The sequence below is a fragment of the Centroberyx gerrardi genome, chromosome 8 (genome assembly GCF_048128805.1).
Source record: "Centroberyx gerrardi isolate f3 chromosome 8, fCenGer3.hap1.cur.20231027, whole genome shotgun sequence".
Classification (NCBI taxonomy): domain Eukaryota; kingdom Metazoa; phylum Chordata; class Actinopteri; order Beryciformes; family Berycidae; genus Centroberyx; species Centroberyx gerrardi.
In genome coordinates, this window is record NC_136004.1 from 14,661,444 (window position 1) to 14,805,622 (window position 144,179).

Sequence of the window (144,179 nt, forward strand, 5' to 3'; positions counted from 1 at the left end):
CCCAGCTCAGGCTGTGTTTGCCCGAGGGATAGCAGCAGTGCGAGAGAAATATATATGTGTGGGTGAGTATCGAGTGAAATATGTGTGTTTTGGCAACTTGGATCAATACATTTACAAAGACCTAGCAAACACATACTCAGTCTATTTGTCTCTCTCTCTCTCTTTAGGCGTGTCATCTGGTGCGATACTAGTGTTTGACATTCCCAGTAAAGGCAGTAATATCACCCTGTCTGAGGTCCTGGAGGAGCACAAAGAGTCCATCACTGACATGGCCTCAGAATGCTCTGGAAGCCAGGTATGGTGTGTGTGTGTGTGTGTGTGTGTGTGTGTGTGTGTGTGTGTGTGTGTGTGTGTGTGTGTGTGTGTGTGTGTGTGTGTGTGTGTGTGTGTATGTGTGTGTCCTGTTTTATCCATCAGAAACTACATGTCGCTCTCCCTCTCTGTCTCTCCCTCCCCTCAGGAGTGCATAGCTGACCTGGTCAGTGCAGATGATGCCGGCAACCTGTGTGTGTGGAAGTCTGGGGAGGAATTTCAGCTGCTCAACAAGATCCCTGGCTTTGAGTAAGAAGTCTGTTTCAGTGCATCATTGTGGAGTCATTTTTGGTCTAGAATTCCATATTGAGCTACAAAGTTTGAAAGTGCTTAATCATATCAAACCATAGTATAATAAAAATATTTACTCTACACATCCTTGTCTCCTATCTACTCTCCTCCATGCTCCTCTCCTCTGTCCTCCTCTTCCCTTCTCGTTACCATTGTTTCTTCTACATTTAATCCACTGTCCATTCTCGTCCTTCTGCTCTCCTTTATTCCCTCGTGACAATGATCCGCCATCTTCCTCGCCCCCCTCAGTATGAGCTGTTCTTCTGTGAAGTTGTGGAAAGGCACGGTAGTGGCAGGTTACGGCACGGGCCAGATCCGTCTCTATGAGGCTGTGACGGGGATTCTGCACGCTGAGGTCAGCGCCCACGCTCGCTGGATCTACTCTCTGGACATTGCTCCTTTTTCTGGACTGGTGAGCTGCACAGATTGAAGGGAGGAGAAAGGGCGGACATGTTCTTCTTTATTGACCATGTATTTAAAAAAAAAAAAAAAAAAAAGATATTTGACGTGCAGTGTAAAGCTCAGCTAATAATGAAAATGAAATTATAGTTTTCCAAGACAAAGATGATGAGATGCTGTAGTTGAATTATTCTATTCTACGTATTTAGCATGACAGCAAGTTCAGGTAACTCTCTATACAACGCTCTCATATGAGTCTATTTATTTTTTCTGACCCTGTCCTTGTGTTCTTTAGCTTTTGTCTGCTGCTGAGGACTCTCTAGTGAGAGTATGGCACCTGACCATGACCCCAGAGACCAACAGTGTGGAGGTAACCAATTAGCTTTTAACACAATGCAATGTCTGAGAAAAAAAAAAAAAAGAATGTATTCAAGACTGGTTTCCCTAGCAAGGAAGTCCATAACCAAAGCATAAACTTTGTTGTTCTCCAGTAGGTTTGATATGTCATATTAGGGTTAAACCTGCCTTAAGTGCTTCAAAATCATTGTTCTCTAGGTCCTAAAGAGACCCTGACTGTGTGTTGTTTCACTTCCTCCTAGATTGCCCATATGTACAATGAGTGTGTGACAGACACTCAGATCTGCGGGGCCAAGTTCTGCGACGGCGATGGCTATGCCTTTGCAGTGACAGGGTACGACCTGAGTGAGATCATCCGCTACACACAGACGTAGGACATTGCCTTCACCGAGGCTGATGAGTGAATGAGTGTGAAGTAGGTATGTAGGAGTGTTTCTGTGAAAATAATGTGACCCTGAGAGACCATTAGAGTCCAGATTGGGCAGGTTAGGGTCCCGCTCAGATTCTACAAAGACAGCATAATGTCTTTGGAAGAAGTGCTATTTCATGGCATTTCTAAGACTGCATCTACAAAGGTTAGAAGCAGATGAGGATTCTGTCTTTTGTTGATCATTAGCATAGGCTAGTGAAAAACAGTTTAGAAACAGTATTGTTTATCATTGAATGTTAATTTGTTCTGTATCTTGATTATGTTGTCAAAATGTTGCTGCAATATAAAGATAGCAAATGTGTGGCATGAATACTCATCTCTCTATTTTGAGCTCTCTGCTTTGGACAAAATGATTTTGTTGTTGACACATTGCTCCCGTGTTAACTAGAGATGGGTGTGCTAATAGTGGGCCAGTAGCAGACAATTACACTATGTGTAGTGTTGAAGAGAGTATAATATGACACTTATTGTTTATAACAGAACAATGTATAAAGTGTCTCTTTAAATCATTCTAAGTATAAATGTTTACACATATGTGAATGTAAATCAAACAGTAATAAAACATTCCATTATTCATTCATCAGATATTGTGTTGCAACTATCAAACAACTGTACAAATAAACATTTATTTATTGAAGAAGTCTGTTCTGTCTGCTTTTGAATTTTGCACTTCACAGATTCACCACTAGATGGGGCCCTGGGTTAATTATTTGGAGGAGGGCTCCAATATGATCTGCCTGCTGGAGGGCGATGAGAGTGAGATGCAAACAGAGTTCACTAGAGGGCAGGGTGGTTATGGACTGAGGACAGACTATTCCAGATGCTCCACATTGTGATTGGACGATGGGCACAAATCTGGGACACAGGCCACTCATGTCAGCCAGTAAACATGGGCATAAGGAATTCACAGAGGGTGGTGATAAACCATCTCTTTTCATTGTATTATTATGTCAGTTTCTTACATGACCTCGCATGCACCTCTCCCCTTCCTGCCCACAGTCTAACATGTGATAGTCCTCAATGCATGATCACAGTCTTTTTTTTGTTATATATTCCAAGACATAAACATTTGGTGGTGATGAACCAAGTGTGTCTATGATGCCTAAGCTTGTTTTTATAATAGTTAACAGGCATTTAAATTTGGAACGCTGCCAACAAGTCACAGTATAACCAGAATGTCATGCTCTTTCCTTGGAACTGACATGAAGAACTAGAAAGGCCTTTACTGAAAACAAACAAACACAACCAACTCAGCTCTACCAAGAACCTATCCTTTAGGGTTAAATCGACTTTTTGGTGATTTTTATTGTGCTGAGGCATTTGAATGAGGCACAAAACAACCAATTAAAAAAGTTGCAACAGTGACAGCTTTCTAGGAGCTGTCAAGAAGAACTGAAAACGCCTTTTGCTGAAAACAGATTTTGCCAACTCAGCTCTCCTCAGCTCTTTGGCAACTCGGGCCTTGTTCTGCACCGGTCACATGAGTTTTTCAGTTCACCCCAGGCAACCAGGTGTCATTACAAACCCAAGCACCTTATCACGACGAGATAAGAAGAATCAGGTCAGTGAGGAATAACATGCTGTTTGTCTGTCCAGGGCTCAGAGTGTATTAAATCTGATCAGAGTTCTAGTCTTTTCTGGTTTGTAGTCAACACTGGTCACATAACATCAGCTGACAAAGTTGTTATGAACCCACACATTACAATTAGGTTATGTAACGTAACTTTGGTAACAACTGACAATGACACCACATGTTAATGCTGATGACCGGGTCAAATGACAAGCATAAACATACATTCACAAAGACACACACACACACACACACGCACACAGTGTCTTAATGGAATCAATAATTGTCGCTATCTGCCACCCTGCCCAGCTGCCTGGGGGGGCTAACACTGGATGGAGAGGGACAGTGGAAGACTAAGCTGTCAATATCAGGTCCCAAAATCACACGAACACAGATTATATAACTAACTGGAACAGTAGGGAGACGGGAAATGTTGGGAAAAGGTGATAAATGAAGTGAACAAAAGACAGAGAGAGAGCAAAGGAGGTATAGAGCGGAGTAAAGAGCTTGTTAAAGAGCGGGCTGAGAGTAGAAATGGGGAATGTGACATCACTTTTCTTAGAAAAAAAGTGGGGGAGACAAACAACAGCAGTCATTTATTCCTTGTTGTATCAGTCTGCTCAATAGTGCTGTGCGATGTTCCAGTCCTGGACACAGCCCCAGGGCCACTCACGCTGTGTACTGCTGCAATACTTGTCAATAGTCGGCTCTTAGGTGTTACACACAGCTGAGCACACAATGTTGGGGAGATCAGACCTCAACATGAACTGTTTTCAGTTATGGATATGAATCTAGGTGGACTATGTGTGTGTGTGTGTGTGTGCGTGCGTGCATCTGTGTGAAGTAATAATGGGTATTAGTGCAGCATTGCCCTATTCACACTTCCCAGTAGACATTCTGACATCTTTTATTAATAAGAGTGACAAGACAAAAATAGATTCTGCAAGACCTTGAATGAAAGTCCCTCAATGCTCCGATGTGTCACTTTAATAAAATCACTGAGAGAAAAACATTGACCACAATACAAAGGAGATTTATTCCCTCATATTAGAGCTGTCGTCATGGAATGATTGAGGCAACAACCTTTCATACCTTAATCTTTCATAAGACTTAAGCAACACTGTTCAACTGCCCAATGATTAAAGCACGTCTCAAAGTTTTACCCTCCTATTAATCAAAGTAGATAACCAACACAACAAGTTTGTTCAGTGTACAGCCCATATTGTTCATAAGTATCGACCAAGCCCGGTGTGACAAAAACTCACTATCAACAATGCCACAATACAGGATCAACAATCAGGGTGTCAACAATCTATGTGTTCGTTTTTGTGCGTACCGTGCATACCTTTGATATGTGTGTGTCTGTGTGTTTCTCCATTGTTCAGGTGGAGAAAGAGCAATTTATCCCGTGCCCATGCAGCCCTGTGGCAGCTGCCTGGGCCTGTGTCGCTAAGCCTGCTGGGATAGAGCCTCGCCAGGGGGGATGAAGAGCCTAAAGCCCCTCCAGCCTGACAGACAGACCAGCGCTCTGACGGAGCAACCAGGAAGCCGGCTCCCGCAGACGTGCTGTATAAATAGATATTGCATTTGAAACACACTGAAATGAGGCAGGGGTGGGGGCGAGGGCGGGGGCGGGGGCTGGGTGGGGGGGGCATAAAACTGACAGACCTAAAAGATTGCCACTGCTGACTGACAGACGCGCAGATAGACAGATATGGTGCGAGGGCAGACATGCATGAACATGAACATGAAAACCAGAACTGGGTCAAATAAAATTTGCAAATTATTCTAGCATTTGTTTTACCTCATTTCAGATTATTTTTGTAAATGTATATTAGTTTGGGATGGTGATGGTGGGGTAGTAGGGTGAACTGCTATAGTAGTGAGACGAGAGTAAAGGTTGTTTGTAAATGTTATCGTTCATAAGATTGGATTGATGAGATGTGCATTAATAATTATTACAGTTAATTGGCTAAATGCGCGTGTTAATGTATTTGAACTTCATCTATTGAGGTGATCATTAATGCAAAGCAACTAATAAAGACAGCAGGCGGACACATCTTGAATTGTCCTTAGAGTGTTTTTTTTTTTAAAGAAGTTGTCTTGGAATCAAACAATTTTGCAAGACTTGCAAAAAGGAATTGTTGGAGAAGTGAGCACATTGCCACTGAATACATTAACATTTGTTGCAACCTGCTTGGAATACTTGGAATAGTTTATTATGGGTGGCATTGGCCAGAAAGGATTATACAAGGAGTGCTAGAAAGTTAACAGTCAACAGAAAGTTAACAGTCATAAGTAAGTATTTGAAAGTTGCTTCAGTTAATTTTCTGTGGTTGACAACTACTTAAATGCACAGTATGCACAAATACTATTTCATCCAGGTTTAAATCTCTGTGATTTCATTGTAATTGGTATGTGGTGTAACTCAAGTGGCCTGATGACTTGGATGGCTTCCCAAGGTCTAGACTCATTCACCAAGGATAAATATGGGTGGATAGTGGTGCAGTGGTGTAATTCAGTGTCATTGCTGCAAACTGCACTAAACTCAAGCCAAGCCAACCCACCCACCTCCGCAGCCACATTTTCTATGCATCATGAGGCCGTACCATGAAAAGCCACACCCACAGTGGTGCTGCCAGGAAGACCCACCCTGCCTGCCTACGTGGGCCTCTGATTTGAGGGAATGCCTGAACCCACAGTACTGACTGACTCACTGTATCCCAGAACTTCTCTGGAAACCACAGAGCATGAAGACACAAGCATAGGCCCCACAGACGGAGAACAGACAAGGATACATCTGCCACATTGTAAGACTCCGTTGAAATAAATCTGAATGGAAAGGATAGTGGAAAGATTTTAGGTTTCAATCAATTTTACGTTTCTTAACATCATGTTTTGATCACCCAATTACTTTGGTCTTGACATACAATAACATTTGACAGCTGTAGGAGTTGAAGTCTTATTTAGTTTCACCAACCTCCTGACTTCTTATGATAAGGATCAGGACTCAGAATTGATCACAGACTTATTGCTTGTGGGCCTACAAAAGAACTCGCTGTTCGTATCCCTCCACTGGCTCCCAGTTGCTGCCCGCATGAAGTTTAAGTCCTTGATGCTCGCCTACAAAGCAGCAACCAAAACGACTCATACCTACCTGAACTCCCTCATCCAGGTCTACGCTCCCTCCCGCCCACTACGCTCTGCCAAGGAACGGCACCTGGTGCTGCCACCACATCAAGGCCCTAAGCCTCTAGCCAGACTCTTCTCTTCTGTGGTTCCTCGGTGGTGGAACGAGTTACCAAACTCCATTCGATCCGCAGAGTCCCTCTCAATCTTTAAGAAAAGGCTAAAGACCCAGCTCTTTAGTGAACACCTTCTCACCTGATGGACTGTGTAATCCAAAAAAAAAAAAAAAAAACTCTTTATCTGCCTCTATGCACTCTCTATACACTCTATGCACTGCCTCGTAGCACCTATGTCCTGTTGGACCAGAACTTAGCTTTATGGCACTTACTCTCGTTGTTCTCTCAAGACTACATCCTTGCTTGTGTAAAATCTCATATGTACGTCACTTTGGATAAAAGAGAAATTGTAATTGTAGTAAAATAATTTCATGAGCCTTGGTACCAGGGCAACAGATCCTGGGTTAAAGTCGATAAAGAGGCCTTGTCTTACATCACTGTCACTTTCCCAGTGGCCATGTTATGCCTGTGTACGAATGCTGCACATTTGGATGGTGCAACACAATTTTCTTCCTGAACTATTCTCGGTCTTGATGTCACAGCATTTATCCAGTAATCGACCCGCTCCCCACCTCTCTATACACACACACACACACACACACACATGCACAGACACACACTTGCACTCACACGTCCCCTGTAACGTCATTTAGAAGGCATGGGTAGGCAATGGGACTTAAGTGCATTAGATTAGAGTAAAATAAACATGATCAGACTCTACCATCTGCACTGGGATGGCATGGTTGCCTAGCACTGGGCACTGTTTGGATGGGCTGACGTCGATGCACTGAGGATAATGTGTGTGTGTGTGTGTGTGTGTGTGTGTGTGTGTGTGTGCCTATGTGTGTGTATACCCATGTGTGCAGATGGCACCATTCACATGATGATGGATTCATTTTCCAGACAAAGTCTCCAGAGTGGAGTCAATTCTCATCCCAGACTTGAATCAGCATGAGTGTGTGTGTGTGTGTGTGTGTGTGTGTGCATGTGTGTGTTTGTGCATGTGTACTATATATTGCATGTTTTTCTAACCACAAGGCTCAGTCTTGGTGGACAATTGTTAAAATGGTCACTCCCATCTCTCTGTAAGGGAGATTGTATTATGAAATTAGAAAAAAAATCTTGATTGAGCAGTTTTAGATTAGATTTGTTTTTTTCCACTCAGTGGAATAGAATGGAATATAATATAATATAATAGAATAGAATAGAATAGAATAGAATAGAATAGAATAAATCACTCTCTGATCATGTTCAGATCCCTGCTTTATTAAAGGGTCTAAAATTGTAGCTCACTATTAATTCACAACCACTCCTTTTCTTACACATACACACCCCTCTCATTACCTCTAGTGTGCGGCGTGTGGGTGAGAGTTATTGAGTCTCAAAATAGAGTCTCAGCAATAATAACAACAATATCCCGGCAACCCTTATGGTTGTGCTCCGTCAGTGAGACTGCTAATAGGGTTAATATGAAAGAGATGAATTGGCGTCTTCAGGGCACAACCTGAAATCAAAGTACGTAAGCACCTCCATCAAACATGGGGGAATGTGTGTTTCTCTGCATGTGCGTGCGTCTGTGTGTGTGTGTGTGTGTGTGTGAGAGAGAGACAGAGAGAGAGAGAGAGAGAGAGAGAGAGAGAGAGAGAGAACTGCAGGCTTTATGAGTGGACCAACTTGGCATTCACCTCAGCACACACTCCATTCCAAATTGTCAGCCTTGGAAACAGCCCAGGCAAACTAACATAGTGAAGACGTCATAACGGGGTTAGCTGTCGCACAAATGGAAAGCAGACATGACAGAAATGGTCAGTTTAATCATTGCTGTGTCAAGAGGCACCGTGTTTGGAAGGAGGGAGAACCAAAGGTTGTGTGCTATTCAGATTATGTACGCATTTGTCTTTTTTTTTTTTTATTAGGGCCAAGGAAAACAATCTACAGCGTCTGCATGGTGACTTTAGCACAGTGTTACTGTTCCATAGCATCGTTTGACTTTTAATTACGGTTAAGAAATGTTTCTAAATAGATTTTTTTAATGTTACCCAAACAGTATCACCACAGTGGGCAGTTTCATACAGCACCTGCCGTGTTTCAACAGAGGGTCTTCAGTTCAGCTCAGATGTGTGTGTGTGTGTGTGTGTGTGTGTGTGTGTGTGTGTGCATTGGGGGGCATGGGGGGGGGGTGTCACCAGGAGTTCATTAATCAAGGCAGGGTTTGTTCTAACAAGGTGGGCAAAGCTCACAATCTATAAACCTACAGTACAGACAGAGCCATATTACTGAAGCAGAAAATGGACTTGTTGATTGCAGCTTGGCCACCATGAATCTGGCCGAAAATTCACTCTACGGAGAAAACAGTGGGACTTTTTTTCATCACGGAGCAGGGAAGCGAGGGATCAGGAACATACAGTACTTTGGTTCATTGATTTTTATTTAACCTTTATTCATCCAGGGTCGGTCGGCTGCACGCTTGCTCATTTCCACCAATGTCCTGCCACACATTCACACCTGGGAGCTTCCCAGTATGACCACAGTCTTCCACTGTTGGCCAGTGCAGCAGGTGGGGGTTAAAATAACAATCTGTGACATTTTCATATAAATAAATGTCGGTTTTGCTGCTCTCCATCACTGACCGATATAACACAATAAGTGCCTATATCCAGTTCATGAAAGCTTTTACATTCGCTGTTCTAAACAGGTAGGTTGGATAAGGTAGGATAAGATTCATTCAATTGGTTAAAACTGCAGTTTAAAGTTTGCCAGATGAAGCATACAGGCCTCAGGTTTTACATCAGAAAAGCTGGGTTGGAGTGCTGCCCCACTGACCCCCTTTACACAACACATGCCCCAGCTGGTCTGTCACTCAACATTAATGGGCATGCACCACAAATACACACACATACATGCGTGCACACACACACATACACACATGCACACACTTATAAGCATGTGCAGGCACTGACTCAAACAGGTACGTACACTCACATAGTTCCAAATTTTGTGGAATCTATATAACTGACCAACTTCTTATCAATTCAGTTCACCAGTCTTTTGCTTAAATCACTGAACAAAAACTCAAGCCCTCTATGGCTGAGACACAACTGACTCCTCCTCAAGGCTGTGTCATAGAGTCATATATCAGCACTCACACATGGTGTAACACGTGTGTGAGGCATGAAAAAGAGACAGGGGAGACAGAGAGAGTGAGACCCTCCTTTGGTTCAGACTGCTGTGTTGAACCTTGGTCCTCTGCTTCATCGGCCTGTAAGAGTTAAGCAACCCTGTGCCCTGTGGCCTTGTTGGGACCACAGAGTGCAAACAGTTGCAAACCTGACCCACTGATAGGCCTACTAATACCAATGCACTCAGAGAGAATTATGACAGTGTATGTGTGTGTGAGAGGGAGATATTTTGCAAGATATCCGCTCTGCTCAAACCATAAAATATAGTTATTTGATTATGATGACAATGCTGAGGCAGAACAGGAAGGGGAAGGAGAAAGAGGGGGGGATCATCACTCTTTTGATACAATCTTGCCTAACATTAAACTCCAAAAATAGAATCTGTTTCACACACACTCTTTCAGAGAGCAGAAACCTTGAAGGCCACACACTTGGACAGAGGATGCAGCTGCTGTATAACTCTTGTCTCTTAGCTTTGTTCTGCTAAACTTACCACATGTCCTCTCCACCCATCTGCCTGCCTGCCTGCCTGGCGGCCAGGACACAGTAAATGATATGTGATTAAACACAAAGTGGTAAATGGAGCAGAAATACAAACACTGCAATCTGCCCATTTATCCTGGGAACGCTGTCCCACCTCCGTGAAAAAGCCAGTGACCCGCACACCCTTCCATTAGGAGGCCAGTTACTCCCACACCGCACGCCTCTGTGGATGGAGGGAGTGGAGAAGAGAGAGAGAAGTTGGTGATGAAAGTGAGAGGAGAAGCGAGACGTGACAGTCCCCATGTACTTGGAAGACATTAAGAAACTCCTGCTTTGGCTGTTTACACGCCAGTAAAGAAACCAAAGAAGCAGGCATGCAAAAATGTTTGAATGCACACACACACACACACACACACACACATTCACACTAAACACACACTGTGCCCAGAGTAAAGAGGAGGCTTGTAGACCCAGACCCTGCATAAATCCATCTCATGCCTTATTTTCTATGAAAACACACACCAGACCCTATATGTTTTATAAGAGAAACACAGAATGACAGCAGCACAGTTTTACAACTCATGAATTTAAACAGATAAAGCCCCCTGGACAGAATCTCAAATCTCCAGTTCCCTTCTGAGCGTCATAAGACCTAATCTTGCTCGTGTGAAGAAGAGGGTGTGTGTGTGTGTGTGTGTGAGTGAGAGAGAGACAGACTGAGAAATAGAGGGAAACAGAAAGAGAGAGAGAAAGAGACAGGGAGAGAGAGGGGGAAGACAGAGAGTAAGAAAGAGAGACAGAGAGACGGAGAAAGAGATAATCTCTCAGTTTGTCTGGAAAACACAACCCGTGGATGTCAGGGCAGAGGTAGCTGTGCTCGTCCCTGTTTCCATGGCGACCCCAATGTGCCGTCGGTGCAGTGACGCCGGTCGGGAGCGCTGCGCCGACATGAGCCGCACGTGCCAGCCAGCGCCTGGCTGACGGCACACGGCGTCGCCCAGTGCCTATTCATAGCATGTCAGTGACGCCCAGCAGAGACACAGAGGGCACTGGGCACTGGGACACCAGGAGCCCAAAACTGGGTGGGGAGCCGGGCGAGGAGCGGACCGCGCCCCTCGCCGAGGAAGAGAGCAGGTGGATGCGTGGATGGATGGAGGGATGGAGGAATGGATGCAGGGTAGGGGTCATGTCCTCCTCTCTCTGATCTTGGTCCAGACTGACAGAGTGACACCTGGCCCCTCAGCGGACACAGAGAAACACACCAACGCTCACAGAAAAGTGTGCATGTACAAACACACACACACACACACACACACGCACATGTAGGCAGGCAACATACCACAGGAACAAGTTCTATACACTTAAAAAAGCCTGAAGGAGTCTTTGGGGGTCAAAAGGTTTTTGTTTGAGGCATCTAGAGGGCTCAGTGGTCTCCAGTTCACACCATGTCCTGGAGACGTTGAAAACTTAAGTCCAGCAGAAAACATAAGCACCAGTGGCAGGAGGTACTCAGTGAGGAGGGCACTGCAGGATTCAGGGGGAGAGTGGTTTACAAGCTGCTGCTTCCTAAGAGGTCAGGATACCTGCAGTGGAGGATAAATACATGTGACCCTGCCAGCAAACCCCTTCCTGGGTTATCAGAAACTGTTATCCATGTGTTTTTGGGTTACATGTGCTTTCAACTTGTCGTATAAACAAGGTGAGGGGTTTTGTGTCCTTTAGACCCTGTAGCAATGCTGAAAGGGATGGAATCGGCATGCCTTATGGTGGAGTGCATGTATTTCTCTCTCAGGAGTGATATTGTCTCATTTATGAATGTTTTGGGGCTACACAATGCAATATGAACGGTAGGAGAAGAGTGTCTGCTGCTTGCATAGAACTGTTGATTGTGTCTGTGAGGGTTGCCAGAGCTGTAAATACTGTTCATGCTGTGTGTATGTGTGTGTGGAGTGGGTGAGGTGGGGGCGGAGGGTGGGGGGGGGTGGTTATTGGGTTGGATTGTCGTTATGTTCTCTGTTTTGTTGTGAGATGTTTTATAAAAGAACATCAAAAGTCAAATTCTCTGTCTCCTACCTTTCCTGTCTCTTTTGATTTCTTCTTACAAAGCAGAAAATGTCACGCAATTAATCTTTGTTTGCTTGAGGCAAATGTCAAAACATTTAAAAATATGTATTACTTTATGTTACTCTATTATGTCACTGTGCAATGAAAAACAGGACATCTAGGACCATTATAGTGCCAAGATGATCAAAAATCATACAACAATCAGGCAAACTTAAACAATGCTACTTATTTTGCAATTTGCCAATGTGCAAAACTGCACCATATTACAGTAACTCCTTGAGACAGTAAACAACTCGCATCATTTGATACCATCAATGTCATCTCCTAACTAGTGATGCAGTGTGACTTCATGGTTAAAATCCTGAATCTCACACTGCGGCTACCAATTGGACGTTTCATGAGATCATCCTTCTCAAATCAATAACTGTGCCACACAGACACAATGATCTTACTGAGCTTGGTGGTATAAACACTACGCCAAGTTAACCTCACACGACGCTGCCCACAATGTGGTACAGTTGGCAAAGGGGGCTGGAAACACCGAGTCAGTGCCTCCCTTTGTGAGCGATTGTTCAAGCTCAATTGGTACTTCTGTAACACGGCTTTGTCTGAGGGATCAGCAAGAAGAATGGCAGAGGCTCTGAAGCAAAGAGAGACCCATTGTGGTCATGTAGCGCCCGCTGTTAGAAGTCATTGTGGTCAGTCGACGGCCGGTGTCAAAGGCCATTGTGGCCGCTGACCAGCCAGTGTGGAGGCACAGAGAGTTGCTGAGTGAAATCGATATAGGCGGGATTAAGATAACCTTTTCATTTGTGTGTGTGTGTGTGTGTGTGTGTGTGAGCTTCTGCGTTTTGTATTTTTGTTTATGTAAGTGCATGTGTTTGTATGTGTATGCGTGTGTACATGTGTGTGTGTGTGTGTGTGTGTTTGTGTGTGGGGTGCTGTGGGGTGCTGTGGGATGCTGTGGGGTGCCGTTGGGTGGGTGGGTGGGGGGGCAACGCGCGTTTTGTTTGTAGAAATTCAGCCGACGCAGGCCTTTCACACCCCTGGGATCAGCAGTTTGCCCCCTCAGGAGAGAGATAGACAGACCGTTGGGTGAACTGTGCGGAGATCCCCATTGTGCCCCCATTGTGCCCATGTGGCCACATCAATAGTACTATAGCAGAGGCCACTGCCAATGGAAAAGTGCTGTACAAGACACTTTGGGATAAAGGTCCGGTACACCTATGTGCACCATGAAGGAGAGAGGTGACAAAGAGCCTGATGAGACTGGGCAAATGGACAGACTGCACACACAGACAGTCACATGACCTGCAGAATATCATATCTCAACAGGATGAGAAGGCAGCACTTAACTGTAACATAGCATGGAATTGGGGCATGTTTTTTTGTTGTGCATGTTTGTGTTAATAGTTCATCCTAACGGTGTCATTGCCATGGCTACAGCTTGATGTACCAACACCAGTCTGTGCTGGTGTGTGTGTATGGTGCATGGGTGTGTGTGTGTGTGTGTGTGTGTGTGTCTGTGTGTGTGTGTCCTATATGCCTGCTGGCCAAAGCCTGAGGGTGGTTGCCTAGGACTTGTGATGCACAGCAACTGAGATGTGAGCAAGCCTGGGCAGGTTGCTCTCCACTCACTTCACAGGACAATGGCTGTTTCAGATGCTTGACTGAGCAGGAGTCTTAGAGATGCTGTGAGAGGCAGAGGGCTGCAAGTAGAGGCGTTGTTCGGATTTTAGAACATTTGGGGCTCAGCCCAGAGGCCGCTACAGAGCTGAAGTAGGGACATTTTTTAACATTTCAACAGCAAAACGCCTCAATCTGGTGCAGTTTGAAGTGAACGTACGTGGGCCTAAATTAAGCAGCCTCGTAAACTTTGAACAGCACTCTGGACCGATCTACAGTGATATATTGTGTGCTGTCTGTCTTATCTGTTGCTGTCTCTCTCCTCTCTCCTCTCTCCTCTCCTTCTGGATTCTTCTCTTGCCTCCTCTTATTTCTCACCTCCGCTCATCTCTTTTCCTCTGTCCTCTTCTCCCCTCTCTTGTTCGGCTCAGGTTGTGCAAAAGATAAACAGAGACACACAGTTATTAATGAATATATAAAACTTTAAAGGCTATATGACATACAGTAGGACATCATCACTCCTCATCTGTCTCTTTACTGTCAAAGAAAACTGATTAAATCCCATCCAAATCCAATGAGTTATATTTAATCAAAGATTGTGCCTCTAAATATTCCACTGACTCATGATATTGTTATATCCTCATAGCTACTTTTGTTTGTTCGCTAGATATGGAATCTTAACTTATTTTAAGGAGCAAATGATTTCACCTCTCATCTTCTTCTGTTCTGTGCTTTTGTTAGAAAGCTGATATTTTTCCAGGAGGAAAACTCATATATGTGAACTCTATATATCTGCTGTAATTAATCTGCAAAAAACAAGATTTTTTGCTTTTTTTGCCAAGTTAAAAAAAAAGTGCGTTAACAGCATTTTGTTTCAGAAATGCTGAAGATTGATGCCAGACACCAGGCGTCCATAAGACATGCTGCTGCTTGATTAAACAAATCGAGACTGAAGAGTGAATTAGCAAATACTGCTTTTTCCTTTTTTCCTTTTCATTTTGCATATTGCCATCCTGTCCCAGCTTGGTATAGTCCATGTGAAAGTTTAATTTTGATAAGACTAAACTAAGTATAACAAAACCTTGAAAGGTAGCAGCAGTCTCTGTAAGTGGGGGACAACCGAGGCTGATGACATGATCCCTCCACCCAAAGGGACCCAAAGGAGCCCATACAAAATGATTTGCTGATGTGTTCACAAGTCTTAAGTATGAATCATGATGCCAGGTTTTGTCCTAGCCCCTGGAGATACAGTGCATGGATAAGATGGGTGCAGAATAAAGGCTACTGCAGCTTCACATCATGGCAGTGGTAGCCTGAAAGTTAGAGAAGCTGGCTTGTGACTGGAATGTTGCTGGTTCAGATACCTGTACTGGCTGGAGAAAATACATAACAGTACTGCTCTATCCTACCATTACTGCTGTTGAGATGCCCTTGAGCAAGGTATGAGCAATCATCCTTGAGCAATCATGATGTGTTCCAGTGAAGATGCTGCGGTTGTACTGGACATCTCCCAGGTATGAATGTGAAGCAGGGTTTTGCGATTAAAAAAAAGAGTGTGCTCAGCAAATCTTCCCTGGAGTATACATTTAAAAAAAAAATCTACACTAACAGTCAAAAGTTTGGACACATGCATTTTTCTTTATTTCTATTATTATTATACTATTTTTTCTTTTTTTATATAATAGTAAAGACATCAAAACTATGAAATAACACAAATTGAATCATGCAGTGACCAAAAAAGTGTTAAACAAATCAAAACTATCTTAAATTTTAGATTCTTTAAAGTAGTCGCCCTTTGCCTTGATGGAAAGGCAAAGGCTTTGGAAAGAAATTCATACATAGGCATCAACTTCACTATTTATATTTGTCTTAGAAACAAATTTCAAGCATTTAAGCATAAGCCTTTAGATCAAAATGGCTTTAAGGTGATGAAAAACATAATACATTCAATCAGGTGTGTCCACACTTTTGACTGGTAGTGTAGGCCTATATTAACAAGATTTAGCACACATGGGTCTAGGCAACTTAACTGTCTGAATAACAGACAGCAGACACATGGCAGACCATGTGGAATACAGTGACTAATAGTGTCCACCTAGACTTATCTGTGTTGAACAACACCTGTAGGCACAGCCCTCCCTGAGGGTGGCAACCCACTCTACTTCACAACAGTGTATTATTAGACTTGCATATTATCCACCCAATTAGTGTCATACATAACTGGGTGGGTAGGTGTAAGGATAACAACAATGAAGAAATACTGTCACACACATTACACATTGAGAATTGAGCAATGTAATGACAGACTGACAAGCAGGCAGGTTGGTGGACATGATTTGGGCAGCAGGGTGGTGTAGTGAGGGAGGCCGCCCTTCAACCAGAACACCTGCATTCAAGCGCCAGTGTCAGTAGCTCCCACCCTGCTGAAGTGTCCTTGAGCAAGACAGTAAATCCCTACCATCTCCAGATCAGTGAAGCATCACATTATATTATGATGAACATGTGCAACTTACACAGGTTGCCAAGCGTGTTCAGTGTAATTTACTAATTATTTCTCCTTTTCACAATGTTGACTGGTATATTACACAATATGGCCTAAGGTATGGGATATGGGTCTAAGATATGAATATAGCATTGGATACAGTGAGAAAATGCCATCACATCTTACATGCAATCAAGTGTACAGTAATCTGATGATGAAAAAGAACTATGATATTCCTATGATAAACTTTAGAGGGGTACCATAGAAATATCAAAGCAAAACTGTAAGTCCATATAGGAATATTATAGAAATATTATATCATAGGAAATAAAATTTCATAAAGTACGAAAAGGTCACCATAAATTAACTGTAGAGTACCACAGAACACTATAAGTCCCTATAGGGATATAATGGGTATTTTACCAGTCCCTATAGGAATATTATGGGCATGTTACCACCTCCCCATCCTGTGCGCGCACTGTCCGGCCTGGAGGCTGGCACTCTCTCTACTTTATGAATGGATGGGTGTGGCGCTGCTGACTGGCAATGAGGCTGTCGTCACTGCGCTCGTTGATAGGCGCTGGCGTGCTGTCGGTGAAGGCTGGTCTGGAGTGAAACATAACTGGGCTCTGCCACCGCTTGAGAGAGACAACGGGAGAGGAAAGGAGAGGAAAGGAGAGAGAGACAGAGACAGCGGAGTCACCCCCCTCCCCAGCGAGGACTAAACTTCTGGCGAGAATTTGGTGAGACATGCACCAGACGCGTCCAAGAGTTGGATAGGAATAAGGGTGCGTTGGAAAAAAAGGCAAAAGGACTTGTAATTTATTTTAGACTATTTACTTATTTTTTTTACGAAAAGAAAGGAAACTGACAAAAGAGATTAATAGAAATCAGCAGAGATAAGATAAACAGATACATTTTATGAGCATAAATTGTATAGGAGGTGATGCAAATCGTATGGAAAATGCATGGTGCAATCTGTGTGATGGAAAGTCAATATGGGATCATTATTTATGATAGAATTGTAAAGCCAGGACGAGCTGCCCCGCTGCGTAAAGACGAACAGACAGACAAAAGAAAGTCGAGGCAAGGGTCCCCTCCTCCGAAAGCTCCCTCCTTGTAGGTGTGACAGAAACAACAAAGGGACGTGGAAAAAACTCGCATCAGCACCAGTGGCGAACAACAGCCCAGACAGATCCCAAGCACAATAGCTGGGGCCTGCAAACGAGCCCATGTCTGCAGGTTTTGCAATATGCAGCAGTCTTCATGTAATTACATTCCTCCTGGCGTCTCTCGGCTGCAGTCGGGAGTGTTTTTCTGTCAGTTCGCGCAAATCACAGCCAAACAAGCGCATTTAGAAACGAAGCCGATAATTTGAGGACGTTCAAGTCCTGGGTAAAGCGGCACAACTGTTAGAACATGTGACTTCTGATTAGATGTTGTCATCCAGAGGTCTGAAGTGATCGCGTGTGTTTGTGCCTTGCAGTTCAATGGAGAGAAGCGAGAGTCGAGCGCAGCCCAGAATAAACTGAGAGGAGAAGAGAAGCGGAGAGGAGAGGAGAGGTGTGAGCTGAAAGTGGACGTCGAGAGGAGAGAAACCTGAACAGATTCCGGAGGTGGATGTCTTTTAAAGGTAAGTCAGGGAAAACAAAATCTTCTTTGTGAATTATAGCGCTCTTCGTTAGGCGTGTTAAAAGCGAAACAAGTCCACACTGCAGACTGCACGTGGATAGGGGTTGCATAACGGTTCAGCAAGTTTGGATTGTTCATTGTTTTACACTTGTCATAGCTTTAAGACAAGTTTGAGGTTGAACTTGTCTTAAAGCTTGCCTGTTCGGGCCAGTAGCTGTCTTAGTTGATAAGCCTTTTTCGGAGACACCAAGACGCGGTAAGGCATCTCAGAGGAGGTAGCCTACAGTAAGCTGTCAATTGATTGACTGGAGTGTGAATTTATAAACCATTAGACAAAATGTTTCTTTTTTGTTTGATGTTTAGATCCAAATCAGCTTTAGGGTAAACATTAAAAAACACAGGTTGCACTATCGATGTGGGTGTGTCACCTCAAGTCAACTGGGGAGAAAATCTGCACAACATTGATAAAGTCCACTGGCTGCTGTGCGTAAAGGGGCAATTTCTCTTATGAATACTTTACAGTCCAAGTCAACTTTTACTATAGATAGCCTATAGCTATTGTTTTTTTTCCTTTGAAAGTATTGAAATATTAAGTTCACATCAGCATACTCCACAAAAGATATGCAAAAGATGTCACCCTTATGGAGAAAAAAAAGCTATAGTAAGACTAATGCTATAAATGTTTGAAGAACTTAATACAAATGTGACAGCAAAACTATAACCCCATATCCCTATGCAATATTATATAAATAATAGTGATCCCCATAGAATTGTATAGGATTATATTGATACCATAAGTGATAAAACATACCATAAAATATGATAAGGTCACTATCAACTCACCATTGAGTACCACAGACATGCTCTAAGTACCTGTTGGAATATTTTTAGAATATTATAGACTTTTTTCTTTGGTTATGGGTGGCTTTTGCACATTGAGATACCCTATACGACTTTCCTTTAAGATTAATTTCTTACTGATGAAACAGTAATTCATCAGTATGTCAGTCTGTGCTTCGCGAAAGCCTAGTTTGCTTGGCTTGGCGGAAATACAGAGCGCACAATATCCCCACCAAACACCTGCTGCCTGGACGAGTGAGTGCAAGTTGAAGGCATAGCTGAGGTGTTACATCACTCAGTGACCACACAGCTTTCTTTCCCCCACTCAAAACTCCAAACAATGGCCACCGTGGCGACTGTGTATGCAAAGGGGCAAAGCATGGAAGGAAACTTGGTATCTCTGACAACAAAACACCATCCAGTATATACCCTTATCCAAAAATCCCTAATAAGTGCCTTTTTTTGTTTTTTTTGTTCCCTTCCCTTTATTTTTCCCACTCTGTGAGCCGAGAGCAGATGGTGGGTGTGGGGGGATGGTCTGACAAGAGTTGACATCAGTTCCTCTGCTCTGTCCCACTCCGTTGTGTTTTTCTATCAGCTGTGGAATTTGAGCCATTCTTCCTTGGGGTGAGGCCCGTCCCTCCGTCTGCCCCTGTTTCATGGAATAGGTTGTCTCCAGAGGAGGCTGGGAGTGTGTGTTGGTAACGGGGGCTTTCCAGTGGGGTTGCACACCAAACATTCCTGGCTGCTGGATGGCGGACTAGTGGGCCAATTCTGCACAGCTGGGAGGCATATAAGACGCTGTGTCTTTGTGTATTGAGCAATAACGCACACACACACATTCACTCACATGCACACACATGCTGACACACACGGAGAGTCTGCTTCCAGCCCACACGTCCGCTCAACTGGACTGCGAATGGCTGGGGGATATGTGAGGAGGATTGTTTGTATGTTCATGCATGCTTGTGTGTATGCAATGTGAGGACAGAGATCCACCTAAATGTTGTGGCATTGCAATTAAAGTGTCATTCTAAAGTGATGCACATACACACACACACACATACACACACACACATGCATGGACACACACACACACATGCACACACGTATCCTTGGGCACCAACACAGGCATTCACTCATAAAAAAAGCAAAAGAAAAACTAACAAACAGAGACTCACAGAGTCACCAAACAACAGTGTCTTCTTCTCCTTGCAGCACCACATGATGTTTGTCCTCTTAAATAAGTTTTGGAGAGAGAGAGGGGGGGGGAGAGGGAGAAAGAGCGAGAGAAAAAGAGAGAGGGAGAGAGAAGCAAGTGATTGTCTTTCTCTCTTTTTTTTTCTCTCCTATTGGCTGCCTCCGTGGTTGTTTTTTAAACAGGGTGTCCGTGTGCAAAGAATGTGTATGCAAGAGCAGAAAGCAGAGCGAGAGGGGGGCAAGTTAAGGAAGGGAAAGCTGGCCTCCCGAGTTAGGAGTGGAGATGAGAAGAGGCACGGAGATGAGAAGAAAGGAGAAGCACAGAAGTGAAGATAAGAGACGAGAAGAGGCGTAGAGAAATGAGGGGAAAAGAGAATGTTTGAAAGTGAACAAGAGGAAAAGATAGGCGTGGAGAGTAGGAACGAGGGAGGAAAGGAGGAGTGCAGATCCTCAGGAAGAGGGACGCGAAGGGGTTTTGGCTGAGTGGAAATACGAACAGCACAGGCAGGGAGAGGGAGAGAGAGAGAGAGAGAGAGAATCAGGCGCTAGATCGCTTACTACTAAAATATGATATATTAGAAGACAAAACATGTTGCTTTGACCCTCTTTCACTACAAATCTTTCCGTATTCCCTCTTCTAAAACTGAACTGAAAAGATGGGAATGGAAGTTATCAGAGAAATGAAAATAGAAACAGTTGGTAGTAGTTACTCTCCCGCTCTTCCTCGAGAGTATCTGGTCAGGGTTGAAGGAGAAAAAAAATTGTTAGCTTCCAAGTCCCAGCAACCTCAGCTCTTTTGGAATTGATTCCTCATGTAAGGACCCTTTGAACATCTGTCTTAACTTCCTCTAATGTGGTAATCCACTGCTGTGTGCCACTAGGACTCTCTCTCCCTGTGTGTGTGTGTGTGTGTGTGTGTGTGTGTGTGTGTGTGTGAGAGAGAGAGTGTGTGATTAGCTTTATAGGCTTCTGCAGCTGGACTGAATTACAGTGAACAAACAAATGTGATTATAGTGCAACACAAACACCTCCGGTCCACTGAACATGCTACATACTACTGATATGAAATCAAACATATATGACTGCAGCATTTTCTAAACTGTATGCAAAAGCGTACTGTATGTCCATATCACGTGATCCCAGACATGACACACTTACATTCATGAGTAACGTGCAAGGAAGCAAACACACACACTTAGACATAACCAGACGTGTGGGGGGACGTGCTGTCTGTGTGTGTGTGTGGTGAGAGACATGTGGATAAGGAGGTGTTGTGTAGCCGGCGAGGACGGGACAGGACATGGCAGGACCAGAGAGGAGAAGAGGGGGAGCAGAGAGAGAGAGAGAGAGACAGAGAGAGAGAGAGGGACAAGAGATAAGAGAACCTGTTGCTCTGAGGGGAGGATGTGTTCCTCTGTCCAGACTGGGCTGAGGCCAGGGCTGTCCAGAGATCCATGGTGACTGCAGATAGGGCGGCTTGTTGCACAACTTCACTGTTGACTGAATATGGGGAAAGAGTTCTGAGTTTCTGGGTCAAAGGTTCCACACAGCTAAAACGGTCATTTTTGGTCTTGCCAAATATTTTGACGTCCTCATGGACAAACTCTGCAATGCAGATTGTAATAAATCTTCAGCCAGGGCTTGCAAGGCCATTGCAGACAGTTAGAAATTGTCTAAATACAACCATTCTTTATTAAATTAATGCAACATACAGGGTAACCCTGCGCTAGATGCACCCCTTAAGAAAAATCTCTATTTTCTGTTAAAATAAATGTAAGTTTAATATGAATATTATATGTAAGCAAGAAACATAAGTTAAACTTAACTTAAGCGTAAGTAAACACATTTAGAAGATGATTAAAACATAGCAGTCTACAGTTAAAATCAACCTTATTTTCAAATTTTGACCTTGCTCTTACTTTGAGCTCAACATAAATGTTGCATGCACATTAGAAAAATAAATGTTTTCATTGCTGCTGATACACTGCTTCCTCAGAAATCAAACATTAGCTAGGCTAGGTTATCCAAATAATTGTGGGGCAAGGGGACTTTTTACCCCATATATCGGAGCAGGGGTGGGGGGGGGGGTGTCTTCCCTCAAAGGGTCTAATCTCACATACTCTCCTTTTGATTCTCCTATTAACTGTGAAAAAAAGTAACAGAAAACACATATTCGTATCTCTTAATGTTAAGTTACCCTACCTATTAAGACAACTTTCAAGTATTTTTGAAAACTTAAAAGTTTCACTTTATAGCTCTCAAACTGCATACAGTACACCCCCAACCATGGTGGAAAGATCTGTCTGGGTACATTTCCTCTGTTGCATGGTTTCAGCTGACAGACTGCCATAGGCCTGAGGTAGGTCAGGGTCAGGGTCAGGGTCAGGGTCACGGGTCAGGGTCACCTAGCAGTCCAACTGTATAGCAAAGAGGCTGTGCATGGGAAACAAAAAGTTGGTAGATTGATATCAAACAGCCTTGGACTGATTCTTTCTGTCGGAGGCTCGGAGGCTCGGAGGCTCTGAAGTTTTAGGTTAGGAAAAACAGATGTGTTTAAGCTCACACTGACCAGTTTATCTCTCTCTCTCTCTCTCTCTCTCTCTCTCTCTCACACACACACACACACACACACACACACACACACACTACATCTATAATAGCATAAGATTGGTGTATATTTGTGGGTGCTCGCATGTGCGTCTGTGCGTGTATGCATACGTGTGTGTGTGTTCAGCAAGAGGCAGGGGCTGTTTGGCACTGGTGAGCACTTTACACCACAGACACTGAAGACGCTGCTTGGGAGGCTTGGCTGTACACTCCTCTCTATTTATGTTTGTGTGTGTGTGTGTGTGTTTGCCTCTGTGTTATATCATGGCGGTGGGGATGTATCATTGTAACAAATATATCTTCCTGTGTGTGTGCGTGTGTGTGTGTGATTACGGGCGCATATTTTTGTATGTGTGCAACTCTGTGTGATTTGATCCCTGGGTGCCTCTTTCTTTAGCGTCTGCTCCTCTCATTTGTGGCGGAAAGCCAATCCCCCTGGGTGAGATGGCTCCACAGTCATATGACTGAGGATATGCCAACTGTGTACGCGCAAGTGTATGTTTGTGCTGGATTCACAGATTGCATCTCACACCATAGGAAAGTGTCTGAGAGTTTTATTTTGGCGTGCGTGTGTGAGTGTGTGGGTACGTGTGTGTGTGTGTGTGTTGTGGGGTGGGTGGGTGGAGGGGTGTGGTTGTCTAGTTATATGAAGAGTCAGCTCAGAGTGTCCCCTACAGGACACAGGAGGCTGACCAAGAAGACACCACACCCCAGCCACTTTCTGTGTGTGTGTGGGACCAAGCAGCCCCATATGTCTGGCTTCTGTGCTGTTTACACGCCACGCTAATCTCTGCTGTCGCTCCTTTTCTTCGCCTGCGAGCCTCGGGCTGTCTCTCTCTCTCTCTCTCTCTCTCTCTCTCTCTCTCTCTTTGCCTTCCTGTTTGCTTTCTTCTTGTCTGTCTGCCTGTCTATCCACCTGCCTTCCCGTAATAACGGCAAACTCGCATCCCATCACGCACCTCCAGTGGCTGCGGCTTTCATTAAATCAGAATTAAGAAAGCCCATTAGCACCTCCGTCGCCAGTGGTGATTGGATGTCAGGGAGAGAGGGGAGAGAGAGAAAGACAGTGAGACAGAAAGGAAGAGAGAAAGAGGGAGGGTGTTTGCGGTTTCTTTTTTTTTGTTTGTTTGTCAAAGAGAGAGTCTGACAAAGAAAAATTCTGGTGTCACTGCCTCATCTTAAGTAGCCAGACCTTCCCCTCATTTTATTTCTCCAGGAAAAACTGACTGCTGGTGTTAATGGGCCACTTACAGATGAGATGGGGGACCACAGCTTGGTGATTTCTTCACTCACCAAACTCTGGGTACTCCATGTCACACCTCTGAATGCTCTTGTCATACATCTTCCTCTTACTCTGTTCCCCATTGTGTCTTTCCCTGCACACACCCAGCAACTTCATTAGCATCATAGGTATGCATGCAAAAAAATCTACAGACTCTCACACACCCGAACACATTAATGGAAGCACACACACCAAGACTCAGACCGAGAAACATACATGCATGTATGAACCCCTGAACCTACAGACATTCGTAAACACATGGTACCCATAGGCACATAAACACACATACACATACTGTACATTCTCTCTCTCTCTCTCTCTCTCTCTCTCTCTCTCTCTCTCTCTCTCTCTCTCTCTCCATCTGTCTATTTGTCTCTGTCTCTCTACCAGAAAGACTTGGAGGCTTAAAACTAATCGGTAGTGAGAGAAACGCCCAAGGGTGCCATTCCTGCTAATCAGGGTTAGACCAGTTTAAATGTTGGCCAAACCACCCATGAAACCACGGGATGTTTAATGTGTGATTGTGATTGTGTGTGTGTGTGTGTGAGTGTGTGTGTGTGTGTGTGTGTGTGTGTGTGTGTGTGTGTGTGTGTGTGTGTGTGTATGCACATGCAATTGTATGTGTAGGCGTATTTGTTAAGGTGTTTCCCTTCATATCTATTTTTGTACATTGTTGTCTTTGCCCTCGTAATCACCCATATTCCTTGTGAAGGAGAGCTGCCACTTTTTACAGTTTCAGGAGGCTGATGCAACCTGACTGACACACTCACACACTCACACACACACACACACACACACACACACACACAGGATGGATGAATCAGATAGGATAACCCAAGGTGGCAAGTTGTGGAGGAGAGCTCTGTCATCATCCCAGGCAGTGTTTGTCTGACTCTGGTCCCTGTGGTTTGCGCCCACACACAAAAAACACTTTGGAGTATGCGGTTAGTCGATTTCAGCTTTTACATATTTTTAGTCTTTGTATAGTTCAGGAACTTTTACATTAATATAAGAAAACTTTGAGTTCTCTTCTTATGTTGATTCTACATTTTCACTGCACCTTTCTTCAATAAACGACCACACCATAAGAACGGACTGTTTTCAGATGACCTTCAACCGATAATTGTCACGGATAAAATTTGATACAACAGGAAACATGTATTGTCATGTATTACCATGTATTGTCACAAAGAAAACCATTATACACATAGTGATACTATGTAAGTTGGAATGTTTGATTGTAAATGATCACAGTTTAAGGACTGAAAAGTGGGAAAACGTTTGAGTTGTACCGTGTCTCTGGATAAAAATGATGACTGCGATCATAGTGTAAATCAGCCATGGTCATCTAAGGACAGACAATTCTTAAGTGGTCATATAGTCTGTAAAGTAATCTCTCTCTCTCTCTCTCTCTCTCTCTCTCTCTCTCTCTCTCTCTCTCTCTCTCTCTCTGCCTCTCTCTCAGTCTCTCTCACCAGGTTACATCACTCTTACTTCAACATAAATATTTAATCATTATCATCAATGTCATTACTATTTAATATCATGTACTCGTGGCTACTTAAGTCTGATGCATTTCTCAATGGAAGGCATGTTATGCATAAATATTGACTTCCTGAGTGTTTTTATGCTCCATTATGGCTATTATGGCTTTCAACGGTTAATTTATGTTTTAATTCCCTTGCCACACAATGCTTAATAATACAGTAGAACCTGATAACATCCAAACTAACTGGTTAATACGCAGGAATTGTACTGGGACTGTACAGTTTCGTATGAGCGTTTCTCTGTTTTGAATGACCTCTGTTTGGATTAGCTGGGTTCTACAGTAACGCACCATCCAAAAGAGCCCCTGCCCCCCTTCTCCTCGCCCTTATTCAAACGCTTAAAGCCTGTGCGGCCGTGGTGAATGACATGTGGTCACAGTGTGCGGTGACCATTGTATGCCCATTGAGAGCACCAGGCCACGGCGCAGCAGTGCGGAAATAACCGGACACCAGTATAGATTTTTCCATCCCACTATTTTAGGATGCCTACTCTGACTGTGCATAGTGTATCAGACTGGGGTAGAATGAATTGGGTGGAGCTCTGTATGTGTGTGCCTGTGTGTGTGTGTGTGTGTGTGTGTGTGTGTGCGTGGGTGGTTGTCCGTGCATGTGCGCCCATGTGCGTCTTGCGATCGGACTTGTGTGTTGACCTCTGTTTTGATTATGACGGACTCAAGCAGTGTGTATGTCGTTGCACTGTTTGTGTTTATACGAGTGCAATACAATATGAGGAACTCTAACTAACAGAGCAGCACAAATGGATAAACAACATGCAGGCTATTTGGAGTAAACATAACAAAAGCCCTTCCTGTTATGCAGTCAGTGGGAGAATGGCTCTCTGTATCTCAGTCTGTCTGTCTCTCTTTTACACTTCCATTCTATCCCTTTTGCACCCGTTCCTCCTCTCTATCCCAGTATCTGTGTGCTACAGTCTGTTTTAAAGGCCTATAGAGTGGCATGCAGAGTGTCCTGGGTCTGTGTACTGACTGTGTACAGTGTGATCTCGGCAGGGCTACAGCTCTGCTTCTCTGTGCCAGACTGAAGTCCAGAGGTGTTTGGCTTGGCTTGGCTCTCTGTTTGATCAGGCTGTTTCTGGACTACAGACTGACCTATGTTGAGGCCAAACGCATCTCTCTCTCTCTATTCTACCACACTCCACTGCCCCTGCCCTTCCACCTGGTTACAGTCACACTACTCATCATTTTTTCTGTTTTTTTCTTTTTTTTATATCTAGCAATATGACTACTTTCTACTGTTTTGCTTATTGTGCCATTTTCCCTTCCCTTTCATGTTTAGACCAGCATAGGACATGTTTCTCTTTCTGTCCTATTGCACGGAAAGGGAATGAGAGCTCTGTTTGGCCTCTCTCACCCCTTCCTCTTTGTTGTCTGATCTCAACCCCAGCCCAAAGTTTACTCTGACACATCTTCACCAGAGTGTGAGAGTGGCTGCGGACATGTCTGAGGTTCAGGGAGGTTACCAACATTCCCAACATCACCACAAGTCGCACTGGGGTGTCAACGTTTAGTAATCGAGTGCATGTACTGTTGGAAAGACCCTCAGCTTTGTTCTTTGATCTGGCACTAATGGGTTAGTCGATGAAGCTGTAAATCATCATCAGGACATGTACAGTATTGTGTACAGCGCTACATGGGATGATGTAGGCATTATCAATAATGTATCTGAACTTTCCACAGGATTAAGCCATCTTTGCAGTGTCAGTTGAGCCTTACTTAAAAGAAAAATCCACACTAAACTACTTAACACTATTAAAAAAACAGCTATTTGAAATGTACCTGGGATTTCTAGGTCTATTTTGTTGTTTGGTAGTGTATTGTTCTTATTCTCGTGAATAATTGGCCAAAGATAGATGACATGATGTCATGTCGAGATATTTTCAGTACAGCTACAATGGATTTTAACAGCAAAAAAGTCTCAAATGTATCTAAAACATCATCAGTAAATGTCAAGTTTTGGTGTCAGTCTCTCAGAATCAAAGAGCAAGGGCTTCTTTCTGGACTCACAATTTTGTAACGACATTCAACAATTATTCAGGGAGAAATCTATTGTGTAGGCACCAATTTCTCCACCAACAGTAGCCTCAATAGACCAGAATGCAACACAGCCACAAGACATGTTGTGTTTTGAGTAAGGAGTGTAACTCACTTTTTCTCGACTGGAAAAACTCTTGCTCTTACTATACTATTGCTATCACTATCACTATTGCTCTCCCCACCTACACGTAAAACCTACAGCTGAAATGCAACAAGTTCAGGCCCCCTCTGGGGGTTATCAAAAGGCATTTTGGGAAATGTAGGATATCACTAACTTAAGTAGGAGTAGACGAGACTGGCGAAAGTGGGTATAAGAGTATGCAGAAGATGCAGTCAGCTGGCTTAGCAAGCAGAGCAGTCCTCTCTTACATGGGCTAAAAAAAGTTAAATTCTAATTTTCTGTGTACCTTTTCCTTGTTTTCTCTAGGGAGAATTAGGGAGATCCAGGAACAAAATACCTTACTTGAGACAATCTGAATGTAGTCCATGATAAGCTCCTCCCTGATCCCTGCTGATGGATTGACTAAAGGACATATAAAGAGGTTAATAGGGAATATGTCTGGCAGATTAAATCAATTTCAAACTGGCATTGATGCCACAGTGTGTCTGGGGTGTTAATGTTATGAATCTAATCAAATGTGACATAGAGAACATGTTCAGTGGATTACACTTGTTAAACTTGTTCAAGGCATGATATGGCAGAGAGGTTTGACATTGTTCTGCCCTCTATAGTGGTAGCAATTCTGCCATCATGCATCCATCCTGCAGCTATACTGTATCCTCCATTAGCTTTTTCAGTGTTGCAGCTTTTTCTTACTAAAATATAGAGTTGAAGAGAAATAGAGTAACATAAAGGTAATATCTCTCAATCAGCTGTTTGTCACATCATTCCATGCACCTTCTGAGTGCTAAAAAGAGAATACAGTTTTAAGAGTAATAGTAGAGCAATAGTATAACAATAGTTCACTGTTGCATGTTGGGCATGCAGTAAACAGTGGGATTCCTATGTTGGGTACATCTGCAAATAGAGCAAATATGGCAACTAAAGTGAGTTTTGTGTTTCTTACATCCGCCTGACCTAGTTTCCATGCATACTCTTCATACCACTCTGATTATTATTTGCCTCACCTGACTATGTTAGTTAGTTTCCCAATGTATCCCTATGGAAAATATGAATGGGCTTTTCGAAAAATGCCAAAAATAAGGGCTACGCATGTCGAATGGATACCCACAAGATATACTACGTTTTGTTCCAGGGGTTAAAATACAACATCACCTTTGTGAATTGTGTTGTTTTAGTTACTTTTAATATTGACTTTTGCTAATGAGATGCTAATCATTGGGGAAAGTGGACTACAATAGCACTTGCACTTATTTTGTTAGGGTTAGAAAAAAAACATTCACAAAGGTGATATTGTATTTCATTTCATGGACCAAAACATAGCTAGTAAGCCTCTGTCTAGCACAGACTTTATTTTTTGTGTTTCTTTCCAATCCCATTCATATTTTCCATAGGGATTTTGGACTATACACCAAATAGCGGAAATGCTAACTTTCCAGCTTACAAAATTACACCAGACTTCCTCTGCCTCTCTTTTCTATTCCTAATTTTAGTCTTTAAGCCCCAGACCCCAGGCTAACCCGGCCCCAGCTTCCATTCCCAGCTCCAGACTGTGCCTCAGCCTCAGTCATAGCCCTTAGCCAGTCACACCTACCTTTACCATTGGCTTTGGTCAACTCCCTATCTTAAACCCTGTCCTCAGCCCAACTCCAGCTCTGGTCCCATATTCTTCTCCATGGTCCTCTCTTTCAATCTGAACTGCATCCCCATTTCCACAACTATCTCACCCCCGTCTCATCATCCCCCAAACTTGACCTCATTTCAGCCAGAGCCCTGGCCTGAGCTCCTGCCCCATCTCCATCTCCATAATGGCCTCAGCTTTCCACAGCCAGTAACTGGCTCAGTACACACTTCACAAGGTAATTAAAGTGATCTTTCACATTGCTAGAACATTAGCAGCACTATTTTGCAGACTTATGAGTCAACCATCAACAGTGATCCGCAGAGAATAGCAACCCCATGAAAAAAAAAAACTTGCCATGACAAATATTTGTCATGGCAAGTTTTTTTTTTCATTCTCATTCACTTCCATTGTTTGACAATCTACTGTAGTCTGAAACCCATACATCTAATGCAGATACAAACTGCAGTGAAACAGCCTCCCCCCAACAAAAAGGAATTATAAAGGAAGTTCTGGAAATAGGTTCAGGTTCAAACAGTGCTAATTTTCCAGCAAAGTGAACTACAGTATCACTTTAAGGGTTGGCACCAGCAACTGAAGAGAGCCTTAATAAGATTAGCCTTGCCACTTGACAGCCACAGCTTAAGAGGCACCTCTGCTGACCTGTGTGTCCCTATCCAACAGAGAGAGGATGTGTGTGTGTGTGTGTGTGTGCGTGTGCGTGTGTGTGTGTGTGCATGAGATTGTGAGATTGTGTTTGGGAGTGTCTATTTATTTGTGTATGCATATCCAATCTATATGTCTGAGCACAAGCAAAAATCTGAAATAGCTCTTTGTGTGTGTATTTGTGTGTCTATACATGATCTTGCGTGCGGTTCTCTCAAATAAGACATGCCTGTGCAGCCTCCATCCCCTCCAGTCAGAACGCAGACAGTATATTTTGACTTGTACAGCAGCAGACTACCTTCGCTCTGCGCAGTTTGTCTTTATCAAAGCAGATTTGTGCCACTCAAGAATTTAGAGCATCCACTCAGCCCTTCAACCTCTCAAAACCCTCCTGCTCACCTCACGTATCCCCAGGCGCTCTCCCGTCTGAGGCTGTGATTTGGACGTCACAGGCTTGTTATTACAGGAAAGGATTTTGAAACACTGAAGACAACAATTCACCAAGCGAAAAAGCCTGTGGACTCACTGGAATTTCTCACCAAAGTGTTTTCTACTTAGCACTGAGAGGTGTTTTTAACCGGCACTTGAGGCCACGCCAGGCGCAGGCTCTTGAGGACTGCATAGCCACGGGGTAGCTGGGGTAACTGGACATGGGCATGGATGGTGGCACATGTGCTGGTGGTGGTGGCGGTGTTGTGTACCAGATGCCGCATCTGGTACACAACACCACTATAAATGGGCAGCTCTGGCAGTGTGAGGGCAGCTAGTTAAGGAGAGGAAAGGGTATAGGCGCTGCTGTGTGCCTGTCCAGCCCAGGCACTGCTTGGCAAAAGCCAGGCGCCTCTCTGAGAAACATTTAAGTTGGCATTAATATCATAATCAGAGGTCTGGTTTTGCTCACGCAGACAGAAGGCAGTTAAACATAAATAACCCCCCGCCCCATACACGCTCAACACCCTTGTCTTTCTCCATCCCTCACCCATCCTTCCCTCTAATTCTACCCCAACCATTCCCTCCTCCTGAGCCTTCGCCCTCATGACCCCAAACCGCTACGTCCCACCACCCTCTCCGCCCCCCCCGGCCACTTTACATTCCCTACATACTCCACCGTCTCAGCCCATCATCACCAGCACTGACTTGACCTGATCATTCATCACTATTAGAGTCACTGGACTCGGCTTTTATCTGCAGCTAGAGAGCCAGTCGGGATGAGAGATTGAGCATCATTCCACATGCTATGGTAATGTTGGGAGGGGGGTGGGGGGGAGGTTAATATGACAAGTATGTCCATCCGTCAAACGCAAAATTCTTTTAATAATTACATTACATTACGTCATTTAGCAGATGTTTTGTCCAAAGAGACTTACAATAAGTACACTTTGTCAACAGTAGTCAAACCAACTGTACATCACCGTCTTCATCAGCTAAGCTTGAGCTAATAATCTATTTTCATCAGAAATTGTCTTCCACAGCCCTTTTTACATGCAAGAAATTACATAAAAAAGGAAAGGAATTGTGGCATAAAACATAAAAACCTACAGCTTCCTAGCACAAAGCCTTAATACATTGTAGGTTCATATAGACTAATGCACTGTAAGCTGTTTTCCCCTTTCTGTCAGAAGCAATGGAGTGATATGTCTTCATTAGGATATAATGAGGCACCAACAGCTGGCCACACACATGGAGCTTTCCAACTGACTGTAGATAAGACAATCTACTGATAAGTTACCAAGTAAACAATATCCTTGACTATCTCTCTCTCTCTCTCTCTCTCTCTCTGTGTCTCTCTTATTCTCTCTCATGCATTCTCTACTCTTTCTCTCGCTGTGCTTTCTCTCAGGCCTTATCTAGCGTTGAATGTTTTTCACTTAAACTCACACTCTGCTAACATGCCCATCACCCATCACCGAATAGGCCGGCTGCTACAAAAACACACTCTGTTCCCTGCCAGGGTGCCGGCTCTGCCAACACATCTCAACCACTTCTCTGTGTCAAACTGTGCGTGTGTGTGTGTATGTGTGTGAGAGAGAGAGAGAGAGAGAGAGAGAGAGAGAGAGAGAGAAAGACAGAGAGAGAGACAGAGAGAGAGTATGTGTCTTTGTGTGCACTTCTTTGTCTCAAATTTTTAACTTTTTCTACTACTGTTAATTTAGGAATACCAGCTTCAGTCTTTCCCACAAGGTCACTTCGCCTTGCCCTCCAGCCATTCCATTGTCAAACCGTCACCTTTGACCACTGAATTTTCTTCCCTGGGGAATGATTTTAAATTCCTCTCCCATTTGTTGTCTTTCTTCTTTGTTCCTCTGCAAAAACAAAAACAAAAACATGCCCCTGAAATCATCTCCCCAAACAAGCAAACACATTATCTCATACTGTAGATATACATATGTAGGCGTGTGTGTGTGTTTTGAGTCTGTTTGTGTGTGTGAGTGTGTGTGTGTGCGTGTGTGTGAGACAGGGATGAAGTGAGAATTGAATCTTTGATACTGTTATCGGTTCCATGGTGCTGGAGGACTGTTTGGAAGACCCACTGCAGCTCTGACCTACTTGTGTCAGCGTACAGGCCTGCATGTAGACTGTTTCACATTGTGTGTGTGTGTGTGTGTGTTCAACAGCACTTGGGACGGTGTGTGTGTCTGAGGCGAACTCTCTGTGGACGCGGGGAGTGTGAGAAGCTGGGTGTTTTGACAGCTTTAGAGCAGTTCCAGTACAGTGCAGGGGTAGGGGGTGTGCGGGGCTGTGGGATATTTGGGCGAACCGGAGGGGTGAGAATCGGGTCAGTGGATGAGTGGACGGGTTTCATTCCAACATGCGATATATCCATTTTAAGAAAATAAGAAAGAGATACCTGATATGCGTTGCTCAACATTTAAAAAAACACAACCGGTGATGTCATCTGAAATCATACTATTTGAGACCAAAGGTATTTAGTTACCTCATAACTTCAATAATAGTCTGTAGTGAATTTGACTTTAGCACCAGCAATCGTTTCGTAAGAGTAGGTGTCACGTTTTTAAAATGGTGGATCGCTCGGTTGGGAATGAAACCCTTCCCCAATGTCTGAGGAAGAGAGAGAGATGAAGGCAGATCCAGAGCAAAGTATTGAGAAAGAGAAATCAAGGCAAAAGAATTAGGGTGGACTTCGTAGGTTTTTTGGGGGGCGGGGGTTAGGTAAGAGGTGACAAGCACATCCATGTATGTGGCTCTGTGTGTGTGTGTATTTGTGTGTGTGTGTGTGTGTATTGATTTAATGAAACAAAATAGACATTTTATCATTTGGTAGAATGGTATTCTCAGCCATATCACTCATGGGAGGCCGTTTGTAACTTTCTGTATTTTGTAGGGATGGATTCCTTCTTGGATATCAAGTTCTTTCCCATGGTTATGTATCCTTGTGTCTGATGTCAGTGAGGGCCTGGTTCAGGCCCTTTGCTATCTGTGGGAAAGTTTGACAGGAAAGAGGTGGCTGTGCCCTCATGTAGCTGGACACTAGTAACACATTTGCAATTCAATGAATCAACTGATTTCGGATTTCTCTTCTGAGGAGAGAGGAACAGAGAAGCTCGTCTCATGCTTTGTAGTCAATCACAGCCTGCAACTAAACAAAACTTCTGAATTAATTTCTGTTAACAGAGTTATATCTGATAGAAATCGTGATTTATGGAACTTCAGCAAGATGTTTTCAACTAAATAAATACATTTGAACCTTTCTCTAAACTTGAGGAGCAATATGGCTGACTAAACCGAGCACTTGTCCAAGGGGCAGTACACTCCTTGTCAATGCCTGAGTCATGTCAGCCAAGGAATGATCTCAGCTCATTCTCCCAACTTTAATCTCACCAAAGTGTAAAAGCTTGGGGGAGTAGACTTCCCACACAGTTAATAAAAGAGCGATAAAGCTTAGAAACAACGCCAAATAGTCCCTCTTGTACTACAGTAGCTGAAAAGGCCAGACATCACCTCAGCCTATGCTACTTGAGAGTTCTCTCACAAATACACCTCCCTAACAAAGGGGCTGCCTCTCCACATTTCAAAGCCCTCACAGTGCCAGTGCCGTTGAACCCCTGCTTTCTCCAGCAGCATTCCAGCCCATCTTTCATGCTGTTTCATTCTGGCCATGCCAGCCGGGTCAGGGGGCATGGTTTTCTCAGGGCTTCAAGACTACACTGGTCAAATATAAAATAGACATCTCACGCTTCTTTCGCCTCCAGCTCCTATCCGGTTAGTGTGTGTTTGTACTGTTTTTGCATGTGTGTTTATGCCTTTGTGTGCAAAAAATTACATTTGTATATATATTTATGTATAGCCTATATGTCTGTGTCAGTCTGCAGGCTAGACTGACCACCACCAAAGGTCAAATCAGTTTTCCTATGCTTGTCCACCCATGGTCTGATTTAGCACCATCCTGGCTTCATTCAGCTAATAGTCTATGTCAGCCAGTGACTGCTGATCTAAAGCAGGATCTGTCCCTGAATTGTAAGCTCAGAGTGCAGTGGGCTTGAGTGACAGCTTTGACATAATGTAGCTGTGGGAACAGGAGTTTTTTTTAGTTTTTTTTTTTTTCTCCAGTCATATCAGCATCAACCCATTACCCAGACTCTTTTGTTTTAGAGCAATCAGTACCACATTCTGCCAGTAGATGTCTGTCTTTGGTCTTCCACAGTCATAAGAGGAAGTTTGTAGATGGTACTTTTTAGGGTCCCCACATGGCCAAACACTGCAAAATGCTCTAGATAAAGTGTTATCTAAAAAATAAGTTTCACCTTTATAGCTTATCTCAAATTGTGTGCATGAATATAATGAGAGGCTGATGCTGGAGTCAAAGGAATGTTCCTGTCCAAAAACATGATTGGGCAAAGTTTTCAGGTGGATACCATCATCACGTTCTTTACACATAGGTATTTAAGTTTCAATTAAAGATAATATTGCTGGCAGAATAGTTTCGTGTTTTCCTTTCTTGGCAGCATGGAAGCGTTTTCCCCTGTGGCACAGCTTAACATTCCAGAATTGAATTCCCAGACACTGAGGTCTTGGAAAACTATGAAAGCAAAAGACTGGGTATTTTCCACAACAATCCACGATCTGCCTTATTTCTTGATTCCTGTATTGGCTTAGCAACACACAACTGTTGCTATGTGGTAGTTGCTATGCCTATAACCCAAGAATAAGCAGAGGGAAAGAATCCTCTCGATTGCCTATGCATAATGGCTATACTATTACATTGATTTTTATTTTTAATAGTGGATGTTATTGCAATGTGCTGCATAAAAGTTTCCATTTTCAGTTTTGTGAGTGGATCATTGCAAACTATCTTTTAGTATGTGCCCAATGATATGAGCAGTCAATGACATCTTTATGAGCATAAACCCACCTAAACTCAGAATACCCATCTTTTTATTTGTCAGATACCCACCATTTTGGACTGACATAAATCTTTATGATGCAAATTAGTTTTAGAATTAAAAGTATACACCACAGCAAGTAGTATGAAACTGATGTAAGTTATACTGTATGAAGATAGGGTCTTTACAAAAAAACAACAAACAAACAAAAACATTGATTTTGGCTTATATTGTTGATTGTTTGCCTTATGTTGATCACCAAATGGAGGTCACAGTTTACGGATTTTATCTAGCCTACCACTGCATCTATGAGAGAGAGTGGCGGGACAGCGGTGGGTGTGCGTGCTCCTACAGGAAAAGGCAGCATGCCTGCGGGATGTTTTGAGTTAACAGGGCGGGGAGAACACAGTTTCGACTGGCTTATGACTGGCTTATGTCTTCCCAACTCTAATGCTGCCTTCAGGTGCTCCTCGTAAGCCCCTAACTCCAAGTTCAAAAGGCATAAATACAACCTGACGGTGCATTCAACTGCCTTTGGTGGAAAATAAAAAACAAAATAGGCCCTGAAACAAAAGCGGACAGAGCTATTTTGTGCTACAGCAGAATGGAGAGGAGAAAATGTGCATCAAGCATTAAAACGTATGTTTTAATTAGCCTACAACTTTTGGCAAGTTAGTATAGGCTAATACATAACTTTTTAGCATCAAGTTTTGACATAACTTCCATGCTCTCCGCCCCACAAATGTCACAGCCATGCTCGGGTATCACAGAAAGTCTCCACTTCCTCTGTTGCACTTGATTGCTTTGTCGGGGCGTAATCATGCGCGACGCTCTATTGTTTACTCAAATTTCCGACAGCACCTGAAGGCAGCACAAGACGAGCCACCGGGAGTTGGCCGAGTTGAGTCGTGACGCGCAGCCGTGGAGGCGTGCCGGTGAGGAAATCAGCTGGAGAAACAACAACAGAAAAGGGGGTGGCTCAGACCAGAGAGCCTCCAGGCCGGGTTATGTTTCGATTTCACTTAAATAGGCGACAGTTTTAATAAAAACAACAGTAGTAGCGGGTCTGCAGCAGACAGGACCGAGTCGACACTGGCTGAGAAGTGTGAGACGCTGGATCAAGACGGCAGAAAGAAGAGGAGGATGTTGCCACTGTGACAGGGCAGAGGTCTCGTGCGACATCCGCAGTTCATATATGCTCTTTGACAAACACCGGGACCACCGCGACCACCTCTTCATTCTCCGTGCGTCTTTGTCCGGTTTCAGTGACCGGGCTGAACCACCCGCAGAGTGGCATGTGGGTCAACTCCGGAACCGTCGGAAGGTAGGGACCGCTCCTGCAGGAATAGTGGGTGACCTGCTCGTAATGCAATTCTTAATGTGCACAAAGCAACCAACATACTATTTAGCCTATAATGTCCATGCCTCCAAAGGGTTTATCGACAGGCTGCTGCTGCACCTGCCCCTATCGAAAACAATCACTCTACCCTTCCTATAATATTCTCAATAGTACTCAGTAGTGAGTGTATGGTGATCTTATTATACTTTTTTTTTTTTTTAATCTTCTATTACATCCCTATAATAGCCCTATAATATTCATGTAGGGCTCACATTTGCATCCTAATAAATTGTATTAAAGGATTATTTTCGCAAAGGATGTGTAACAGTCTTATGATTTGCATGATTTATTTTTAATTCCACACGTGCTGCACATCCTGCTGTTGTTGAAGCAGCTTGCCTTTCGATTCAGTGTTGTAGTGCAGCGGATGGGCTTGGCTCGTTACGCAAGACTTATCAGTGCATCTTTTGGGGTGTAGGCTGCTATCCACCTGCCTTTATCTTCTCACAACGTCGGTATGTGAAAGAAATCTACCACCGTACCGACTGTGGTGTAGCCTACCTTTTATCTCGCCGGACTTGGTAACAATACATCGATTGCCTGGTTTCTTGCTGAATTGGTTTCCAAAAAAATATGAATGAACCAGGTGGTTATGAATGGCTGCGGACAGACAGCACACGAGGCTCGTTTCATTGATGCACTATAGACTGCAGTGGCCTACGCCACAGTGTTTACTGCAGCAGCATGTGGATCCTCATTGAAGCCAGATAGGATGGTTATGTGATATTATTTACTATTATTATTATTACTATTATTATTATTATTACTATTATTTACTATTTAGAGAGTAAAAATAAGTTTGTGGGAGCACATTCGCATGCACGCGCAGGCGCGCGCACTCGAACACACACACACACACACACACACACACACACACACACACACACTGTAATGCAGATCCCTACAGCTATGAGCTCATTAAATGGATTGTGTTACAGATAGGTAGATCTGTAACTGGTGAAGAACCCTTGCTCTCCAATCAGGAAATAATAGTCAAAGAAGGAATATTTTATGTGAGGAATTTTTATCTGACCAGCTTAATCGCATTCCCATTTCCAATCATCAGCAGCTAATCATAACTGCAGGATTTAGTGTGCATAAGCCTTTTGGCGCACCTTTCTTCCAAAATGAGCAATCTTCATCTTTTGGTCAAGATGTTTTTCATCTGAAAAGATATCTTATTCATTAATGGCCAGTCTGGGAGTGTGGCTTGTTCTTTGTTTAACACCAACAGTTCTAAATGTCATTATTTACGTGGGCAAGAAGCCTTGGCCGAATTCATTATCTTCCCCTATCTACGGTTCTTTTTCCACAACCTGGTCAGAATGTCTCAAAAAACATTTGCCAGTGCTGAACCACCACTGAAGAACTGTTCTGGACAAATTATCTGACTGTTTTATCTAGCCATGTGGTTTGGCTATTGAGACCAGTTTGATTTTGAGTTAGCTACATACTGAAATTCTTGGCCTGCTACTACCGCTACTGCTCTCAATGGATCAATGGTCAGTACTTATTATGTGACTGTATACTCTTATGTATACAGTCAGATTGATATGGAACAGAGCTGCCCATTGTCCTGATTAGGCAGCGTGCCCTACTCTCTGACTGTGTCAACAGCTTAGAGATAACAGAGTGCAGCCCCGACAGACCCACATGGAAGAGTCAGCCTCTATTATATGGCTGGCTTGAATGTTCTGACCTAGGGAGCTGACTGTAGTGGAAGGTGGACAGAGGTAAATAGAGCTTGCAATTGTGAGTGTGTGTGTCCTCTCCTTTCTGAGCACAATATGTTTCGACAAGGAGAGTAAACCACCTTGGGTGAGAAAAAGTATTTTGTGCAATAGAGCCTGGTGTGTGTTCAGTATTGTTGGTAGTATACAGTAATATGCCCGTAAACTCTATATTCTTTGATAATCAGCTTCCAGGCCATGCTTGAGTTTTTAGGACTAGGTTTTATCACTTAGCCCATTTTTCCTATACTTTACATTATGTAAAATCCCTTGTTACATTCCCACAGGAGATGTGTGGCCTGGAATATCGTCTTCCAGACAAACTTAATCCACCTCCCCATGGACAAGGTTGCAATAATATTTGGGTCACTGACTGAGGCCTTTGGCTCATTATTAATGGTCAACCTTGTTAACAAATTGGCAGCTCATCTGATCATTTTAACTGAAGAGTGGAGAGAGATGGAAGCATGAATGAGGGAGCAAGACAGGGTGTTAAAGAGGGAGAAGTGAAGGAAGAAAAAGTGAATGAAATAGGGGAGAGAGATGTAGAAAAAGATAATGTGTGGGAGGAACAGTGAGTCCAACTACTGGAAAGTGAGAGATTGAAATAGAAGCGAGAGATAGAGAGAAAAGAATTGAGACAGCAAGAGAGAGTAGGAGGAAAACATGGACAGGGGCGGAGGAAGAGAGACGGGGAGGGATGTAGGAAATGAGGGCATCGGGAGAAGCCTGTCTGTGTTTACAAAGCATTATTGCAGCAGAGAGGAGAGAGAGGAGCGAGTCTTTCTCAGACACGCTGCCATGCTTCCCCCAAAGACACTTTCATTCATTCCTGCTGCTGTTAGGATAGATGCATAGATTTCACTCTCTGCCACAGGCTGTGCATTAACATGAAATCAGGATATTGTAGCCAGCTAGCAAGCTGGCTGGTCCTTCTGCTCCTCTCCTCCTGTTTACCATCACCGAATCCTAGCTGCAGACGTCAATACAACCCTTCTGTGTGTCTCTGTGTGTGCATATGGGTGAGGCAAATATGTGCATGCGTGTGTGTGTGTGCCCGCGCAAATGTGTGTGTGTGTGTGTGTGTGTGTGTGTCTGTCAGCCACACAGGGAGCTAGTCAGCCATCCAGGGAGCTCAGCAGAGGCTACAGACCAGGTTATGTAACCAGTCTATGCCAGCTGCGCCTGTGGCAGTCACTGTCTCACACACACACACACACACACACACACACACACACACACACACACACACGAGCATATACACCTGAAAACATACACAAGTGTTCAAACACACACACATGATTGAATACAAATTTTGTTTCATGCGTGCACACTTTTGACAAAAGAACAACGCAAAAAAAAACCTATCCCTCTTTGGTAAACAGTTGCGTGCATGGCTGCACATTAGCTGTACCCAACGTTTCTTCCCGCATGCACTAACAATTACACATGGACACTTTGACTATGCAGTCAAGCCTGTGATAGCGTAAACCCCTAGCTCTGTGTGTGTGTGAGCGAGTGTTGGCCCACGGTTAAAGCAGGCGGTTATTGGGGTCATTTCTGGCGGGGCGGGGCGGTGGAGGGAGCGAGTGGTGGGCAGCTGCGTCACGGTGTAGGGGTGAACTCTAGCCCCAAGGAAGAGGACAAAGAGATGGATGAGGGGTTATGGAGGCTTTTTGGATGAGCGGTTGCCACCAGTGGATCGCTAAAGGTATTATGTAACAGAGGGAGATGAAGAGAGAGAGAGAGAGAGAGAGAAGCAAACGGGGTGTGGGAGGGGTGTCTGCTTAATGCTGCTCTTTGATTGGTGTCCACAAAAGTGCAAGTAGATCATAGATTGATAGATAGATAGATAGATAGATAGATAGAAGAGAGCGGGGTGGACGTGCCACTGAATGGGTAAAGAGGGAGAGGAAAAAGCAGGGGTGGAGGGAAGAGAGGTTACTAAAGGACAGAGAGTGAGGCGAAGGATGGAATAGCTGTGTACTGGAGCAGACAACGAGAGACGGAAGAAGGACAGGGGGAAGAGACAGAGGGAGAGAGTTAGTCAGCGGGTCAGGAGGCGTGGGTGATCGAGCACAGCTGGGAACAAACCAGACGGACCTAGACAGAGGGATAAATTAAAGGATTTGGACAGGAAGGGAGGGATGTGTAATAAAAAAAAAAAACAAGAGGGAAAGAGGCCAGGAAGGAACTGTGGAATGAAGAAAGGGGCAGAGAGAGAGAGAGAAAGAGAGAGAGAGAGAGAGAGAGAGAGAGATCTCTAAGTCCTCTCCTTATGAAAACCCCCTCTGGCCTAAGCAAAGCCATACTGAGACACAGACTATCCAAATTATGCATGAGTTTCTTTGTCTGCCTGGACCTCCTGCACCACACACACACATACACATACACACATGCATGTGCAAACACACACACACACACACACACACACACTGAGTCAATCCCTGGTGGTGCGGAGTGAAGCAGAAGGTTGATGTTTGTGTGTTGAGTGGGCGTTTGAGCTCCTGTCACAGTGTTCCTATCACTGTGGTCTTGCCTACGCCCATCAATATGTCACTACAAGAGTCAGAAATACATGCACGTGTGCGCCACACACACAAATGAGACAGAACCTCTCTTTCACACACACACACACACACACACACACACACACACACACACACACACATACATACACACACACACAGTTTATTGTCACATTCCATCACTTCTTTGTCCTTGCAGTCTCTTCAGCTGCCCTGCTGGGAAAATGACACCGGCCAGCAGATGATGTCTAGACGTCTGTGTACAGTTCACTATCAGTCACTGGCTGCTGGAAATGAAACCGGAGCTTTACTGCTTCCCTCTCCGCTCCTCTGATCTGCTCTGCTCTGCTCTGACAGAGTCTGCCCTTCTCTCACACAAGTCATAGAAAAGATTACGCATGGGACGTTTGTTGGTCCGTGTGTGTATCTGTGTACCTGTGTGAATATCTATTCTTTGTGCTAGTGCGTTCAAGCAGTGACGTGTGTGTATACTTGTGTGTGTGTGTGTGTGTGCTTGCGGTGACCGCCACATGATCAGACTCGTGCCTGACTCGGAGCCTGATGCAGAGCCACAGATGGAAGATGATATCTGGGAGCCCGGTGCCCTTGATCCCCCTGAGAAACTGTCCGCACCACCACCAACACCGCCTCCCAGTTACATCACTGCTCACATCGTTCCATGCCTCACAGAGTGGCCCTAAGCTCATTACTGCACACACGCACGCACGCACGCACACACACACAGACACACACACACACACACGCACGCACACACACACACACACACACACACACACACACACACACCACACTTGTAGACTTACATGGGTCAGTGATAGAGGATCTTAAAGACTCTCCACTGCACATGCTCTCTCTCTCTCTCTCTCTCTCTCTCTCTCTCTGAGAACCACACTGCTGACTATAGAGAGAAGCATCAGCAGGAAAAACAAAGTGATTTGTTCCCCTGAGCAACCTCAGTTATTGTTGGTCTTGCTCTGTTGATCCCAGCGGCATGACTGGCTGATTCCAACGCAGGGCTGACAGTCCCTCTCTTTCTCTCTAAGACTCTAATAATCCCCCCCTCCCCTCCCCTTGTCTCTCTCGAAATCTCTTTTACTTATCTTCTGTTGCCTTGCAAAAAGCAGGGAGTGAACCATGCTATGCATCCTCTCTCCCTCCTTCCGTCTGTCTATGTCTGTCATTGCCTGTCTGTCTCTTTCTGCTCCCATGTCCTTTGCCACAAAGACTGGTTGTTACAAAACTGCTTGCGTACCACGTCAGGCTGCCCACCTGTCCCTTCATCCCTCTTTCCTTAACACAGCGCTAGGAGGATGTCTGCTTTGGCAGCTGCCATGGCCATTAGGCAGATAGCTGTTGGATAAGAGCGAGGTTGTAGTAACTTTTTACTGCTTCTCTCCCCTACCTGACGTGCAGAGACGTGCGTGCCTCTGGAGGTGTCACGGCCAGACAGGTGGCAAGGGAAAGAAATGTATTTATAACTCCGAAAGGCACAGTTCTCTCAGTTCCATATGGACCATATGGGAAACAGCCTCTTTGACAGGCGCTCTTCCTCAGCTCACATACACTAAGGTAGGCTGACTGTGCCGTACTCCCCGCTCTAGACTAGCTGACCCAAAACGGGACTCGTTCTGACAGGCAAAATGAAGACGGAATATTGATGACATGGTTTTCATTGTAGTTCGCATGGGAAATTGATGTCTTGGGATATTACTTGAGTGCCCATATAGCAACTGCGACATACCATTATTAAACAGAGCAAGATGAGTCCAGGGAAAAAGAGGAGGGGGTCGGAGGTGTGTGTGGATATAGAGAGCAGGTTGTGGCTGAACAGTAGGCTGCACACATGGCTCGTGTGTCCGATGAATAGATGCCGTTTTTAGCTGCTGCGGTCCGTCAGTGCCGGGCAGGAGCGTTGCGCTGGCATCCACGTCAATGGAATAACAAGCGACGGCCTTTATGAATGTTTCAGAGGCTCTATTTATGGGGCCTTGGGGTGGGTCTCACAACCAGTTGCAAGGACTGACGGACTGATTAGCTGGCTACAGGTCTGCTGTATCAGTATCACCTTGACAAAAGCCCAGCTTGTGCCTGGCTAACTCTTTATGCGTGGGTCGGTTATGCAAGAGAGCAGATTTTTCCAGGAATGTGAAAGTGGGTATTGACATCTGTTTTGACATGTCAGAAATGTTTGTAAGCAGTTTATGCAAAGGGGATTTTGATAAGCTTTTGACAGGGTTGTGTGGTTTTAAAAGAGGAAGTCAGTAGAGCTGTGTATATAACCACCTCTGTCCTGAGTTAAAGCTTAAGGCTGGAGTTGATTGGTGGTCAGTCGTTTCCCTTTCAGTGCAAGCCTACAGTAAATATATTTGACCCCACAGATGATGCAGTGCTCCCTTTGGGCCAATGAATGACCTAAAAAGTGCATTAAAAATGTGAGATTTTATTTTCTCTTGTCTTTTGTGCTGCCGAGATAGATGCTTCGTCACTCTCCATTCTGTGTTTTCTGAACAGAAGACGCTATCTTGGCACCTAAAGGGGAGCAGAGAGGGGGAGGGACAGAAGGTGGGGGAATTGGGAGGAAAAGAGACAGTGAGCTCAGGGGAACTCTCTCTCTCTCTCTCTCTCTCTCTCTCTCTCTGTCTCTCTGCTGTTACAGAAATAGCTCTGCGGTCCCTCTATTCCTCAGCCTGCGAACCATGTGTTCTGTTGAGGAGGTTGGCAGGAGCCTGGGTACACTGGTCAGTACAGCTACGGGGGCTTAGGGCCCTGACAATGCTTCTCTAGACTAGACAGGACCGGACTGAACTGGGCGAGAGTTCGGAGCCATTGTGCTCTATGCCAGTAGCCTTCACTGTCGAAATGCAGTGTCATTCCTTGGTGGATACCTTAATGTTTTTTTTCCATGAATTTTCAATTAACATCTTTTTTGTCCTCTCTCCTTCCTCCCGTTCTCCAGGGCCCTCTCCATGGATATAGACACAGACTATGAGCGGCCCAATGTGGAAACCATTAAGTGTGTGGTGGTCGGGGATAACGCAGTAGGCAAGACCAGGCTTATCTGCGCCCGGGCCTGCAATGCCACCCTCACACAGTATCAGCTGCTTGCCACCCACGTGCCAACCGTCTGGGCCATCGACCAGTACCGTGTATGCCAGGAGGTGGGCACACACACACACACAAACACACACACACACACACACGCATGCAATGTGGAAAAAAACACATACAGACATACTCATGTGTGCATATGTATACCTTTGGACATGGCTAATCCTAGGAAACTATCAATTGGGCATTTGTTGAATAGGTCAAAACGGTCTGGTGCAAACTTAACATCTCTTTTCAGGAATTAAGAAAAAACATCCTTAATTTTAGACTGATGACCATGTAGTTTGACATGATATGTTGGTTTTGGACAGGGTTTCATTAGCCCAAGGATTGTAAAATTTGGTCAACCCATAGAGGACTGTGTGATCCTTCAATTCAAGTAAACAAACATCGCTAAAAGTGATGGAGTTAAGAGGTTTTGACCTGATAAAGGGGATGTGTGTTTGTGTTGCAGGTGTTAGAGAGATCTCGCGATGTGGTGGATGAAGTCAGCGTGTCCTTGAGGTTATGGGACACCTTTGGGGATCATCACAAAGACAGACGATTCGCCTATGGCAGGTGAGTACACACACACACACACAAACACACACTGCTTCTCTTTGTATTTCTGGTTCAGTAGGCCTGTCCTGCAGCCAGAACTTGGTTACTGACCTAATAACTCAATTGCTGGCTGACTACAGAACATAAAACCACAGGTCACGGTTAATTTGGTGCAACCAAGAGATTGCGTCGTCTTGGCTATGTAATTGGTAAGGGATTGACAGTTTTCCTCAGATAATATCTGCCCAAATTCAGCACAGGCTAGTTCAGGAGAATGTACTGTAATTTAGCGCTAATCTCAAACACAAACACAAACACACCCACATAACATTTACTAACTCAAAATCATGCTGCTTACTTCTGTTTTTGTCTAATCCATCTGACATGCTTTTCGGTTGAACTCTGCCCTCTGGCTGTTATATCCTTCCTCTACTAGACATGATTGGATCATCGCTCTATCCCTCTTACTTTCTATCCCTCTATCCCTCTGTCTGTCTATCCCTCTATCTCTCTATCCCTCTATCCGTCACTTTATCCATTTTACCCGGAACTTTCATCTTTTAATGAGCCTCATACATAGTCCTGACCCACAATCAGGCAGCAGGACTTACACACACATCCACGCACACACACACACACACACACACACACACACACACACACAGACAAAAACACACGTGCATGCACACACCAAACTGTGCAAGCTGTCCGTTCTCTCAAGGGTGGGTGGATGCACTTTGTTTGTGTAACAGGTCACCCTGTCACTTTCTGCAAGTGTATCGGCATGACAGACTGTGTGTGTGCGTTTGTAGGTTGCATGTACTTCAGCTTGTGACTCAGAGCTCCTCCCCTCTGTCTTGTTCTCACGCTCTCTTTGCATGTGTATATTGGTACAGTATGTCTTCTTCTGTTTGTGTGTGTTTTGAGGTGTGTGTGTGTGTGTGTCTGTGTCCGTCTGCATGTCCTGTATGCTCAGTCAGCCTGCAGTCAGCTGATAGACACAGTGCCAGCTCAGCTGTTCTCTGCCTGCCTGCCTCCCCGGCGTCTGCAGCTCCAGGCATCAACATCCCCTCCTCCTCCTCCTCCTCCTCCCTTCATCCAACCATTCACCCTAACCTCACTTGGCGCTGTGTCTATCAGCTGACTGCACCCTCACCCTCACCCCCCCTCCACCTCCTCTTCCCTATACCCCCCACCCCAGCCCACCCCACCCCTCACCTGCTCAACCACGCTCCACGATCATTAGCCTCCTCTACGCCCTCTGCGCTACTCCTCCACACTCTCCACACCTTCTTCCACTCCATGGCCTTTTGTTGATATAAAAACTTAAAACATCAGATGGTCAGAAATGCCCAGTCTGTCACATGCTTTCCTATGAGTGGAACTTTCTGGTCGGGCAAACAATTTCAGCCTGAAAATAGGCTAAGCCAAACTTAACCTGAGTCAGCCCCAACTTCATTTATTCAGTCGCCAAAATTTCCTAAAAATACACATCTGATTTTCTTGTCTGGCTAAATAAACAAAATAATGCTGTAATGATTTGAACCCAACCTATCCATCTATTTTTTAGCCATCTTTTTTTTTACAGTGATCTTTTTGTGATTGATTGGACATATGATAGGGTCAGATGTTTGGCTACACTGACATTAGATCTATGATTTATTTATTTATTGAATAGAACACTGTGCTAGTAAACAAGTTTTACTAGCATTTTATTAACGTGCTATAATATTGTTGTGAATGAGCGGTGTTATGCCAGGATGAGTGATAGCAGATAGCCTGCATGATACCTCTTAATTTCTTAATTGCAACGGAAAGTCTGACTCAGTATTTTGGAGATCTTTACTGTGTGTGTGTGTGTGTGTGTGTGTGTGTGTGTGTGTGTGTGTGTGTGTGTGTGTGTGAGTGTGTGCATGTGTGTGTCTGTCCTTACATAATCTGGCCCAACCAATGACCTTTGGAGTTTGGATCTACTGATCCACCACACACACACACACACAAAACACTATCAAAACAGTCACTGGCACAGATACTTATTATATATTAGTGCAGGTGGTAGATTATTGTCCGAGAACACAGTAGACTGCAAAACCCACCAATGCGGATCAGTTTGTTTGCCTCATTTGACTCACATCTGCTGTTTCACACAGATGTATCAAGTTCATACCTGCATTATTAAGCTCAAAGATGAGATGATGTACAAGCAAACTCCACACCCTTGTGCTTGCATAAATCCATTTGTAAATAATCATACTGTATGTGCACGTTAACATTGATATACATGTACGCACGTATACACACACCGGCTGATGCACAGTGACTGAGGCAGACCCAGCCTTAGCTACGAGAGCGAAGGCACGTACACTCATAACATTTCAAACAGCCATGGTAATGAGCCTTTGACATAGTGCTAATGTGAATTCCTTTGTGTGTGTGTGTGTGTGTGTGTGTGTGTGCAGTGATGTAATGGTTTGGTAGTGTATGTTATGTCTGACTGAGGGGAGTGGTAGCTTTTGATTTAGTAATGTGTCCGTCTTCATAAATCATTTAGCACTGAGTTGCATTTTCCTAAAACAAGCGAGTTCACCCCATTTGCCAAAGGGGTAAGATATTTCCACATTTTCTCTTGCCTGAAGAAAAGTAAGACTTTAAGGCTAAATACTAGATTAAATGACTAGCTAATACACAGTTTTTTTTACAGTGTAGTTCTTTGTCTGCTCAGTAAATAGACCATGTTTGCTGCTGGAGCAGAGGTATTTTCCCCCAGGGAAATATGAGAGGTGTTTGAGTGGTGTGTAATGCAGTTGGCAAGCTCTCTAGCCCAGGATCTGTTTAAGTACCTCAAATCTTCTGGTTTGCATCTGAATATCTCTGATGTTTAATTTTCCCCCACAATGAACTCAGGGGAAGGACTATGGATCGGTTTGCCCAGTTTGTCCGTCCGTCACACACAATATCTCAGGGGCCACTGAACAGATTTTTACAAAACTTCAGGGAACGATGTGTGTCTTTGCTCCATTTCAGCATTTTCAAAATAACACTAATTGGCCTAAGGGGGGCGCTACAATGTTTGTTTAATTGTTGGATGCCGCTAATCGGATTTTCATGAAACTTAAGGAAATAATGCATCTCATTGCTCCATTGTGGCATTTTTAAAATGACACTGCTCAGCCCAAGGGGGGTGGGCACTGCATCATTTGTTCGCTCATCCATGTGTCACACACAATATCTCAGATATCTCTGATGCGACTCTGACAAAACTTGGGGAAATGATGCATCTTCACTGCTGCATTACAGCATTCAAAATTAGACTGACTGGCTCAAGGGGGAACTACAATTGCATCTCAAAACAAGGTGACATACTTCATCATTCGTTGGAACTACATGTTTACTGTAGTTACTTGTTGGTTCATATGTTTTTTCTAATCATTTTTTTTAATGTAAAATTGGTCACACAGTTATTGCTCAGACACCAATCATTTTGTACAGCTTCTCCTTATATTTACCTCAGTTTTTGTTTCAATATGCGCAGTGATGTTACATTCTTTAAAACTGACACACACACGTTAGCTCTCCATTTCATCATCAGTAGGCTATTAGTAATGGTTTCTATGTACCGCTAATGTAACATAGGCCTAATCTAGTAACCCACAGCTGCTAGGGTCTAATGCCCTGTGTTGTTTTGAGAAGCAGGACATGTAGGAGTTGTTGGTTCTTGCACTGTAAGCATTGTCCTGGTGCTAACTGATCTGTCTCAGTGACACAGAGCTCTATCAAACATTACTTACTCACTGGCCTGTCATAGCCATGCCACAGAGACATCAGCACTAGAGAACAGCCGTAAGTGCTGCTGTCTGCTTGCTCTAACACATCAGCTGAGGAAATGAATTTGTGTGTGTGAATGTGCGTGTGTGAGTGTGCGTGTGTGTGTGTGTGTGTGTGTGTGTGTGTATCCTGATCTATTCTTAGCCTTCTCTTTGTGGCCCATGTAGCCTTGGGGGGCTTAGGGAGATTTACGTAAGAGAGAGAAAGACAGGGGCTACACAGATCACCAGCCCCGGAGGCCCACAGACTGGCACACACACACACACACACACACACATATACACACACACACACACACACACACACACACACACACACACACACACACAGACACCAACCTTGTGACCCCACCTCACAGCTTGCTCAGTGGCACTGTTCATGCCCCCACAATGCCTTGCAGCAGTTGAACAAGCTTCTTCTATGCACATATATGTTTTAACATAAACTGACAAGATGTTCAGTGACTCAGTACTGACCCTTCTCTTTTCTGTCCCCTCCACTCCCTCAAAGACTGCCTGTCTTCTCTCCGCTGTCATCTCTCCCTCTTGTCACCTTCTCACTGTGTGTCTGTCAGTCCGTTTCAGTGTCTCTCTTCTCTATTCTCTCTGTTTCATGACCCAACGTATCATCTCTCCTCCTCTCTCTTTGTTCTCTCTTTCTCGTCTCATACTGTACATTGATAGTTTTAGTCATAAGTGCTTGAAATGAACAATATCACTAATATCCTCTGTCTCTCTCTCTCTTTTTCTCTTGCTATTTGCCTCTCCCTCCTTTCCTCTCTAGGTCTGACGTGGTGGTGCTGTGCTTCTCTCTGGCCAACCCAAACTCCCTGCGCCACGTTCGCACCATGTGGTTCCCGGAGATCAAGCACTTCTGTCCCCGGACGCCCATCATCCTGGTTGGTTGCCAGCTGGATCTGCGCTACGCTGACCTGGATGCTGTCAACCGTGCACGACGACCCCTAGCCAAGTGAGACCCCGTCTGCGTCTGGCATTGATAGCCAAATGCAGATAGAACATGCAAGGAGGTGGCATTCACATAGGATTGCATGTTGGGTTTGCCATTTTTAACCAACCAAGCAGTGTGCTGCTATGTATTTTATTGTCTACTTGTGAAAAATTTCACATGCATTACCGTATGTCAATGCATGAACTCATTTATTGCCTCATATCAATGAAATGTAGGTCAGCTTTATAAAAATGAGTATCAATAGTAATTCATAAGTATTCAGCTACATACAGTAATTGTCTTGCTTTTGTGTTAATTTCTGGTATTACTGACGGACTCGCCTCCTCCTTCCCCACACACCCAACTTGCTTATACTTACTAGCTGATGGTTTTCCAGTTTTATCTGAACATTATCAGTATCATCATCATTATCTCCTCCTGACCCACAGACCCATCAAACCTACAGACATCCTTCCCCCAGAGAGGGGCCATGAGGTGGCTAAGGAACTTGGCATTCCCTACTACGAGACCAGCATCGTCGCCCAGTTTGGAGTCAAAGATGTTTTTGACAATGCCATCCGAGCCGCCCTCATCTCCCGTCGTCACCTGCAGTTCTGGAAGTCCCACCTGAAGAAGGTCCAGAGGCCCCTCCTCCAGGCGCCCTTCCTGCCTCCCCGCCCCCCACGCCCCATAGTGGGCATCCCAGACCCTCCTCCCACAGACGGCGAGGCTCCTGACTCCCTCTTCTGCCAGCCGCTGTGCGCAGATGTTCTCTTCCTCCTGCAGGGCGGCACCACGCGCGTCTTCGCACACAAAGTCTACCTGGCCACTTCCTGCTCCAAGTTCTATGACCTCTTCACCCTCGATCTTGGTGGTTCATCTGCAGGGCCACGGGGGGACGAACAGGAGAGCGAGGAGCACTCTGAGAGCGGGGACGAAGATGAGCAGAGCAGGAGAGGAGCCAAGGAGCAAGCTGGGCGCACTAAGAGCCTGGACATTGATAAAGACGGGGTAGATGGAGGAGTGCGGGGGCTGAACCGACCCCTGCTGCCCCAGCAGGGCTCCCTGAGAACTTCCCAGAGTGATAATGCCCTCCCCTCTCGAGCCATGTGCTCCGTGGGAGCCTTGGGGACTGGCCGTGCACTTTCAGGATGGGGAAGGGGCTTCCTGAGTGTGTGTCTGGAGCATGTTGATGACCCCATGACTGGACGGCCACGACTCATGACTGTGGTGGCCATGGATGCACTTATACAGGAAGAACCATTCCAGGTGATGGACTTGACAGCCCTGAATTTATTAAACATTGTTAAACATTCATACATGATAGGGGATATTAGAGCTGATGAGAATGATTGTATTGAAGTGAATGGCAAAAATTATCAGCATCATTGCAACAGGCTACTATCATGGCATCATTTTAACATGAGCATTGTGGTATTTTCATAGTTGCACTGAATTGAATAAAACGTACACTTTTATTTGCATTTATAAGCATTTATTTGATGTACTGATTTTCTCTGGTCCCAGGCGGTGCTGCAGTACCTGTATACAGGCAGCCTGGACGAGGGCCGAGGGGACCTGATGCAGGTGGCCACCATCGCTGAACTGCTTGAGGTGTTTGACCTGCGGATGATGGTGGCCAATGTCCTGAACAGAGAGAGCTTCATGAACCAGGAGATCACCAAGGCTTTCCACGTCCGCAGGGCCAACCGCATCAAGGAGTGTCTCAATAAAGGGACCTTTGCTGGTAAACTACTGTGCCAATCCACCAGTACATCTGTATTTCCAATAGCATCAGTGTCATTGTAGATGTTTTTCATGTATGCATTAGGTAGTGTGTGCGTGTGTGTGTGAGAGAGAGAGTGAAGAGTCGGAGATGGTGGGAAGTTGAGGAGGAGTGAAAGTGAGAGAGAGAGAGAGAGAGGATTTTGTTCATTCCCAGCATTTTCAATTCAGTCTCTTGAAATGTACACATTGTGTACATTTGATCATAAATTTACCCTTGTATATTTGTTAGAAAATATGCAATTTTGTGTGTAGTGGTTTATGTGTATTCTGAAGTCTTGTTATTGTCATCAAATGACTTGATGACTATCTGTTGTGCTGTTTGGAGTCAGTCTTTCCAGTCTGTTCTGTGTCTTTTTGTGTCCATAGTTGTGTGTTTCTTGTGTCTGTGTGTTTATGTCTTGTTGTCTGCCCCCCCTAAGCTGTTGTGTATGCATGTTTTCGCAGCATTTGCAGCCAAATGCCAGACATCCGCCATCTCTGAAAAAAAGCCTGTCTCACATTCAACTCTTTCCATACTGCCTATGTTGTCTTCGTTTTAATAACCATGGGAATCTGTCTCTAACAAAATGAATGCTTTTAAGAGATTATATAGATTATTTAGATACATTTATCACAGTTGTCTGAACTGCACTGCTTCTCTTAGTTATTGAAATAACTCAACGATTGACCTAAAGATATAGATATAATGCTGTGCTTTAAAATGCAACCCATTACAACATCATTACACTAGCATAGTTGCTTTGTTCCCTATGGCCACTTCCCCTACCGCAGCAGTAGTCCAGAGTTCACACAGGAATCCCTCCATGACCTGCTATCCTGTGTCTGCTTCGTAGCGTCCACAGCTCTCCTTCCCTTACTCTGTGTCAGAAGCCGTTCTGTCTTTCTGTCAATTTATCTCTCTGTCTGTCTACCTGTGTCTATGTCTCTGTGTGTGTCTGTCTGGCCTTCTGTCTGCCTGTGTGTGTATGTCTGGATGTCTGTCCTGTCTGTCTTCCCCCCTCTGTAGCTTGGGCTTCTGTGGCACGCCACGAGATGAATGCTCTTTTCCCACCCCGGTTTTAGATGTGGTGTTCCGCCTGGACGACGGCTACCTCCCGGCCCACAAGCCCCTGCTCATCTCCAGCTGTGACTGGATGGCCGCCATGTTCCGTGGCTCCTTCATGGAGAGCTACATTGAGGAGGTGAGTTGAAGACCGAAGGGAGGAAAAGACACCGGGAACAGCTCGGGGATGGAGTTACCCTTAAGTGCTGAGGAGGGATTCAGTTTCCTTGACCTGAATCCTAACCTTAACCATTTTTGCCGAATTTACACTAACCCCAGGTCAGCCTCGAGGGGCAACGTAATCCTACACCTGTACTCAAGTCTATCAGTGCTGAGCAGTAACATCAGATAACAGAATCAATAAATGGGGTTAAGGTAAACAGGTTACTCGGATAAGGTTTATTGGGTTGGAAGTGTGTTGTCTTGATGACTGTTTGTACAGACGCTTGCGTGTGTCACTGTGTGTCTGGAAGGTGGGGGTGTACAGCTGAGGAGTGGTGCAGACTTGTTTAAGGCTTGTCATCTGAGTGACCTACAAACCGTCACTTCACCTGCAGATGTGTTGAAAGCTCAACAATTACCAAGCCCCCTAAGGCCTTGCACACTTAATGAGCACATATAGAAGGCTCCCACAGAGGAATGCACATACATACACACACATTTCTGTCTCTCTGACACGGTTCAAGCCGCAGGAACCTACTCAGGTTGGGACTTCCTGTTGTGAAGGGCCGTGTGATTTCCTGTCCTTAGTCATATCGCAAACCAGAGATACTGGGCTTCGATTCTGGTCTTTTATTAGCAGTTACATCCCTATCAGCCTTTGAAGTAGTTCTTACTTCATATGGATGTAATCTTGAGTTTAGGTAATAAAATAAAATCTATCAGCTTATGTTTACATTAGTGTTATACTGCCAGGTTGTTAAAAACGTCCTCAACGTACCTCAACATTGCCACATTTATGTGACGCAGTACAGTACAGAGCTCTAGCCTATCACTCACAGCAGAATGAGGATGTGGCACTAACCTGTCTGAAGTCTTTACCATAGCTCAGAAGAGTCCCTCTATCCAGGTCAGCATTCCCCATGTGGCGGGTCCGGTTACCCCAGGCCTGCTCTCTCTTGAGGCTCAGGTTCTGGACCTCCGGTGCTCGTCCCGGGGCAGGGCTTGTGGACCGGACCTGACCCACCCAGAGAGGGAGTTCCGGGCTCTGGCTGTCCTCTGGCCGAGGCTCCCTGGGCTGTGTCGGAGAATCAGATCCCCTGGGGTACAGTTACTTTCAAGCTCAGTGGGGTTAGGTTACGCAGATTTAGGCCCTCAGAGGGAAGGGAAGTATACTCCTAGGAAAGAGAGTGAGAGAGAGAGAGAGACGGAGAGTACAAGCGTCTTGTATTCAGTTAAAATATAAAGAATGAAATTATAGGAGGCAAGTTGAAACGAAATTGAATTTTGGGTAGACCTGGAAAAGAAAACCGATTATGTTTTTTGTGTTTCCACAGGGTTAGTATTTTATTCCAGAACACACCATGTGATTGGGTAGAAAAAAAGCCCGTTTTGGCTATTGTGGACGGTGGTGAAAACAGGACATCAGCAACAGTGAGGGGAGCGCAGTGTTTATTGCTGATGGGCCGCCAGTGTCTATGGTTACTCTGAATGGTTCATGCTTGTGTCTATTGTGGCATTGTTTATGGCATGATGCTGGCACAGTGCGGTAGGCAGGTGCCCTTGAAACAAAGCCTCAAAGACTGACTGGACAATGAAGCCGTGACGCCGTCAGCATTTACGTTCATGAGCCCGAGTGTGTGCTTGTGCGTGCATGTAAGTGTATTTGCATTTTTATGATGCTGAAAAGCTTGTGCGGTGCTAGTTTGTGAGTTTGATTACACACTTAAACCAAAAGCTCCGGTTCCCTTATTTCCCTGCTGGCTTTGACAGTCTCCCCTCCTGAGAGGCACAGATGTGGCTCTGATTGTGCGCGGTGCAAATGTCACTGACGCACACTTTGCAAGTGGAATTGTCATGACATTGGCTGGCTATATATCTTTCTCTCAGGCATACAGTACATCTTCCTGGATAAATGCCTGGCTAGTTTGAGAAGCTGTCTCAATAGAACTGAGCAGAAACACTTGATGAAGACGGTCTTGTTCTATTCATGTACTCTAAAAGGGAATCAATCAAAAGGGAATCAATACAGGAGGAAATAACTCTGAGCGATTTGGAGGTTGGAGGTTTAAAAAAAGAAGTGGAAATCAAATAGTGAATGGGGTCTAATGAAAAGTGGCCCCTAAAAATGGATTAACAAGCCTTCTGCTTCAAGCACGGATAGTGACGTCAAGTGACTCATCGTCCAATCACTGTGATGCATTTTAACTTGTAAAGTTTCTCCAATTCTACATCTAAAGAACTTTATACACGTGGTATGATCAAATTATATAATATGTGTCATTTATTTTGGCCACTATGTGCGCTCCAGCATGTGATCAGCCAGCGCTGTTCCATCTATTTTCACTCACACCTTCTGTATTCTTGCCACGCTCCTCTCTCGCTTCCCTCGCAGTATTTTTAGGCTCACGCTTTTCAGTGTTCATGCTGTTGTGTGATAACATGGCTATTCTAGTTCCACAGTTGGGAACCAGAGTGTTCTTGCAGAATAGCATTAAGACTGATATGTCTTTCAGTCACTAAGCTTCTCTGAATCAACCAATTGCAAAACACTGAATACAATAAGCATGTTTGTGGAAAAACTCCATGGACAATATGTAACAGTTAAACTGTATCCAGAGTTTAAATGCAAAAATAGGTATTATCTTTGGTGTAGTAGTCAAATGACACATGTTTTGAGGTTTGACCTCTGTGTAGGGAGTTATACACCTGACCATTGTCAGCCATGGAGCGTGTCATGGTACACCACTGGATTATGTTCTCGGTGTGTGTCTGTGGTTTTGTGTTCACCATGTGAGTGTGTGTCTCTGTTAAACATGAGGGCCTGTTACATTCTCCATTTTCTTCCATTCCTCCAATCTTTTTACCCTGACTTCTTAGTTAGAATAAGGGCTGATGAGGCCATTCTCTTAAACTTGGTTCCTTATTGTGGTGGCGGGTACGTGATGTGAAACTTTCACTGTTTTCGCCCCACATTTATTTTAAGCATTGACTAATTTGTAATTTGCCCTCCTGGCATCTTTATTTCTTTAATTTCCTGGTTTTTACAAGCCCCTTGAGGGGTTTTATCTCACCTGAACAGATTATTGATTGCATTGTTTTTTTATATTATCATTTCTTATCGTTTTTTATCACTCTGCATCTGTGCTCTATCACTGCGCAAATAAACTAAACTTACACTAGACTTGTTACTGACCTCTGGTAGTCCAAACTGAGAAAGCAAAGGAGAAGACAGGAGGAGGACAGTTGAAAATTGTACAGCTAACTGGCCCCTGTTTGTCCCTGACTGTGTCAACATCCATAAATGTCCCGTCACTGTGACTGTGTCCACTCATTAATGCTCCCTGGGCTCAGCTGGGGCTTTTAGCTCGAGAGACCACCCGTGTCTCTGTGTTGTGACTTTTCAGCCGTAACGAGAGGTCGCGCCAAGCTGACATTCTCCTAATTGGTGATGGGAGTGTAGGTTGAAGAGCACCTCAGTGGGTACAGTGAGCTCTCCTGGAGGGCTCAGGTCATCAGTGTTATCATTTACCTCCCTTCCTGGGCTTAGGTTGCATAACCTGCATCTGCATTGCTATTGACCTGACTCATAGTAATTAGGCTCATAAAAAGGTCTTGCTCATTTGTGTGCATTTATTTATTTAACTAACTAGGATGAAATATAGGTTTACATTGAAAAGCAGCATGACCTTTTTAGTCAAGGTGCCTCAGGTTAGTCTCTCTGATAGTATGGCGACATCTAGGGGTTGTTGCAGGGGATTTCAGACTGTGGTTTAGGCGCGGTACCATTCATGGCCCTGATGTTTAACATATGGACATTGCCCTGATGTTAAACATTTTGAAGTGCGCATGCTTGGAGGTGTGGCTCATTCGGTAGAATGGCCCAGCCATCACTAGGGACACTTAGTCTTGTTGGGTAGAGCTACAGGTACGTTCTGCCTTCATAGATCAATTCAGCGCATAATGGGAGTATAAGGACATTAAACTTACGGAACATAGATGTGAAGAGTCCTGAATAGATGAAAAAAGGGGAAGTGACTATACTGTCATGATTTGCAACATACTTTTTAAAGAAAGTTCTGCCTCATGCAGGATGCCTTGACATTTAGTTGACATAGTTTCAGAGAGGCCGAGGTCACCTGCAGTGCAGCACCCCTGGACACAGTGCCTTGCTAAGGGGCACCGCAGCAGTGTTGAAGGATACTGTAGATGTAATACCAGTCATCTTCAATCACCAGCTCACAGTGGGAATAAACCCTTCTGTCCATGCCACGGATCAAACCATCAGCCTTTCCTTTATTAGTTCGGCCTACCTGAAAGCCATTCTGCTGCTCCACTGCCCCCGTGGCCCCGGTGGTGATGTGTGAATGTTTCCCCTTGTCATCATTATGTTAATGCACTTGTCCGTCCCTTAAGAGACCATTCATACAGCCTCATTTCTCAAATTGCTCTGAATCTAGCTCTGATGCATCCCACTGTGCCCAGTGTAGCAGGGCTATTCTGAGTGGGCTTTGAGTTAGCGTTAGCCACATTGCTCACATCAGTAGCAGACAGTGCTTTCATCTGAGCCCAGATCAAAGGGAAGTCGACCGGAACTGTATGCTATCTGCCCTTTACCTCCGAACCCCCACCGCAGTGCTTCCCTGTCTTTATTTGACCCCTCCCTTTGCTGGGCATTATACATACTGTATAAGTGAGGCAATATCCTGAGTTGTGAAGATTTTCTCATCCCTCTCCTGCTGTACTCCTTGTCTATTGTTTCTCAGTGCCATTTACAATGTCCACCATTGTCTTTTTTGAGTGAATGAGACTTGGTAAAAATTGAAGTATGCTATCATCTAGATATTGAGCCATATGTGCATAAATATTCATGCATACTCTTATCCCTAGCACGTAGTACCTCAGCCTTTCTTCCCCTCACATTTTTCCTGTTTTCTCTCAATCTGGCCATTTCCAGGTGTCCATTCCCAACACCGGTAGTGCCTGTATGCGCGGGGTGCTGGAATTCCTGTACTGTGGCCTGCTGACGCCCTGTCCCGGTCTGGAGCCCATGGAACTAATTGTCCTGGCCAACCGTCTTTGTTTGCCGCGCCTTGTCGCCCTCACAGGTAGAGATCTACAGCACTGGAAATGTTCTGAAGAGAAATGTCCATCTTACCCACTGTGATTTGATAGAGTTTTAACCCTGAACAGCTTTTTATCGCTGACACCATGAGTGACTGTATGTATAGTGAGTCATGTCAGGGTCATGTCACAGTGCTTGGTGAGTGTAAACAGTAAATACTGACATGGCCGTGTGCATTGTGCGCCACCTTCAGAACAGCATGCTGTGGATGAGCTGCTCCAGCAGGCAATGAAAGGAACGGACATCGATGGACAGGTGTTGGCTTACCTGGAGCTGGCACAGGTCTGTCACTGCAAATTTACCTTTGTTCTTAAAATAACTGTATTTTTTTATGAATCAACCTAACATAGGAATAGACATGGAGTACATTAAACAGACGAATGGCAATTCCCTATTGATACATTTTTATAAAAGTTGATCTCCTCTTCTTTGACAGTTGTAATAAATGCTCATTTCTCCTCTTTTTTTTCTCCATTTTACCCTCTGCAGTTCCACAATGCCAAGCAACTATCAGCTTGGTGTCTCCACCACATCTGCACTAATTATAATAGCATCTGCCGCAAGTTTCCCAAAGACATGAAGGCCATGTCTCCAGGTACAGGCTCCTCTTCTCTCCCTCTTGGCCTTGACACTGTATCTGCCTCCTTCCCTCTGACAGCTGCTGCCACTCTCAGTCACCCCTCATCCTCCACTCTAGTAGTTCCTCAAACCCTCATTGCAGTCATGTTTTAGTTGTTTCTCTATGTTGCTTTTTTATTACATTATTAGTAAATCATTCCCCATTGTTCAACCTGTTTCCTCTTTGATTGTTCTTGTCTAAAAATGTAGGCTCCCCCCGTCTACTCTTCCGCTTCATCTCTTTTTCAAAATCTGAAATGCTTCATCTTTTTTTTCCCTTTATCTCTCTCTCTCCCTGTGTGTAGAGAACCAGAGGCACTTTGAGAAGCAGCGCTGGCCTCCTGTATGGTTCCTGAAGGAGGAGGACCGCTACCTGCGTTCTCAGAAAGAGAGGGAGCGTGAGGAGGAGATCCTGCGCAAGCAGCACACCAAACGGGGCTGGTGTTTCTGGAGACACCCGTCCTCCTCGCCACATGTCTCCTAAACGTTCCCTCCACCGCCCCCGGCTCCGTCATCCTGAGCCGGGCCGTCCCACCCAGGATAACCCCCCTCTAACACATATAGAGGAGTCGGCTTTTGAGCCCTCTATCATTAGATAATTGACTGTCAGTGCTACTATGCCTGAATGTCGGTGTGCTTGGGAGTATGTATGTGCCTCTTTATATTTGTGTGTGAATTTGTGGTTGAGTGCATTTTGATATGCTTGTGACCGGTGTGGGCTCGAGTGAGTGGTTTGTGTGTGTGTATGACAATGTGCGAGTGTGTGAGTGGTTTTAATGAGCGAGTGATACTCCAAGTCGGGTGCTTTGCTACTTCCCAGACACCCTGATCTTTAAGGGCCTCTGGCAGCGCAGTGCAGCCCCTCGTCCCCTCCACAAGAGCTCCATCCCTCCACCAGCGCTCACAGTGTCCCAGCCTTTGAGTGATTGGACTGGGAGCAAGGGCTCTCTATCTCTCTCAGTCTCCATCCTTCACATTGACCTTAATGACTATTACACGTTGACCACTGCAACTCCTCGCGGGGAGGTTACCTCTGCCTTCACTTCTACACAGACTGTTAGCTTGCACACGCAGAGCCGCACCCAAACCCCCCCTCTAAAACCAGCGCTGGATCACCAGGAACTGACTTGGACAACGTAATTAATATTATTATTATTTTTATATTATTTTACCTTTTGTTTTTTCCTACGCCGTCTAGAAAACTCTCATCAGGGGAAATGACACACACTACTCCCAGGACGTGTTGAGGACCTTGATGATTGCCATCAGATGGGACTGTTAGGGTAAAGCCCCGGTTTGGGTGTCCTCATTCCATTAAGGACAACCTTAATACCGTTGGCAAGTTAGGGCGCTCCAATCAGGAGGTTTGAGCACAGCCTAGGCCTCCAATCTAGTCCTGATGGTCCTCAGTGTCCATCATCCGCCCCTGCACCCCCTGCCCCCCGCCACCAACACCACACACACAAAACCACAGACACAAGCTCTCCTTGATGAGTTGGATTCACCAAATTCCACTTCAGAGACATTCAAAGTGACAACTCTATAGCAATGACAGGGGGAAAGAGGGCTATCCTTACTTGATACCACTGCCACGGAGGAATGATGGATGCAGTATTGAACAAATGTGTTCCTGACGTCCATGACCACTGGGTTGCGTTGAAGCGCCTCAGCCAGCCTGCCTTTACACCCCTATACCACTAGGGGCAGCACTGCTCAGGGCCCCGGCACTAACCCTCACACCAGGAGCAAACAGGAGTTTTTATGCCTGTGATTTCTACGCTCTAGTTTCTTCAATTTTAAGATCAACAGTAGAACTTTAATCATCCTTGCAGAGTGTTAAAAAAAAAAAGCAAAGCACATGCACAGTGTTACTAGTGCGTTTCAAATTTGTACCTGCCTATTGATTTTTACCTGATACTGAAAACCAAAGCTGTGATTCTTTTTTTTTTTTTTTAAATCTCCACTTTCCTCACTTTCTTTATTCCTGCTTCCCTGCTCCCTTTTTTGGCAGGAGGAGATGGAGGAGTGAAGAGAAAGTGGAGTTAGTATAATAAAGGAGAAAGGAGGAAAGGAGGCAGTATAATATCTGTATCCCTCCTTATGGTGGTGTTTTCAGTCTGTGGTGTCAGGTGCAACGTGTCACTGCTGGACATTGCCTTCCATTCCTCTTGCTGGAATTGAAAATGGTGCTTAAGACACAATAAGACAGTGTCCACATGAACACACACACGCACACGCAGACACAGTTTTATTGTTCGCAGTTTAAATGTCTGTCCAGTTTAGTGTTTACCTGCGATAAGCATTCACAAGTTCACATAGAAGGTGTTACGTTCCGATTTGACGCATGAGCATTTTTTTTCAACCTTGTAAGGTTTTACTCAATAAATATTTTTTAATTCATTACATTTTTCATCCTCCAAAGGCTAACAGTTTCATAGTGATTAGGATTCAGTTAAAACTTTAAAAATCACTGATTTCAGAATGTGTAGAATTTTGATTTTACATAGTTATAACCATGTCATTTCTTTTGCTGCTGTTGTATTTAAAAACAGAGTGAGCTGTTTAGCTTCCTTGTTAAGCAGGAACGTAATAATGCTTTGGATTGAAATTGCAATTCTGGTCGTTGTTTCAAATGACAAATGGTTTATTGGATATATAACTGCATATGATGGCGTTTCTAATTTTCTCGATAAGGGTGCTAATTTCTTTGGGCTTTAGGATTGAATGTGAAAACAAGACTTCATGGTGATGAGTTTCTATTAGCACGTTGTTCTATTTGTGGGTTTGCGCCCCTCAGCTTTACCCAGGTGACTATAGGAGATAGATGGATTGTGTGAGACATGTGGTGCGCTCTGCCGTTCTTCGAGTTAAAGTCATCATCAGCTACCGAAATAGAAGTCAGATAGGATCTCATGAGACCCAAGTGTGAATTGAGCTGATTCCTTTTCTGAAAAGAGTGAGAGTGGAGTGAAAGTGGAGGAGTCTCAGTCAGCATTACATTCAACCTACATATTTTGAATTTGCTTCACGGATATTTTAACCATCCCAATGCAGGGATTTGGGAATTTGGAAATAAGATAGAAGAGGAGGATGTCGAGGACAGTTTTTGATGGACTTCCATGGCCTCTTTTTAGTTCCCCACAGGAGGGATGGCCATTAGATTTGTCTTACTAATGGTTGATATGACCCATTAAGCCTGTTCTCTTGGTCTGTGTGCCTTAAAGATGCACAAACTAAAAACTACTTTTAGATATCAGTAAATTTTGTTAGTTCAAACCTGCAGACAGGTTCTGCAAAGGTTGACATGATGGATAGACGATGGCCACGATAATGATATGGCCGTCTGATTGATTCAGACGATGCTGAACTCAGTCTCAGCCATCATCCTGAAGGGGGATTCTGAGCCAATTCTCATGGAGAATCTTTGGGCCTGCTTCTTGTTTTTACACAGACAAGTGGCCTTGAATTAAACTCTTTATGGAGTGTAGTAAGTGGGTCTTATCATATGGCCTTAGATTAGTGTGTTTTCTAGATTGGTAATAATTTGGATGTAGAAGACTGTGTCACATCTTGGTTGGAAATATCCACTGACCAAGTGATTCAGAGGTAGCCATAAATATGACTAGCAGGTAGATTCCTATAGAATAACTTCAAAACCACTGACTTTGAGAAAGCAAAAGCTTTTTAATAATGAGCACTGGCTGGCCTGTGTGCTGGGAGGGTGCAACCACTTTTGGAATGTGGTTTAATTTGGAATGTGGTTAATTTGCATGGTGGCCTAACTTTGTCATTATAATGACACTTTGTTCTCTTTTCAGTGTTGGAATGCACTTTCTTCTTTTGTTGTCTATGACCTTTCTGTGCTTGGCATGAATTGTTCCTTATGTAAGATTGTTTTCAAACCTGATGATTGTAGCACGATATATCCACTTAGGTCTTTCAGACTTTCCCACAGCTTGATCGATGCTGAGTTGAAGACAGAATAACCGGACTCTAGCTTCATGTTTTAATGTCTAGTCGGCATTGAACTCTACAGTAGCCATCTTTATGCTATGTGGCTTTATGCACAATTCAGTTTTACTTAATTAGCCGTGTTATTCAACACAGCTCATAGTAGCGCAACTAAATATACATGTTTAAATAATATGCTGGGAGTACATTGGAAAATGTGTCTATTTGAAAAACTAGTTCAGAGGACTAGACCCTTGCCGCTGTACAGTGTTACAGCTGTCCCTTTTATGCTGTTACTATGGTGAATACAGTCAATTAAGCTTATTCTTGTAAGTTTGCAAGATGTTGGGCACATGGCCTAGAAATAGAGAGCATAACATAACTGCGAAATTTGAACTGAATTCAAGTATTGTAATTCACATATTTTAAGAATGTTCTAAATGGCTGGAAGCCAAGTGGAATGTTTTGGCTCGGCCTGAAATGCTTGTATGCACAAAATAATTTGGCCCAGCATGATGCATGTCTCTGTTAGAGGTTGGGTAGACTACTGTATATATACAGAGAGAGATGGAGATGCAAGATTAAAACCTTGTTAGCTTTATTCAACCCTCAATATTTGGCCCACACTGCCCCCTACAGGCCAAAGTTACTTAGGTTGTGACATTCATTTGGGTTGTCTTGTCCTCTTTTCACATCCTTTTCTTTTCGACATTCTCCCAATTCGTTTGATTTTGGTGGGGTGTTTTTTAGAGTTTTAGCAGGCCTGACTGTCCCAAAGTTCACAGTGTGTGTTTTTGATATGAGGCCTAGTGACTGAGAGAATGCCATGTTGTTAGTCAGTGGTGTCTCCTTTCCTGTGCCTTTGATGAAATCTCACACTGTTGGCTTACAGCACTGAAACTGCTGCCTTGTGGTTTCAACTGAAAATTGATGATGTAAGCCAAGAAACAGACAAACGTGCACACAAATAAAACTAGGCCGCTTCCTTCATTGAATCTTAGTGCTTGTAGATTGGCCCATGTTCCCTTAATATTCCAGGCACAAAGCCATTACTATCTATGGGGTGAGTAGTAAAAACTTCCCCCAACCCAAGACATGGAGTTTTAACAAGTAAAGTATGTTACCCGAATTACATTATCTCCTCCAAACTAAAGCTATGCTACAGATACTTAAATTATGAAATGACCAAGAAAACCAGCAGTTTTAAATTAAAGATGTATTTGTTTTGCACTCTTTCAGATGCTTGCACTTTCTATTATGTAGCCTAATACAACTATTGTGCTAAATGCATACCAGGTTTCTTGAGCAGAATTAAAATAAATCTTTCCTGTTACTCTCTTTTTCTCTCTCAATCTCTCTCTCTCTCTCTCTCTAAGCCAAATTCAAGACTTATACCCCATTGCTTCCACTATTTAGCTGCAATTTACTATATTGCAATCATGCCTAAAGTCACTGTATTTTAAATTGGGGAACAGCGCCTGTGAACTACTGTTTTGACTAAAGGCAGGTATTAGCTGTGACAACAATATATATTATGCTTTATTGAAGATATTTGTTATCCAAAGTGTCTTACAGTAGAGTCTTGTAAGTTTGGTTTTGATATGAGTGGTCCCAGCTGGAATGAAGCCCTTACTTTATTATTGGTCACCTTACTGTATCTACTAAGCTCTTGTATACATAGGATTGTATGCACAGAGACTGGCCCAAGACAGGGAGAGTTGATTATATAGATAGACATGGTGTGATTAATCCCTGGTCTATACTGTAATTTTTAAGTGGGTCGTATATACTGTACAGTATTGTTATGCACTTTTGTTTCCATTGACCCATACAAGTTTTATTAACATTTACTGCTCATGTTAATGTGTTTATTATAATAAAAGGCAAAAGAAAGAGCACACCACACTCACAAACTATTAAGGGCTTTTAAAAATATACAACAATCAGAATGTTTTGCTGCTGTTGCAAAAAATGTTTTGAAACAAAAAAAAATTGTAATATTTTTGAACCACTGTGATTTGTACAAAATGAAAACAAAAGTAGAAAAAAAGTTTTTGCCATTTCAGTATTTTGATGTTTGACCTGGCTTTTATTAAAACTCTGTTAATCTTTTGAACATGTGTGTCGTCTCAGATGTTGTCTTGTTGTTGTTTTCCTACGTGGCCACAGAACACACTCCAGTCACCATATTAAGCCATTTTGAGACAACAAATTATTCATGCATTGTTTAATTTTGAGCACTAGATGGAACTAGAGATAGTAAAGCCTCTACAGGATTATGTCCAGTTACTACCACATACTGGCAACATTACCTAATGTCAAATTATTGAGCAGGTTCATATTGGGATTAAACCTCAATTTAGGATTTATTTGGTCATGGAGTGGATGAACCAAGTGAGGGACAGGAGACTGACAGATCCTATCAGTCATCACAGCAAATCCACAGTGACAGCGAAGTCCCACTGTAACCTTGTCTATATATATATTTATTTGCAGAGAATAAATACATTATGCCCTGTGGCACATAACAGTATGCTCTTACCATCTTTTGAGTAAGGAGTGCAAAACAATCTTTTAGGTAGGTAACTTAAGTCCTTGTTTGACAAAACTTTTTTTTATTGAAAGGATCCTCAATATCAATCAAAAAATGAGTATGCAGCAATTTAGAAATGAACATCTCATTTGTAAATTTTAATCAAAACATTTTGCATAAAGGATAAACACATGATACATGCTATGTCTACCATCAATCAATGGCGTTCAAATTTATCATAGACTATCATAGAATTCATACGTTAATACTACTAGACATACATTTGAAACCCTATGATTATGCTAGTATGAGCTACATATAATAAATAATCAAAAACTGTACACAACTAAAAGGACCTGGAGCTGAATTCATAAACTCATCAAAGAAATAGGGAGTAGCACTCAAACGTCCATTGTAATTCTCTAAATATTAAACAGGTGAAAAGGTACATAAATGTTTCGGGCCGTCTTCAGAGTGTTATTTCTAAGACATGAACGGGTATCTTTAATCACATTTTACAAAGTGATGCAGGTGTATTACATTTGCAATCAGTTAGGGCAAACATCATATCCATATGAGACACTAGGTGTCACTATGGTCTAAACCTATGCATTCTAAATGTATTCTCTTTTCAATACAACAAAATAACCCTAGTAGAACAGCCCAAGCAACTACACAAACACTAAAAACCTAAAAATGTGAAGTGATATAAGATGATGTGATGTCACACATGCAAAGCATCAGGTTTAGGCAGTTCATAGAGCATGTGGGGCATGACACCATACAGAATAGACCTGCCATAAATGCCAATATTTTTCAATTGTAATCAAAGAAATGCAGTTCTTCATTTAAGCCATTATAAGCTATACAGAATAGAATTTATGAAACCAAAATTATTTGTATTGTCGTAGTTTGAGGTCTAAGTCTCTGCCCCGGTGAGACTTTTATATTTTTTCTTAGATCTTTTACAGTATGTTTGAATTCTGCAAAATGCCTACAGGAGAAGTAATATATTGGCGTTTTATGGCAAATTTATGTTCATATATACAAGTTTTTAGAGTACGAGAGGTTTTACCAATGTACATCATGGTAGGATACCATACTGGTAGAATTACAAGTTATGATCGTGATTGGATTTTCACTGTGGTTCCTGTCTTGGAGCAAGAAAGCTAGTTATATTTGATTAGGGTTGCTGCCTTTCTACAAGTTACATAACCTTGAAAGACATGATACACAATTGCACTCCCAGTTATAAAATCTACCATTGTTTCCATGGTTTCAAGGAAAAACAAATGGGGAAAACCACACCAAAACCAGCCAAGACAATTCTCTGAAGGGAATTTCACACTGTGCAAGTAAAGCTGTTACAGACACTCCTAGATATGAATAAATGCATACAAAAATGGATATGAAAGGTATTTGAGGTGTAATGTAACACGGAAATGAGAGTTTAAATTCAGAGTTCACACTTTGTCTTTACTGGTTTCCTAACGTTCTCTTCCTTGTGGAAGGCCTTTCCATCTGGCTTCATTCTCCAACTCAGTTTGATGTGCTCAGATATCCCCTTCATCCTCAGCTCCATCTTTATCTGTGCCAAATGTAGTTCATACACTTCACTGATGGACAACTGCAGTATGTCCTTTGTTACACTTAGAATCTATCAATTTCATAGAAGTTAACACTGTTACAGCATGCACTCACTGATTGTCAGACTTCACTGTGAGCAAAAATATTGTATTTCCTCTTTAAGAGTCCTTCTTTGGATTGGCTTTCATTTTTTACATTAGTCTAGCCAAGACACTTTCAGAGAGAACGTGGGACTAACCTGCTGTAAAAGGTCCTCCTTTATAGCTGGATCATCCAAGTTCACAGTTGACTTCTGTGGGCTCAACCTCACTTTCACCAGCTTCTTCATTAAGTGGGCTGAGAAACAAGCAGAGAGATTGGGGGCAGGTTCACAGACATGGCTTAAGACTATGAGATATGTACTGGAAATTAGTTTAATTCAGAACTAGGCTAGTCAACGTCAATGTCCATGTCTATGTTCAAGTCTTCCATAAAAAAAAAAAATTTGTATCTCAATGGGACTTAAATAAAGGTGCTTAAATAAAAATATACTGGCAATTCAAAATGAACTACTGTAAAATCTAGTAGTTTATGGATAGATTTCCAAGATAGATAGCTAGATAGATAGATAGATAGATAGATGATATGAGGATACTTAAATAAGTGTTGAAGTCTTACAGTGGCAGATGAAGGGAAGGCTTTCTTTACAGTCCCTAGCCTCATAATAACCTGTAGAATAGGGCAGTAGACCTGCGCATGGGCCATTTGTTGTGTCATTTCTTGACATCCACTTTCTGAGGGTGGAATCACTCTGATCTGACCATTCCCACTTGTCTCTGAAGAGGCCAATCCACACATCATCACCATTGGCAATCCTCTTAACTTCCACATAGTCTGTATGGTGCCTCACACTGGCCAGGTCTGTGTGTTTCTCCCTGCAGAATGTCCGAGCATCTTTCCATCTCATCCGTTGTTCATTGCGCACATATTTCACTTGTGTTTTACCTATAATTCCAGAGATCTGTGATTAAAACCTTAATTCTATTTCACTCTTCATGACTGCCAGAGCCGATGGATATTAACAAACTCACATGTAACCTTGGATGGCGTAAGACAGCAATGCTCCCCCTCTATAAAAACCCCAACATCCTCAGGTCTGTCCCTCCAATCTTCTCACAGATAATTTGTGTCGTGTTTATTGGTCAAATCTGTGATATGCAATCATGTGCCACAAAGGGCAAAGAGTATACATGTTTTCATTCCAACCAAAGATGACATTGTCTTTTCACTGAGCATCAGTGGCCACTAGTCATTAGCATGCTAGGCATTAGATCGTTTGAAAGCTAAGAGGGAGGCAGGGTGGGGGAGACACAGGAGAGAAAGATCTGGCAGGATTCGTCCAAGACTAGCTCGTCAGTACTTTGTGGTAAGTAAGACCGTAGGTACTTCTTGCACTGTTAGTTTGCTATCCAGTATAGAGTCAGGTAAGTGTTTACAGTATGCTTAGGTAACAAACTATTACTTGGAATGGAGCGTTTGCATTTGCAGCTCCAGCATTCATTTGTTTTGTTATGGAAATCATAGGAAAGGTTGTGTCTTGTCCAAACAGATTCTTTGTAAATTGTGGAGGTGATTGCCCACGCATAGGTCCAATGCTCTTTGTTAAGTACCATTCCACTAGGAGTGTCTCCACTTCCTGAGCTGCATCGAGGGGTTTGCTGTAAACAACATACACTATGTGCAGCGGCGACATGGGTTTCGTCATGCACCTTTGCCCAGTTCAACAGGATCAAAGTAGTTACTCCCCACGCTGTGGCTGCAGTTGTTTTACCAAGACTTTCAGCCTGTTCCCAGTGATGTGGGTGTTGATTCCGGCTTGTGACCTTGTTGGTAACAGCCATCCAGTGTTAAGCACTATCTCTGATGGTCAGGAAGAATGAAATGTTATGGACGTAACTATGGTTCTATGAATCCTGGATCACAGAGTTATCAGAGTTCTCTGTCACTCAGAATCATGTGGAGAAGGTTCTGACTGGACAGACCTCAGGACGACGGGGTCTCATGTAATGTAATTTATGTAACATTTAAATTAAATATTTGAGTCCTAGTGTTACACCAGTCCTAGAGCAGAATGACTTACCAGTAAAGCAGATGGAAGGAAGGGTTTTCCTGCAGTTGGTAGAATACCACTTTCTGTCAGATTTCATTGCCACACAGTTAAATTTATTTTGATTTCCTATCCCCCATTCTCTAAACCGTCTCTCTCCCTCCCCATAGAAATCTCTGTCTGAAAAAGACCAGAGCCACTTCAAAATGCCTCTCTTCTCTAGTCCTATCCAGGCTGTCTCATTGTATTGACGCTGAACACTTTTAGCAAGCATTGCCAGTTCATCCATGGTGTCTATAGTGGCCAGGTCAATATGGTTCTTTCTGCAGTAGATCTGTGCTTCTTGCCAAGTCATCGGAGTATTCACAAAATTATAATTATGAGGCAGGCAGGAGGTGAGGGTGTATAACCCTGTAAAGAAAGGTCAAGACATTCTTAATATACTATTGAACATAATTAGGAAAATACAGCAATAGTTTGAGTGCGGTACACAAGCATTACTGTAGCAATGTAACTGAAAAAGGCATGGGAACTGTAAAATAATTGTACTGCACACAACAGCATGATACATTGCTAGGAACAAATTGTTAAAAGTTCTATGTTCGTCTACCTGGAATAAATGCAGTATGCACAAATAAAAGGCAAAAAAACAAAACAAAGCCAAGGCACCAACCTGAGAGTAGTAGGATGAGAATGAGTCTATTTTCCATTGCTAGGTATTAAAATAGCATAGACAACACTCCTTTGATTGGCCTGCAAGAAATATCATCATATTAATTTCTATCATATTTGATATTAAGTAAAACTAATGCAGGCATACCACTCTTTGAGTAACTTACATGTGGGTGAAATGGGTGAATCCAATTTAGATAAAAGGTGAACTTCCCATCTGGCTTACTGCTGACTACAGTCCAGAGTGTCCTACTGTCGTCTTTTCCTTGTCTGAGGATATATCCTCTCCCTCTTTGTTTTCATTAAATCAAATGTATTTTAATGATATGCACTGACATGCAAAACAGACATTTGAGACAGTTTTTTCCCCACTTGACATAGTTTCTTTCATCTCTGCTCTGTACTTCTCTGGTTTCAATGTTTTGCTCAAGAGATACTTGAGTAAAGTGCTCCTGTTAAGAAAAACAAAACAAAACAAACAAAAGTCATAACTAAACGAAAAGGATAAAAAAATACACTCTTCTCCCGATTTGGCTGTCTTCATCAGAGTGTCATGATATTGCGAGATGTACTTCTGGTATCATACCTGTAAATAGCATGAAGTTTACTGTTTCCTTTACTGGACATCCATAACACACAACATATAAATCACACACTCAAAAAAAATGTTATCATCTGCTTTGACATGATGAAAACAAAGTAAAACTAGAGAGTGTGAATTCCAAGACTAAATTTAGTAGCCATTAAGAGGCTGGACATTTAATTTACTGAGTCTGATGTTGTGCGTATTTGTTCTCACAGAAATTGAAAAAATGGCATCTCTCGCAGAGAGAGCTTTAACATGAGCAGCAAATTTCAATAGTTTTAGATCTAAACTATTAGGTCTTAAAGTAAAACCATTCATTTTCCATTAAGCATCTTTTAATAGAATTACCAATTTCAAGAATTACTGGGTTTACTGGGTTTTACAACTTTCATTTTCTCCAACTTTCCAGGTTTCTAGGACTTGTATAAACCCTTGTAATTTTCATAAAAATAACCACAACTTTGAATTAAAGACACCACTTCATGAGAGCCACCCTAATCTCCATCTCTGCAGGGTTTAAATGAGAACATGGGAACTCCCCTTTGGTTTCATTGTAATAACAAAAGAAAAAAAACTCAGAAAAAAACACACTAATGCCCCAGTGATTATGTTTGGAACTCCCATTGTTTACATTTGCAAACTTATACTGTGTAGACAAATCCCTCTAAGTTTATCATTAGACAGTGCAAAATAGAGGAGAAAGTGTTTTTGACTTTTTAGAGGGAATCATTACAAATTGTCTTTTAAAGGATAGTTCTTGTATAGTGATGTGAAGCTTACAAACATCTGAAATTAAATGCCACACTAATCATCCCAAACAGACATGATCCCATGTCTGTTTAATTTTTCTATCTTTATTTCAAATTTTGTCTTTAAACATTTAAATTGAAATAAATGTGAAAATAAATTAAATAACATGTTTTGATTTTGTTCAAATCATGAACCGTATCTCCATAGTAATTATGCATGCTTCAACGTGCATAATAAAGTGAAGTGAAATATATGAAAGCGTTCACCGAAATCAAGTAATCTGACTGTCATTAATTATTTAATTATTATGTATCAAAATTATTTTGAATCTCATTAAAATGAAAGCTTGTGTGGCATATTTACTCCCTGTCTTCCCCGCAGTACAAGACCAGTCTCGGTTTTGTATCAGTCTAAGAGGAGTGCCTGATTCCAACAGAGGTCGCTCATTTGATTTCAAGATGTTCAATTGATTTGCGTGGTTTGTTGTTCACTGGTGACTTTTGAATTGTTTACTGATGCCATGGTTTATTCAAAGCACATGGAAGCTCTTGCTTTCTGGACAATGCAAACTGCACACTGAGGGACCATGCAGAAGTCATTTCTCGTTCGAGCAGAGGCAAATTCTCACTCTGGTTCATTTGCTTTCAAACTCACATTGTAATCGCTGTTTTGGCTAGATTATTTTGTATGCAAATAAATGGTAATCTCAGGTCAAATCAGTACAATACTGAAGGACTGTCGACTGCCCTGTCTAAAAGATGAATGAAATCCGAATTATGGACTCGGATATTATACAGGCATCATATTGATTATTTAAAAAGTTGCAAAGTACAATAATTATTGTGTATCAATAAATTAGTCTTTGCAGAGGATGCTGAGGTCAACTGTAGTGTAAAATGAAAATTCTAATGATGGATTTTGTCCACTAGGTGACACACAACATTAGAAAATATGACTTTCCAAATGTGCTCTGATGAAGTCAATATATTCAATTCCCAACAAATGTGTTCAGCAAGGTCTGACTTGTCTAAAATAGAGCTTGCACAAATAGCCTCCAAACCACCAAGGAAAAAAAAACTACTGCCTTGAAGACAATTGAATCTCTCACACAATGCATGGAAACAGACACACTTACAAACACTGCATGTTTTATGCAGCTGTGCCATCTGGTGGGCAAAATCAGCTATACCATTGAGAATTTTTTTTTTTTTTTTTTAAATCTGTCTATATCTGTATTAGTTTCATCAAAGTTGAAGGTATATTGAATTTAAATCACGTCTTCCAGTCACAGGCCCTATAACTTACACAAAGAGCATTAGCAAGACATCTTTCTTTCTTTCTTTCTTTCTTTCTTTCTTTCTTTCTTTCTTTCTTTTTTGCTTGCTTGCTTTCGTGGCACACAGCCATCTCTGCTTGCTATTCCTTAGTTCATAAATGGCCCAATCTCCAGTCTAACTGGAACCTTATTTTTATTTATTTACAATCATAGAGCTCTTAATACCAAGAATAACAGTAAATCATAGGTCAATGTGTGTTTACTGCTATTACAAATTAATCAACAACTCAAGTCATATTAAAATTCATGACAATATCTAAAAATTAATATAGATTGGGGATTTCCGAGGAAAATACATAATGAAAAATTAATTTTCATGTTATTCTTATGATAATCTTGGATGGATTAGCTTTGCCTGGAGTTACAATGAAATTAATCTTATTTTGGCGTAAAACTCTAAACGCCCTAAAGGACTTTTTAGATTGAACACAGTCAGTCTTTTATTCACTATTACTGAAATGGAGCAGCTCCTGAGATTGTTCCTTGATCACAGATTATTGTCTTTGTTCTCTAAATTCTAGCTTTGGGGGAGAGTTTTGTGTTCCCAAATATCAATAGAAATACCTACAATCCTCAGAGTAATGTGAATTCTGGTTTAGGTTTGTGCTTTCCTTTCAAATTTGATCACTTAGAATTAAGCTTGCCAAAGCATTATGTCTATAGTTTCGACAACAAATCTGTGTCTGGTTACCAATTTACCCAGCAGTTGCCCTCTGATATTCTTACTGTGTTTTTCTTGTTGTGCTTCCTGGAACCTTTGGGCGAAAGAGAAACCGAGTCAGCAGAAACTGTTGCCAAGTGGCTCCCTGCACACATGGATCATCAAGATCAATACTTTTGGCGCGTCAGTGTTGGGACTTTTAATAGAGGAAGTCTGGTAAGGGATCACAGAACACCACAGAAACATGGGGGGGTCAGAGTGTTGCCATGGTGATGCGGAGTGATGTGGCCGATGATGGGTAACATTAGAAGGGTGATGAGGGAAGGTGGTGGTTACGGGTGATGGAATATTTGTATCCACATGCCATCTTGACGTGTGTGTGTAGAGAGAGTGTGCATGAGTGTGTGTATACATGTGTGTGTGTGTGTGTGTGTTTGTACGCACATGGGTGTGTGTTAATACTCCCACCAGCCCAGAGTCATCCAGTAAAAACCAGTCAACCGAACTTTTAACAACCAATGACGTATTTCAGTTTCCCTTTTCATTTTGTAGTAAATGGAGGAATTCACTAGTGTGTGTTTGTGGCAGCGCCCGCAGTGTCGTCCCGGTCAGCGCTCGCCGTGTGTCCGCGGGCATCGGCTTGAACGCTGATTACAGGCCCGAACGCTGCGTCAGCCGCTTTGCCAGTGGGCTGCGTTCAGAGCTCCCACCAGGCTCGCCCCGCCGCCGCACCGCAGCCTCGTCGAACACAGCTTGAGAGCCACTGACACGCGCTGACATCACCACATGTGGCTCTCATTTCCCAGGTCTCCCCAGGGAGCAGATAAGAGGATCTGGATTTGAGAGCAAGAAGGAAAACACTGCCTCCAAAGTCAAGGATAGCAGAGTGTGAGCGAGTTGGGGATTCTTCGTGGAGCGCATCAACATATGATGGAAGCAGAAATAATCAACTCTATAAATCTTGCTGGTGTTTGAGGCCTTGGACAAAGAGTATGGCGAGGGAGTGGGCAAAGGCTTTAAATCTCATGTAGGGTCAGTTCAGTATGACGGAGGGGAGTATAGTGGGATCAAATACTGTTTATTGTTCTCAGTTTTAGCCGATCGAAGATAAGGATATATTTTTCAAACCACGCAGGACAGAGGATAGAGGAGTTTCACTATGACATGCACAAGCAAACTCTTTCAAGGATGCAATCACACACACACACACACACACACACGCCATGGACACTCCATGCAAAAGTGGAAAAACTAGTAATACAAAAGTACAAAGGAAGTCCATGGTTATAAGGAGTGACAGCACATTCCTCTGTATATTTCTCCCTCCTCCAAACTGTGTGTCTCATCTAAACGTTGTTGGTCCAGACCTCCCCAAGGTCTGCTCCATAAACAAAACTGTCTGCCCACACATATACACACACACACACACACACACACACACACATACAAACACACACACACACACACACACACACACACACACACACCTCTAAATCAGGACCTCTCAAGGCAAAGTTTACGAATACTCTATCATCCTGACACCATGGTCTAATTTAAGGTCTACATAGGAGAGCAGACACAGAATTCCTTTTTACTGAGATTTGTGATCGCTTTTCATTTCAGCATAACCCTGCCATTTGTTTATGCTTGTTGTATTTCACTGAAGCGTGGTTCGTGATGAAGGGGAAGCCAAAAGCTTATGCTTTTGTTTGTACAGTTTGACAGAGAAAAAGAGAGAGAGTCACAGTGAGGGAATGCAGAGAGAAAAAGGAGCGGCAGTTTGGAAAATCCAATGTCTTTTAAGTACTTGTGTTTGTGTTTATGAGGTGTTTGCAAATGTGAGTATGTGAATTAAAATTGCATACACACACACACACACACACACACACACACACACACACACACACACACACACACACACTGAAGCTCATGGGGAAGATATCTCTGGCAGAGTTGCTGTGAAAGCGCATAGCTGAGCAGTGACCTCACCTGAGAGCCTGGTGAGTACACCCACATTCACATAGAGTGTGGATCCTCTGTCTCTCTTTTCCCTCCCTCTCTCTCTCTCTCTCTCCCTCTCTCATGCAAAGAGCATGTGTTTGTGAATGTTATGAACAATCTTGAAGCGTACATGTGCTCTCTCTCTCTCTATTTTCTTTCTCTGTCCTTCCAACCTGTCTTTCTTTCCACCCAGCGTCTTTTGTTCCCAACTTCTCAACATATCTCTGATGTTTCCTTTTGTTATCATATCTGTCTGGCACCTGAATTGACCCCATTGTGTGTCTCAAGGATATGCCACAGTCTCATTGGCCTCAAGCTGATAGTAAGTTTGTGTGAGCACAGCTGTCAGATTAACATGTTTACACCGTTGGCTTATCACTAGCGACTGCCTTCCACTCAGTTGTATCATCATCGCCACTAGCGAGCCTTTCCCACACCCACCTCAATATCTCCCTCCAGGAAAACAATAACATGACTCCTCCACTGAGCTCAGCATTACTGCGGCAGGAGGGAGAGAGGAGGTGAGGTGCTGGAGTGCCATCAGTCTGCTCAAGTAAAGAAAAAGTGTTATATCACATAGTTGATATTGAAACAACAGGTAGTATAGTAAATTAAAATCTTTGGCATGATCCATTATCATCGATCCTCTTAGAATATTGGTATTTTCTATAACTGACTCACCAAGCTCAATGCTACTCGCCTGTACTACTGTGCTTGACAATTCCCAGTGATGAGAAAAAGTAGTGAAGTGTTCAGCAAGGTCTGACTTGTCTAGAACAGAGCTTGCACAAATAGCCTCCAAAAGGTAGGACACATTCCAGCAGCTTATACTGTAAATTCACCAGACAACTGAGCATGCTAATGTCCTAGGAAAGGCTGTACTTATGACAAAATGAGCAGAAGATGTAGCATTCCAGCCATAGTGACTGTCCACACACACACACGCACAAATGTATGACAGCACACACACACACACACACACACACACACAGACTGCACGGACACATACACAAACCCAAGCACACGTGAGATAGGTGGATCCTCTGAAAGCATGGAGAGGGGAGTAATGAAAAACATATTATTAGTGAAGTGTAATGACCGCTGGATGACAAAGATCAAGCTGTGACCCCTGAACCCAAACACATCCCTGACCTTTTAACACCACCCATCAGGTCTGAGCACACATAAACCTGCCGTGCAAGCCTGGATGTGCCCCAGGAAAGAAGGATTTGGACAAATCCATGCTGACAAGGAAGTGGCTTGTTTGCTGGTATAAGTTTATTTTGTCTATTCAGAGGACCAGAGAGGTTTTTTGTGTCCACGTTATGCCACGCCCCGCACCATAAGATGGTGGAACAATCACAGTTACCGTGATTCAACATAAACGAGAGCGCTAAAGTCATGTGGATTATCAAGCAGTTTGACAGGGAGAGACTATGAGAGGATGTTGTGTGTGAGCGGTCCACTCCACACACTGTCACCCACACTCTGTTTGTTTAGGCTATTTCGGGACGGCAGGAAGCTGACCAAAAAGCCGGCATCTGCGACAATTAGAGAAAGAGTTTCCGTAAATGAGAAGAAAATCCCCATTAACATGCGCTTGCATACACAGGCACGCACACACACACACACACACACACACACACGCAAATACACATGTTCAACTCCCCTCTACACACACAATCATTCCCACATTTCGACCCCATCTCTAACAACAGCTGCCACCGCACCCCAGCAGAGGAAATGCCAAAGTCCTCTGAAGTGGAGCATAACAGCGCTGCAGTTCACATCCACAGCGAAGGGCCGAGAGGCTGGAGGGGCAGGAGAGCCTCTAATAGCAGGAAGTTGTAAGAATAATAGTGGCATGGGGATGTCATGCCCCCTGTCCCTCTGGCATGCAAGCTTTGGCCAAAACAGAGATGTGTGTGTGCGTGCGTGTGCAAATGCTTACATGTGTATGCTGGTGTTAATGCACCGTTTCCAGACAGCTTGCAGTGAGGTTTTACCCGCTATGGGTCTTTTGGGGAGGAATCTGAACTCTGTCCTTGTGGCAAAGCAGCGGTTTCATGCCTACAGTGATACACACCATGTTGTGTTTGTACTGGAGTCTGTCGAGATTTGACAGTTAAAAAGCACCATGTCAGATTTGTGGCTCTGTTTTCTCTGCTTCTTGGTGAAAATATGGCGATGGTTGTTAAACACCAGAAATATAATTCATATCACGGTGACTGGCTCTCCTCGACAAAGCAAAACACTGAACCTTAACTCATTTTGTGTTTGCAACATAGACCTATTAATATGTCCGCTACCCTGGCATCATTACAGAAGAGTTGCAAACCTGACAGTGAAAAATGTAGTCAGAGGCTAAAATGAAAAGAGGAAGAGGGGGGTAGGAAGGTGAAGATAGAAAATCTTTGCCTTAAAAGGAAGTGGTTATTTTTATGAGTGACTGTGTCTGGTGACTGTGTCAATCCAATATTCACCAGAGGATTAGTCAGCCACTGTCCACTGTTCCCAGATCAAATCTTGGTGGGGGAAAAAAACATGGCCTGGCATATTAGCCATTGTGGAAACTGATCTGAGATCTAATCTCCAGCCTGAGCCTGACACATCAGAAAATAAAAGGCTGTGACTTTTATCCTCTACATCTGTCCTGGATTATCTAAGAATGACTGCTAAGTAAATTACAGAGCTCAGGAACATTCCCATAATCCAAGATCATACACCCCCATGCCACTGACCCACAGCGAAATACCAGAGTGTGTGTGTGTGTGTGTGTGTATGTGTGTGTGCAAATGTGCATGAATGTGTGTGTGAGTGTGTGCATGCGTGAAAGAGAGAAACAGGGAGTTTAACAGTTTAACTAGAGTTCAAAACCTGTCTGTGTGTGTGTCCGCGTGAATGTGTGTGTGTGAGTGGTCAGTGTGTGTGTGTGTATGTGTGTGTGTGGCACTGTTGGGCAGCCATTGAGTAGACCCCCAGCCGTTCTTAAACACTGAAACAGCCTCCCCTGCTCTTTTTTTTATGTGCTGCCTGCTTCAGACTCAGTTCCCATGAAATTGGCCCTTCTTTGGCTTGTTCAAGGATGGCCTGCACTGTAAATGGCTTCTCTGGAGTCTGCCAAGGGCCGCTGGGGGCCGGCTCAAAGACCAAAGGAGACAAAGAGAGACTGACAGTTCCAAAGCTGCCGCACTGCCCCTCTAGCCCCACAGTCTTTAAACCACACCAGCATCCCCTATTCCCCTTTATGAGATGTCTCGAACTGGACTTCACCACTCAGACACCATCATTATTTGAATTATGCAAAATGAATAGTTTTCCTGGATTGTTCCATTCTGTTGGTCCCAACAAACATTCATTTTTCAAGGGATTATTATGTAAATATCAACAGAGGTGGTGCAAAAAAAAAGAAAAAAAAAAGAAGAGAAGATAAAAGTCATTTGATGAGGACTGCTGTTAAGGATGAGGATGCATACAAGATTTTTATTATCGTTTATTATATAGAGTGGTTGTTGCACGGTGAACGGTTTTCTTCCGAGTGACCCAGCTAGTGAAGTCATTATGCTTTCCACCCTCTCAACGGGAGGTGGGGCTTTTGGTGAAAACTTATTCCATCTCGCTGCACAAAGTCTGGTGTGCAGTCCCAGTCTCCTCCACGCTGTGAGTGCGCAGCGCCTGCACGGATCGCTCCAATTTGAAACTTCAACTCGCACTGCATGAACTTGCATGCCTATACTGTCGTTTTCTCGGCCGTGAACGCCCCTCAGTGTGTCGGTGTGGCCGTTTGCAGCGGATAGTCCGTGTGGACGTGAAGAGAGAATCTCCGGGAGTGGTCTGGAAAACTTTTGCCATCATGACCATGCGAGCGGTCAACCTTGATACCTACAGCCTGTCGCTGCTCACGGCCAAAGAGGACATCCTCAACCCCCGCTCCTCCACCAACTGGTAACACTTTATGTTCTTCTGCAAAATTACTTCTGCCTACTTTAGCAGAACTATATTTGTCTCCATCGACGTAACAGATTCATTCCAGTTACGCAATAAAATGACTGATTATTGAACACCACAACACAAGTGTAAACAGAAACTTTTAGCAAACGTTCTGCATTCTGTTTTGCTGGATGAGTCGTGGTCTACTTACTTATTCATAACCAGAGCGCCTGTTGTGTAACCAGAGGCTTGGTTTTAATTAATCCAATGAGTGGAAAGGAATACTGAGGTGGCCGGCCATGGGACAGCACGCAAACGGGATTACAGGTTCAGCAGTGGCAAATTCAAATGGCACAGATAGCTTCGTAGCTTTTAAAGTGCCACAGAGATGTATTGGCTCACACCTCCTATTTGGCTGGCTGTCCATTACGCACGCCAGGCGGCTGGTTACCTGTGTGGCCCAGAGCGCAGCAGCACCTGGCCGGCGGCCCGCTGGACGCACCCCGGCCTGCCGCTCAATGACTCGGCCATTCTCCCCCGGGAGCTCTGCTGCTTCATTCTTTGTGTGCAGGGTCGGGTTTCTGCTGATGAGCTGATCTTTGAGAGAGGGCTTGTCTTTCAGGGAGAGGCTATTTAACTTGACAGACAGCATAGCACGCACGCAGGACTGCCATCAACTTGACTACTACTAGTAGTAACTAGTAGTAACCTAGTAGTACTACTACTTTACTACTACTAATATGCTCAATATATATGCTAAAGGGCAAATGTGCAGCATAATTACAAGAATACAAAACCAAAATACAGACCACAATTCAAGTAAAAGCAAGCCAAAATAACAATTTTAAAAGTGTTTTACAGGAGGAACTACCCTATTTTCCATTTTAGAATACTATCTTGACTACACTTTGCACTCTTGATTTTGAAACCTATATGCAAAGGTGAAATAATTTGTTTCATCCTGTCTGCTGTGGTATTTGTGAGACCATGTAGTCTCTAGTAACCTGACAACCTGATACTTTGCTTGTTCATCCCTCTTGTCACAAGGATTGGCTGGACCATCACTATGGTGACTTATCCATCCTGTCCAAACAATATCTGTCTCCAACTCTGTCTGTCCATCCCTCTCTCTCTCTCTCTCTCTCTCTCCCCCTCTGTGTGTGTGTGTGGTATTTTCAGCTCCAGCTTCAGACACGCCGTCACTGGCTACTCGGCTAGCCTGAGGAGAATTAGACATACTATGACCACTCTCTTTCCACGTGTCCACTCCCATTGATGACAGACTAGCCTATCACCAAAGTTATTGCAAATTACAACTTATAGCCTAGAGCAGTGGGCCAAGGCGCAGGCCTACATGTGTGCTCGCGTGGAAGTAGAGGTTTCATTCTGTCTATCTCTGTTTCATCTTCCTCTGCTCACATCTCTCTCTGCCATCAGGTTTACTCTGTCTCGCCCGCCCACCTTCCTCCTCCCTCTTTCCTGGCTCTCCGTTACATGCTTACAGTATACAGACCTGAGCAATAGAGATCCAGAACGCTGAGTGAAACTTTGACAGATCTTCATGAATGCGGTGGAATGAATTTCCCCATACAGGCAGAATATGCTCAGTTTCCTTGAAAATGTCTGAATGCAGCAGTGTTTAGGGACAACACCTCCATTGCGATACTTCACTGATCCAGCAGTTTCTCATTGGAGACCTCACTGAGACCCTAACCCTAACCCTAACCCAGGTCTCAATGAACAACAGCTCTGGACTGTGTCTCTGCCAACCCACTGCCTGTCAGACAATCACACACACTCGTGCATACACACACACATACAGACACAAAACTCATCTAGCCACCACATGCACGTGTTTGCTTGTGCTTATGAGAGAAAGAAAACGAGAGAGAGAAAGAGAGAGAGTGTGAGAGAGAGATCCCCCAGCATTAAACCCCCTTTAAAAGGCTAAATAACACTGGTGTGACTGAATAGAGAGAGAGCGGGGGGGGGCATAATGATGTCATTATTCCCACCGTCATACCATCGAGGTGTTGGGAATGCACACGCATGCATGTGTGTGTTTCTGCCTGTGCTTGTGCCTGTGTGTGTAAAGGTGACGTGTGTGCATGCGAGTTTGCATGTGAATATATTTGTATCTGAATGTGTGTATGCATCCTGCAGTGGCTGTTAAAGTGAGTCGGGAGTTGAGAAGTTTGCAGTGAGAGGGGAGGAGGGCTGTTTCGTGGAGCGGTCCCACCCCCACTGTGTGGCCTTGAGGTCCCCGTGTGTATTATCTAATGACCTTGTGTCGTGAATGGGAAACAGGCCCTTTGTGGGAAGGCTCTGAAGAATAGAGGGGCAATCTCAATGCATCCCTCATTCAGACCTCTCTATTCAACACACACAGCCTTGGAGGTCTCTCCTCACTCTCCCAGACCACTGAGGACTACAAAGTCTCTCACACATAGGCTGGAAATCAGCGCTGTCTGCCTGCCTGCCTGCATGTGTCTTATGTTTGTGTGTGCTCGGGGAGAGAGAGAGAGAGAGAGAGAGGGAGAGAGAGAGAGAGAGAGAGAGAGAGAAAGAGAGAGAGCATGTTCCGGAGGACGTTGAACAATACTCTCGACAGGAAATACTTCTCATTCTGTTCAGCAGCAGAAGTCATGACAAGTTTACATCCATTTACACCCAAAATAAATTATTCAAACAGGCGCTTACTGTAAGGCCAGCCTGGCTTACATGGCCATGCACAAATGGAAATTTTTGTCAAGCAAGTATGCTGACACAGTTATGTATTAGCTCATGTATTTCATGTAGATGAGCTCATACATTCAGTTCTGCAAAGTACAGGTTCAGGTTATATTTAGTTAAAGCACAAACTGGGGTCAGAAATTTCCCCTCTGTTCAATAAAATACCTCAGCCAGTGGTTTGTTCTGCCACAAATGTTGATGATCAAAGGCGTCTTACACAGTTTCCACCCAGCAGTGAGATAGTGTGTAAATACGAAACACTTTTTCCAGTGATATGTCCAAGCAGCGTGTGTTGCTACACTTGCCCAATCAAGTAGAGTGTTGCACCGGGTTAGTGAAGCATGTAAAAGAAGGGGAGACAGAGCTGAGTCAGTTACTGAGGACTTCGTTAAGAAAAAAATGTTGTTTCAGTCCTGCAAAACATACAGTATCAGATGGGAATTCTTATTGAGCTGTGTGGGAGCTTGACCTCTATTCATCACAGCTGGGTGTGGGCTGTATCCTGACATCTGTGGGCCCTGGTGACTTTGAACGCTGCCAAACACACCTTCTTCTTCAACTTCTCTTTGGCAGTCTGCTCTTTGGAGCTGTGTACTGTGTTAGTGTTAGTGTTAGCGTTTGAGTGTGTTCTCTTGTGGGGATTATTACAGTCAGGCAGTGACGCATAAAGTAAATATCTGATTTCATTTGTAGTAACAGAGTCATTCAGTTAGATAGAGCCAGTCACTCTTCTCCTCCAGTCCAAGTCAGCACCTTTAGTCAGGAAGCTTTTAAGCACAGAAATATTGATCTACGACCACTGATCATATCACTTGACCAAATCCACACATGAATTAACATACATTATGCTATTCCTATGATTTTGGTCAGTGCATCAAATGTGATGCCATCAAGCAATACTTTCTAGAGCTACTTCAGTACTTAATTTACATTTATGAGTGTGAAAATGAAACCCTATCTCCAGAAAAAACAACCTTGTGTGACTGTATTGGGCCCAGCAGTTCAGTTATCAATTTAAGGAAGTGTCACTTGATCACATCGCAGATTATAATCTCTTGTTTCTAGCTCTAGGAGAGGAGCTAGAAGCTTGTTCATGTATGCAAATATTAGCTAAACTCTTTACAAGATAGGATTAGCACATGTGAATCTTGTTATAGGGTCTTTTAATCTCTTTTACTGGCCCAGATTTTTTTCAAATCATTTCTCATTTGTACCAGGCAGGGACAGCTCCTCAGTGATTTGACGGTGCAAGAATTTCCTGAGAAGTTAAGTTGAATTTCCTGTAAAATGACGTACAGCCTACACTCTTGACTCTTTGGGCAGACGGGTGGCTGCCAAGCGTCAGACCTCTGCCGCCAAACGGAATTAAACATATCAAGTTTCACTCACAGGTTTTGACCCATATTCCAGGAAGATTGCTTTGTCATAGTTCAGCAGTTTTGCTTCATTTTGACCTCAGTTAACACTTCTTTGTCCAATGTTCCATTTTTTACTGCGTGTGCCACATGTGACAGTCCACAAATGTTATCTTGATGCTACAGCCTGAAATGTTGTTCTCTTATAGCTGTCAGAAAGCAGAAATAATGATCTGACAAACAATCCTTTGAGAGAAACAGTACTGTAATACAGTATGTCATTCAAGCCTATTTTCAGTATTTGGAGCAGGGTGCAGTGCCCACAATCTTTAATTACTTTAAATGCTGTCAATTCATTAGTTGGACACTTAGGTGACTGTAATTGAATAACTTCTTTCTATCCTTAATTCTCTCTTTGTTTTTTTTTTGACAGCTTTTGGGAACTGGAAGTAATAAATCTTACCGATCCTCATTAAACTAGCAACATACTATCCTCTCCGCTCCAGCTCTCTGTTTGGATCAAGGCCTCTGATCGCCTGTGAAAGGACTCTCCTGCTGATGATAAATGGAGGAGCTTTTATTTCAGCGTATGGGCCTGGGGTGTTTGTGTTGCTGCTACCTGCCAGAGTTTCCACAGGCTCATGCATGATTAACAGAGACCTAAAGGGTTCCTGGGTCTAAAGTTACCCGCGAGATGGGACACACCTGTGGGTGGGGAGAGGATGGGAGGGAGGAAGGTGAAACGAAGGGTGCCGCTGTGTGTGGATGCGCATGCTTGAATGCATATGCTTGTGTACAGTGGAGTGGCACGGACTCCAGAGGGAGATTATGCGTACAAGTGCAGCAAGTCAGCTCCCTTGTATGTAAAGCTAAACAACCATTATCGATCAAGCTGTTATCAAGACTTTACCCTCGGCCTGAGCCTCCTTGCATGGGCTCAGCTCTGTCGTTGTTTAGTTGCTTAATTACAACCCGATGGCAGTTAATGCTAGCTGTCTACACATGAGCTGTTGTGTAATCCTCATCTAGGTAAGTAAAGGTTCTCATAGCTTTCTACATTGTCATGAAAACCCCTGATCATCTGACTCTGGAATCCCATAGAAAGAAAACAAGCAGTCTGGTTGGTTTCCTCTAGCTGCTCAGGATAAGGCTTCAAAGGCCTCACACTGTGTTGTTATCAAGCTGAATGATAACAAGACGTGTTTGATCGATAGTTGATTTAAATAGCGGTATAAAAGGAAAGTCAAAGGGCAGTTACACTGGACCAATGCCCAGAACTCACTCTCTTTCTCTCTGTTTCTCTCTCTCTCTCTCTCCTTCTCTGCTTTCTGTACAATAGTGTTCAGTCGCTGTCTGTGTTAAATAGATTTCCACTGATTTCCAAAGGACCATAGGGGTGTTTACAGGATGTTGATACTTGGGAAAGACATGGGACTGAGGGCATCAAAAGAAGAATTCAGAGATTTTTTATATGTGATATGGAGATTTAGTGAGTGATCATTGCACTGCTGGAAACAGATAGGGATCCGCTATTATGAAGTATATCACCCTATGTAGGTTGTGCCATCTGCAAAGTAGTGGCCTCAGCTTGCCTGGCTGCTTGTGTGAGCAAGTGTGTGGGTGGCAGGTTGGTAGATGATGATAATGATGGATATAATGGCTGTTATATGGGGGTTCCTATGTTTAGATGAACTTAGAGAATGAGTTGAGCAGTAATCACTAAACGACTGCCTACTGCTCCCTTAAACACTGTTTAGATTCATCTGGGGTCTAGGATGAAGCTGCGGGGTAATAGTAGGTCTCAGGCATGATGAGACATGACTGTACAAGGTAATATGAGTGTGTTTGTGTGTTTGTGTGTGTGTGTGTGTGTGTGTGTGTGTGTGTTCCTGAGTATGCAAATTGTTGGTTATAAGACCACAAATTGACATGGTGTTGTAAGTGTGAGTTGTAATTGCCCTACAGAAGATGAAATGGGTGGGTAAGTAATGTGCGTCAGGACTTGGTGGCACAGTAGCACTTCTTCACAATATGCATTTTCCTTTTTTTTTTTTGTTATGAACAAAATAACGTATAATCAACACAAAAGAGGTGCTATCTTAATCAAGACATTGGAAGCAACGGGGGTGACACTCTCCACTAAAGACGTTTTAATTTTAGTAACATAAGTGTTAGATAGAGAGCGTCCGACACAATAACAATAACAAGCGTCCCATCATCGGTCCTCACACCTGACCTTTTTATCAAGTCCTCCTTTTGTTCATGACACTGCCTCACAGCAGTTGACCTTAATCCAAATGCCCTCAGCACATTGTTTCCAGTGGAAAACTGTCCTTTTGATGCCTACAACACTGGAGACAACAAATACATTATTGTTTCCCTTTGCAGTCCAAGATAAAGGCAGTTAGACGCTCTGCCGGAAACTCTGACTCTGTCTTTGTGGAGCCAGATACATTTTTCATACAACGCTATGAAATATAGAAGTTGGACTGAGGTGGATTAATCTAACCATTGGCCCACGACACTAGAGAGATATTTCCAGGGTGTGTCAGATAGCTGTCTAAAACATCTGTATCTTTGTGTTTCTCCAAACATTGGCAAGGGGAAGAACGCAGTGTGACGGGTGTGTGAAGCACCAAGCCCAACTGAGGCACTATGAGGGGATGTCTGAGCAACAGCATGATATCACACAGATAGAGTCTTGCACACACATCCAAGTGAACATTTGGGCACTGGCATTTACATGTATCTGTGCTAGAGAGGATGTCAAAGATACAATCTCTAAAATAGGTGTTCAAAGTAGATGTTGCATCCATAAAGATATAATCTCTGAAACCAGGCCCTTGGCACTCAAACGCATTGAAACTCTTGCTGTACTTTTACAGAGATGGAAATGACCCACCTATCTAGATGCTGTTGCCATGCTTGGGTTGCAAAGTGCTGAGGCACGCTGTTCTGGGAGATAGCGAGACACAGTGTTCTCTGTTGTAGTGTTGTTTCCACTGCCTCCAGAGCAGCTCCCACACAGCTGCCTCATGCCTCAAGAGGTAGGAATGATGCTCTCAGAGTCGGCCTGAGCTGCAGATGAGGGTCACCTCTTAAAGTCCCCGTGAAATGAACTCCCATTTCTTTTGCTTCCTGGACAGTATCTTTGGTGGCGACCTCATGCTGCACCAATAGGCGTAAATGTAAGTTTCTAAAAAATAAAGCCATCAGATTTTTGAACAATCCTGCCCCTTCACACTCCTCCCATCAAATTAAATTGCCTTTCTCTTCCTGACTCATATTCCATTGGTTTAGACTTTTGAATGATCCCTCACTGCATTATGTCCCGCCCCCACCATCCTGTTTCAACAGCAAATGCTGATGTTTTAAAATAATAATGAAAAAAATGTTTGCTAAAAGTTAGGATCCGTTTTAAAGCCCAACTTTTTCCTCTCCACTCTGGTTTGTGCGAGTCGGACATCTTATTTTCCGAGCCATTGAATTAGGCAGAACCACATAAATGAAGAGCTTGAATGAATATTGTGAAAGGAGTGATGCGAGGCCTCTAACCAAGTGCATGCCGAAACACGGAGGGCCCCGTCATGTTCTGTTTTGTTTTGGCTCGTCTCTTTGTGAGCGTGCCAAGCACAACACTAGCAACATTTGACAGTCACGAATCTCTCCACACACCATAACATTTAATTGTAATTTTGCTCTTAATTACGCAGCTATGAGATCATCAGACGCATTCCCTGACACACACATATTGCATGCACATGTGCATGCACACATGCAAATACACACAGACACACACACACACATACACATAATTCAATAACAATGACACACCCCTCTGCTCCTCTCTTTCCCAAAGCGGTCCCGTCTAACACTGTGAGGGATCATCAGCTGTGTTTGCAGAGTTGCTGAGTGATTTAGTGCCGCAGCACCATGGCAACAAGGCAGACAGTGATGCCATGACATTTTGAGGGTTAACTATTAGCGTCTGCAGCAAAGTCACACTGGATGCAGGGACCCAACTCTGTTTTCCTTTCTCCTGTCTTGTTTGTTCGCTGGTGGTGGTGGGATTGGGTTGTGGATGGATGGGGAGGGGAGGCGGGGGGTGCTCTGTTGTCCTGACTACCCTGGTGGGAAAGCTAGGTTGTTGTTTGTTAAGAGAGACTGAATGAAAGGGAGGAGATGAGTGGAGAGGGACTGCGGGGCAGGGAGGAGGGGGTGTGTGTGTGAAATGAAGGGGCAGGGACACTTGGTAAGAAATAGAGGAATAAAGAGATGAGAAAGAATGACAGATGAAAGGGAAGAGGAGGCGTTGGTGAGACGGACGACAGGTTTCACAGGGGCGGTTTAGACAAGAGGCTGTTGAAAAGATACAAAAGTAGAACCCGAGAATGACCGAAGTAAGCGATGGCGCTGGAGAGAGTGAAAGAGAAGGGAAAGATGAGAGGACAGGTGGAGAGGTGAAGAGGACTGAGGTAGATCAAAGAGCTGAGACGGGCAGCAGAAAGGACGGGCCAAGTGAGGGCTAAGTGGATATGGGATACTTGAGAGAGTTTGCTAATTTAAGGAAATGGCTGAAGATAAGATGCAAGCATGTTTTTAATGCTCGCATAATAACTGTGTGTGTCTGTGTGTGTGTGTGTAGCAGTGTGGGACAGCATGGACAGGAAATGCCAGAGCAATCCCAGTGGACCTCTACTTTGGAGGGGCTCGATTAGCATCACTCATTCCTCTCCTCTCCTCTCCTCCCCTCTCCTCTCCTCTCCTCTCCTCTCCTCTCCTCTCCTCTCCTCTCCCTCTGTCTGTTACCCTCTGAACACACTGTATACCTCTCTGTAAGGGTTCCCCCTAAGAGTCATAACAATTTACCCCATACAGACCCATAACAATCCCTCTGTAATACTTCCATCGAGGCACTTACCCCCCATAAACACATACTCTTCTGCCCCCTTGGCAACCCGCTATACACTCTGGCTGTGTCCCATTGTGTGTCATTCCCCTCTCAACCTCCCCATTTATACCTCAATGCATCCCCTGGTGTTTCTCATCGCTTTCCCCAGTGTGAACCCAACATTTGAGTAGCACCTTCACTTTTTTTCTTGCCAGAATGTATCCCTCCTCACGCGAACACCCTCTCTATGTACCCCATCCTTCATTTAAGCACACATATACACACACACACACACACACACACACACACACACTCATCATTGAACCTCATGTACCCGTCATCTCATAGACCCTCTCGCAGCACTGAATTGGCCCAAGGCACTACAGTCTTATCTTAATCGGCAAGAGTATTGGGTTGGACTGCTGATAAGGCCTTAGCTTATTTTGGCTGCACTTTTGAGTAAAAAGCTATAATGAGCTGCGCTCCGCTGAACTGCATATGCACAGTGTGGACACCTTTACACTGAAGAGAGAGTAAATTTAATTCTACATATTCTAGTCCAGTCAATATTAGCATGGAAACATATTTATCATACACTTTTTTTTTATTATAGAGCAGTTTTTGATAATCCTAACCTCAAATTCTGTATTTTCTAATGCTGGTCACAGATTTAATATATAAAATTGTGCAGTTATGTTGGAAATATGAGTGAACCATCAGCACATTGACCTTTTCTACTGTAAACTTCCAATGTAATATGTAAAAAAAAACATACTTGTAATATGTGTGATCTACTACTTTGCTTTGCTACATTGCTATCCAGTGTTGATTCATTTTGTGTGTGAGCAAGTTAGTTTCAACGAGCTGAATTGGACCTTTGAGTGCAAACATGCCTGCATCCTCTCTGTTATCACCTCCTGTTCAACACACACACACACACACACACACACACACACACACACACACACACACACACACACACATCACACAACGGGGGAGGTCTAGACTGCTTCCTCCCTCTGAATTGAAATATCTCATCTAGCTTTGAAAGGAAGGATATTGTTTCTGTGAATCTCTTTTAAAACCCGTCAGCATGACTTGCTTATCAGACTCTATGGGTTGGCCTGTCTGAGGTTTAGAAAACAGTGTGGCCTGCCATGGTATAGTGATACATTTTACTTTCAAATTCTGTGTTCAGGCAGCCTGACGAAGACAGAGGCACACACACACACTTGCCACACTTAGTGGTTAGGATTAGATTACCGAGAGAGCAATGTGGTAGCTAAGTAATTAGTACATGTAGAGCTCGGCTTACGCAACAAGTGCCTAAGGTTATCTGTGGATTAGCTCATAGCTGTAACACTAGACCAACTGTTGGCCGTTCAGCACACCACTGCACCCACTGCCACACAATTCATCACCTGACAACTAGTGCTGTTGTCCTCCTGTTGTGCTTATGAGCCGGTTTGTGGCTGTTCATCAGAAGTTTAGTCATCGCTTTCAAGACATTGTGAAATGACCACCACTATATTGCAGCACTCTTTCTTTGTCTCTCTTTCTCTTTCTCTCTCACTCTCTCTCTCTCTCTCTCTTTCTCCATCCCCCTCTCTTTTCCATCTGGTTCAGCACAGAGAGAGCTGTTCTCTCTCACTGATCCTTGGCAGTGATTTAATTACTTATTTGTTTAGTTTGTCATATTCTAAACTTCTCTGGCTCCATGTTTTGCTGAGAACAGAAATTTCCGTCCCTCTCCTCCTCCTTTCAGCATTCCATCCACTCTCTCTCCCTCTGCCTCTGCCCCTTGCTACCTCGCCCCCCACCCCCCCCCATATTGTATGCACTCTCTGTTTTTCTCTCTCTTTTTCTCTTTGTTTTTTTTTTTTTTTCAAAATCCTCACTCAATTTTCCTACATTTTTTATTGTGCTCATTTTGCTACCCTCTCTGTTCTCTTTCTATTGTATTTTCGTTCTCTACTCTCTTCTTTTCTCTACCCCTTAACTGAGCCCCTGTTATTTCTGCCATTTGTCCCGTTGTTTCTTCTCTCCTCTCACAGGCCAAATAGCTTCACTGGTCTGTAATAGTCTCCCAGGGGAGTCCGCTGTGTCCTCCACCCAGACAGAGCCAGACTCTCTGTAGTCAGTGCTTTGTCACATACTGTGGTCTGCAGTGAAGTATACAGATCAGTCAGTGTTACACACTGGGTAGATCTGACCAAGCATTCAGATGGGTCAAATAGGCATTCAAGTTGTGATTCAAATCAGCATCGCTGTGCACATAGCTGTGTTTAAATGAAACATGCTTTGTCACCAGGATTTTGTCACTCTGAATATTACTCCACCATCAACAGAGTATAAAGGTTAATTTTGGCTGCACTACCTACTACATTCTGTAGAAATGTAAAAGTTGTTCTTGCATGAATAGTTATAAAAAAGTGAGAAAACGAAAGTAAGGACATAAAACCAAAGGAAATTAAAAAAAATGATTTTGTGCACTGCCAGTGGAAGAGGCTCTTAGTCAACATCCTGTAGTCAGACTGTCAAAATTTTCAGAACTATTTGAAGCACTGAAGCAAGCTGTGGCTTATTCATTACTTGGTTTTCTGTGGAGCCACTTGGACTCTCCAGTGGGTAACAAAGGAACTACTAACTTTGCTAGTCTTCCCTTGATATGGTTAGATTTTTTTTGAATAAGGAATTTAGACAATCAACATTTTGTTGTTAAGCTCTCAGTGCTATTGCCTTATTCCTGACTCCATCACTGTCATGGCAATCGTAATAGTAAAGAGTACATTGAGTAATATGGTGGGTACGTTATTAGTACATAACAGAGGTTTGCTGTATGAGGGACAAGCTTTTCTAGTCATTCCTATCGATTCAGAACCATTAGGAGCAATGAAACCTTTTTTTATTCCTCCATAGTGAAGCAGCAGGTTTTACAGAATGTCTGTTTCTCATGTTGTATCGTACTTACAATCGAAACGGAAAATAACTGAGAATGTCTATTCTGGGAAAACACTCTAGGCAGATATAAGCTTTCACTCTAGAGCGGCACCACTATTACTTAATAAACCTAATTTTAGGCTTTATTGGATGTGAAGCACTGGGTGAATTAAACTGTGTATGTGAATGTATGTGTGTGTGTGTGTGTTTGTGTGTCCAGTAGGATATCCTGAGAGCTTGTTTGGCTAGTGTAAACGCTGTTGATTGGTACTTGGCACGGTGCTGTTACTGGGTCATGGGTACTGTGCCAGGCACTACCATCAGCAGCAGACATCATACCCACAGAGCAGAGCTTTACTTAAGCTATTTCCCTGAGCCAGCTTTACCTCCATCACAACCATACACTTACAATAGACCGGACAAGATATGGTGGACATTTAGCAGTTTGGGGTTTGAAAATGTTAGTGTTGCGTAATGAGAACGCATGCTTCTGTTCATTAATCTGGCATCAAGAGTGATTTGGCCGAATAAGGGAAATGAGGTGAAGTGAATTAGATCAGTTCAGCTCAGTTCACTCGGTCTAACTCAAACCTCTGCTGTATCATTCCTGTATCTCAACTCCTGTTTTGAATCCATTTACATAACAGCTCCAGTGGCTCTCTCATGGGGCCTTCCTGGAATCCGCTCTGCTCAGTGGGAGAGGAGCGAGCTCAATACTGAGCTGCAGCTGAAATGACAGTAAAGGGATATTACACCTTACTCGGTAAACCACAGTACTGCTTGGGGCTGCTTGGCTTGACTATATTTTACTTCATCCCACATCTCCACTGGCCCCCAAAGACGCCCCCCTGAGCTGTGCTTTCTGTCCCTTGTACTCCAGCTATTTTAGCCCTCTTATTTTCAGTGTTTTCAGTTGTAGTTGTGTCTCTGCCTTGTGACTTCTTCAGCGCATCACCATAGTTTTTCAGCAAGCGATATGTTCAAATGACAGATAAATTGCTATTTCTCCTCACTTACTTTCCAAAATCTGCAATTAATAATTGAGATACATCTCATTAGTGCTAAGTAGGAAAATACGGTGCCATTTATATCATTTCAAATTGTCCCCTGGGAGTCTTTTTGTGCTGTGTCTCATTCCCCTCCTCCTCACCAGCTCTCATTATGTGTCCTGCTGCTCGGTCTGTATGAGGATTGCTGTGTTTTCAGCCCACTGTCTGCGGGACAGCTGACTGAATACTCTACAGTAAGAGATGAGTATGAGGACCAAGGCTCGCCCCTTTTTGTGCACTTCTGCCTTATTTTACAGTATGTCTCTTGCATCTATTTACTTTGCAACTTCTCTATTTCCTTACCTGATTTCAAGGAAAGATTCTCTCTTTCTTTCTGTCCCTTTCTCTCTTTTTGTCTCTCTTTCTCCCAGTCTCTCTCCTCCCAGCAGTGCTCTGGATCCGGGTCAGCTCTGTCGTAGGATTTTAATGAGCACAGAGAGGTTTTCACATAAACACCATCCCTCAGCAGCAGTCTATCCCTTTGACATCCACCTTTCATCACCTACTGAGGGGGCAAAGAGGAAAACACTGTTTGGGTTACTGCAGTGATCTTCAGTTGAACGTGGGAACCTGCTGTAAAGGGATAGTAATGATTGTTGATATTACACCACATGTAATATTAACACATGGTTTATAAGCTAGGCTAAAGTACAGTGTATAGTGGATGAGCACGATGTTTGACAGTCCTGGTGTATTCAGCGTTACGGCCAAATTGTGTGAGTTTTGTAACCAAGATGACATCAAACAGTTCATGAAACAGCCAACTGTTCATTTTCCAAAGTTTTCAAAGGTGTGTGCGCTTCCTAGCAACATGTTTTACCACTCATTGCAATTGGAATGTGTTTGTGGTTTAAACACATACACAAGGCCAGGTTTTTCAGTCATGACGTTTACAGTGATGGCTCATGCATCACCTTAGAGACACAGCAGGAACCAGTACCACCATGTAAAGGATGTGTCATTTTTAACACATCTGTGTGTCTTCTTCAGGACAACACACACTTGAGTTACTTTTCAACACAAGATATGTTAATAACAACACATGTTGTGTTAAAATGTATTGTCATTAACATATACATAGTGTGTGTTGTCCCAAAGAAGACACAGATGACACAGAATAGTGCCTTACTTTCTTTATTTGGCTTTCTGTCTCTCAATCTCTCAGTCTCTGTCACTGCCACTCTCTCTCACTCCCTCTCTCTCTCTCTCTCTCTCTCTCTCTCTCTCTCTCTCTCTCTCTGTCTCTCTCCGCTCCTCTCTCAGCCTCTAAACCTAAACCTCCAATTCCTCCACACGTTTTTGCCTCATCCCGTCCATGCAGGCCAGACCAGACGGATAGAGGAATGCATGTACCACTGGGGTCACTGCATGGACTCTATATGAGTAACATACTGGACAGGGAAAAAAAAACCCCCAAAAAACAGTTGACTTTTTCAGCAGCAGCAGTCTGGCTGGGCTGCTTTTGCCCATGTTTGGAGAGAGGAAATGAGCGCTGTGTGCTGTGGGGATGTCTCTGAGCTCCCGACTCCAACACAGACAGAGAGGTAGACAGAGAGACGGGCTAAAAATAGCTCTAGGAGCCCAGGTCAGCACTGAGCCAAGAGGAAGGAGTGAGGGGGGCTGAGATGAGGGGGAGGAGGGGGTGCGTTGCAGGAGGGGGGGGGGCAAAAACGTATGATGGAAAATGAATTGAAAGGGGCTCGTGGACAGGCACACGGAATGAAAGGAGGAATGTGATGGAAAGAAGTGAGAGAAGGAAATAACCGTATTCAAGAGATTGCCAAACAGATACCAGTAGTTAAAACCACAGGTCTTGACAGATGACTTGCCATAGCCAAAGCGCAGGCATGCCATGGAAGCAAGATGGTGTGTGTCTGTGTGTGAGAGAGAGACACAGACAAAGAGAGAGAGAACGAGGCGATGTCTTTAGATGTCTCATGGAGAGCTTAATCTGGGCAGTATATCCCGGTGAAAGCTCCCAGCCTCCCATCCATTTTCTCGTATCTTTCTCTTCATGTGCACTTTATCATATCCCAACAGCGTGCATCAGCGCACATCTCTCATATCTCCCCCGCTGGCAAAGATGGAATGAATAAACGACCCGTGGGCCCGCAAGATCTTCCTGTCAGAAAGACACAGAGGATAGGAAGTGTGGAGTCGAGGGAGAAAAGATGAGGATGAGATATTGCTTTAGTGTGTGAAAGGGAAATGTTGTGTTACAGGATTTAAAGGAAGATGGAAAGGAGGAGGGAAAGAAATATACTTTGTAGTAGACAAGGGTCAGAATAATGACATTAGAGTGGGAAAGATGGGGAGATAGCAGTGAAAGGGGGGACAAGAGAAATGGTTATTGCAAGACTGTGTATATGTCTGTGCTATAGCTATAGTGAGGTATCTGCAGATGGGCCTCAAAGCCATATTCTTATTAGTTCATCCTGATGATTATAATGTAAATTTACAAGTACAGTGGAATGCATACACCAAGGACTCCAAAACAAAATTGGATGAGAGTACAAGGAAAGAAGATTATGACCGCAAAAGTCTGTTTGGAAGTTAGAATACGAGACAAGTGAGTACATCGTGTTCAAGTATTTCCTGCGTATTACCACACTCAAACCAGTGAAATGGTTGAGAGTATAGCGTGGTGTTGTGAAATGCCTGAACAAGTAAGATCTAAGCTTTCTCCAGTACAGCGCACCATCTGCTTATGTTATGTTCATCTTTGAAATGGTAGAGCATAGCGTGTTTGGAAGTACTACAGCGGCTCTCGCAGTCCAAAGCAAACCATCCCTGTTGTTACTGGCTCAGCCCTGTGTTGTGTGTGCATACATGTGTTTGTGCGTGTGTGTGTGTGTGTGTGTGTGTGTGTGCGTGTGTCTCTGCCTGCTCTGACATGAATGCCTACTTATTTGTTTATTGCTGCACTGAGGTTACAGTGGCTGGCTGCGGTAATGATGCACAGATTTCAAATCTAATTTTTAATTGCTTCCACAAAAAAACCCCCAAAAAACTTGATGTTGTTTCAGATCATGACATCATTGTTTTTTCTTCTCCTCTTTTCTTCTCCCTCTCCCCTTTGCATGCCCTACCCTCTCTCCCCTTAATAATGGCCTCTTTCCCTAAATTCCTCTTCTCTTCTCTTCTCTTCTCTTCTCTTCTCTTCTCTTCTCTTCTCTTCTCTTCTTCATCTACTCTTCATCCTTCTCCCTCTCCCTCCCTCCCTCCCTCCCTCCCCCTCTCCCACTGTCCCTCCCTCTCTCTGTCCCTCCCTCTCTCCCTCCCTCCCTCTGTCCCTCCCTCCCTCAGAGCTGAGCTCATAGCTGGCTGAGTTTGGAGGTGGGCTGTAGTACAGAGATGAGAGAATCTGTTTTTCTCATCAGTCAGTGGAGCTCTCAGGAAACCCACATGTGTGAAGAGAGGGGGGAGAAGACCAATGGCTCTGCCTGCCTGCTGCTGATTCCTAGTAGATACCCCATCAAACACTGCTCTCTGCTCTCTTAGAGACAGTCATACCATTATGCAAAGGTAGGCAACTGCCTTAGGCCCCAGAGGGCCCCACAAAAGACAAGAATATCAAGTAATTAATTTAAAAGAAATATACTTACTGAAAAACACCCCTCCTGTTATTGCAATACAAATGATTTCAATCTTGAATCATGGCCACCCCCCTACTCAGTCAGGATAATGGACTGTTCCACTTGACTTCTAGCCTGATATTGCCAGTTGACTTTAAGCTCATTTTCTTTGCTGCTGCACCAGTTGTTTCAAGAGAAGTAAAACTCACTCAAAAAAATAATCTTTAAAAAAAGAGAGGAAAAAAAATTTGTTGACAACTTTTCTCATCAAAGAATCAGCTGCTTCTAGTGTTTGCTGCTAGCAATATTACCACTGCCTCCAACCTCAACCAGCTCTAGTGAAGTAAACGTTAGCTCCACCGCTGGCACCAGTAGTAACGATAGAGATGGTGAGTGTGCTGCCATGCCAACTGATGCTCAGAGCCAAGGCAAGTAAATATTAGAAGTAGTGATAATGCTGAAGATGAGGAGAATGATGACCAGCATCAAAACATGGTGAGTGACAGGGAGGTCAGAGCTCAGGCTCAGCTGCAAAAGAGCGATCCTGGGGCTGCTATGGATTCAGTGTCTTGCTCAAGGACACTCTGGCAGTGCGAACGCTTGCTGTGATGGGGGCTTGAACCTTGACTTTCTGTTTGAAGAACTGTTTCCTCACTCGCTACACCACTGATGCCCTGTTGCCACCCATGAAACACATATGTAGCTGGACAGATATTTGGTAAAACTTCTTTTTTCTTCTTTTTTCTTGAAAATCCCATCCTTGTCCATCCTGTCCTACACATTCATCAAACAAAAGAAATAAAGGCAGATTTAATTGATTTTGACCTTTTCTTATTTTGGTTACTTCTTTCAAATTATTGAAACTGTGCCCCCCTAGCCATGTAATGTTCCGAGACAGGGATCAAGCTTAGTCCTGGGATAAAAATGCCTGAATATGAGATCTTTGAAAACTCCGTCTTAGTGAAAGCATTGGCAGAACAAAGAGTCTCCCATAGCACAGCATATCCTCATGTGCATGCCTGTCCCCTGTGGGTGGAGAATTTGCGCATGCAATTAAGACTCCTTCAGAGGCACAGTGACTTTTGACCCCGACTGCTCGTGAACGCTGACCTTTAGGAATGTCTGGAGGACTAATCACAGTGGGCATGGATCGGTGCCTAAGCTCTGGATGTGGCTAGACTAAGAAGAGATATGTGAATGATCCGGTTGACACAAAGCTCACCTAATGCTGGAAAGCCCTGGAGAATTTCTCTAAGACATGCATTATTACATTCTGACCTGATCTTATGAAAAAGTGGGACATAGGTGCATAGATAGTTGTTCGACACTTGGTTATACTTGATAACAGGATGGATCTACAGTAAACAGTAATCAACGTAAGACTTGAGTATAGGGTAACTCATACACACACACACACACACACACACACATTAAGGGCAGAGACAGGAGAGAGAGCAGTGTCAGCCTGCCTCATCACACGCTGAGCCAGCGCACTGCTTGCACAACAGGGAACACAATATGGTTATTGTGTCCTCATCACACACACACACACACACACACGCACGGACACACACACATATCCACAAACCCACGTATACACGCACGCACGCACGCACGCACGCACGCACGCACGCACGCACGCACGCACGCACGTACGCATGCACAGACACACACACACACACTGACTGATTGTTGTTTCTCTCTGTTCTTTGGACTGACAGAGACCAGTTGTACCAGCAGTAATAACAGAGTGATTCAGAGATGTTAACTGAGTTAGTTGGCCTGCTGTCAGCCTGTGCGCCAAGCTGCTGGTGTTTGTATAGATGAGGTGGAGAGGTCAGTGTATTTACACTGCAAAAAAAATATCCATTGTAACAACTGAGTGAAATTATCTCATCCCATGGGCTGATTTTTTCACTACTTTTAAGGAAAACAAAGTTTTAAGACAGTAATCTTAGACATGTTAAGATGAACATTTTTTTGCAGTGCAGAGGGTTAGGTAGAATATAGTCTTATGCCATCGGCAAGTCCAAACCATGTCAGATACTGCAGACACATGCTAGTAACAAATATGCAATGCAGTTTAAACATAATAACATGCTAGAGACAAAGGTTACCATCATGCAGTGTTGCTGACAAGAGAGAAAGTGAATAATGCCAAATGGGTGAACGATGCACACATGCAGGTGAACTGTGCAGATGCCTGCCATATATACACCCATAGACACACATACTCTCTCTCTCTCTCTCTCTCTCTCTCTCTCTGGCTCTCTCTCTCTCTCACACACACATACACACACACACAGCTCACCTTTGGCCCATTGTAATAGCTACTCGTGGCCTTATGCTCTGGCTACCCAGCTCCAGATGTTATTGACACACCCCCAGGAGTCCTACAGAGAGAAATTTACACACACACACACACACACACACACACACACACACACACACACACACAGATCAGGCCTACAGAACTTCGCCAATTTTTCTCTCTGCAAGTCAGCTGGTAAAGTCACACACATTCACACACATTTACCCCCAGTGTGCTCCAAACACACAAGTGAATCAGGACCATGTTAGGAGCGTGTCATATTAAGCAGCATATGGATATCATTTTGGAGTTTTGGTATTTCTTGACCTTGTAAACAGCTGATCAGAAAGAAGTATAAGATGGCAAAGTAAGACTCCCATTATTTACTGTTTGTGTATTTGATTTGATTTGTTTGATAACATCGACTCAACATGCAGACCATTTTCTCGTGATATTTAATGATATGCTTCCACCTCAAAACAGTCACTCTGTACTTACTGAGCTTATTTCAATGGTTTCATGGGAACAAGCATCATGAATTCCTGAGTTGTTACAGTGACCTACGGTTTGATTGACTGAAGGGTGCGGTAGGACAGGTTTTCTCCTGCTAAATGTCAGAAACTCTGTAGCTGTGAACAGCACTGGCTGCATATATTTAACATTCAGGTGAGAGTCATCCATCTGTGGGACGAACGCTATGAATGAAGGTTATTGTGCTGCTGAGTGCTTCCCTGTGTTACGCACGTAGGGCCTCTGACTAACAAGGGCTGAAGGACAGGAAGAGATAGAAAGGAAAGAATGAGAGAAAGAAGAAGAACAGAGAGAGAACAAGTGCATGTCAGAGTGGAAGAGAATTCATTATTGTCGGTGCATTGTGGAGATGCTTTGCACTGCGGGGAAGCTTGTTAGGATTTAGACCAAGTATGCGCAGTAAAACATCCGGCTTCGTCAGCGCGCACGTGTGTGTGTGTGTGTGTGTGTGTGTGCGCGTGCATGTCCCCGTGCACATTGATAGACTGAACACATGGCGTACCCAGCTGTCCACATGTTTATGCTTGGAAATGAATTTTTTGGATGTGCCATAACGCTTGGACATTATTAAACGAGCTGTACTTGTGTCCAGAATATTCCGTCTGTGCTCTATCTACTCTGTGTTTATTTCTCTACACTCAGCATTGCCAATCTGTCTGTCATTTCCCTGTCACCCTCATTTCTCAGTAGCTGACCTGTGTGTGTGTCTGTGTGTCCACAGGGCGCTGTTCACATATGATGGAGTCAGCAACAAGCTCAAACTGGCCGACTCGGGGGGTAAGGCAGACATATGTGGAGTGTTTTTTGTTTCAGGAATGCAAGTTTTAAATATTTAAGCACCACAAGGAATGAAACTACTCAGCCGCTTCACTTTGGTCCAAATTGAAAGGCATTCATTGTTCTCATATTGTTAGGGGATGTTTTAATGTTCTCACAGTTGGATATTTAGAGAAAGAGGTTTTGCTATGAAACTCTCTATCCATCCTTGGTTCACCGTTGTTCCTTCTACCTTCTCTCTCTCTCTCTGTCTCTTCTTTAACAGTGGGTGGTGTGGCAGAGCTGGCAGGGAAGTTTCATATCTCCAAGCCCCAGTACGGACTGTGCAGAGTGGGAACGGCAGAGACAGGAGGCCCCCGCATTGCTATGATCAGCTGGGTGAGTGGCAGACAGGCTTGCGGGGCTTAGCTTGTTTGAGTAATGCTTAGGAAACATACATGCTAACACAAAATGCAGAAAAGCACATACATGCATGGCACACACAAATTAACATATGCAAGCACACGCACACATACATGCACAAACACGCAGATACACACACGCACACACACACAGACTTGCACCCACTTATAGATAGCTAATATAAGTATTTATCTAGTAGCTCCAAGATCATGGATTCAACATCTTGAGGGGCCACATAGAGAAAAATGCATGCACTCAGTGAACTATAAAACGCTTTGGAGAAAAGCCTAAGATAAATGGCTTATTCACATTCTATAGTTTTGTTTTGACAGCGGCTTATTTGGCATCTGACATGTGGGAAAATATTGTAAGGGCCTGTTACAGCCTCATTGTTGTGCAAAAGTGCATGAATCATAGGGCAAACAGAAAATGTAAATACTCACGTACAATAATGTTAGGCAGATGCACGGCGCTTGAATGATGTTGTTTACCGTGGAGTTATAGAGTTGTGATATAAAGGCCAGCTGCCACTGCTGATTGGTTGGAAATCTACTTTGATGTGATTTGATTGGTTCATTGTCCATCCCCCGACTATCCACCCCCCTCCACAAACACACAGCCGAAAATTGTGTTCATACTCTGAGCACAATTCAGGCCAGGTAACAGATGCTGAGACGGTTCCCAAAGTGCTTTGCTGGTCCTTCCCCATGGAGACAGTGTGGAATGTTGTGATGGGGTCAGAGGTTGCATCTGTAGCCAGTCAAGCATTGAAGAAACTCACACATTCACACACAAATATACACATACACACACATACACTTGCACAAGCAATTTGCATATTTGGTGTATAAATATACAGGCTTGCTGAAGTGGCAAGTGCTACAGTGATTTAAAATTGACTTTACACTGACATTATTTTTAAGCTTTGGTCAAATGTTTTCACTGATTGTCGGTTTTATCAAACGGAGAATCTACTCAACTGCAGCAATGTGAATCCTATTGTTCCTCAGCCTTTCTTCCTCTCCTCTTTTTTTTTTTTTTTCAGTCCCCTCAGAGAGAGGTATGATATGTATGTAAGTGTCTATATCCTGTGTTTGTTCGCAGGTTGGCCAAAGCGTAGATGACTACCGAAGGACGGAATGTGCCAGCCACATGCCGGCCATCAAAAACTTCTTCAAGGTAAGATCAACACGCACTGACCAACCTTTGGATCAGACAAACTCTACTGTGCAGTTCATCCAATAGAGACGGTTTGTCTGCTGGTCACTTTTTCCCCACCAAAGTGTGCATTAAAGATGACATCATTCCAGCTGTGACATTTTTAGCATCCAGAGGGGCATTACCAGTACAGTAGATGTGCGTAAGAGTTGTAAACATACCCCACCCTCCCTCTTTCTTTCTTTCTTTCCTGCATCCTGTGTTCCTCCTGCTATTCTGTAATAATGTTCCTCATGGTTGGTGTTTTTATTGCTCTGTATTCATTCTGTGGATCTGGTCTTCCCATTACAATGAAGAATGGATAACGGATTTCCATGGTTACTGTTGTCAGAATAACACAGATAGGTAGTGAACTTAGCAGACCAGGCGCGAGGGAGTGAATAATCATGTTGTCAGACAGGCGGACATTGTGTTAGAGCGCTAACATTTATATACTCACTCGCAGCTTGTACACACACAAACATGTGCACGCTATATTCAAACGTGTGTGTGTACATGCATGCTGATATCAACACGCACTGATGCACACAGGAACAAGTTCTCTTCTCCTTCTCTTCTCTTCTCTTCTCTTCTCTTCTCTTATCTCCTCTCCTCTTCTCTCTTCTCTTCTCTTCTCTTCTCTTCTCTTCTCTCCTCTTCTCTTCTCCTCTCTCTTCTCTTCTATCTCTGCACTCCAGACTCTGGACTCTATATTTACACACGGTAGTTTACTTTGTATTGTTTTGAGAGTTTCCTGTCCTCAGTCTGCTTCCTGGTCTGTTGGTGTGCTGGTCCTGTGTGTGATCCGTCTGTCTGCCACGCTGCTACCAGGGGGGAGACGGGGGTAAGGTCGGGGTTGAAAGCTCCATTGTTTGCGGTGCCACCGACAGGCACATCACAAACTAACACTGGCTAAGTGGTGACAGGAGAGACGGGAAATGGAGAACGGGATGGGGTTCATGTGAAGGGGGAGATTGAAAAGGGAATGGTCAAAGTCACAATGAAACTGCATTTTGAGAGCATCTTGCTTCCTTATTGTGATGTATTTTTTGTTGAAACAGGATGTTGGGGCGGGACATAACATGGGGAGGGACCATTCAAAATGGTAAACCAATGGGATATCAGTTAAGGAGAGAAAGGCAGTTTTATTTGATGGGGCAGGATTGCTCAAAAATCTGTGATTGCTTTATTGGTTGAATTTTTATGTACACCTCCTGGTACACACTGAAGTCACCACTTTAGATTTTCTGTTTTCCAGGAAGTAAAAGTAATGAGATTTTTATATAAAGATACAAGAAAATAAATGTTTTGTCATTTTTTGGGCATAAATTGTCAAATAGGTGTGTGGTATGAGTCAAAAAGGCAAAAAGTCTATTTTCATTTCACTTTGACTTTAATGGGGGCTCTATAAACTTGTGCGTATTTATGCAATGCAGGTGTGTGTGTGTGTGTGTGTGTGTGTGTGAATAAATGGTCATACACACGATAAACTCTGTCCATCACCTTGCTAGTTGCATCAGTCATCTTCCCTCCATCTTTGCCCCTGAAAAAGTGTTTATTTAGCATTTCCATCTCACTAGGAGAGGTTCATGGGTTAAGTTCAGCCGACCCCTAGGTTTACTAGTTTCCATATAAAGGCATCACCCAGTCAACTGCGGAAGCATCTGTGGAATGTTTGTTGTTGTTTTTTTTGTCTCATTTTTTTTAACAGTGAATGTCGAGTCTGGGATTTTGCGAGCCGCTGTGTTAAACCCCTTAACCCCTCTATGAGACTGTTGGTGTGTGAACGAGGACCATTTATGTGCGTTTGTGAGAGAGTTTATATGGATACATGTGTGGGATTTCAAAATGGTAGAATAATGATTACATGGTCAATATTGCCCAGAGCGAAGAGAATCCTTCTCTCTCCCTGTGTGAAGTGTGGGAGAACCACAACCTCTAACCTTAGCAAACACACACACTCATACATTAACGGCCAGACCCATGTCACTACGACCCAAACGATAACCCACGGTCACTACCTCCCAACTAGCTTCTCTGTGGATAACAAATAGAAGTAAATAGAAACAATTTATTGCAAACTAAGTCAAAAATTGTTCTCTGGTTTATTTGTGTTTTGGCAGAAGTCTTACAGTCAGTATCTGAGCTTAGAAGTCAGAAAAGGAAAGAATGTGAGTTCAACTTTCCCGGCTTTTTCGGATGAATTTTCCATTAGTCAGCACCTGAGTTCATGCTCTTTACGTAGTTTTACTAGCTGAAGCTGATTCAGACTGAAAGAAAACATCGCTCTGCAGCGTGGACATCATGGCCAAGCATATGGGTTACATTTGCACAAGTATTCTGACGTAAGGACTATGGTGATGATACCTTACTGTGCTATCCCGGCCTCCACGGTCATCCTAACTTGGATTTGCCAACAGACGTGGGATTTTTACATTCTGTCACAGCCATGTAGCCTCCTTTGGCATGAAACAACTTTCCCATGAAGTCACTTGTTCAGATAAATCAGCAATAAAGCTCTTAGCACCCCAAAACATTGCACAATTACTTTTGAAACATCAAGGGAAGCTTGTAAAACAGCACGCTACTCTGTGTCATACCACTTGTGTGGGAAATCATTTGGGGTTAATGCGTGATTAATTTTTGAAAAATGATTACTCACTACTTATACAACCTGTTTGTTTTATAGTTTCTGGCAGTGTCTGAGTCCCCAAAAACATGTGATGCAAATCAGTACCAGTCAGAGCAGTGATACTGTGTCGAATTTTACCTCACAGATATCTGATGTTTTAATGCAACAAGCACAAAAATGCTTCCAGTACAGCCTCCATATAATGTTCCTGTATATTGTCTATTGAAATTGAGCTCAGAGGTGACACGGTTTTGTGTTGTAAGCTAGTGTTTTCAGTATGTTTCTACAATATGGCCATTGGCTAGTAATGCTTGAGCCTTAAGTATTACAGTAAGAAATTGCCACCTACCTGTGTTACCAGCTACTACAGTAACCATGAGCCTGACTAGATCCCAACCAATAAATTTGGAGGACCAAGGGGAATTTGAGGGGCCACCCATAACTATAGGATACCCATGGGTGATGTATGTGATGTATATGATAATGTGATATGGGCTTTTTTTTCAGTGTTGTGCACCCTTTTGGTGGAAAATAAACAGATGCAGCACACAATCTTTCTTGACTCCCTCCCAAATCCCTCCTAGTTGACCTTGGTTTGCGATGAGTGGGAAACAAAGCTGCTCATATGACCTACTTACTGACATTGATTGATGATAACAAAATGGGAACTCAAGTTTTTGTTTGTTTTGTAAAAATCCTGGCTTTCATTATCTTGGATTCAGTTAGCAGGATTATAAATGAGAGAATGTGCTTCAACAGAGTCAGAATTCCCCTTGGCAATGCTGTTTTCTCTTTGTCCTTTGTTTTTAGCTTTCATGTTCTCTTTTCTTGCTTTCTCTGTTTTCTCTGTTTCTCTCTCTGCCTCTCTCTGTCTTGGTATCCTGGTGCATGCCCCAGCTGGCAGTGGGAGGGTTGTGTCAAGGCGAGTCCGCAGCAGCAGATTTGGGTGTGTTTCATACTGTACTCCAGTTCGGCATTACGTTATGAAAACTAGAATGTGAATAGGATGCAGATGTTTCCATTGTGATACATTTCCAATGAAGTAATAGTCGAATACAGTTGAGACTGTGTGTGCGTGTGTGTGTGTGTGTGTGCGTCTGTGTGTTTGTTTGTGTGTGTGTGTGTGTGTGTGTGTGTTTGTGTGGTGGGGGTTGAGACATCGATGATATGCTGGAGGAGATGAGGAGGGAGATATGACGGTAATGTAGACAGACAGATGAAATGCAAAAAGACACAATGGAGGAGTTCATTTATCTTTAATTAACCATATTAATTATAAGCACGCTCTTATTTGGTGACATGACACCAGTCTGGCAAAAGGCCAAAGGTCTTTTAAGGCGGGGCAGGGGATTTGGACTGCAGCAAAGAACAGTAGCTCTATTGTAAATAATACAGACTATCTTAGAGTCCTGGTGCTGAGCCCTGAAGCAGTTTAGATCATAGAGATCTGTCATCTCACAGTAATGACAGACACTTAAGAGCAGAGGTTTTAACGCCATCTCAACCAGCACCACCCCCTATCGCCCCTGCTCTATTATTTCAACTCAGGAACACTGTTACAACTGTAAATGTAATAGCTTCTCATGAATGTGATAAACCATTGACGTAATAAAACTTTGCAGCTAATAGTGTGATAATCCAGCACCCCACTCGCCATCTCCAAGAAAACCAAGCACTCTGAACTGCTTTTAGGTACATACACACAAACAACAGTAAGAGTAGGTGAGACATCACCCCCTGTCAAGGAGTTTGGTTCCAGAGCAGACACTGTGTGTAGATGTGAGCCCAACTCCATATGTCTAGTTGGTGCCTCTCAACCTCCCGCACCAGCTCCAGCTCCTTCCCCTCCCAGAGAGGTTATGTTCCACATACCAAGAGCCAGTCTCCATTGCCAAGGTCCATGACACCTAGGTCAGCTACACCCCTGTCCTTTGCCTGACAGGCATTCCACTTGACCCCCACCCTTCACCTTTTGGGTGGTGAGCCCATGAGGCTCAATGTCCAGCTGCTTAGCATTTAAACACTTGGTTCCGCTGCAACATCTCACATTATACTTTCAAACCACTATATTGAGAATTTGCCCTGATTGATTCTAGGGCATGGACATGGGATAATAGGACATGGGGAGCATTTGTCTAAATGGACCAGTTGACCATTGTGGCAAGTTCTGTGTGGCAGAGCAGGCAGTGATGGAGGTTACTATATTGCAGCCTATTGATAATCCAATACTTTGGGTATATTGCTAAAGCATTCTGATTGGGAATGTAAGACATTTACAATAATTACCAAAGACCTCTTCCATACATATCACTTTTTTTTTTAGATGTAGCACCATAGTTAATAACCAAATTGATCAATGGGTGACTGTTATGTATTGAATTTTGACAATTACATTATCAGTTAAATTTTTACAGTTTTGAAAACTGATGTTTTTTACCTTCCTGTCAATGTAATAAAACCCAATACTGTAATATTTTTTATGTTAACAGGAGAAAAGTTATTATATTAACAGGAGGTAAGATGTATTACATTAATGGGAACTGTATTACATTAAGAGGATTATTACACTAAAACAGTAGCTACAAATTGTTATTACATTGATGGTTCACTACGTTAATGGGAAGTTAACACACTTGAAATGGTCCTTGGTGAAAAAGTGATGAGGTTGGGACAGAGTGAAAAGGAGAGAGAAAAGAAAGGAGGTGAAGGAGAGAGACAGAAGGGTAGGGGTTGATTTAATCTCAGAGATTGATGAGTTGTAGCTGAAAATGGAAAGAAAAGGTTGAGTTTTGATTTATGGAAGTCACTGTGTTTGGAAAGCTGCAGAAGGAATAACAGACATGTATTTATGACAATTATGTAAAGAGGGAGAAGTGATTTGCATAACAGTGTGCAGGGAAAAACATGGAGGTTGCAGTTTTTCCGAGAGCAGCCTGTCTGTTCTGTACTGTGCCGTTCTCTGTGTGAGTTTACTCTAGACAACTAGTCATCTACATACAGCTCTCTGAACTGTATGTGGGTTTATCAGATGCCATTTGCCATGCTTTTATCTAAACCACCTTACAGTAACATGGAACATCTCACCCTGGCAGTTTTAGCCCCATCCTTTACCCAATAGGTTTTTGATGATAGTGATAGATAAATACATGGATGTAGTGCAGTGATTTTCTGCACTTGTACAGTGTTGAACTGCACTATGCAACTGATTTTGGTTCTCCTTGGTTTTTCCAGTGGCCCTGACTGCACTGCACTCCACTTGTCTAGTCTGTGTGTGTGTGTGTGTGTGTGTGTGTGTGTGTGTGTGTGTGCTGTTGGCAGTGACAGGTAGAGTGATATAGATTACACGCTGTACTGACGTGTATTATAGTGTGCATTGAGTGCTCTGTCCAATGTCAGTGTCAGTGTTGTCTCTCCGATAAAGCTGTGGTTTCCTGCTGGAGGCTGACAGACGTGGCCCTCCATCAGCAGCTTGGACTTACTGGACTGGTTGTGCTCTCCATGGAACAGTTCTGACGTCCTAACCACACAGACACACACGTGCATACGCACACACAGACATACACCCCCCCACACACACACACACGTGCGCGTATTCAACACGTATCTGTCCTGTAGAAAGAGGAGCAGTGGAACATTATGTTTTGTTCTGCGGTTGTTGAATATGACCCGTCGTTAGTCATTTTTCAGATCTCTGAATCCCCTTTTAAGCTTGACTCTCCTGGTATGGAACAACTGTTGCATGTTTAGTGAGGTCTCTCTCTCTCTCTCTCTCTCTGTCTCTGTCTTGCGTACACACATTCCTTCACTCTCTTTTTCTTGCTTTCTCTCTCTCTCACCCCCCTACTCCCCATTTTTTTTCCCATCTTCCCCTTTGCTATCTATAATCATCCAAACCAATGCATTCCTGTCCTCTCGCTGAAGCCAGGGAGTATTTTTGTTCTCTCTCCATCCTCATAACTGAAGCAGTTGCGCAACTGTTTGGCCCCAACTTTGCATGGCCCCGAGTCAGGCCAAGAGAAAACCACTTGAGGGACAGTGTGTGTGTGTGTGTGTGTGTGTGTGTGTGTGTGTGTGTGTGTGTGAATGTAAGAGTGGAGTAAATTCTCGTAGAGTTCTTACACGTCACTGCCGTGGCTTGCTCTAATCGCCATCCCTTCATTTTCACCCCCACCCTCTGTGTCTCAGGAGGTCCAGGCCTTTATCAGTGCAGAGACGGTGGAGGATGTCACAGAGGAGAAGATAGCAGCTGAGCTCAGTAAGGTCCAGGCTCGAGCACCTGCGGAGCGGGTGAGGAGGAGCTCCAGGTCTGTGGAGAAGGAGGAGACAGTGGTGAGTCTCCTGCAGTACCTCATCTGTCCATCGGATGGAGACAGAGAATTACACATATACAAAATGTCATGACACCTTTTCAAGGCCTACTGTACACTCAGTTATTCAGTTGACCTCCGGGATGTTCATCTAATTATTCATGTGAAAATAATATGGTTTTATCATTGACCAAAGTCAAAGTACAGTTACTGAAAGTACTATATAATTTCAAAAATGCCCCTGTATGTGTCATTGGCAGGTTTGGGGAATTCATTGCTCTCTATTCAGTGTTCCTCTCTCATTTTTTTATAGGGTACAAACTACAGAAAAACAAACGCTGCAATGGAGATGAGACGAATCAACAGAGACTCTTTCTGGGCACGTGCAGAGGTATACAGTCTTCAGTCACATTTGAGCGGTTTGAAATGTAGTTCAGCTGGAGGTTTACTTGCCCTTTACCTCAGGTCAGAGGTCTATTGAAGAGAGGTATTGTTTGATTTGAAATTAAAATGAAAGTATCATTTGGTCTCACGTTCTTCCTGTCAGCGTGAGGAGGAACAGAGGAAGGATGAAGAGAGGAGACGAGCAGCAGAGGAGAGACGGCGTCTTGAAAGAGAAAGAGTTCTGAAGGAACGAAGGGAAGCTGAAGAGAGAGACAGAAAGATGAACGAGAAACTACAGATGATCGAGGAGCAGAGGTTGGCTCCACAAGCAGACATTGTATCTTCTGTGTCATGTCAATAGTGCCCTCCAATGGCCAGAACATGCATAGATCAGAAGTTCGACTAGAGTAAAATTAGTTTATGTGAGTTGCAGTGCAGTGTAAATGCAGTGCATTTGAGGTTAATGATGAGTGATGATATTTAGAAATGATTTCCCTCTTGCAGAAGAAAACAGGCAGAGCAAGAAGAACAGCTGCGCAGACGGGAGAAATCAAGATGGGTGAGTGAAAATATGTGTATTTCTGAGTGTGTGTGTGTGTGTGAGAATGTGTTTTCTATAACGGATTGCTGCTATATTTCTGTACTGACAGGAGCAGCAGCAGAGGGAGCATGAGGATGATATGAGGGCTCGTCTGAGACGGAGTGAGTCCATAGAGAAAGCAGCAGTAAGTGAATCCTAGGCTTTTATAAACATATAAGGCTAGCATTACAAAATATTCCTCTGAAATAGCTGCTTTGTCAAAAACCTGAATGTGCTACAAATTTGCCTTTAGCACCCCTAGAGTGTGGAACAACTTGCCCAAAGAACTCAGAGTAGCTACATCTGTATCATCATTAAATCTCTTCTTAAGACTAATTTCACTTGTTCTAGTTTTTTATTTATTTATCATTTTTATTTATTTTGGTCCCTTGTTTTATTTTATTCTCTCTGCTGTACTATGTCTTCTGTTTTATGTGAAACATAAGATATTAGACATAGAGATTGTGCATTGCATTCAAAGCCATAAAGTTGCACCTATTCTATAAATATGGAGAAGGAGACTAGTCACAGAGAGAGCCTTAATCAGAAAATTATGAATGAATTGAAGGTCAATGTTCTAGTGACATTATGGCTGCAGCAGTACATGTGTCCTGGATGTGTCCTATGTTTGAATCATAGAATGGATGATTATTTCATTGTTGTTTTGTTCTTTTTTCTCTCATTATTTTAGCCAATGATATCGTGATTGTCTAACATATGACGTGGGAAAAGTAATCTATCTGGCAAAACCTATCTAAGTTGAAAATAAATCTGAATAATTAAAAAATGTGATTTGCTTAATGGAAATCAATTGTCCACAAGTGCCATCAATGTACTTACTTGCTCCTGCAAGGCTTGAATATGGGCATGTTTGCCTGGTAGCTGATATGCATATATTTCTTTGTGAATCAGATGCTGACTTCATGCTTTTAGCTTGTGCAAAAGTACAGGATAGAAAGTAGGCCTCGTTTATTACAGCCATGAGACATTCGCATTTGTATTTCCTCTTGTGACCTGTAGGAGGCAGCAGCATTGGTGTCCCAGCGCTCCATGAATCCTAGAGAGTTCTTCAGGCAGCTGTCGTCATCGTCACAAAGTCCCACCAGTCCTGGATCTCCCCGCACAGGTACATGGTGTGTGTGTATGAACAGTCGGTGATAACAGAGCACTCAAAGGTCTAAATGAGCTCATTGAAATACATAGAATGGATCAACACTGGATCCACATACATGTAGTTGAGCAAGTGTGTTTTGATGTCTTTGGGCAACTGTGTTTAGTTTTTAAGTTGCTAAATTGTATACTCACAAACTGATTCCCTTGCTCTCTCTGTCCAGGCAAACCTCCATTGAGGCGATACCAGCGCAGCCTCACAGACACGGCCTTCATCTTCTCTAAGTCAGAAGAAGTCAGAGCAAACTCGCTTCGCAGTCCTCCGCTGGTCTCACCTTTCTCCCGGGCCCCTCCCTCCCCCCTCTACCGCACCACCTCTCCTCCCACCAGCCCTGATTTCCGCCCGATCACCTCTCCGCTAAGGCCCCGGGTCCCCATGATGTCACCGCCCACATCACCCCTGCGCCCCACCCCTCCAGTCTCAGCCCTGCCCAATCTCCCCCTGACTAACCACCAAGTTGAGGCCCCCGCTAAGCCCAAATCTCCATCACCCACACAGCCCTCTGCACCTCCAGCCTCCCCTAGTCTCCTAGCCTCCTTGTCCCCCAGTTTACCAAAAAGCAGTCCCACAGAGTTGCAGGCAGCGGCTCTGCCGCCCTCTCCCCCAATGACCCCACCCCAGGACCGGGCCCAGACCCAGACCATACTGCCTTCTCCCCCAAATACCCCAACCCAACACCAGCCAGAGCGCTCTCCTCTAGCCTCAGTCTGTCTTGAGCCTGGTCTAGTTCCACAGGCACCGACAGCTCCCCTTCCAGAGAGCCCACAGCCAAACACAGGTGGGGTTCCATACAGGACATAAAGCATTATATTAAGGTCTGATGATACAATGCTAACTATCATATTTCTACTTTCTTAAATAATGGACAATGTACAGGAAGCCGGTCATTATTGTAAAAAACAGCCCAGACAGGGTGCGTGGTGCAAAGCAGAGCACATTATCCTGCTTATTACACAAATGCTTACCAAAGACATTAATCATTTGACATGAAATATTGATTTAAAATGATTTTATTACAGGCTTAAGTAACTTAGATGCTTCTGCCAAAAACTAGTCCAGCAGGACTGTCTGCAGCAACCAAGGAATAACGTCTTTTTGGCACAAGAGTTTACAACAACAAACTCAACAGGACTTCTCACCAGTGTAGTGATATGATTAGATGTGAAACAGCAGTCTGTTATACAGAAATAACAGACCTCGGAATGTGTTTATTGGCCAATCAGAAATGAGCATTAAACAGAGCTGTGTAATGACCCTATGTAATGTCAGTCATGTCATGCTTTTTACTGTACTGTAGCCAGAGAACTTGTGTTTTGTATTTTTTTCCCAGTATTTCTACAAATACACACACAGCCTTTATCGGCACACTTATGTAACCTTAAGAAGTGCACAGTTGTGTTCTTGTCTTTTACTTTCTAACACCTCTGTAATTTTCCAACCACCAGACCTATACACAGCCACTCATATGCAAACTGAGCTGGTCTCAGACACTGGCCATACAGTGCAAGCTGTACTGGTGGAGGAAGATGAGGACGAGGATGTAGAAGAGAAGGAGGAGGAGAAGCCTGAACCGCAACATTGTACCATCACCACAGAACCCATCCAGACTGCTGAGGAGCAGGAAGAGGAGGGATCTAAACAAGAAACAGAACCCGCATCACTGGAGGAGCCAGTTGAGATGGTGCAGGAGGAAGGAGAGGCAGAGGAAGATGGAGAGGAGAATGACCAATCAGATTACAGTCAGCCCCCTGCTGAGCCAGTTGTGGTTGAGCTTTCAGAGAGAGAGGAAGAGTCAGCAGTCACAGGTAGCCCTCTTCTGTCCTTGTCTTGTATCTAAAAATGAGTTATATTTAACATACATTTTAACATACATTTTATAGAGTATTGTTACAGCAGCACAAAAAAACATTTAATTAGAAGTGATTAGAAGTATCACTCAAGAAATTATAAATGACAGCCAACCAAATCATTATTTCAGATGCAGAAGCTATTTGTCAGCAAATCAAACAAGAGACTGTGGTTCTATCAACCAATGGGATCACAAATGGAGACGACATACGGGAACAGAACGGCATAGGTTTGACTACTAATCAGTTTAAACTACACTATACTATACTATACTACACTACACTATACTACACTATACTACACTATAATACATTACATTATACTATACTATACTATACTACACTACACTACACTATACTATACTATACTATACTATACTACACTACACTACACTATACTATACTATACTACACTACACTATACTACACTATACTACACTATAATACATTACATTATACTATACTATACTATACTACACTACACTACACTATACTATACTATACTATACTATACTACACTACACTACACTATACTATACTATACTACACTACACTATACTACACTATACTACACTATAATACATTACATTATACTATACTATACTATACTACACTACACTACACTATACTATACTACACTATACTACACTATAATACACTACATTATACTATACTATACTATACTATACTATACTACACTACACTATACTACACTATAATACACTACATTATACTATACTATACTATACTACACTACACTATAATACACTACATTATACTATACTATACTATACTACACTACACTATACTACACTGTACTGTACTATACTGTACTGTACTGTACTGTACTGTACTGTACTACACTACACTACACTACACTGTACTATACTATACTATACTATACTATAGTGTTTTATTCTTGACATATTTATTTGCTTTTTATTAGGCTACTTAAGATCCTCTGGATAAAAACACCATAATATAGACATCCAGTAAATTGAAACCCATCCAAAGTATTACTTTGTGTTGGTTGGCTGTGATGAATTCATTCCATACTTGTCTTCCCCAGAGCGATCTATGAGTCCGTCGGACACCGAACTCAGCACCCCAGAGCTGGCTGTGTGCTACAATCTGCATGGCACGGCCGAGGAGGACGATGATGTTGCTGAGGATGAGGAGCAGGAGATCTCAGAAAATGGACAAGCGGTAACATCATTTTTTTACCCTGGATATTTTTTACATTTTGACATTGGCATTTTAATTGCTTGGCTTGGCCCAAGGGTCATGAAACATCCCCTACACATATGGCGCAATAATAATAATAATAATGATAATTACATAACAATAACAATAACCATAATTTTACTCTATTAGAGTAGGCCTAGTTTAGCAGCTTTACATATTTAAACAAGATATGTATTTCATGATTACAACCTGAAACAGGACACTGTATTTGCCCTTACCTCCTGTCTCTCTCTCTCTCTCTCTGTCTCTCTCTCACTCGCTCTTCCCTTCCACTTCAGGTTACGCCGGAGCGACAAATGTGCGTCCGAGCCCTGTACGACTACCAAGCAGGTAAGCTGCACTGCATTTACAGGATAATTGTCGTACGCATGCACATAAAGTGCCTCCACTTACGGTAATTACATTGTGATTAGTGGGTGTTCACCATGTTATCTTTTGGTTCCCACAGAGGATGAATCGGAGATCTCCTTTGAACCTGGTGACATCATCAGGGACGTGGAAACGGTGGATAAAGCCTGGTGGAGGGGGTGCAGCAAAGATGGCCGTCAAGGCTTGTTCCCTGCCAATTATGTGGAGACCATATAGGCAGATAGGCAGACACACACACACACACACACACACACACACACACACACTCAGGGACACCATCTCCCCTTCTGTTTTTACTAGTATATGCATGTCTTTATCTTAACCCTCCCACTGAAATTTTGTATTCTGTATATTGTAGAAAACTTATAAGGAATAACACTTTGTTCTCTATTTTCTACAATTCTTTGAGAAAAACAACAGATTCCCAGAAGTACGCAGAAACTACCCGGCCTCATTTTCTTGGATAATATAATAGAGGCCTTTTCCTGGACCAAAATATGTTATTTCCTTTCGAGATACAGTAGGAATGTTGGTGGGAGGGATCGGATGACAATAACAAATGATTACACGCTTGCTTTTTTTTTTTTAGCAGAAAAAAAGACAAAAAAAACCCAAACAGATTTTTATTGTGTATATTCTTCCTTTTTATTGCACCTATATTACAGACATTCCATTCTGCTCACCATTCTGCTTACCATTTGCTCCATGTGTGGAGGTTAAGTTGCATTGCTCAAAATGAATTTACCGCTCCTGGCTGGTACATATGATCTTATCGTCATCTATCTGTTATTTTGTTAGATATATTATACCGTTGTGTTGAGGTACGGTATTTTTTGCTTACAATCTCTCAACACTCTTTAATTACCCATTGAAAACCTGTACAGCAACATGACAAAAGAAAAACGAGCGGAGTAAATAAGCACTGTATTTAGCATCTGTGTCTCTCCATCACTCTTTAATAAGGGGTTGTATTTTGTTTATATAGTGCTGTCCTTCATTATCTGATTACGTGTTGAATCTTATTTTTCCCTAGATCTGAAGTGATTAAAGCATTATGTTAACACACATAGAGAGAAAAAAATGCTACTTCCAACTTTAATGTTCTTTTGTCTTAATACACTACATTTGTATATAAGAATGTATAGAAACATCAAAGATCTTTTCTTTTGCTATAATCAAAGTGTTTGTACGTTCTTTGTATTTACTCCAAACTTACAAATATAAACCATCTACAAACTCAAAATGCTTTGTTAAAATGTGTGTGAGGCAAATCACTCTTACTTTTACTTTTCAACAAGAACCAAACCCTTACTGATTTTACTATTAATATCACTCATATTTCTAAATGAAATATTTGAATGTAGTTATTTTGTTGTTTGAGTGTCCACATTTTTGCATTGATAAATGCATAATTTCTCTAATATTACTGTTGATGTTTTCATACGATCAAACATATGCCTGTTAATTTCTCAGCAAAAATACCTTATTTTCTACATTTTAATGGGAGCACAGTGTTTATAAGTAATAACAAAATTCACTCCAGATATTTTTCCGCATGTCTGAGAATTGTCAAAAGATGTACAAAAAAATTAACAAAAAAAATCCAATAAATAAATCATGTAGTTCACACCAATTTCATAGCATCGCAGTAGCCATAAATTAGCATTGTTATAAACCCACAAAACTAGACTTTGACATAAAATATATTACTGATAATGAAAAGCAATAGACTACCTGCAACAATACAATAATAAAATGATTATTGGTCTCAGGAAATGTATACGGTACATTTCATGTTTTTTTCATCTGGCAATCACATCACAGTTATTTGGTGACCTTATCATGAACGTTCACTCAGGAGCTGAATGACCTGAAGTCATTGAAATGATAAATTGATCTCTAAATAGTTTATCAATTCCTGGGAGGAAATTTGCATGTCAAAGATCATCAGTCAGGGTGCTGAGAGCAGGACAACATGGCAGTTTCATCAAATGTATGGATTCTCATTATCAGTAGCATCTGCTTTTAAAGTTGTCATGAGTAAACCTAACTTGAGCATTTTTGTGGGCATTGTGTGTGCTAAGCACAAAAAAAAAAGTTTGTGGGCTGCAGTGCCATATTTAGACCTATAGGTGGAGACATTGCCTTTTCCAATGTGCCATTAACACAACTATTGAGAAGGAGCACACTGAACTGAACAGATACCTCAGGACAAAAGGCAAAATATTTTGGCAGCCAGAGAGGAGGCTTATTGTTACACACATTTTAGAAGCGGAATATCCAGACATTTCCAAAGCTAAAAATTACTAATGCCGCTACACCTTAAACAAGATTTTCCCCTAGGGTAATAATGATTGATTGAATATGACATTAATATTTCTTAACCAAACACCTTTAATATTTATTTTTTTTTTTGGGGGGGGGGGGGGGGGGCTAGGTTACGCTCCTGTAGTGCCAGTTCAATAACAGTGTTTGGCAGATCCCTCTCTGTTCTGAAATAGAGAGGTAATGTTTGACATGGCTCTCATCCTGTCAGAACTGATGCCTGTTGACAGATTGACTAATTCTATCCAGGAGACTATTCTGTCTAGTTTGCCCCCAGAAGGCTAATCATCTGTGATATGTTTTAAAAGGTGATAGGGCTCTTATGAAATACTGATTAGGTTGCAAGGAAAAGACAGTGACAGACTCGGAGGAGCAAGATTGAGAGACAGACACAAGAGAGTAAATTCAAATCTAAACACTAGTAGTTAAAAAAAAAAACTTGACATAAATATTATAAGACCAAACATGAATGCTCATGAAATTGGACCAATTTGTATGGTGTCTTTGCATTTGTTTGTGTGTGAGAGAGAGAAAGAGAGGCAGAGAGAGACAGAGGGAGAAAGACAGAGGACATCCGTACATTTGTGAGTGTGAAGGCAAATCGGTCTCGACAGTGTGTCCCTCTTCTCCCACTTTGCCATAACCCCGTTCTCATGGTCATCCCCAGAACTCCAGAGATCTCTTGTCTCTTCGGATTAAGCGGAGTGATAGGGAGACCCTGGCTAATGTGCCACTCTTTGTCAACTTTCCCTTCCCCTTCCCCTCTGTCTTTAGGCTGTTTCCTTCCTTCTGTGACCCTCATCGGTTACAAAAAACCTTCGACTGGGGTGCTAAACTAATAGAGAAGACCACCCGCCCGACCTTCCCTTTATCTCTAAGCTAATTGACAGACCCTGTCTGACCGGTGGACGACTGACAAGTGTGGGAGGGCTGAGGTGAAGTGGCGGTAGGGAAATGCCACTCATTGCAGGGTTATCAGCACAGAGCCCAACGACAGAAACCTAATCTGTCCTGGCTGCTGATGGCTTGTGGCTCACTGGCTGTGTTTCTGTTCTGAAGCAGATCCTGGCAGCCCCCAAGATACATGGAGGGGTGGATAAGCACAGACACACACTAATGGTATGCACATGCGCACGCATACACGCATCAAAACACACATATATACATGCACGCCAACAGCCGCAGACTCTCGCTATTCTTTGCCCCCGTTTCTTAAACAACCTCGTTCTCCTTGCCACTCCTCAACCCTCGCCTGTCACTGTCTAACTAATAGTTTGCTACAACTTTTTGTGATTAATTATGTGTTTGGGAGAGGTGTCAGTTTACAGGAGACAAAAATCTTACCGCAGCATCCTCGTAACTTTCAGCCTTCCCCATCCTGTTTACTGTACTGTAGCTGCAAGCACCTGTGTGCAAGGGCACTCTCAGAGCAAATGGGACTCATTTTCTTTTTGGCTTAACACACACACACACACATACACACACATACACACAGACACAAGCATGCATGGGAAGGACAGGGTCATCCTATCCCTCCTCAAGGGTGCAGGCTGCCTTGTTGCCTGTCTCTCCAGTCTTTGTGCCAGAGGGCTGCCCGACTGGATCTTCCCCACTCCTAAGTGCTGTGAAATTTACCCCCAGTGCTCCGCTTGCGTAAAGGGCTGGCAGAGCTCAGGCAGACAACACTATTCTTAAAATAGTTAAGCAGCTCCTGTCTCCGTCTCCTCCCTTGCTGAAACAACGATTGGTGTTTACAAGCACCTGTGTGGTAGTGCACTCTCAGAGCAAATGGGACTCATTTTCTTTTTGGCTCATTGTTCTGTAAGGGCAACAATTACCGCAGGCAGCATTTCATCCAGTGGTTCAAACATTACCAATTGGCTATACACACTTCATTGCGAGCCATGCGGAGAATCAAAATTTCTTCTGATTCTGTATTCTGTGAGACAGTCTCAAGGCTACAACAGATATCTGGAAACAGAACGACTCCAAACTATTATGGTCCCTCAACATAAATCAGCTTTAGCTCTATGATAATTCCATCTGGTATAAGTCTTGATTAAACCTTTGCTTTTAAACATCTCTCTTGTTCTTGACATTGTCATTTTCTGTTTTCCCTTTAAAGATAATCTTCAAAACCGCTGAAGTAGATAACGCCTAGCTTGGAAGCTCCTGATGGTTCAAGCCAAGATTTTACTGTCAGCATAGAAACCGGCCCATTAACTTCTGAAGCCCTCTTTGGCAAAGCTCCCTTTCCCCTCCACTGCCATCAAAAAGCTATTTCCCTCGGCCAGTCCCACACAACCCTAACAATGAACGGAGGATTAGAACATCCCTCTGTCTCGAAGCAAAAGAGAAAAAAAAAAGGAAGAAAAAAAATCTCTCTTTACCAGTCACTGGTGAAGACTAGTTGGCAACATTTCCTCCGCGGGATTTTTCCTGACATGATTCCCAAGAGGCGGTTTTTGCTTTTACGATACCATTCCTGTGCTTGCAATCAGCCAACATGTGGCATTGTGATCTAATCACAGGATTTTTTTTTTCTTCAGTTGGTAAATGGTTAAGTCTCCCAGTCTATTGTGGAGGAATCTTCAAAGTGGATGAAAACCACAGGGGAACATTGGTAGTTGTTAATTAATGCAACAGACTGAGTACAAATGCTTTATTTTCCTGATTTTAAAGATGAAAACAAAAATTCACGCTTTGAATCTAGCAACAGGCGTGTCCAAATCTCTTACCTCATCTTCAAACCCCTATCCTGGAAAATAGTGCCTGTAAAAAAAATAAATTCTGTTGTTCTTTTGAAAGCCATAAGTGATTTTTATTAACTCTGCTGTGGTTCCAGAAGAAATGTCTCTCTCTCTGGTTTAGGTTTATTGGATTTTTGTTCATACCAATCATTTATATTTCCATTCAGTAAATTGACGTAAAATGTGTTTTGCTAAAATGATCTTTTCTGGTCTTTATGACTATCATTGAATTTGAAAGAAACGGGAAACATGACAGAGGCCGTGGTAACCGCTGAAAGGCAACTAAAGCAAAATTGGCCAAGATAAATGATGGATAATGGGGTTTAATCTTTAGATTTTCTAAATTGCTTTCAATCCCGTAAATGACTTTAAAGGTTTTGGATAGCTTGCGATTGTGCACAGATACATTTAATTTTTTTTTTAACAAACACCAGGAGTGAAAATTATATGAAGCATAGAGAAATATTGTCACAACGAATCATGAGCTTAGCATGAAGACTAAATTGTGTTCAGAAGTCACCGGTTAACAGGCAAACGTAGCAGAGGTCCCGGGGGTCGACGCCGGGATGAGCTGTCTCTTACCCTCAGGAGCAGCAGGGGTGAAAGCCCCTGACCTCCCGCTGACTCACACAGCAGCCCCAGTCCGGGTTTCACACACGCTGCCCATGGCACCGAAATCACTGCCAGATGCTGTGACTTTCTCCCAGACAATTCATTTCACAAGTATCTCTGAAAGAGAGATGCCGATGGTGGCATCTGAGGGAGACGAATGTACATAAGCGCGCGTGTGCGTTTGTGAGTGATGGGGATATGCCGGTGGTAGTGTGTGAAAAGGACACATATGAGATCAGATGGAGTTAAGTCTAATTCGCAGCCTGGCCCGAGGACACCAAGCGGGATAATGTGAGACATCTTCTCTCACACCATTTTAGGCTAAGCCCGCGGGGACACATTGTTTATTTCTTGGCTGAACTACATGATTTCAGGCTATAAGGGTGATTTAGAAACACAGAAAAACACGCTGCTGTTGGCATCATTTTGTGCGACTGAAAAAAAGAAAAAATCTTCAAAAACGATGACAAAAGCAGCCACTAAATGTTGTTTTGTTTGACTAATTTACTGCTCAAAACATTTTTTTTATTAGCTTGACCAATGCACATTTTTCACCCTGCATGAGGAAGTGTACGACGACTTGGTGTTTTCCGCTGCTGCTGCTCCGATGATTGTGATGTTAACCATGCAGATTTATAGTAGAAGAGACACCCAGAGCCAGCCCTTGGCAGCGCCAGGCACGGTGCCCGCCCCAGGGGAGGGGGATGATGGAGAGCAAACAGCTAATAATTAATACCATGATTACACAGGCTGCAACAACACAGGGAGACAAACCTTCACACACCCAGGCAGGGACCTGACCAAGACCGATAGCACATGAGCACACAGGTACACACACCTGTCTACACACACACACACACACACACACACACACGGATGCACAAATATACAGATACAGGCATACACACACTATAAACTGTCCCCACGTACACGCACACACACACACACACACACACACACACACTAACAGCGACCAGGGCAGCACTCAGACAATTAATACCGCTGCATCTACCATCTCCTCCTTCACACCAAGATCAATTGGAAAACATGAAAGCCATGGTGGAGCATTAGAGGCATAAATAAAGTTAATTTATAGTTCAGTTCAGATTTAACAAGGGCTACACAGAGGGGATATTAAAGCCTATCTTCAGTAAGATAGGCTTTAATAGGCCAGGCACATGTGTTTTAGATTTGTCTATTCTATTCTATTCTATTCTATTCTAATCTATTCTATTCTATTCTGGGTGCTGCTTTCCTCAAATGAACCGCTGGTGTTTGCTGTTTCGCTGTAAACAGAGCAGCAGTCCCTCTGTGTCAGTTTGACGGCTCTGAGACATTTAAAGGAAATAAATTCAGCTTGCTAACCCACCAATAAACCTACCTGCCACGTGTTGGGCCGATATTGTAATTCAAAGGCGAAAAAGACCATAAAAATGTGTTTAGGCCGTAACAATGCCATCCGGACCCCCATGTGCGTGTGTGGATCAAACCTCCCGTCCTACAGCCGTTACCTAAGCCACACAGTAGGATAACAACATAAAAACGTCACGGTCACCCTCATTAGCAGGCGGGCTGCAGTTCCTTTGATTGGTATGTGCATGCATGAGGTCTGCGATGGCTTCCATATGGGCACCCCTTCATTTTTTAATATAACCAGCATCACATTACTCAGAGACGAGGTGATCCCAATTTCTCCAAAACCTCAAGTATTTTTCTAAATGTGCTCGACATGTCCAGGATTTCCTTCCATTTGAAGGGATGCAGGGGCGGTGTGTGTTTTCACTGTAGTGCGGCTTGCCGAACTCACTCGTAATGGTGTATGTGTGTGTGTGTGTCAAAGCCGGAGCCGGAGAGAGGGAGAGAGAAAGAGAGAGAGAGAGAGAGGTTGTGTGTGTGTGTGTGTGTGTGTGTAAGGAGATGCCAACCATGGAGGGGCCATGCAGGGCCCGGGGCCCACAGCCCTCGGCCGCCACTTCCTCCCCCTCCGTGCCACATTGACTCTGTTTCCATTACCACAGTGGAAGGAACAATAAAGGGCTGATGTGTGGATGTGTGGTCTACTGGCACTGCAGAGGCCTGGACAGCCCAGGACAGATTGGACTAAGCTAGTGAGACCTGGAGAGCTTTACGTATGTGTGTGTGTGTGTGTGTGTGTGTGTGTGTGTGTGCGCGCGTGCGTGTGCGTGCATACATATGTGCTCTACCTGATGACAGCTTGTCAGACACAGAGGAGAGGAGAGGATTATTACACTAATCTTACACTCTTTTCCCCAATCTAATTTTAACACAGCAGTCTCCCCTCAGATCAGCTAAAAATTGAGTTCTCGGTGATAACTCATCTATGATTATTCTTTAGTTTTGTCCAGATCTGGGTCAAAGTACATTTGTACGATATATTCAGTGTTTGTTTCAACTGGAAATTAAGTTCACGTAACTTGTCAGTCACAGACATGAATACTAAACTGACATTGAAATAGTTTCCTGTGATTGTCTCAACTTCATGAAACACATTGTATTGTCCTATATGGCAAACCCCACCCATTTGGAATCCAGGCAGGAAAAAATAAACCATGAAAGATAAACCATGAAATGTTTTGCTTATGTGACTCTAGGTTTCAAGACAAAGCCTCACATATCTTATGACAACTCGTGTCAAAAACAAATGATAATTTAAACTTAAGTGATATTTAACAAGATGAAAAATGCCATCTTTGCCTTCCACCTGGGTATTATATTGCTGACAAAAATGAGCTTATAGTACAGAAAAGAGTTTCTCGTCTCTTTGTTTCTTTGTTTGAGGAGATGATGACACATTTGATCCTGTCTCGCAGCGTCACATGTCAGCCTCCTCATGCCCTGTCACTCTGACAGCTCACAGCCCGCGAGGCAAAGGATCATGGGTGCCGTGTCACACACAGCGGGGAGGTCGGAGGCAAGCTGTATGCATGATGTGTGTGTCTTTGTGTAAGTAAGTGTGTAAGTGTGTGTGTATGTGGAAATGTAAGTTTACATGTGCATTTGTGTGTGTGTGTGTGTGTGTGTGTGTGTGAGTGAGTGTCAGTCTGAGGGGATGGATGCATGCCAGGGGCGAGAGCAACACCATGTCAGAGTGCTAGCAGACGATGCCCATTTCAGATACACTAATTCAAACAGTCAGCTCAGCCATGAAACCATTTCCTCCCCTGATTCCTCCACTCCCTTCCTCTCTGCTCCGTGTGTGTCAGTTGGGTACAGCAAGGTGTGGCGCCATACCTTAGTGTGTCCAAAGTTGATCCTGTAGTTTTTATCATTATGATCTAGAGGAACGATCAAGTAAAAACAGCCAGAATTGTACACTACCAGTCAAAAGTTTGGACACACCTGAATGAATGTATTATGTTTTTCATTATCTTAAGGCCATTTTGATCAAAAGGCTTATGCTTAAATGCTTGAAATGTGTTTCTTAGACAAATATAAATAGTGAAGTTGATGCCTATGTATTAATTTCTTTCCAAAGCCTTTGCCTTTCCATCAAAGCAAACAGTGGCTACTTAAAATAATCTAAAATATAAGATAATTTTGATTTCTTTAACACTTTATTGGTCACTGCATAATTCCATTTGTGTTATTTCGTAGTTTTGATGTCTTAACTATTATTCTAAAATGTGGAAAATAGTAAAAATATAGAAAAATGTGCGTGTCCAAACTTTTGACTGGTAGTGTATTTGGTGGCCATATCTAAACAAATTCACACCAGGGAAGCATTCAGGACCTAGGCTCCCTCTAAGCTTTGTGTATGAAGGTTTGGTGACCGAGGTCGAATAATTTATTACACAACCAAATAACAATATCTTGTCAGTCATCAGTTATTGCTCCACATTGTCCCCAGAAATTCAGTTGATATAAGCAGGTTTTGAAGTTTGGATGGCAAATGATATTAGATGCAGGGACTTTGCCACAGCTTAGGGTTTAGTGAATTGGTGTCCCATTCTCTCTCTCTCTCTCTCTCTCTCTCTCTCTCTCTGCCCTTCTCTCTCTCTGAAGCTCCCCAGGCTTATCAGGGATGTGAGAGTCCCCTCAGTGGTTAACCTATCAAAGCTACTGGTCATGACGGCCTGGAGAAGATAGGGTGAGTGCGGGGGCATGGGATTTCTTTGCCGTGCGTGTATCTGTACCCTGCAGAAGGATCCTTCTCTTACATCAAAGAGGGACCTCCACAGATAATCTGTTTCACATAATCATAGATGGATGGATTCATCAAAAGGTTCAGAATTAAGGCTGTCTGCAATGCAATAGGCAACACAAGTGTATCTAACAGATATACTGTATACAAGTCTAAAAATGTATTCATTTCCACATTTGCCTTCCTGATGCGTTGAGGCCCTCGCTCCATGTGCTCCACATCACATAGTAATTTACAGCTCCAAATGAAGTGTCTCATTCAGTCAGTCAGTTATCTGTCCTCTTTGCAGAACAAAACCTCATGGAGCAAGGACAGCTTGCTGAAGAGGTTTTTCTCTGCTACAAGGCAACCACTGTAGTTCTGTGCAGTTCAACACTGAGTCAGAGATGGCTTTCGTATACTGTTTGTTTGTGCTGGTTTCACTCCTGTTGTTCGACCTCAAGCCTGGCTTCCAAACCATTAGGCTAACCATCACTTACACTGACCAGCTCCTTACATGGCACACAGCGGCCATTTCACCATGACCATCTATCAAAACATATTTTTACATTTGCATTGGCCGAGCATTGTCCCCCCTCCCACACACACACAAACACAGATGAAAACAGAAACTAACACTGTTGACCAGATGTTTCCAAATTCATGGCTTAGCTTCATATGTGGAAAACTGTCTTCCTCCATTGACATTACTTACTGCATCAGTGACAAATTTGAAGACTAATTTTTCTCGGGGAAGGTGCAGTTTGGGGAAATACATTGAAAGGCTAAATGACAGCAAGCTAGCATGAATAAGACAAACGTCATTGCCATGGTAGCGATGGTATTAAATAAATAAATGACCAGGCTTACAGTGTAATTGCCCATTAGAGGCTGGAACATTGCACGATTATGAGATCTGTCCAACAAAGACCCATTCTGTAGTCTAAACCAGAGAGCAATCATATTACATACAGAACTAGTATGGAAATTGTGATGGCCTCATGCAAAGATATGAATAGTAGGCTCATAATAGTTGTGGCTTTGCCTGAATGATCCCTTTTGAACCAACAGTTGGTTATAGCATTGCCTTCAAATCGCTTTAGCTGTCCGCCACTGTCAGAAATAACGATAGACAAAAAAGAATACCACCTACTTTCAGTGTGTTGGTCAAGATATAATGCGTTTCACAGGTGTAGGAGTCTTGGGGTATTTGGTAATGGGCAGCGGCAAGCGGGGCCCCTGTGTGCCACCTGGAGAATCACACTGCCCCTCCTCCCCACCCCCAAACTCACCCGCCACCAATTTACCACCACCCCCCCCTCAAACCCCGCTCTTCTCACACACTCTCTCTCACACACACACACACTCACACACACACACTCACACACAGTAGTCGCAGAAGGATGTTCCTTGGAAGCAGAAAGAGAGAAAACCGGCTTGCGAGGTGGATGTATAAATAGTCCTCACACTGAACAACATGTTCTGTTTTGATGTAATTATGGTGCAGGAAGAGCCTGGTTTAGCAGGGAGCTCTTGGGCAACCGTTGTGGGGTCTTTAACAAGGGATTTGGTAAGGAAAACGGTTGCACCTGGCTGAGCTCGGTGTGTTTAGGAGGAGAGAGAGAAACGAAAGACAGACAGAGAGGTAGAGGGAGTGAGACAGACATAGAGAGAAAGAGAGAGAGAGAGACAGAGGGGGGAGAGAGAGAGGCAGAGAGAAGGCACTTCATCCAACACACACAGACACAGACACACACATTCACACACACACACACACACACTGTTGCGGGAACACCTGGACTTGATGAGGGCCAGATGTTCTGGCCAGTTAAGCCTGCTGTAAAGTGGAAAACAAAGAGGACTGAGGGCTGACACAAGCTGGGGCATGAAGCAGACACTTTATCTATAATCTCATTCAAATGGATCGTTTAGGCCCCCCACGCCACTCACTGGCACTTGCCAACATGCTGGATTGATTCTAATTTAACAAATCCTCTGAGAACGATAGGCTTGTTAATAAAACTTGAGGAGACAGACATTTCATTGGCAGGCTTTGCCTCCTTTTCAGACACGCTAATGGAGGGCAAAATGAGGTAATGCTCAGTGTGTTATGAGGGATATCCACAAGGAAGAGACTGAATGCAACGTGTGAAACTTAATTCAAGTATCCATAGTGATAGAATACAATATCCCTTTAATATTACTCAAAATGACACTGTCTTAGAGTGTAGGGTCATAGCTTATGAAACCAGATTGAGACAGGATCAAATCTAATAGCAGAGGTTTCGAGCTGGATGTGAAGTTTGTCTGCCGACCACAAGGGGGAGCACTTATCCTTTCCCTGTGTGCTGCCGGTCGCACAGCCTGACTAAGTCCACAGCAAAGAAATCTTTTTCAATCCATTGTTCCTTCATATAAATCATAAAGTCCTGTGTGTGCGTGTGTCTGTCTATCTTTGTGTGAGTGTACGTGTTTGTGTGTTTGCGCGAAAATACATTGAACACAGCATATCAGTCTAATTAAGTTCCAACCAGAAAACATGCACACATTCACATTCGCACACATAGGCTACACGTACATACACACACACACACACACACACACACACACAAACACCTACAGTAGATATGTAACCATACATAATACATATTCTTATTTCCCAGTGAAAAAAGCTACACTGTACCTTTATTCCCTCTGTGCAGAAGACGCTCACATACAGAAAAAACTCAACAAATGTATTTCTCCCTACAAACACAAACTTTTCTCAAAATTGATCTCCGACAACCAAATAACGAATAAACAAACACAACTCAAAGAACGTGAAAGCAGCAGCCGTTTCAAAAAGTGCAAGGGAGGGACAGTAATGCCGAAATACAACGGAGCTCAACACACTCCCTCCTAACACTTGTTCAGGCCTGTGGCATTGAAGGATTTGGATTCTTACTCTGGTGAGTTTCCCCCCTCCGTGAATTAATTAGTCTTTGCCAAAGCGGGCCACATTTGTCATTCGAATTTATGCTAATGAGCGGCGAGGTCTCGTGGAAGAGCTGATAGGCCGGAGCAGCTGCTCTGTCCTTGCGGGGCCTAACTGTCTCCCCCTTTTTAACTGCTCCATCTCTCTGTCTCCTCCTCTGTCTGGCTCTTCATCCCATTTCTCTCTTTCGGGTTTTGTCTGCCTCCCTGCCCCCTCCCCCTTCACTCCTTCCGCCTGTTCTCCCTTCCTTCGGCTCCTTCTCTTTCTCTCTCTCTCTCTCCTTGTCTCTCTGTCTCCTCCAGTGGCCTTATCATCCCACCTCCTCCTTTTCTCCAACCCCCCGCTGGTCCTGGGCTCCATGACCTGTCAGTGGAGAGGAGACCGCCCGTGTCCCAGGCTGATAAGGCAGCTAATTATCCAACACTTCACACACCAGGGGAAGTGGATCGGCAAACAGACAGCCACACACACTCACTATATGGGCTGCAAAAACACTGTCAGACATATGCATGCACTAATAGGATACAACATAAGGAAACAAGAACATAACACAAGGCAGGGCAGACATGGACAAACATACACACATGCACACACACACATACACATGCACACACACACTTACGCAGACATGCACACGCACTCATACACACACTCATGCACACATACGCACGTACTCATATCTGAATATAAATTCACAATAGTATACACTATAATGCAGTGTATGTGTGGCTATGAATGTGACAAATTGTAATCTAACATTCCTAAAAACAAGGGATTGTCATAAAAAGCTAAATTATTATATTAGCCTATTAATACTAATATAATATTATATGGTTATATTAAGAGACTGATTTTCAGGTTTTGTTAAATAATACTTTTGTTGAAAACAAAATACTGAATTTATCTTTAAGGTATCTCATTGTTTCAAGCCACTGACTGATTTTGGCAGAGTCATTCTTTGATATAGGCAGATTCACAAGAAAAAAACATAAAAACAAAAACAAAAAAAAACTGCAATTGCTCATGACTTTCCTTGAAAACATGATTTGACTCATCTTTATATAAAAATTAAAAATAAATGGCAAACAGTGCAGAATAGTGATGGGAGATGGCAGGGTCTGAACCAAAACATTTGTGTCTTTAATAGCCACAGAGAGAGAAAGAACAGAGAGCCCCTCCTCTCCTCCCCTGTATTATACTGGTATGACTAAAAGCTGGTTGAAAAGTCAGTGGTATATCTTGGCAGCAATTTGAGGGGCTGAGCAGCGCACTCCAATCCAGCCTCCCAGGCTCCCCATTTGGTGGACAAGAAATAAGCACTTTGCCGCTCTCTCTGTAATTTTCAAATGCATCATTGGTGGAGGGAGAGGTCCACATACTGTAATGTTTTGTATTGCCTATTCTAGCTTGAACTTCAAGTGGTGGCCAAATGGTTGAGACAGTGTATCATAGGACAATCCAACTAGACAACAGTAAGTATTTTCTTTTTTCTCGGTCTATGTGGCAAATAAAATACTCCTATTTCAGTGTTTTCTGAGCGTTCTTTCAAAATGATTTTTTTTTAGTGACTTATATACTATTTATTATATATTATATACTGGGAAATTATTATTAATTGTACAAAATAGAGTAATAAAATATTTCTAAATCACAAAGAAGTTTCTATCCCAGCCCACTGACTCCTATTCTACACTTCGCTGGATCTCAATGTAAACAGTCTGGTAAAAGGATGTGTATTAGGTAAAACACGGCATGGAGATGGGACTCTTTGCTAGTCTCTTGCTCCAAAGTTATCAATTTGACACTAACAATGTTGACTTTGTAATCCATCTCCCTATGATAATAACAGTTTTCATGCTGATGTAGTTTGAAGCTTTTTTCTTAGGAAAATACAGTGACTAAGAGAGGATAATGGAAAGTTTCAGAGTAAAAGCTCTGTTTTTTTGATGCCATACCTGTTAACTGCTGGGGAAGTCAAAGTATCATATGGACACAAATTCATTTACTGTAGAGCTCCTAATTGGCTTAGCGTGGAACGCTGAGCAGACACCATATTTATACTTTTTAGACTTAATCAAATTACACTGGGAACTTTATGTGTTTATCACGACGTTCCCAACACCCTAGAGTGTCTTCAGTAATTTGGCTCGGATACATTCCACCTACTCAAAGAGGAGAGTGAGGACTAATGTCATTTCGAGGGGATTATTGTGATCTTTCAACACATCTTTGGGGAGTTAAGCATGTTGTTAAAGAGAGGAATGGAAGAACAAGAAAAGTGATAAAACCCCACCATAGAGCCTCTGTTTTAACTTTCACATTTTCTCTCTCTCTCTCCTCCGATCTCTCTCGTTTTCTCCCTCAGAGCACCAAAAGCCATATTATGTGCTTGTCAAGATGGATAAACCCCTCAGCCAAATGTTCAGATGAAAACAAATAAGTAGGAGACGTTCATGTAATCGCTTCTGCCAGAGAAAGGCTTTAAGAAGAACATAAACACTTTCTGGAAATGTGCCTCGCATGTACTAATTCCCTCATGCTTTTGTTTGAGTCTCATTCAACTTCAGGACCATTTCATACTGCACCATGATGAGATGTCACCATTGGAGACACGCTTAAAACTACTTTGCAACACGCTTAGCAACACTGAACAAAAATACGAGATCATATTACCTTGCTGCTTGTAAAACTGTCATGATTATATTCTGGGAAATTAAGAAAAGAATTCTTTAATTAACCTGGGTATGATTGCGGATGTAGAGATGGCAAAAAAGGGCACTGCTGCTACTTTCTTAAATCAACAAACTCAGAGTGCCTCATTGTCAGGTCACGGATGCTCTTTGTCTGTAGTGGTGTGTTTTTCTATGGGACTGCACGGCCCTTTTCACATGAGAAAAGTCCCCCAACTGTCACTGCACTCCCACAATCTTTCCAGCCAACTCCCTCAGTAAAGTTCCCATGGTGGGCCTTGGACGGCCCACAGACCAGCCCTCCAAGACGGGAGCCTCGGATAGGGAGTTTGCTCAAGTCGTCAAACCATAGTGTGACTTCAAATTAGAGATCCATGGAGATGCAGAATTATTACCTACTACTGTATGCTTGAAGAAAAATATTTAAAAAAAATTCTCTGATGTGAAATCTTTTTGAGCATCATATGAAACTGAATTAATGTGAATATGACTTTAATCTAGGTTGAGTGAGAACATTTACATTTTTTCAGTGCTCCACTCCTGCAACAACAGTCTTCTACTGCTAGACCAGTTAGGGCTTTAGTCCTTTGCTAAAGCGTAAATAAACAAAACATATTTTGGGTGACAAATCTTACATACTTCTCATTTACTTAGCCCACTTAGAATATTTCAGCCAATCCAGAGATACAAATAAGCATTACAAGTTCACTTATCTAACTTGCAGGCTATCATTACCCTCTTTGAATAGTATTTCTTTCTCATAGTATTTGTCTTTTCAAGCTCACCCTGAAAAGGTGCCTGTCCCTGTTCTGTTCCTCTCAGCATGGCCTCAAGGACATGGCTTTCTTCCTAAAGTGATCATAACAATTTGAAATTGGAGACAAAAATGTTCATGATTTACTCTCAGTCTCAGCTCTCGAGAGGCACAGATTGTCAACCGGTAAAGTAGTAGTAAATAGGAGGTAGATATTTAAAGGTGTAAGTAAGTAGGGAGTAAACATTTAATGGTGTTTGTATTTACATAACTTTCACCTTCTACTACCCTGTCTCTGATGCAAAGATGTCTTCTGCAGCAAAGACAAAACAGAAATAGCAAGCAGTGACAGAGAGAGAGAGAGAGAGAGAGAGAGAGAGACACACAGAGAGAGAAAGAGAGAGAGAGAGAGAGACAGAGAGAGGGAGAGAGAGAAGGGGTGGCTGGGTGGGTGGGTTGAGGGAAAATACAGTGACCAAAAGGATGGTGGAAAGTTTCAGAGCAAAAGCTCTCCTCTTGTTAAATATTAAAGTGAGAGGACACGCAACTTTCCTAACAATTTCCCAGAGTTCTTTAAACTCACTCAGTGGACGTGCGGTATATAGAGTCCATTTCTCTCCTGGATCCCCGCCTTAAACTAAAAGGTCTGTATCATTACTTTGCCTCAGTGCTCACAATTAAAGCCTTAAAGCAATGTCTCTTTCAGCTAAATGTCACATCTATATCAACAAATCAAGTAAACCTTACATGACTTTTAACGCTAAATCTACAATCATTTTATGTTTATATAGTGAAATGGAGCAGCTCGAGAATCGATTTCTCCTCGGCAGTCAGACGTCTGAAAAGAAAAAAAAAGTCCATGTGATGTGGTTGGAATTTTAAGGAAAACCTTAGAGCCTGGCAGTGGGTAAATCCCAAAGACTAACACTAGGCTTGTTAAAAGGGAGCATTGAGAAGTCGGTGCTTTGGACTAGCTTGATTTCAAAGTGATGTAATACACACAGAGCGCAAATAGCAACTGGATGAAGGGCTGTGGCCATGACCTCTCTGTCTAGGGAACTCATTTTCATAGTAACTAAACACCAATGAAATGTCTTCCCTGGAATGAGCCAAGCCAGAGCACCGGCCATCCAATAAAGGGGCTAGGGATACGTAAATATGCAGAACAGGAAATAATATTGGGGATGTAAAATGAAACTGCACAAACCTGTACTGATGACCTCTTTAATTTCCTTTGAATTTCATTTCATCTGTGAGCAATAAACGTATTGAGGAGAATCTGCGGGACAAATTTGTTGGAATATGAAATATGTTATGTATCGCTGCTTTGTGAATCAGTGCAATTTTATGGAGCTGATAAAAAGCCTCTGCTTCTCTTTGAACATTAATTTAGCAGTGCAGTGCAACTGTCTTTAACCTATTAAACCTCAGATTTCCTGTGGTGAATGAGATATGGCAGACAAAAAAAACTGTGTGATCTTCCTCTTCCAACGAAATGACTTTATCATGCATAAAAAGCATATCGCAATATGAGCATTTAAGCCTATCTGATTCAATTCAGTTCAATTACTCCTCAGTAGGACAGCCAAAGGACTGAACAGCAGTGGACGGCCATGTAAGCCTGGGTTTAGGCCTGCGGCATGTTGACTGATAAGCAGGCAGAGCATGTCAAGCCTGTGGGCCAGCTGGCGGGGCTCTAGTGTTTGTGTTGTGCTAGTTGGGATGTCAGGGCTAGAGTGGGCTGAAGGGGGCTGGAGGGGCTACGAGAGGACCAGGCCTCCTCCGGACTTGGCTGCTCCGACTAAATGGACCAGATCAATCACATTGGACGGCCCTGTGACAGTGAGTTAAGGTTCCGCGGCACGGCGCAGCGTTTTTGGACGCAGTGGCCCTCGGCAAGGCTGACTGGCTGGCTGGCAGACGCGTGCCACCGTTCCTTTCCCTTTCCATGGGCTCGCCAAGCAGATGGCCATGGCAAGGACGGAGGCGGCATGCCTGCCGTCAATCCCAAGCCCCCATCCATCTAGAGACAAGTGATGAGAGAGAGATTAGGGTGTGGGAGATGTGGAGAAGGATGGAGTGGATGGTGTGGAGAAAGGGTTGACTTGTGGCAGCCAGGTCCGGGCTGGATTACACACAGCTGGGCAGGGCCGGCCTGGCCTGGGGCTGGATCTATGAGGCGTGGCGCTGGATGGTGGTTTGGGGATACAGTGGCAGTGGAGGTCCCAGACAGTGGTGCAGTATGGTGACATGTCTGAGGTCTGCCTGGCACAGCTTCTGTCGGAATGTGTGTGTATGTTTGTGTGGTATGTGTGTGGGTGTGTGTGTGTGTGTCCCAGGAGGTAGTGCCAGCTCTGTGTTTGGTGGCATCCAGAGATGGGGCAGGGCTAGCCTGATGCTGAGACACTCAAGAGGCAGAGTTGGAGGAAAATATGACCTACATTGCCATAAGGGAGGGAGGTTGCTTAGCTTTCACAATGTACTGTAGACAGAAGCTGACTGAATACTTAATATGTACAATTTTTACCTCGAAGACATTTCTTGCATATATTCCTGTGGTGCTGAGATTTTTCTAGAAAAATATGAAATTGTGGAAATTTGTTTTTCAATACAGTCGTCCAGCCTCAGTTACATTTGAATGTGACATTGCTGTTTTCATCAGTTTAATCAGTTAACCTGTATGCCAACACTACCAGAGCTATCTTATAGCGTGACCTGATTTTCAATAAAAGTATCTCACGAAAAGATCCATTGATTTACATGGTTTGGAGTGAACAATACCATCCAGTAGAATGCTAACAGTTATACCGGATGTTGTACCCTGGTGAAGCTTGCAATCTATACAGTTGGACGGTACATGTAAAATGCCATAGGCATTCTGTTCTTAATCCAGATTTGATCTGGTTCTTTATTATGTTACAAAGGAGTAGGGGGGGAAAGATTGGCTTGTCACATTTCTTTGTTTACTTGCTGACAATGAATCCTCCCACTTATTTCTATGCAAGTGGCAGTGTTTTTTTCTGAGATGCCAAATTTCTGAAGCCCCCACATACTCCATTGCAGTGGTTTGTGTGGAAATCATGCAATATTTTCACGATGCAAGAGGCTTTCCAGTCTTCAATGATTTAGCTGAAATAATGATGTCAGAATTGATTTGAAAGGACTTGATTTTAATGGATGAAATAATTATTATTCAATCTCTGTGTATCAAGAGAATCTAATCCACCTATTGAACATCCATCATTCCTTTCAACATGCAGTACATCTGTATGAAATCATTATATGGACTGAAATGAATGCCGTTGCAAAATGATTTTCTACCATGCATAGTGGTTATAATATTGAATCTTGTTAATAGTTATGCCCCTGCAGCAAAAATACTGAAAATATGAATGGGCACCTACAATCTATTACTGTGTTTGTGTGGAGACAGAACTCAAAGGCAGAAACACCCAGAAAGGAAGGCACAACGATAATTTCAAAAGTGCAGACAATGTGAAGGAACAACATAATAGCACTTGTGTAGATTACTCCTTGGATGTAATTCCAATGTACATTTAACAACCCCTTTAGAACTAAGCGTTTATTGCTTTTACCTTTTTTCCCTCCATTTACTTCAAAAGCACTGAGACCCTATGGAAAAGTATTCAACTCATCTCCTCCAATAACCTTGGATGATGACCAGCACAAACCACTGGGCTCGGTGACACATTACAAATATTTATCAGAACCGTCTCGGCGGCCTGTGTCTCGCCCATGCTCTGGACACTGTAACTAATTGGAGATCCTTTTTTGTTATCACTCCTCTCTTGGTGGTTGAAATGTAAACAGGGTGTTATGAAAGTGCCCTTATGGCGTGGAGGGAAGCGAGCGAGGCCACTCTGGCACTTACACGGCATGCCTTATAAATAAGTAATGGTACTGGACGTGTAGCGGTTAGTCGTAGTGGAGGCAGGTCTGCGCATCAACCCCACCTCTGTTTGCCTTGTACATATTTCATAAGATGCTGGGGTAGAGGGAGGTGGGAGGTTGTGGGGTATATGGGAGGGTGGTTGAAATAAAAGGCAGCTCACACAGGCTCCTCTCTGTTCACTGTCATGGGTCTGTTACTATTAATAATACCAAGTGTCCTCTCTCTCTCCACTGATACAAGTTCATGGTGTTTTTCTCCTCCCTGCCTTCCTGTATTTGACAACAAAATAGAGCCAGCTGCCGTTGCGCCCACTAGAACCCACCGAGGACACAGCACAGGTTGCAGGGTGTTAGTTTTAACAATTAAGAGAAAGTTTCCTTTACAGTGTCCAGATGAACATTGCTTTAAGTACATTGATCAAAGCTGGCGTGGAAAAGTACACATGAGCTTTTGTACCTCGAACCAAGAAATGAAACAGTGGTTAAGCCATTTAACCATGGAATGTGTTTATATTATGTCCACCATTATTGATTCCACATCACTTACTATGTTCAATCTGTTTTTGATCAGTTGCAGTAGTTTCAGAAACGTTTCCAACTTCTGAACAATGTGTTATGTGGTTACTAGACTACAGTTACAGTAGGACTACTGGCATTTATTGATTAGGAACTATAGGAGTAGTTGATCTGCTTTCCTCTCCATCCACAGCCATCTTGAATATGAAATGGAGCTGCAAATGAATCAGTTTGACAGTTGTTGATTATTCCCAACCAATCGATGACCTTCATGCCTTCATGATATCATAGTGGAGGTCATGTTATCTGGATAGATCAGGATCTTGTTTACTGTTTACTCAATTGCTCAAAAAACACCCTGAATTATTGATCAGAAGGAAGGAAGAAGCCCCTCAGAGCAATGGTGTCCAAATAATGGCTGACGGAAGCCCACAAGCACATATAGGCAAAGGCAGAGCCTCACTGTTAAGTGGCCTATCTATGGAAAGGAGTCAGTAAAGAAGGTGTGTTCTTATTGGGCATGTTGTGGTAGGGGTTGCACACAAATATTTTTTAACAGCTAGGTCCAAATAGCCACTTTTGGCCCACTGATCCTCGAAGGCATAGTAGTAGAAAATATAGTCTGTGTTCCATATATTACCAATGTCATTCAGACTAGTAAAGATTATAGCCTCTTTCCCCAGTCTCAACCTCGAGCACTCTACCACCAGCATGATAAATGGCCTTGCTACAGATCAATCTTAGACAAAAGCACGCTCTCATACAAGAGTTGCTCTTGAATTATGTGGAGGATAGTATTTCTACCCAAGGAGTGGGAGCAGGGGGAGCGTGAAGACTCCACATATCACAAAACCAACTCCGGTAAGAGAGCCGATCTAGGCCACAGCACCAGTATCGCAGGTGACATTCATACATGCAAGAACTCCTCTTCTTCCTCTTTCTCTGAGGTGACTTACTAGTCTTTAACTTCCAAGCTCCATGCCTGCCTGTGTTCTACTGATCAAAACAAATGCAAAAGTACACACATGGACAGCATTTCTACCAGAAGAGTGAGTTTAACTGGCTTCTTCAACTCTGTTACACAGGCAAATATTATTTCATAAAAGCACACAATAACTGAAGTGTACCTAACCTGTTGCCAGGTTACAGCCAGCCTGCAAGCGCTGCCTCTCAAGGTGGAACAAAGAAGGAACAGATAGCTAGCAGAGCCTCGGCAGCACACCTCTAAATATAAAGTCTTCAGCTCGTGTCTGTTTGCAATTCTCTCCCCCCTCTTCGGAGGAGGTTAATGGGAGGCGATGGCCACGCGGTCTGTAGCCACGGGCAAGCAAGCCTCAGGCCACCACACATCTGACTGTCCTTTGTGTGTGTGTGTGTGTCTGTGTATCACCAGTGTGGGACTTAAGCCTACCTTGAGAACAAAAAGCCCCATTTACCAAACCAACAGACACATGTGGTGGGCAGCTAGGTCGCAAATGACCTCAGATGCCGCACAAACAACTCCAATATTCCAACCTTTTACTATGCCCACAGGTTCACGGGTCAAGTGAGGACAGCATTATTCAAGCAAGTAATTCAATTATTCCCTGTTCAGTTTGTTCTTTTACTCTTTTCAACCAGAACAGAATATGAATGTCATTAGGATGCATCAAAGCTGCTACGTTAGGACATAATGTCACCAGAAATGTTAGTTTAACTACAAGTACAGTGTCCTGAAACTTAATGTATGCTGTTACAGTACCTAGCATGGAGTTATGTGGGTCAGACATGGTGCTCCTGGGGGCCAATTCCAGCCTGCAGCTGAGGGATTTGGCTGAGTCAGCATCTCCAGTCCGCTCCCTGGGACCAGGATGCAGCGCTGTGTTCCGCTGTGACTAGGCAACCAGCCTCAATGTTATGTGCACACATACGACTGGTGTGCCTCTCTCTAATTTAACTCTGGCTGTGTCCCACTTTTGCCTCATGCAGTCTGGACAATACAGCTATACTTCTTACTATCGGTCTGCAGTGGTGAAAACAATCGTATATTATATTCACTTTCTGACCTCGCTCCCTTTTGTTTAACTCCATTGTTTTACTTCTCTATTTCTAGCTCTTTTATGTGTTGAAAGTGTAACTGCTCTTTGTTGTGTGACATTTACATGGCCTCTACTTTATCGTGGATTCCAGGCACTAAGAACACTTAAAACATGTAACGTATGTAATTAAACAGGTATGCAAAATATTATCAAGTTTTGCATATATCACAACCCTCTGAACCATAACTGCCACTTCTAATTTCATATTTGTGATCATCAAACTGGAAACAGAATAACACACTGGTATTGACTTACATAAATCTCTTTAATTCCTGTGGAGACAAAAACTCTTTCCTTTGGGAACATTAAGAAATACTCACACCTTTCTTGGCTCACTGGAACACCATCCTTAGTTCACTGAAAATACCTTAAGGGTAATGAAAAGCCAGAAACTTCTTGCCCATATTTCTCACTGTCTTTTGCCCCAGTTAACCTTAATATTGTATCCCAGTGTTTTAACATATCAGACCTACACCCAAGACCAGTGCCAAAATATAATCTGCTATAATTTCTCAAAAATCTGAAACCAAAATAGAAAAGGGACACACAAAACCATCAATTGCTGGGACATTCAGGGACGTGTTTATCTATATATACAGTACAGACACAAAATGTTAGGTTGTGTCCTTCAGGACATGCAGTTAACCATACAGAAAGGTCCAATCCTTTTTTAGATACCTACGCAGAAAGATCCGGTCTAGTTGCTGAAAAGGAATCACAGGGTTGCCTTGAGGATGCAGAGATTCAAAAGGGGCTGACCAGGGCAGATTTAGAGCTCAATTCTTAATGCCAGGAATGACAGAGGACTGAGTTGTTAGGCCGATGCAAATGGATAAATTGTGTTCAGTCCTTCTCGCTGCCAACCTTGTGATGAATAATAAAGTTTTATTCATTTTCTCCATCTCTCCCTCCATGTGATGAAACCTCACACTGACCTTCCCCATTTCTTCTTTATGATGGGATGATTCAGGTCTCAGGGAAGTCCAGAAAACAGGGTTTGTGCAGAGCAGTGATATCTTTTTCCTGGTTCATCAGCGTTGATATAAAGAGGAGCTGGACAGAAGTTATAGGAGGTGAACTGTGCAAACACAGTAGGGCCCGTACCAACTATGTGAAAAGCAGAAGCATGTGGCTCAGATGAATAATCATCCAGCAAATGCAATATTTCCATAAGGCCGCACTTAGAAGCAGGCCCAACTTGTTAGAAAGCACTGATTATGACAGACTGAATAGATACTGCACATATCCAAGCACCTCACATGTAATGTGTTGTATCACAATGATAAACAAAACCCTATGCTTCACTAATTAACTAATTAATCACTGCCTGGGTTCCCAAATAACCTCTGTCCCGATGTTCTCCTGTTCACGAAGATGTTGGTCATCCCTCTGTCTCTCTCTGACGCTCTGATGATGACGGCATATTATATAGATATTACTTTCCTTCAGAAAGGTTACCGTGGATACAAAGCTATTACTTAATCGCTCAGCTTGTGGCATTTGGAGCCACCGCTGGCTGGCCTATAATTACTCAATTCCAACAATTCCATCCATTGCTCTTGTTCAGTTGTGATTTGAATAATTGTACAGTGAACCATTTCTGAACCCAGTGGAGTGCCTTGGATACTGTTATGGGTCATTGTGATTAAGTGGTAGTGAGTAATTGTAGGAGCTTTTGGAGTCAATTGAGGTTGATAGCATTGGCTGTCACAGGCCATCTGTCTCTCTAGCTGAATCAACACAGTTTGGTTGTGATGGACATCGGGGAATCATAGGGTTATGTAGTCTGGTTAGTCTGTGGCAGTTATTTGGACTGAGCAATTTGGTGCTTTGAAATTATATCTAATAGGGCCACTGACACTATTACATGGGGAATAACTATCCTCAGCCTTTTGTAGTCAATTCCCACACCTCCAGAATCAGCTTTTGTAAACTCTAACCTCAAAAAAAAATTGTCAATACTGTGTAAAGACATATACACACTACTCACTCACTCACATACACACATGCACACGCAGAGAAAAAAAACACACACACAATACAGATTTGTCCACTGGGGTGTGTGTCACATAAAGGCTTAGATCATAGTGTGATGAAGTGAATCAGGACAGCAGCAAGCAGCAGCGTTTCACTACATTTCATTTACAACTGCCACTCCATCAGCGCGTCTTTATGGGCCCCAGAGCTCCTTTTTGTGCGGCTTTGCTCTTGCGTGCTTTTCATTTGTGTGTCTACGGATCACATTTCAGAGGCCGCCCGCTTTTACAGTAACTCCTGATGACAATGCCTTGGTACACAAATTACAGACGCAATTTTTTTTTTTCAGCCCTCCCCACAGGAATAACAATTTGTTTCGCCCACCATAAACACAATGCCATAATAAGGGCTCATTATGAGGCGACCAGATTCATTTTGTCTGTAACAGGAGAAAACGCTCGGGAGATTTAACATGACAGCTCCTTCACAAGTATAAACATTTTTCTTTGATGCATTGTTGAATTTCTACATGTGGTGCGTTCCGTTCTCAACAGCATTTTGGTGGATTACTGGATAGAAAAAAAAGAAGAAACAAAAAAATGTATATATGTTTCTCATTTGATGAGGGATAAGTGCAATTAAGCACTTGACTCAATTCCTGTGGTTACATCTTGGATTTTGCTATATTGTATGCTTGTATGTATGTGTGTGTGTGTGTGTATGTATGTACAGTATGTATGTATGTATGTATGTATGTATGCTTGTTTACACATAAGACTGTAACATGTGATAAGACAGTATCTATCTAACCCAGATATGGTGGGTGTTAAATGTGCCCAGTGCACTCTAAGTTCTTCAAAATCAGTGGAACTGGTGATTTCCTTTGCACCCCCTCTGTGCCTTTGTCTTCCTCTAAGCCCTTGGTAGTCCTCAGCAGACAAGAGCAAGAGGCCGCTTGCTGTTAATGCTCTTCAGTGGAGAATTTATTTCAGCGGGGATACAGTGCATCATGCCAAAGGAAAGACTTTCTGACCCACAATCCGCTTAAGCCCCGACCAAGGGCACAGTGAGTTACGGCTCCCCACAGCACGGTGTCACGGAGAGAGGCATGGCGAGGCAGAGGTCTGGGGAACAGCGAGGCGCGTGGCAATCGATTTCTCCTCGGGGGGAATCCAACACGGACGCCGTCGTCGCCCTGCTGATTCCTCGCATCCGCCTCTCTTTCTCCGTCTCCCTCTCTCTATCTCTTTCTCGCTCTCTCTTTATCTATTTATTCTCTCTTCGCTCTCCCTCTCCTGCTCTTTCTCGCCCCCAGTAAGGCCCACCTGCCGACTTCAGATCTGGAGGGGGTACTACACAGTATCTGCTCCCTCGAATCCAACAGCCCGAGTCGTGTGACTCCGGCCTGACCCGGCCCTAATTAAACACAATTAGATAAATCCCATGGACTCCAACATAATCCTCTGGACTGCAGCAGGAGCGAGAGAGAGAGCGAGAGAGAGAGAGAGAGCACGAGCGAGAGAGAGATAGTAAAGGGAAAGAGGGAGACTTGGCAGGAGAAGGGACAGCACATCCCCGCAGAACAAAGCCAAGCAGAGCGTCTAATGTATCAAACACATGGATTAGCGGTTAGCTGGGAGAGCTGGGGCTGAGCGAGAGCCTGTGGTTTCCAGCTTTCTTGGAGGCTGACTTGGCCCAGTGAGAGACAGGGGGCCCCAGTTAGTCTTGTGGGAGGCCGAAAATCCATTTCTGCATGTGTAAATTGACAACTGTATAAAGATAAGTAAATATATCATAATTCTGTCCATGAGGATTTATTTTTGTTTGAAAAGACAGGTGCCGAGATTATTAGTTTTCCACATTTATGTAACCCGAATCCCATGATGAAAAATGGAAAAAAGGAAAGATTGGGGAAAAAAAGGTAGGACTGAAAATTTTGTCATGTAGTGCTGAGAGGCACGCTTCTCAGTCCATATTCAGTGAAAAGTGATATTGCTGTATTTCTGTTATTCAAGTATTAGTATTTTTGGTGGCAATTCAAATATCTCCCAGCATTTTCTCCGATGTATTCAATTTTTGTTTGTGTATTGAAAAGTAAATTGGAATTGTTGGCCAGCTAAATGAGTTTTTCAGCTGGAGGGATGAACTATTATATCATGACAATGCATGACTGTCTAAACAAGGCTCAGGTAGAGAAGGCTGTCGATCAGCATTTCGAGAACAACTTAGGTATTCAGTACAATTTGATAACAAGTTCGGCACAACACATGGAATAGTAAATTTGAGCCTGCTTCATGCGATTGTCTTCTCACCTCTCCTATTGTGTTACGAAGGCTGCAATATTTTCATAACCGTGGAAAGATAATCTCGCACTTGACTCCCAGTATTGAGTCATTTCAACAGACCCACTTTTGGCCATGTATTATTCACGGGTATTCAAGCCCCACTCTGGCCCAGGGAGGAAGTGCTCTCTCCCAGTCTCCGTCACAGGATATCAGCCTCTAATTCATTATTCAACATGCTGGAGCAAGGCCACTCAGTCTCACTCACTGAGATGCTGCCTGGACAGGAGGGGATGGTGTGGGACTACAGCGGCTGGTCTGAGGCCTCCAGTGATTTCTTCCCTCCGCTCTCTAAACGCCACTCTTTAGACTTTCCTCTCCATAGATGGATGCAGGGAGGACGGATAGAAGGATGTGACTTCTATCTGGGTCTCGGAGCTCGTCATACAAGTAATGCCTACGCAGTGTGGTACCCAGCAATCAAAGTTGTTTACTCACCTGACAAACCTCTTGACACATAGTGATGACGATGGTGATGATAATGATGATGCTGTTGCAGCTGCTGCTGATGATGATAGTGATAATGATGGCTATGATGTTAACGATGATGACAACAATGTTAAACGGTGAAAAAACATTTTATAATGTAGAATATACAATATGTTGATACCTTATAGACTTCATAATCAACAGTAAAGTATATTAACATGTCTTCGCTTCCTCTGCCACTGCAAAAACAATTTATCAATGTGAACTCGGTAAGATTATTCTCACAGCTTGTCTGATAAGCACGTGCACTCAAATGGACTGGTGCATATTATAGACGCGTGGACTGTGTGATTTATCGGTCTCACACTGAAGCTTGTCTCTTCAGCCTCTGTAACAGCGTCCTCATCGAATCTTCAGCTATCAAACAGAAATTCAGCAAAATATGCTTGCCTAGTGTTTCTAGCTTTCAATCAGTTTGTTTTGTTTTGGGGGGATTTGGTGATGAGATTTTGTCAGGTTGCATGGCGATGATAAATAATAATGTGCAGTGCTTGAGTCTTGGGCTCCACAAACAGCAGAGAGACCGTGTCTATTTTAAAGACAGTGAGACAGATTGTGCTCTCAAGAATACCCCTCACTTTAGACTGTAAACAAATTGACAAATAGAAAAATTTCATACATCTGTCAAGACAAGTTTCTCACAATCATCTCGTCAAATTCTTCCAGTAAAGTTCAACACTGGCATTAAATTGAAGGCCGCTATTGTAGAAAGAACGGATCATGATAGAGATACAGTCACCTGGGGTTCTGATATAATCTCCAGACGGGGTGTCTGAAGCACATACTGTAGTTGATAACGTGGTATATCACTATGGTCAGGAGTCTTCCTGCCACACACTCTCACTCTCAGCTCTTTGAACCTGGCTGGTTTTTTGGTGAACCTCATGGGAACCGCACAGCGGAACTGACAACCAGAAAGATCTGAGCAGAAAAAGGAAGAGATCTCTGATGTCATCCTGTGACATCATCATTATGACCAGAGCATGTGCAGTGAGAGAGAAAGAGAAAGCAGAGATTGCTCACATTTACTGTATGACTTTGAGATGGACAATAAAATAATCAAGTCAATTATTATTCAGATTATTCAGAAAAGTAAACACAACATTTTCGCCTGAGAAACAGGCACTAACAGCAACGCCTGATAACTCCAACAGAGGAGTTGAGAGATATGCTATTTAACCTTGTTAAACAATACAGACCACCTGTTCTCCCACTGCTTTTTCCAAACACTGCTGTTCTCTCTGTTCTTCTGACTACTTGCTCATTGTCCAGCAAAAGCGCCACAAATAAATGATAATACAATAAATAGATAGACAGACAGATAGATAGATAGATAGATAGATAGATAGATAGACACATACACACATACATACATACATACAAAAGTAAATAATTCATAGGGATAACAGATAAAAACATTAAGATACCAAAAAAGAAAGTTTCCAATCCGTATTAGTGGTTGTGTAGCAGAGAAAAGTGTCTGCGGGGTCAGCTTTGAGGGCTTGGCAGAGGATCTATCAGTGCAAATTAGGTCAGGGCTGTGCCATGGACGTCTCGGGAGGAGGACAACAGGGGGGAGGGTTTCCGGTTTTGGGTCATCTGTGCCCCAGACACAGCTAGCTGAAGGCCAGTGGGCAGTCGACTGACCACCAACCTTTTCCATCCTCCCTTCCTGAGCTCCCCTCCTCACCATCATCCTTCTCCATCCCTGGTCTTTCTCATTTCCCTTTCTCATTTCCCCTTCTCCAGTATGCCCTATTATAATTACCACCTCCATGTTTTAATCACTCTGCCCTACCCCCATCAAACCTTTTTCTCTTTTGTTGAACCCTATATTGTAATCATTTTGCTTTCCAGTGACCAGATAGGAAACATAAAGGTTAATTTAAATAATAAAAAAAAAAAGATATTGACAATCCACATTTTGGACCTCATTTACACTTTATTAAAATGCGATCTGTATCTGGATATGCTTTCTGGATCATGAACAATCTGATCACACCCTTGTGTTTACACCTAGTGTTTACATGTGCTCTTTTTGTCTGCATTCTGTCCGCATTGTGATCGGATCTCACTTTTTGTGCCCAATATCCAAAGCAGGTGAGAAGGTGGGGAGTCGGCATTGTGGCTGTTGTCGACAAAAACAAACATGGCAGGTACAGGGTCAACAGAGGTGATGCTACTGACAACCTGCACTTACTTTCTGCTGCAGAAGGAGTCGTCTTCTACGGCTCTAGAAGGAGGTGCAGTAATGATTTTTCTATCTGTGCTGATGACATTTCTACCCTGTGGGCGGATACTTTCTCACTGTTGCGCACACTGTATGGATTACATTTACACTGGCCTGACTCTGGAAGAAATACGACCATTATCTGATCACATTCCAACTGCAAATGCGTGCTATGTGCATTGACATGTGTTTTTCCTTATCCAGAAACAGAATTCCTTTTAACACCAGGTGTAAATGGGGTCTCGGTTGTTCTACGGCGGCTGCAGTCCACCTTCTTATCTCCCTCTCTCTCCTGTCTCCCTTGGACTGCGCCGTAGATGGCCGTCAAACGGGTACAAATGGCAAGGCTGAGGTTATGATTGTAGTTTGCTTCGCACCCCTCCCTGAGCATCTGAAGCACAGGTGCAGTGGGGAGGGAGGCAGGTACCAGATGTGACCCAACCACAGTCTATCTCTATACTGATAGGGACAGGCATCTCCACTTGCCTCTCATATCATTCATGGCTCATTAAGTCCACACTGTACACTGGACATCTGCTCTGCATGTGTGTGTGTGTGTGTGTGTGTACGTGTGGGAGAGAGAGACATAGAGAGCGAGAGAGAGAGAGAGAGAGAGAGCGAGAGCGAGACAGTGTTTTGTCACAGTTTTCTCTCTCCCTGACACATCCTTTCTCTCCACTCTATTTCCAGGGTCAATTCGAGTCTATCTCCTCTGTCTCTCTCTCTTTCTCTCTCTCTCTCTCTCTCTCTCTCTCTCACACACACACACTCACTCTCTCTCGCCACATAACGTTGTGACCCCACGTTTTCTGAAGGGTGAGCTATCTCATGCAGTGCAGCAGGTAGAAATGGATAGTATCAGATGAGAGTGATGTGGGACTGACCTAACAGACAGAGAACACAATTAAACCTGCACAGACAATGATTTCAATGATCCATGTCATAAGGAAGGGCAACCTATTTCGCCTTTCCATAAGTTGTAATAGGGGTCATCAGTGGAACAATGTATTAAAAATCCTATCTTGTGTGTGCTTCCTTAATTAGGTTCCCGCATCATCTGAGCTTCACCCACCCACTCTGGCTAATGATCATCTCACACCTGCTTGGAGTTTTACAAAGGTATAAACAGAACAAAACCCCCCTCAAAAAAAATCAAACAAAAAGTAGTCATTTAATTTAATTTAAAACAGTAATTACAGTTATTCTAACAGTAACAGTAATTCTAGTTAAGATAATAATGCCCTTATTTCCTGTTTTTAAGCCGAACAGTGAATCTACACGGAGTCTCTCACCACAGCGATTTGGTCTAACAACTAAAAGCTAGGGTAAGCTGCACCGAAAAAATATCCATTTTAGCTATTTAATCTTCTTAGCTATTTAGTCTTAAAGTAATAATCCACAACATTTTCGCATGAATAAATGTCCATTTTCCTACTCTATCGCTGATTGATACCATAGTAGCGATATAACAGTGATTCAACTCTTACTCAGTTCATGAAAGCTTTTACATTTATTGTTCTAAACACCCATCAGCAGGTAGGACACAGAAAAATCCTCTGCCGCACAAGTGATGCGTCTGTCATTTATGGAAAAGTGATTTGCTTGGAGTAAATAAAAGGAAGAAGAACCAGGTAGTTAGCATGAGCAGCGATAGCCACCACGTCTGAACAGACAAAGAATTAATCGCTCAGACGAAGGCAAGCACGCTAAAAAAGAAAGCGACTGTATCTGAGCCAAAACTAGAGTGCACATCAGCATTGCCTTTCAAAGATGAAAAGCACAGATGAGAAAGGACGATGAGGAATGACGCAGGTGTGGC

General features: G+C 43.3%; 3 protein-coding genes and 1 long non-coding RNA gene across 8 annotated transcripts in view; 3 read left to right on the forward strand and 1 right to left on the reverse strand.

Moving 5' to 3' along the window:
- The window catches only part of wdr54 (WD repeat domain 54), a 6,716-nt gene extending 1,754 nt beyond the window's left edge, over positions 1-4,962 (forward strand). Inside the window, exons 5-11 of one of the 3 annotated variants that reach the window (XM_078285247.1) lie at positions 6-62; positions 168-295; positions 461-561; positions 853-1,015; positions 1,298-1,372; positions 1,602-1,778; positions 4,745-4,962. In XM_078285247.1, the coding sequence (XP_078141373.1) occupies positions 6-62; positions 168-295; positions 461-561; positions 853-1,015; positions 1,298-1,372; positions 1,602-1,733 (656 nt within the window). In that variant the 3' untranslated portion in view covers positions 1,734-1,778; positions 4,745-4,962. Of the gene's footprint in view, positions 1-5; positions 63-167; positions 296-460; positions 562-852; positions 1,016-1,297; positions 1,373-1,601; positions 2,394-4,744 lie in introns of those variants that run through there. The other 2 variants (XM_078285248.1, XM_071900405.2) reach the window with 2 other exon arrangements.
- A 12,092-nt stretch (positions 4,963-17,054) lies between these two features.
- On the forward strand, positions 17,055-64,213 carry rhobtb4 (Rho related BTB domain containing 4). 3 transcript variants are annotated; one of them, XM_078285242.1, is made up of 12 exons: positions 17,055-17,181; positions 17,925-18,071; positions 43,985-44,186; positions 44,591-44,694; positions 49,285-49,470; positions 49,899-50,718; positions 50,977-51,196; positions 52,300-52,418; positions 57,396-57,546; positions 57,757-57,845; positions 58,053-58,158; positions 58,487-64,213. In XM_078285242.1, exons 3-12 carry the CDS (start codon positions 43,995-43,997, stop codon positions 58,663-58,665), a joined length of 2,166 nt encoding a protein of 721 aa, XP_078141368.1. In that variant the 5' UTR covers positions 17,055-17,181; positions 17,925-18,071; positions 43,985-43,994; the 3' UTR covers positions 58,666-64,213. The 3 variants fall into 3 exon arrangements, with proteins under 3 accessions (XP_078141368.1, XP_078141369.1, XP_071756501.1); XM_078285243.1 differs by having other exon boundaries at positions 17,091-17,226; XM_071900400.2 differs by lacking the exons at positions 17,055-17,181; positions 17,925-18,071 and adding an exon at positions 36,430-36,674.
- A 1,556-nt stretch (positions 64,214-65,769) lies between these two features.
- Positions 65,770-68,716, reverse strand: LOC139912571 (uncharacterized). The gene is made up of 4 exons (XR_011784671.2): positions 68,372-68,716; positions 66,910-67,236; positions 66,491-66,588; positions 65,770-66,253 (listed from the first exon to the last, which is right to left on the reverse strand). It is a non-coding gene; the product is annotated as an uncharacterized LOC139912571 (long non-coding RNA).
- A 9,287-nt stretch (positions 68,717-78,003) lies between these two features.
- LOC139912569 (uncharacterized) lies at positions 78,004-113,819 on the forward strand. Its single transcript, XM_071900403.2, has 16 exons — positions 78,004-78,289; positions 98,381-98,436; positions 98,702-98,814; positions 99,943-100,017; positions 106,853-106,996; positions 107,288-107,365; positions 107,522-107,673; positions 107,863-107,917; positions 108,009-108,083; positions 108,959-109,064; positions 109,273-109,887; positions 110,555-110,914; positions 111,088-111,186; positions 112,026-112,162; positions 112,480-112,531; positions 112,650-113,819. Exons 1-16 carry the CDS (start codon positions 78,198-78,200, stop codon positions 112,784-112,786), a joined length of 2,346 nt encoding a protein of 781 aa, XP_071756504.1. The 5' UTR covers positions 78,004-78,197; the 3' UTR covers positions 112,787-113,819.
- Positions 113,820-144,179: the final 30,360 nt, after the last annotated feature.

Excerpts from the sequence above, each read along its gene's own strand:
- rhobtb4 (XM_071900400.2), top strand. The coding sequence starts at position 36,646 with ATGTGGGTCAACTCCGGAACCGTCGGAAG. Across the intron at positions 51,197-52,299 it reads CAATAAAGGGACCTTTGCTG|ATGTGGTGTTCCGCCTGGAC; the intron begins GTAAACTACTGT and ends CCCCGGTTTTAG. Across the intron at positions 52,419-57,395 it reads TGGAGAGCTACATTGAGGAG|GTGTCCATTCCCAACACCGG; the intron begins GTGAGTTGAAGA and ends GGCCATTTCCAG.
- LOC139912569 (XM_071900403.2), top strand. The coding sequence starts at position 78,198 with ATGACCATGCGAGCGGTCAACCTTGATACCTACAGCCTGTCGCTGCTC. Across the intron at positions 108,084-108,958 it reads AGTCCATAGAGAAAGCAGCA|GAGGCAGCAGCATTGGTGTC; the intron begins GTAAGTGAATCC and ends TGTGACCTGTAG. Across the intron at positions 109,065-109,272 it reads TCCTGGATCTCCCCGCACAG|GCAAACCTCCATTGAGGCGA; the intron begins GTACATGGTGTG and ends CTCTCTGTCCAG.